The 143,117-nt window shown below is 40.7% G+C and overlaps 9 protein-coding genes, 4 long non-coding RNA genes and 1 pseudogene across 19 annotated transcripts in view; 8 read left to right on the top strand and 6 right to left on the bottom strand.

Moving 5' to 3' along the window:
* The first annotated feature begins 23,451 nt into the window (after positions 1–23,451).
* On the top strand, positions 23,452–87,853 carry LOC105279090 (sodium/potassium/calcium exchanger Nckx30C). 4 transcript variants are annotated; one of them, XM_026967792.1, is made up of 7 exons: positions 23,452–24,353; positions 36,381–36,404; positions 50,647–50,926; positions 64,476–64,747; positions 70,428–70,563; positions 73,723–73,975; positions 78,621–87,853. In XM_026967792.1, the coding sequence occupies exons 1-7, from the start codon at positions 23,478–23,480 to the stop codon at positions 78,859–78,861; spliced, it is 2,082 nt and encodes a 693-aa protein (XP_026823593.1). In that variant the 5' UTR covers positions 23,452–23,477; the 3' UTR covers positions 78,862–87,853. The 4 variants fall into 4 exon arrangements, with proteins under 4 accessions (XP_026823593.1, XP_026823594.1, XP_026823592.1 ...); XM_026967793.1 differs by having other exon boundaries at positions 50,644–50,911; XM_026967791.1 differs by having other exon boundaries at positions 50,644–50,926.
* A 3,025-nt stretch (positions 87,854–90,878) lies between these two features.
* LOC105279088 (DNA methyltransferase 1-associated protein 1) lies at positions 90,879–92,917 on the bottom strand. 2 transcript variants are annotated; one of them, XM_011338633.3, is made up of 6 exons: positions 92,699–92,917; positions 92,064–92,631; positions 91,653–91,983; positions 91,429–91,570; positions 91,189–91,343; positions 90,879–91,102 (listed from the first exon to the last, which is right to left on the bottom strand). In XM_011338633.3, exons 1-6 carry the CDS (start codon positions 92,721–92,723, stop codon positions 90,998–91,000), a joined length of 1,326 nt encoding a protein of 441 aa, XP_011336935.1. In that variant the 5' UTR covers positions 92,724–92,917; the 3' UTR covers positions 90,879–90,997. The 2 variants fall into 2 exon arrangements, with proteins under 2 accessions (XP_011336935.1, XP_019887118.1); XM_020031559.2 differs by having other exon boundaries at positions 92,064–92,917.
* Positions 92,918–93,165: 248 nt separating this feature from the next.
* On the top strand, positions 93,166–94,242 carry LOC105279087 (60S ribosomal protein L18a). Its single transcript, XM_011338632.1, has 3 exons — positions 93,166–93,270; positions 93,512–93,691; positions 93,822–94,242. Exons 1-3 carry the CDS (start codon positions 93,253–93,255, stop codon positions 94,155–94,157), a joined length of 534 nt encoding a protein of 177 aa, XP_011336934.1. The 5' UTR covers positions 93,166–93,252; the 3' UTR covers positions 94,158–94,242.
* Positions 94,243–94,586: 344 nt separating this feature from the next.
* Positions 94,587–96,839, bottom strand: LOC105279085 (endoplasmic reticulum-Golgi intermediate compartment protein 2). 3 transcript variants are annotated; one of them, XM_026967797.1, is made up of 6 exons: positions 96,569–96,839; positions 96,257–96,430; positions 95,748–96,120; positions 95,395–95,645; positions 95,052–95,312; positions 94,587–94,981 (listed from the first exon to the last, which is right to left on the bottom strand). In XM_026967797.1, exons 2-6 carry the CDS (start codon positions 96,357–96,359, stop codon positions 94,791–94,793), a joined length of 1,179 nt encoding a protein of 392 aa, XP_026823598.1. In that variant the 5' UTR covers positions 96,360–96,430; positions 96,569–96,839; the 3' UTR covers positions 94,587–94,790. The 3 variants fall into 3 exon arrangements, with proteins under 3 accessions (XP_026823598.1, XP_026823596.1, XP_026823597.1); XM_026967795.1 differs by having other exon boundaries at positions 96,498–96,838; XM_026967796.1 differs by having other exon boundaries at positions 96,533–96,838.
* Positions 96,840–96,999: 160 nt separating this feature from the next.
* LOC105279084 (histone H2B) lies at positions 97,000–97,607 on the bottom strand. Its single transcript, XM_011338630.3, has one exon. The coding sequence runs from the start codon at positions 97,584–97,586 to the stop codon at positions 97,215–97,217; it is 372 nt and encodes a 123-aa protein (XP_011336932.1). The 5' UTR covers positions 97,587–97,607; the 3' UTR covers positions 97,000–97,214.
* Positions 97,608–97,847: 240 nt separating this feature from the next.
* On the top strand, positions 97,848–98,254 carry LOC105279083 (histone H2A). Its single transcript, XM_011338629.3, has one exon. It carries the CDS (start codon positions 97,878–97,880, stop codon positions 98,250–98,252), a length of 375 nt encoding a protein of 124 aa, XP_011336931.1. The 5' UTR covers positions 97,848–97,877; the 3' UTR covers positions 98,253–98,254.
* Positions 98,255–98,351: 97 nt separating this feature from the next.
* On the bottom strand, positions 98,352–99,407 carry LOC105279082 (15-hydroxyprostaglandin dehydrogenase [NAD(+)]). The gene has a single exon (XM_011338628.2). It carries the CDS (start codon positions 99,281–99,283, stop codon positions 98,486–98,488), a length of 798 nt encoding a protein of 265 aa, XP_011336930.1. The 5' UTR covers positions 99,284–99,407; the 3' UTR covers positions 98,352–98,485.
* Positions 99,408–101,998: 2,591 nt separating this feature from the next.
* Positions 101,999–102,386, top strand: LOC105279081 (histone H4). The gene has a single exon (XM_011338627.3). It carries the CDS (start codon positions 102,032–102,034, stop codon positions 102,341–102,343), a length of 312 nt encoding a protein of 103 aa, XP_011336929.1. The 5' UTR covers positions 101,999–102,031; the 3' UTR covers positions 102,344–102,386.
* Positions 102,387–106,628: 4,242 nt separating this feature from the next.
* On the top strand, positions 106,629–107,042 carry LOC113563608. Its single transcript, XR_003407537.1, has 3 exons — positions 106,629–106,698; positions 106,853–106,901; positions 107,005–107,042. It is a non-coding gene; the product is annotated as an uncharacterized LOC113563608 (long non-coding RNA).
* A 4,055-nt stretch (positions 107,043–111,097) lies between these two features.
* Positions 111,098–111,550, top strand: LOC113563609. The gene is made up of 2 exons (XR_003407538.1): positions 111,098–111,320; positions 111,408–111,550. It is a non-coding gene; the product is annotated as an uncharacterized LOC113563609 (long non-coding RNA).
* A 6,236-nt stretch (positions 111,551–117,786) lies between these two features.
* LOC113563607 lies at positions 117,787–119,375 on the top strand. Its single transcript, XR_003407536.1, has 3 exons — positions 117,787–117,801; positions 117,875–118,103; positions 118,245–119,375. It is a non-coding gene; the product is annotated as an uncharacterized LOC113563607 (long non-coding RNA).
* A 1,506-nt stretch (positions 119,376–120,881) lies between these two features.
* LOC105278608 lies at positions 120,882–122,939 on the bottom strand (annotated as a pseudogene).
* A 2,155-nt stretch (positions 122,940–125,094) lies between these two features.
* On the bottom strand, positions 125,095–130,720 carry LOC105287324. Its single transcript, XM_026975432.1, has 2 exons — positions 128,768–130,720; positions 125,095–126,881 (listed from the first exon to the last, which is right to left on the bottom strand). The coding sequence occupies exons 1-2, from the start codon at positions 129,674–129,676 to the stop codon at positions 125,838–125,840; spliced, it is 1,953 nt and encodes a 650-aa protein (XP_026831233.1). The 5' UTR covers positions 129,677–130,720; the 3' UTR covers positions 125,095–125,837.
* Positions 130,721–140,999: 10,279 nt separating this feature from the next.
* The window catches only part of LOC113563606, a 2,426-nt gene continuing 308 nt past the window's right edge, over positions 141,000–143,117 (top strand). The window contains exons 1-2 of the long non-coding RNA XR_003407535.1: positions 141,000–142,555; positions 142,627–143,117. The exon at positions 142,627–143,117 is cut by the window's right edge and continues 172 nt beyond it. This is a non-coding gene — a long non-coding RNA (uncharacterized LOC113563606). The remainder of the gene's footprint in view (positions 142,556–142,626) is intronic.

Here is a 143,117-nt window from a genome sequence, read left to right as displayed (position 1 = left end):
AGAAATATAATATACCGTGCAACTGTAGTTAACTACATTTTGCTTTTGTACACCCGGCCGGACATGTTTGGCATTTAGTAATGACAAGGCAAATAATACATTAAATTTGAGTACTTCTAACTTTCTAGATCCTTCTCTATACGATAACATATTTGCCTTTATCCCGTAAACAAGTAACGACACATTCCAACGGAATAGACGATATATTCAAATAGACGATATTTCGTCTTGGTTCTCATTACATGGATTTAACGGTGCTCGGCGATGGTTTAATAATATTTAATGAATTAATAATCTGAAATCTCGTTAATGTCAAAGTTTTATTATCGATGCGCCGCGATAAAATATTGGTTTATCGTAAATAATATTAAATCTGAGAGTATTGAGATATAATATTACCCCGGGATATAATTAGCCCTCCTGCATTTGGCGTAGGCAGCCAGCTTGTTTGTTCCAGGAGTAATAATAACTGCTCACCGAGCCCACACGATGCGTAGAGATACTGTTACCTTTCGCTATGGCTTTATTAATTATAAACGTGCTGGATGAGGGATAGGGATGTGATGTCACTGAATAATGCATCTTTCGCCGTTATCGAGCGCACGAATCGAGAGAAACGGAATTTGCAGAAATATTATTTAGAAAGAGAGCCATACTGCACGTGCTGCACGTGTCGTAAAAATCATTTCGACAACTATCGCGGAATTCGCTATATATTTCACTAAATTATTTGGCCAATTCTCTGAAGCTTAATTTTGAATTGTGCGGGAGGTAATAATACACGCGGATATTGTTTCTGATTTAGCTTATTCAGACGACATGACAGAATTATGGATCCTGCTATTTGCACGAGTTTCCAGTGGGCCGATTGCGTATTTACGTTCAAACAGCGTCACCGGACTCTTTTAAACTCTCTCGCGAGTCGCCGAAGAATAGCTGAGACCGGAGATGCACTTGTTAAAAGTTGCTCGACGATCTTCTTCCGCTTGAAAAACGCTCCCGAATGCCGGAAATAGGAGCACAAAGCGGACCAGTATTTAAGGCCTGAGCAGCGAAGATTTAAGGATGCAATAGTACGCGAATGTAACTTTCTCCGCGTCCACCGAGAATATGGGATTGCGAAGGGGGAATAGTTAAAATGCGTCGAAACTACGTGCATTCCGTGTTGTACGAACTTGGGCTCTCACACGCCGTGTATTACGTATGAAACTGTTCCCTTTAAGCATTTAGCGTGTCCGTAGAGCGGATTTGCAAATTGTTAGTTAAACTGCTGGCCCGCTCCTTTTTCCAACTGCTATTAATACGCAGCACCGGTGCACGATATTTCAGCACTAATCTTTCGCTACGATCGCGATAAGTTTAATGAAGTCGGATACATTTGCAGTTTAACGGGCGCACGGTTTTTTTGCGCACGCTCCTCGCGTGTTTTTACCTGCGATAAAGTTTAGCGGCGAAATTCGCCAAAGCCAAGAGACGCGGCGCCCACCCCCGAACATTTTGCCGGCGTAATGGCAATTTAAGCATCTCGAGAGTGAGTCGGTGGGCACGGTTTACCGACCCGCCTGCATAGTTTCCCGGAGTGCGCCGAGAAGCGGCGAATTTTTGCAAGACGTGAGCCGCGAAGAAGATGACGCTTACCCGCATTCCCAAGAGGGCCATTTCCGTTCTCCCAAGCGGTTATCGCGCACGTACGGCAGTTTCAGGCAAATTGTTTGTAGCGCACCCTCCGCGGACTGGAACGAGCGTATTAGTGATAGGAAATTCGCCTGCTTTGGTTCACAATGAATTGCGAATGCGACAGCGTATGTAGAGATCTACATTCGTCATCGACGGGAATGCACAGATGATGTTCTCGAAAATCGATCTCAATTAAATGTTAACGATCATGCGAGCTTCCGGCACAGTAGGTTGGCTTGTGCTCAATATTCGCTTTATTATATGTTTCTCTTTGAATGCGGGAAATGTGCGCGCATCCGTGCACAACGGTATTCTTTGATAAATTAATTCGGCAAATTAAGGTAAAAGTAATCGACCTATTAAAAGCTACAGCGATGTTTGTAAATCTGCATAATTAACATCTCGTTCATGAAATAAACTTACCCACAAATATGTACCATCTTCGGATTCAATCCCCGAATACCGTTAAAATTCGAGAGTACACGTGCGTAAAATTAATCATTCGTCGCGTCGTCACATACGATGACCATGACCGGGATGAGGCATAAAATCACGTGCATAATAATAGAGCAATAACGATAATTCGCGCGTTTTGATCAGAATTGGTGCGAGGCTGCGTGGACTTTAAAGTGGAACGCTTGCGATATCCCGTTGCGGGTAGAACAGGCTGATTTATTTTGTGGGCCCTTTGTGCGCCCGAAACTGCATCCTCGCCGCCTCGCTCACCGACGAAGCGGATAATATTTTCTTTCTCTTCGTCTCAAATTTACTCCGCCCCGGGGAAATGTTGCAGAAGCACGGTGAGAGCGAAATAACGCGCTGTATCTACAGAAAGAATATGCAATGAAATTACGACAACGCGATTTTATCGATTGTCATCGCTACGATGATTTAGGGCTCACTAACTCACGAAAGTGCCTCCCTCATTTTTTTACGTCACCCTGCCTCCATCGTTGTCGAAATTCACGATTTTCTTCTAAGTATGCGCCAATTATTCGCCAGTTCGGCGTTATTGGCGCGGCGCGACCGTTTTCTCTTTCTCATACGAATTTACATGTCCTCGGGGAAATGTCGAAGGAGCACGGTCCGGAGATAAAACGGTACACCGGCGGAAGTACCGGAAACTGCGCGCGCGAAGTCGAAGTCGCATAAAAATTATTTATACGACTTTCACGCCTCTCTTCTGCTCGCTTTTTCTCTCTCTCGCCGTGTGCGCGTGCACCGACCTCCGCGACTCAATTTTCCGTGCAATTTCTCGGCGAATAGCCGACAGTTAGGCGCGCGTGCATTGACTAATCGAGTATTCCATGCAAGAATTAATGCAAGACTCGCGAATGCAAAGCGGATCGGAGATGGGGCGCGATCTCGGCGGGAGATCGGTCCGTAATGGCCCGTTTTGGCTCGACCTTCGCTCGCTCGCGCGCGATTTCTCACCCCCTCGAAAGAAGGCGCCCGTGCGCGCTCCGAGACGTTTCCCACATTCTGATTCGGTTGGAAATTTACTTCACCTTGGGGAAACGTTCGCGCGATATGAGCACGGCGATATAAAACGTTACGCCGCGGGGATACGCTGTTCGTTACACCGGGAAATTACCGGTATCTCGGCCGGGCCGATTCTTAACTCCCAGATCGCGCGCTTCACCAGGGCACTTCTCTAAACCCTTCGCCGGGGTAAATCTATCGGATCCGCGGATGGTACTTCCTTTCCCGAGTGAATATTTACTTCGCCCCGGGGATACGTCGCGGCCGTATAAATCGGGACGTAACGACACCGAGGATATGTGCGCACAATAAAGTTAGACCGCGAATTGATGCACCATTCGGCGCAAATGCACGGTGTCCTTCGTGCCCTTGCGATAACGCGCTATATCGATCTCCAGAGAGCGAGAATGCATGTTACCGCACTTCGAGTTCGCAGTTTTGCAAAAGTAGGAAACAAATGTGTAGGAAATAAATGTCGATTCGGCAACTGTGTACATGTAAATGTCGCCTCGATATTCACGCTGTTTCTTTGTTCCTTTCGTTGCGCTATTACGTAGTTTCTTTACGTTAAGCGGGTTACACGGCAAAGTATCTTGCATAATATATAGTACAGCGCGCTGCGATTATCATGAAATATGCGTTAATCGGGAGACAGCATTTGCGACAAAGAAGCGCAACATTTATATATATACAATGTATATTGTATATGTATAGCACTACGGATTACCAACTCTTACACAGCAGAAAGTCGTCGTCGCGAAAGGTACCTTGCTGAGAGATGTGGTATTCTTTCATATTCGTAAATGCGGGATACGTAAATGAATAATATTGTTAAGATATACAGGGTGTCCCGGGTTTTAACCGACAAACTGCGGGAGCATATTCTACTAGTGGAAATAAGAAAAAATTCTTATATCGAGTTTGCTTAGAAATGCTTTATTACAAAGTTATAAACCAATATTGAAAAGAAATATGAGATAAGTAACAACGGATTTTTTCACAAGAATAAAAATTATGTACGCAATGATTTAGTGACGCATTTCAAAATGTTGTCCTTGCACATCGATACAAGCTAGGCATCGACGTAGTACAGAATTTGTTACAGTATGACATTCCTGAAAATTTTGTTGCATCTCAGTAACTGAATTAGTAATTCGTTGCTTTAAATCTATCTGGTACTCTCCTGTTAGGAAAACTACGTTGATACTCTCGTACGGCAGCTCGTGCATTTCCGTCACAGAATCCGTACACGAAATGAGTATCAGTGTATTCCTCATTTGAAAACACTTTTGGCATTCTGATAGTAATTGCTAGTTCACACGACGATTGAAATCTAACGGCTACTGTTGTGAAAGTAACAATCATACTGAATCGTTTCAACATAGTGAACATGAATACATGTGAATACACGTAACATAAACATCTTCGACCTTCCAAATTCTACACTATGTTCCGTTGTTACTTATCTCATATTTCTTTTGAATATTGGTTTATAACTTTGTAATAAAGCATTTCTAAGCAAACTCGATATAAGAATTTTTTCTTATTTCCACTAGTAGAATATACTCCCGCAGTTTGTCGGTTAAAACCCGGGACACCCTGTATATAAGCCAAATACCACTCACTCACTGACTCATCAACGTGCAGCCCGAACCACTGCATCTATCGACTTGAAATTTTAAGGGACTATTCCTACTATTACGTATAGGTGCTCACTAAGGGTGGGTTTTCCGAAATTCCACCCCTAACGGGTGAGAAGGGGTAAAATGTGTTTTTATTTAATTCTACACATAATATCGCGGGTGAAGCCCGCGTGACGGGGGATGCTAGTAATTCTATATGTGTGTTCTCGCCGTCTTTATATTCCGTACGAGGGAACATTTCTCTCCTCTACTCCACTTTTCAGTAGCATATTTATTCTAATGTACCATAAAAACACACACACACACACAGTCTGGTAATATTTTCAAGAAATTGAGAATATGTTTGCGCGCGCGACGCTTGAGACAGCTCGAGCGTGTCCCGCAGATTTTCTGTGTGGACCCTTTCATTTCCCGGCTATTTTCAGGCACTAAAAAAGAATATGCTCCACGTTAAAACCTCCGCGGCTTCGAAGATCCCCTTTTTCTTCAAGTGTTCTTGATAGCGTGGCGCACGTGGTTACATTGGGGAAGGGAAAGATTATCTTGCACGCGCAGGGGCGGGGGGGAGAGCGAGGGCGGCGGCGGCCCCGTGTCGCGCCGCGAACATCTTCGGCTACATTTTCTCATCCGCAAACGCCCGTAGTCGTGTACATCGACCTCTTGACAGAGAAGAAAGACGAAGTTTATAAATATTTCGCGGTTTTGGCGTACCCTCTCACCCTTGCTGCAGCGCTGTCGCGCTGGAATGACGTGGTGATGTTTGAAGGGCTCCGCCCGGCCGGGGTCCATCCGACGGCGTACCGGAATACGTTAAAAGGCTCTTCTGTGTGCTCTCTTCTATATATCGAGGGGTCGATAGGAAATTTCGACTGGAGAAACGTACACGTACGAGCGCGAACAAACGAGTCGAGGATCGTTAATCGGGTTTTTTTTGCGCGCGCCCACGCGGTATTCCCGGCGCCACCAGGAAAGATTCGGGCGGAAAGATTTTTCCAAGCGAGATGTGCACTTGCGCAAAATTTTCGCGACGTCCTTTAATTACGCGATATTGCGCGCCTCTGTGTTTCGCGCTGCTAGAGAGCTCTTTTGTGTCGTCGCATGTAAATACGTGCAACCCCCTTTTGTCGCACGCGCGCGTAATGGTTCTCTGGCTTTCTCTCTCTCTCTCTATACATATACATACATCTATGTCTCGCTCGCTCCGCCGTGATTCCGCCCGGGAGTCCATCCGATTTCGCTTAAGGAACGTGGCGCATAATTACTTTTTGCGAATGCACGCTTCATCCGAACGTATCCGATCGGATCGGCGCAAGAACAGCGCGACCGTTGCCCGCCGCTGCACTCTTTTCAATGAAAGCAACTCGGAGAGCGACGTATTTTTCTAGCAGCGACGACACAGTTTGTTCTTTTGCTTCGGTTCGTACTTCTTCCATAGTGACGTTACGTTAAAAGTGCAGCAGCGCGATATAACGCTGTACAATGATCTCTAAACGTTCGAATCGTTGAGATGCCATTATTAATAATTTTGATTTTAATTCAAGACATTGTATAGCGGGCGTTAATTTCTGTTTACGTCGTATTTAGGTGCATTGTTGAGTAATATTCAAGGGGACGATGAAGTCATGATCTGAGAACAGTTGCGTTCGCAATATCTTCAAATTATTTCATTCATTTTACATGAACACTTGTGCAAACAACTCCCGTACGGTTCCGAGGAATCGTACTTTGAAGATATTCCTCACTATCAGTTAAGTCAACATCACATAATTCCCGTCGTTAACATGCCGTGTTGGTAATTCATGGCGCGGCGCCCTTAATAGCGCCTAATATTCTTAAGAATATTATCGTGGCAGCGCGTAAAATTTAAGCACGCCCTTTATCTGTGAATATATCAGGGCCGCATAATTTCTACCGTTAATATGCCATTTTAATAATTTAACCAGGCTCTCATCTAGCAACCGCTCGCAAGAAAGCGATCTCCGCGGCCAAAAACTTGAGAGAACGCCTGCGGATATAACTGCGCGATGACGTAATCCGACATTATATACATTATTATTATATTATATACCAGTACGAATAATTTGTTGTGAGAACATGTTGAGGGAATGCGTGACATAGACAGTTAAATTCTCTCGGTCGCAAAACAAAAAGGAAAATTGACGCAATACAGCTTCAAATAACCATTTGTTAAACATATTATTCTAGGCGACATTTACATGAGATACAAAAACATTGACTCGAGTCCTGCGGAGGGTTTGTTTTCCATATAGAAAATATAGAAGAGATTTCCCGATTAGAAGGTCGCCGGGAGAATATACGGAAATGTTTCGAGTCCGATTGCACGAGTAAGGGGTTAACACGATATCATACGTAGCTCGCGGATGTACCTATTATCGTTCCACTCGAGCGACTTATTATGCGCTACTTATTAGTGCTTAATACCGGCGCCGACGTCGGAAAATAATGCAGGAAGCGGATGCGAAACGCTCCAACTCGGTGGCAACAAACTGTTCCGCGGATCCAACGGCGTCCGAGGGGTTCCGGGTGAGAAGAGGCGGGAGGGCTTAGTTTCGAACTGCCGTAACCGCGTGCGTTTCCGCGCGCGAGGACCGTGGATGCAGGTGTGATCTCAACGTGAACGTGACTCGCCATTGACGTGGCGACACGACGCGCTCGAGTGACCAGCCGTTTTCGACGTGTGCACCCTCTCTATCGATGATCGATACAATCGACAGGATGAACAAGGGGGCGGCAGGCCCAAGAGAGAGAAAGAGGGCGGAGGCGGATATAGCTGCGGCGGAATCGGCGTCGACTATACGCGGGCGGAAAAGGCGCGATCGGAAAACGCCCGCGCGGATGCATCAGCGGCATACGCGCGTACAAAAGCTCGACGCGCGCCAGCACACGGGGGACGATATTGAGACGGAACTGGAATCTGTTTGTTCGCTCGCGTTCGAAATCTGCGCCGTTAAATGATGTTTCCATAGAGGAGCGGCCTGACGTGCGATATTGGGTAGATTAATGGGAAAAAAACCGGCGGCGGCCGGCCGGATTCGCGGGAACCGGCTTTAAATCCGAGGGCGCGTCGTAATTGCTTTCCCGTCCGAATCCAGTTTTTTAGATTCGTTTTTCAGACGCCGAACACCGGCTACGTGCCGTTGCGCGGGCGGTGCTCGGGGGGTGGTGCGATGGGATGGTGATGGTGATGGTAGTGGTGGTGATGGTCGGGTCATGTCGTGTCGTGTCGTTTCTCATCGTTCCCCTCGGGGAACGCTTTCCTGAACGCAATTAAAAATCGTCTTGGTTCGATCAAACTGCCACGACTCGACTAAGAACCTCACCGTTTAAGAACGTCTTATCGATTTTACACGCATTCGCGAGCGAGCGAGCAAGAAAGAGCCGTTCGTCGTGTTTTTGCTTACGACGAAGCCTCAGCGACAGGATACATGCGTGCACAGAATTTAATATCTTCTTCAGAACACTCTCTCTTTTTCTCTCTTTAGTTGGGGGATGTCGGAACGCCGCGTGTAATTCTCGAGAATTATTCGGGACCAAGGCAAAGAAGACCGATTACGTTTTTTACAACATTACAAAAAAGCGGAATACGCTGGCGCAACATTATAACTGATGATTCTGTTTTTTATGTGTACACATAAAAAATCTCTGTATCTCTTCTCTCTCTAATATTTATCAGTTGCATTATGCTTAATAATATGTTGTTATCTTTGGACGTTTTGAGATACAGAATCTGTTTCCTTCTAACTTTGGAGAGATATTTGAGAATTTTAATATTCTATCACTGAACAGGAATCCCTCAGGAATTTCTAAAGTTTTGTTCGATAAAAATAATTATTGAACGATATGATATAAGTGAGATATTAAACTTCATAACGTGCTCTCGAATTCTTTCTTGTGAAGAGCGTACCGAATATTACTATTCGTGTATTATACATGCAAGTGGAGGAAAAGCTTGCGATACAAATATTTCACAATTTTTAATATCAAACATACATTTCGCTTATCGTCTTTAATCCCAATGCATATCGTTTACCTTGGCATATAATGGAAGCCTCGATGTTCGGCTGGATGATATGAACTAAGCGTACGTACGTTGCAATAGCAGGAACAGCTGTTGCATCCTGCGCCCGACGATTTAAGACGCGCTTCATATGCATTCCGCGTGCAAGCCAAGAAACGGGGCAAGGGTGGAAACGTATGAAGCCCGCTTAAACAGGCTCAGAGTACATATACCATCACGCGAACATAATTGTTTCTCTTAACGAGGAGGACCCTACAAAATCGCGTGGCACAAGCAACGCGATATTGAAACCGCACGACTGCGAATTCCATTAATTACCACATTATCACTTTACTTCTAGAAATTTCCGAGGAAAATGAGACGGGGTGCTTGAAGGCGGGAGGAAGGGCACTATTTCTATAAAGTGTCGAGGCGAACGAAAGTTCGCGCGACCGCTAAACCATAGAGAAGTTACGAAGAAATAAGTCTTTTTCGAGTGTAATTACAAAACTTATTATTATCAAGTTATTTCGACCTCGCGAGATAGACGGGGGGGGGGGGAGGGGGAAGAGTATCGAGACGTAGCAAGAAAATTCTATCGTTTCCTTCCTCTGTCACTCCCGGTGTCCTCTTTTTCTCCGTTCTGTCTCATTGCGCCGAGGAAAAAAATGTCATCGTGAGCAGCCTCCGACCGACTTGTTTCTGCATTTGTAAAATATGTAAATTAAAATCGCTCCGATTCCTTCCGTCGTCCGCCGGTCCGTAAGCTATGACACGATTGTAAATCACTGGAGCGATATTTTTTTATCTCACACGCGCGCATGCGACACCGCGTGTGTGCGGGTCATCATTCGCCGTGACTTGGAAAAAAAATCTGTTGTAATCTGCCGGTCGTTTCAACGATTTTTGCCGTGCGGGATTGTTGCTGCTCTCTATTAATGTTTTTCACGCGAACCTGTTGGAGATGGACGCGTTAAAAGTATTTACAGCCAGCCGGAGGGATCCGGTAAAAACTCCAATTTCTTTCGTTTCCTGTCGCATTGCAAATATATATATATATACGATATATATTCGACTGCGATGCAACACGTATGTACACTATATACACATGTACAGAGTAAACACATGTGTGAATGTTGGTCACTGACATCGCCGGATATCAGTACCTTCGGATCACGATCGGTTTTTCGAAATAGTTTATTCCGCGAGTATCTTTGTTGGACATCGCCGTCTCATTTTACGAACGATCATTCTGAGCGGCGCGACTGAATGCCTGTCAAGGGCCTGATGTAAGAGAATACTCGATCAATAACGGACAGTGTCGTTCGGATGAAGTATGGCTTTTGCCCGCAGATAATCGAATTCCGTTCGTACAATACCGTTTTCAATTGTGCGTGCTGATTGAACGGCAACATCAAAGACGAGAGTCGAGCATAAAGGGCCCTGTTTCCTGACAGGTCGAGCCGTGACGATCTTTTTGCACTGTTCGAAACCTCGTGGGTAACGAACCGTAGGTGGACAGACATCAGCCTCACAGACGTCAACTTTTCACTTTTAGTAGCACATTTAATGAGAATGTGGCAAACGAGCGTCGCAACGCCTGTGCTGGATTTTAATTTGCAAGTTACATTTATTTCGCTGCCAAATCGCGGCGCGTATTTCTTCTCATTAAAACTACAGTAACACCTTACGTAAATGTCTATTATACAATTATTATTAGGACGCTTGTAAAATATGAGGAAAAAAAATACAGGCTTACGAGAAATCCAAATAAAACGTAAAGAAAACTACATCACATGGAGAAGAAATCGAAATTAAAGAAATGGAAGAAACAATTGACTTACTATAAGAGAGAATTATTAACGCGCGCTTGGAAATAACGTGCACATGAAGAACGCTTACTATTTCATGAGGTCAAATGAGAAAACACAGTGCTTTCGGTTTAATTAAAACGTCACTGTCCCGTAATTGTAATGGCATTTTTCGCGCGCAGGCGGTCGCGCGTCGTTGCATGCGTCAACCCTATGCGGTATCGCATTATTCTAAATATTCGCGGTGCGATAATTAAATGCGTCACAAAGCCCCCATCAATATTAATCGTACCGGAATTGAACGTGATTTCAATTAGTGTTGAATCATGCCATCGTGCAGTCGCTATGCGCGGCGACGAGCGATGGTACAATTATGGTCGCGCCTTTTACCTCAATGTACATCTATTATGGAGTACCGTTGAATCCCGTAGCTTTGCGCCACTGGCAAGCTAGATTTATTACTCGCGCGCCCTTTGAAATGTTAATGCGGACTTTGGCGGGGGCCAGCTTTGTTTTAAACCCCACACGCTACGTGAGAGCGCACGAAAGCGGTGAAGACGAAGAAACTGGCGACGAAGACACGCGCGTCACGAAGGCGGCCAGCTTTGGCTGCAACTAACGATTCCCCCGGCAGGCCGGTACGAAAATAAACTATTTATGAATCATTCCGGGAATACGCATAATTTCCCCGCTCCCGTACCCCTCGGTACTATCCAGATACAAGCTCTTTTTAAGCGAGCGCGGCGCATATGCGCGCATTCACCCGATTCACTTACCGCGGCGCGCACGAAATTTTATTTCGGTGAAGTGTCCCGGCGTCTTACTTTTCTTGCGTCGTATAAACAGCTTTTAACGCGAACCTCTTTCTCTCTCTCTCTCTCTCTCTCTCTGTCGCGTGCAAGCGGACTTTTATCGGGCACATATATATTCGGATTTAAAGGACAAACGTTGGGCTTGTTTCTAATAGGGAACCTTCGTAGGGATATCACGGACGGGAAATGTACTTTAGTCGGAATTAAGTGACGTTAAATTGTAAATTTTATATCGCTTTGTGAAATTTTGTAGAGTTCTACGCAATCCTGAGCAACTTTTTTAACATTTATTATATTATTACATTAAAACTTTCATCGCGAAATTATCAAGGAAAAAGGAAGGAAAGAGAACAATTTTGTTCAAGGAACAAAAGCCTCATCAGATTTTATGTGTTATAAAATATATTCTTGTTCTTCTTCGGCAAGTAAGTTTCGAGTGAATGCAACGCAACTGTTGGTGGATCAAGTGTACTTAATTTCCTCATTGCGTCAGCATGCACTCACGCCCCGTATATTTTCACAGATTATCCAAACAAAACTTTATATGCATCTATATCACGAAGCCGTGCCCATCAGAAAATGTTTTACCGAATAACAAGAATTGCTCCAACGTGTTTGGTAAATATACAGACGTCAGTGACTTAAATGATACTAAATGATAGAATTATTTCTGCTGATCGCGTTGATAAAGGGGATTTCCCGCACAGTGCCGCCACTGCAATCATCGGTGGTATGCACTGTCGACGTTTTAAGCGAACAGTAATGATACCTATTGGTTTCTCGGAAAGCAACAGACTCAAGTATAATTGCCATTCTCAATTACGAATCATCGGAAGGTACGGTCGCCCGAAAAGTGCAGTTTGCTTAATTAAATCGCTCTGTGGGAGACCGCAGACGGCACGAAAGTGCATCCACGTTGTTTAAGTTTTCAACCGACGGTAAACATTGCCGGCTGATACAGCTCCGATGCTTACCGTGCTCGCGAGAAGCTTGAAAGCTCCTCGCGCAAGTTACACTCGGCTTTGTCAGCTGGCTACCCATAGTTGGTCGAGAAGATCCGACGCCGACGAGGCAGCGACGGTAATTGAAATCATTGATCGCCAGCTGAACGAGCAAGACAAATACTTTTGCAGTCAACGGTTACGGCGAAAGCTCTCCTGGAGAACCGCCGTTGCTTCAGCACTTCAGCGGTGATTTTATCGACAGCTACCGTGTCGAGGGATCACGTGGATTGAGAGACATTTAACAACGCTCCGATATTTCCGCCGGGATACTCTTCCCCCTTGCTTATACAATTAAATCTGAATGCAACGTTCAACATTTGCATCGATGGTATTTCCAAAGCGGCGATTTGAGTGCTCTTTATTTATGATTCTTTGAGGGCCACTCGATGCAGTTCCGTTTTTTTCCGGTGGTAGCGAAATTGAATTATCGCGGGAATAAACAAAACCAGTGAGATTAAAATGCTGGCTAGAATGAAATATGTGCGCCGTCCACTCGACCGGACGTACGCGTTTCATCTATATGTACGAGAAATACGTAACGAGAAATCAAATCATGGATCATACAATAGCGCGTGAAGGGACGCTTACGAAAGGCATGCTCACGTCTTTTACGCACGAGAGAGAGAGAGAGAGAGAGAGAGAGCTCTCTAAGCACAATAGCAGATCTTAGCTGTCCGCAGTATCGACGAGGCTGATCGATACATAACGTGTTTACCGCAAATAGAACCGCATTAGGAAATGATAACGATCCACCGATAATGCCGCGGCTCCGCGTAAATTACACGGATGTAGGCTCTTACCGCAGCTGCTCGGTTCTGCAGTAATTCACGGCGTGTAATCCAGCGCGGTCATACTTTCGGACGACGAGGCAGGCCGGGACATTTAGGAGACGAAATTTGCGCTGATCGGCTCGGTAGCCTCGCCCGCGCGAGTTACATGTATTATTCGTTCGTCGTGATCGACTTGATCGCGCCATCCCATAACGTATTCCCGCCAATCGCATTAATCGTACTATCGATTATCGATAGCTGAACAATTTTGTAAAATACTACTGATAGATTGCGGCGCGGCGATATCGGTGATGGTGCGCTATCGATCGCGTCACGGATATTTCTGTCCCGCAAAAATTGGCTGCGTAACATAATAATGTAATGCACGAGACAACGTCGGGGCGAAGTGGAGAACATTTCGTAAACTGCCTTAGGATCTCGTATCGACTCAACGATCGTAATGTTGAATCGATCAGCACCCGCCGGAGAACCATAACGAGCAGGAGTGACTCGAGCGGCTTGTGCGGAGCCGTCTGCTTCTCAATGCCGCTACAATCAGCGTTAAGCATCAACGTGTGGGAAACGTGCATGCAATGCGAATGCGGGATACCGATTAATATTCGCGACACGGCTGCCGATCGAGCTCCGTGAAAGCGATTGAAACTAGGGAGATAGTCGTCGCGACTCGCACGATCGCGAGGGATGCGAGATACAGAAAGGAATCCTCCCCCCTCCCCTCCCTCCCCGCACTTCTCGGGGCAGCGCAACATCAGTAGCCATCGGCGATTATTTCGCATCTGGTGGAATTCCCAGAGACGCGCGGCCGCAAAGCATTGCTCTCGGCTGAAAGGATTCTCCAAAGAGGCTTTGCAAGACATCGGCTCCATCCGATGTCCGAACGAACGATGTCTTGTTTCTCGGCCGCGAAGTCTCCCCGGGACGATTGGCCGCGATCGTGACGTCCGCAGTTTGCTAACAGCAAGTTACGCGACTCCGTGTCCCCCGGAGCCATGATCTTCCACGAGAGAGAAAAACCAAACTACTACGCCACGAAGTCACGAATATTAAATTACGATTTTTATTGTGATTACCGGGGGGATCAAGATCGCACGCGTGTTTTTTGGAATCTTCGCTGAATCTTGATCTTTAAGCCTCGTGTATGCGAGAACGTCTGGCGCGCTATAAGAAATGTTTCAGGTAGAAATAAGGATTAATTATTTATATAATAATAATAATAATTTAAATGCCACGCACACCACAAATTACTACATTCGTGAATTCTGTAGGTGTCTACTTCGCAATTATTTATCAGGTTAATTATTGTTCTTATTCACGATAAATGCAGCTTAAGACAGCGGTTAATTTCCATCGTATTTTGCGGGGCGGTACAAGATAAGACAAGAATCACACCTCGGCGAGTGTCTCGTGCGTGTTCGCCCGCAATCAATCTCGTTAGCGCCGATCCTTAATATGACGCTAAACCGCCGCTTGAGCTTCCTCCGCGATCCTCGTTGGGGCTATCCTTGCAGCGAGATTCACGTGAACGCCAAAACGCATGTGAGTGCAGAACGGCGAATTTTCCGACGTTTTCCAAGCGCGTGCGCACCCTTCGCCCGGTCCTTGATGCGCCCGCGCGTGATTTTAGTCGCACCAGCCGCAACATGCGCACCCTCGACTGCACGTGCACGCGTGCAACGCCAACATCATCCCTTCAGGAAAGGAAAGAAAAGACAGGAACACCAAGCATCATATCTAGAGGCACGCTATATTCTATCACTTTTATTGAATTTCACATATCAAGTTACCTAAATAAAACAGAAATATTTCACTGTATGAATGTAGAGGTCTATACAAAATAAATTTTGCAGCGTGTAATAATAAATAGTCAATTTATTTAACAATACTGACGGAGACATCTTCTTGCCATGGCTCGTTATCATGAGGAATCAATGCGTTTGCTCCTTCGATCTATGTAATATCGGCGATGGCGTACATCATCGGTGCACATGGAGAGAACGCGACTGTGGTTGAAGGGATTGCACACAGTGCCGTGCCGAACAAGCTCGGAACGAAGCCAGGGCCGTGCGTGGAATATCGTGTCCCGAGCTGAAAAATTTGACTAATGGCCCGCGGACACCAGCCGCAGCCCTTTTCTTTCTGTCCACTGATCGCTTTACAACACGAACGACTATGAATGCGAGCGAAAACGGCTGAAAGTAATAGTGAGAGATGAGTCTACATTCAATGTGGGAGCAAATTGCGATCTCTCACGTCTGAATCAAAACAACCAATGTTTTGGACGGATAATCAAATCATCATATGAATCTAGAAACCGCAAACAGGAAAAATCCTATAGAATAATGCACATTCACGTTAATCCCTCGAGACGTTGTCGAGTCTCGTGAAAATAAAAGCCACCTTTCGAGGGGCAGAGAGACCATTGCGCAACTCAGGGAAGTACGTAAACGAAAGAAAAAGTAGAACCGAATCGAAGATTTCAGCAGGATATTCGCGCCTTAAGTTATAGCCGATAAATCGCGACGTACGTGCCGAGTTTGTCGGGACAATATTTCCTCCGTAGAATCCGCGAATCGAAAATCGCGTTCGCGAGAGGGAAGATGAAACGTCGAGTGGATGAAACGTGGTACCGCCGTCGTCTTCCTGTCTACGCGACAATACACGAAATCGGCCTAATTGGCCTCTCTGGTAGATCCACCGTACTGCTGCCTATACCAGAACCGTTCCACGCAGGGATGCAGGAGAGATTGCGCGAAATAGATTAAACCGAAAAGAAGGCGGACTCGGTTCGGGCGGGGGTGCCTTACGTCGCGGTGCTACGATTTACGATGGTTTGGCGGGAACGTATTTAGGTCGGCGTTTGTTATCGGTCGTGCGAGAGAGAAAGAGGAGAGCGAGCGAGCGATAGAGGAAGCGGGGCCAAGAGCAAGAGAGAGAGAGAGACTGGATCCTGCTTTTCCCGGCGTACCACGTTATATAATCACGAACGGCCGATCATACTGACGGGAAGTCGCCGATGTTGGGGCGAACTCTCCGATGGATATATTTAGGGGTTTACTATCTCGAGAAGTGTTGGCGAAACTCTTCAGGGGCAGCTGCATTAGATGCGCACACGGAGATAGGGTAGCAGGAGGTGGGGATATGGGGAAGGGGGAGTGTGGGGGATAGCGTAGTAGGACGTTCGATAATGGGGTTGGTTCCACCTTTCGGTTGGAGAGACGTCGAAACTTTCGAGGGTGACGTAGCGCATGTACAGGCATTCTCCTATCCTGCGTCGCGTCGTGCCGATGTAACGTTCGCGGGGTGTTTCGAGCTCGCTAAACCCGACCGAAAGGGCAAGGTTAACCCTTAATCAAACTTGAATTTTTTGCAGACACGTACTCGATGAATATCTTGGTACCTCGGTACATACATACACTTACACATACAACACAGTGCAGGTACATTTTTTAGTCAGACGAATTAATGGCAAATGCGAGATCGCTGCATTCGTTTTTTATTACCGGACGGGTTATTCGCAAAGTTATATGCTCCTGCGCTTTGTTAACAACCCGAGTTTTAATGGCAAATCTAGTCAGTTATAATAATGTGTCTTTATTAAAATATTATCTTGATGATGAGACTCTCGAAAAGTGAAAAGATACTAATCTTCATAAACCTTTTAATTTTCACAGTTCATTAGTTTTACGATGTTGTATTTGTACTATTCTATAACAAATGTATCGATCCTGATTTTATTCATATCGTTAATACGAGGAAGATAATAGTAAAAGCATGTGTACCTCTAATTCCACGAGCTCGGTTAATTTCCCGTCCAGTTCGAAATGAATTTCGTGACGGGACTTCTTTGCTCGCGCGTTATGAACTTGGTGCGGTCGTACAGCGGATGCCGGACGCAATATCGAGAAACCGTTAGAGTTGGCTACTGCAAAAAGATACGCTTCTAAAACACGAACTCAATCAGCAAGTAGCTAATATCCTAAGTGAACGTTACACTGCAAATTCTTTCTTGCAAAACACAAATATTTATGTACCAGCGGATTAGGATTCAAGGCGAGAAATTTGCACGGTGGTATCGTAGAAACGCGTTTTCGATCTCTCGAAAGATTTCAATCTCTTGGGACATTCTATGCAACATGTAGGACGTGAGTTTGTACGAATAAAGTATCCAGAGACTCCCATACCCATGATGTTGCTTTAAGAGCTCGTATATTTCCATGCAGAGCCGTGGATAAACGGTCGACGCACAACATGTGAGATGCGATAATACTTATAAGAGATCATGTATTCTGAATTATGTATTTATATATTTCCATACTCCAAATATCGATCAATTCATGAGAGTAGCTGCACGACATGTACAACTCGCTTCGCAGTAATAGATGGTACTCGATGGTATCATTAAGAGGACACTCCTTCTAACATGAATTTATGACTGCAATCTCATGAAATTCTTCCACTTTTATTTAAGTCTTGATCAACGTCTTGACGTATATATCATAATTATATATCGCTACAATTCTAAGTGTACGTGAGTGCGTAGGTATAACATTATTATCCCGTTCTAATATATCTACCAAAGAAAACTTGATAATAATCGACTTGAAAAGATGAAAACTTAATAGTACAAATATTTTGTGACAGATAAAATTTTTGGATAGAACAATTGTATTTCGCTCAACGACTTTGATCAACGCAGCTTGTACATAATGAAACGCGAGACTAATTTTTACAGGAGTAGTAATATCATTGATCAGTAGTTTGATATAACTTGAATTGTTTAGTAATTGTGTTTAGAGGTATTTTGTCGCAGAATATATTTTCTATTCGAACAATCCGCTAGGGACGGTGAATTAATTTCGAACACAGCCGCGCCTCTAATATCTGGCGAAGGACCATATGTTAACGCGAACACAGCAAAAGACCATGGGTAATGTGTACCGACCACTAGCCAAAGGGAGCATGGGTTGACCTTTATCGTCTGAAATGCTTGGTTGCCTCAGCTTTGCAGATCCAAGATATAATAGTTTTACGCAAGAGATAAAGTAAATATGACCTCAATATTAAAAGTAACTAATAGATCACTTATACTTATTTTTATATTACTTTTCAACAATCCTCTCAGATTACGATAGATTATGTGCAAGTAAATGTACAGACAATTACGCCGCTACCAAAATACAATGTAACAGTTACGTGTATATACTAAAAGCATGTCAAAGTTTATCGAATTGCATTTAGCTTCATTAGTTTAAAACATAAAATAGAATATATTAATAAAACACAGTAAAAAAATAATTTTTATTCGGAAGAGTTTTGGAAATATTGTGGTCTATGAAGATCTATGTTAATGAACAATCTTCCTTTAAGCCGAGCAGAGTGCCAAGTAGCGGAACGTCAAAAGTGAAACGGCATTCGCAAGTGCTGGCTTTCTCATGAGGTCTTTCGCCAACCGGAAGCCGGAAACGGTGGAAAGCTCAAGACATGGCGAAGGCACGAAAATCCCGTCGACAGCCGTTAATAACTGTAACGACCGCCGGAGCATAACAAAGTGGTTTTAAGGGTGGCACAACGAGGCTAAAGGTCTGCGGAAACTATGAGAGAGTTTGTGCTCGCCCTTGAATAGCGTTCCTTTTGCACGTGCCTCCTCGAGACAAAGTTCTCCACGACAATCAATCCCCTCTTACCTGGCCTCTCGCGTTCACCAAGAATCGCAGGTCGAAAATGTGCTTCGTCACAATTAATAAACGACTGACACGTGACGGAGCACTAGTTAATAGAAACTTTCTGCGCGTCCGAGTATACTTACTGTTAACCACTTAACTGCAACGGCAATATTAAGTTAACGCTCCGAGAGAGAATCAGAGCAGCTAAGCTACTCGCACCGTTCTTAATACTTGTTTCTGTGCTAGCTAAACGTCAGTGAAATTCCCGCGCGGAACTTATTTGACATTAAAGTTTCGCAAAAGTAGCTGCGTTCGTTCCGACATCGCTTTGAAATAATCCGTGACAGAAGCCTTTCATCGCTGAACATCAAAGAATCGCAAGCTAAGCTTATAAGAATTTCAAAGATCGCACCTTCATGAAGACAACACAGGTCTCATCTCCTGGATTCCTTAGCGATTAAAGCAATTTCGTAAGAAATTTGTTGTGATGAAATGTATATATTATATGATATAAGATATAAATATTATATTCTTTTAATAGTGAATAACTTTTATTATAACGTATAATTTATATAGAAAGTATAAATGTGTTTCACGATAATAACAATGAAACAATTACGGTATTGAAACAAGCTTCTCGTTATGATGCACACAATTCGCAGACTCTACCGCGTGCTTTGTCGGTGTTATCGTTCTTCGCAACGCGAAAAGACGATAAAGGAATAATAGAGATTTATCCACCCTCAATATCCGTAACTCCCTGTGATTGTATCGAGACGCTGCTAGTTTATACAGGAGTAACAGCGCGAATTTATACGCGATTTCGTCTGCGCGATTTCAGAGAACGCGACTCGCCGTTGCGTGTGCTCCTATTTGAGAACATTTTCTAGGCTGGAAACTTTGAACTTAAGTAGGATACCCGCGACTGCAAATTGGTTACGTCACTCGCAGCTTAAAGTGGCTTATAGTATAATAGTGGAAAATGCAACGCGACTGCTTATTGTTAGACGTAGCGTCTAGTTGCTCGTTAAGCTATTCAACTTATCGGTACTTATAAGGATAACCGTTGATATTAAAATTGCTCGTGTGCACGCTGGTCAGAAATAGATCATTGTTAGTTACATTTCTTAGTAACAAGTTTCGAAGTAGGGAGAATTGAACGCGATATACAGGGTGTTTCCTAAGTAAGTAGACAAACTTAAGGAGGATATTCCTTGGCTTATTTTAAGAAGAAAAGGTCATATAAACATATGTCCTAAACTGCTTTGTTTTCCAAAAAAAAGTACATCACTGTTTTCGTTCACTTTTCGTTTATTATAGAACAGTTTGTGTTATTGCAAATGAAACAAATGAAAAACAATAGTAACCAAAAAGAAAAATTATAACGAAAAAGAAAATAGTAACTAAAAAGAAAAATAATAACATCACAGTAACTGCTGAAAATGTCCACCTGCAGCCATGATACACGCCTCGACTCTCCTTTCCATTGATTGACGTACACGCTCAAAAATACCTGGAGTGTTACGTACTCTTTCACATCCATCTATTATGCGATTTCTGAGATCTTCTTCATTTTGAATAGGTGTAGCGTAAACTAAAGATTTAAGCCGTTCCCATAGAAAAAAATCTACTGGATTTAAGTCTGGGGATCTTGCAGGCCATAAATGGTTTGGTCTTTGAGTACCTCGACCGATCCCCACTCCATCCCCATCGCTGTTGACTCGTACTGCAAAAGCACGCTATCCGAAAAGTGAACGAAAACAGTGATGTACTTTTTTTGGAAAACAAAGCAGTTTAGGACATATGTTTATATGACCTTTTCTTCTTAAAATAAGCCAAGGAATATCCTCCTTAAGTTTGTCTACTTACTTAGGAAACACCCTGTATATTCCAAGCTGAAACTATACATCAAACTGGATATTTCCTAAGACAGTGTATCACTTTACGGCACAACCGGCGGTGAGTTAATATGCGTGATACTTACTCATATTTTCTTAGTTAATCGCGATCTCAATGATTATCTATGACGATTATCTATATCACGATTCAAATCGTGCTTGCAAATTCTATCTATGAGTCAATCTCGAGGAAGTAGAGGGAAAATAATAAATTGCAAAAGGAATCATTGGAAGCGTTCCAAGAGCACAATATATTTCTCAGAAATAAATGGGTGAGGAAGAACATCAGCGACATTTATCCGATATTATTAAAGAACAGCGTAGGGAGACAACCCTTCTCGATAAATTCCTCCTCATCTACCTTTGAGCGAATACACGACATCTTTCAAGTATGTCTAATCCGCAAATCGACAAATACAATAATAATACAAATACAATAAAGAGAGAAAAGGATCGCGACGAAGATAAATCTAAAAGACCAGAAGCACGGAGCGCCGATACGTGCGACATCGATTATTTCGTGTAGCTACTCCGGGAACGAATCAGGCTGCTCCAAAGACCTACAACACACCCGATAGATTCCGTCTATTTGTATTTAAGACCGATGGACTTTAACATAGCGAAACTACGTGGGAGAGAGTCTTTTCGCGATGCTCAGCTCCCGGTCTGCGGATCCGACGATTTCCCGGTGGCAGTTCGACGTGAAACGAATCACCTGTCTGCCTTCCGGCGCAGAAGCTTTCGACTGCTCCTCCGCAGCGTGATCCTCGAGAAGGAGTAGTCGATGGCGAACTGGCGGACGCACGTACTCCGCGCCAGGCGGACGGCTGGAATCCGTCCGGGTGACACCCGTTATACCGTGCATTCGTAACGTGGAGTTGTAGAGTCGATATCGAGCGGGAGGCCCGGCGAGGGGTGCCCACACGTGCGCAGGCTCCCACCTCCACGACCTACCACCTCCCTCGTGGATACGCGCAGGGGAGGAATGCGCGGGTGTCGCGGTGTCGAGTGGAAGAGAGAAGAATTCAGGGTGGCGGAACGTCGCGCGGAGCGAGACGCACGGCGATTTGAAGGGGTGATTTCGGCGGAGTTGGAGTTGGGTGGGCCAGCGGCGGAGGTCGGCTGGCGCGAAAGAGAGAAACGCGCGACGGCGCGGCTAGCACCAGAGCGAGGAAACAGAAAGCCCCCCTTTGCGCGGGAAAGAGGGAACGGAGAATCCATCTCTCGCGAAGAGAGACAAACGATGTCAGGGACAAAGCGAAAAGGAAGAGGAAACGAGAGAGGAGAGCGCACGCTGGAGAACGCCGAACAGCGGATGCGGAGGGAAAAAGGTAACGGAGAGCGATCTCCCTGTTCGCGGGAGACGAGAGTATCCCGATGGAAAAGAGAACGTTGCGGAAGATATCCGATGAAAAAGAAGGACGGGAAACCGCTGACGATCGCTGGCGCGACGAGGATAAACGCGAGAGGGGCTGTAAGGCCGACACTGAACGAGAAAGACGAACGGAGAGAGGAGAGAGAGAGAAAGAGAGACTTCGCTGTCGTAAAGAGGGTTGAAAGGGAAGTCGGTGGTGAACAGGATGGAGAATGGAAGGCGATCGAAAGAGCGAAAGAGAGGTGACGATGGCGAACAGAAGAGACCGATCGACGGAACACGGTGGGAGAAAGAGATAGAAGGAGGGAGTCAGGCGACGTGGAGGAGGCGCAAGAGGGGAAAAGAGAGAGCAAAGCAAGAGAGAGGAACGGAACGGAACAGGGTTGTTCCAGTGTGCAGCGGGCGGGCATCGCGGCGGGGGCGCCGTTCTGCTGCTCCTGTATATCTATCCAGGGTTATATGCACCATCCACCGCATCCTAGCGACCACGACGGCGACGACGACGACGGCGACGGCGACGGCGACGACGACGGCGACGGCGACGACGACGACGACGACGACGACGACGACGAGGAGGACGAGGACGACGGCGACGGCGACGGCGACGGCGACGACGACGACGACGACGACGACGACGACAACAATAACGACGACGACGACGACGACGACGACGACGACGACGACGCCGACGCCGCCGGGAAGCAAAAGGATATCGGTCGCGTCGAAAATCCAAGCCTGTTCGTAGTAGCGGCGTATATCGGCATTGGTTGTAGTAGTAGTAGTAGTAACCATAGTACGTGCCGCGGACTAATACTCTCGGTCTGCACTTCGTGAACATCCAGTGAGGAAGCTCCGACATCGAGTCATCACGACGAGGAAGAGAAAGGACGTAGTGCGGGAAACGAAGGGACGGGTGTTAACTGACGGAGAATCAGAGAGTACCGCGGTCACACGCAGGTAGGTCCATCCAGAGGGAGGCATCGGCAAGGAGCCGCTCCTCATCGCTGCTTCAGCATGACCCAGCCTTAGTACGGCTCTTCTGTCGTACACCCTCCGCGGCGCGACACGATACGACACGTAGAAGAAGGCGGTGGAGGAGCCGGAGGTGGTGCTGGCGGCGGGGAAGGAGAAGGGGGCGGAGAGGGCCAGGGAGAGGGTGGAGGACGCCGAGGAGGACGGAGAAGAAGAAGAAGAAGAAGGTGGCGAAGGAGGAGGAGGACGGAGGCCTCGCTAACGACGGCGAACGTCCTCGAGGGTGCGAACCACCGACAGCGGCACAAAACACCCACCGCCGACAACGACGATGATCGTGACGGGCGGTGATCGGCGTACGTGTTGGAGGCGGAGGCGCCGATTGGTGGCTTTGCTCTCCGCAGTTTTGGCCCTCGTGATGGGCCCCTCGTTGTCCTGGGGCCACAGACCGGCGCCGAGCAATCCGATCATACTTACCACCACAAGCAGCACAGCCATGCCCATCTTGGTGCGGCTGAGGAACGGTACCAGCGTGCAGGTGTACGATAACAACAACAATGGTTATAACGTTGCGGGGCTCGATGGGCGTAATAGGACTAACGATAACGATACGGATCTGAAGAGGCCGCTCTTCCCCGATGATCTGTTCACCAACGATCAACGGCGCCGTGGTGCCGTGATACTTCACATACTCGGCGTGGTGTACATGTTTGTCGCACTGGCAATCGTCTGCGACGAGTTCTTCGTACCGTCGTTGGACGTGATCATCGAGAAATTCGAGATCGCCGACGACGTGGCCGGTGCCACCTTCATGGCCGCCGGTGGATCGGCACCCGAACTCTTCACATCTATCATAGGCGTATTCGTGTCGTTCGATGATGTCGGTATCGGCACTATCGTCGGCTCCGCTGTCTTCAACATCCTCTTCGTAATCGGCATGTGCGCTATATTCTCGCGTTCGGTGCTGTCGCTCACATGGTGGCCTCTATTCCGTGACTGCACCTTCTATAGCGCCAGTCTGCTCACCCTGATTTACTTCTTCCGCGACAGTTACATACACTGGTACGAGGCGCTCGTGCTCTTTGGATTCTACCTGGCTTATGTGAGCTTCATGAAGTGGAACCAGCCGATGGAGAAGCTCGTCAAAAGGGTGCTCTACAGGAACAAGGTGACCCGGGTCAGGTCTACCGATCAGCTGATGCCCTCGGTATGTACGGAATGTATATACGCGAGCGTATACCGCGGATCTAGGGAAATGTCTGACCCTGTGTCTCTCTCTCTACTTTTACACCGATCGATCAGTCTGTCTTGTTCTGTAATTCCCCCCTCGCTTTCTGCGCCCTGTGTCGCATCATCTCTTTCCATCCATCACTCCTTTTCATATAAATACATGCCGCTGATGTACCGCCGCCTTGCTATTCACGTATAATTCCATCCCCTCTTTCTCTCTCTTTCTGTCTGTCTGTCTGTCTACTATCACCCTCCACCCTCCACCCTTCCCTGTACCTTTTATCTATATTTTTCTCTCTTCCCGCGTTCATCTCCCTCCGCCCCTCTTACTTGCACATACTTGCACACCGTGCGAGCTCTCGGTCCCTCCACCCCTTACGTTACTACCGTGACTTTATGTTTCACGGAAGAGCGTAGCGTCGCGTGACTTCACCTACTCGCACGACTAGCTCATAGGCAGTGTTTTGTCTCGCGGACGGACATTGCCACGTTCACCTTTTTCCTCCCCTTGCGAATTTTTTCATTTTGCGTTTTGAGGCAAAACTGGCCGCGCGGACCTTGAGCACGACATGGTCAAGAGACGCGACCTTGACCAAAACGCGGAACTTTTATGACAAATGGGTGACCAGGCTGCGCTTGATTTAGCATCAACAGCGAGTTTCTTCCTCGCGCACCCCTTTACTTAACGTTTAATAAATAGATTGACAGATCCGGTGTCTGATCGTCGAATTTGGGATTCGCAAATAGTACAAGTGACTTCTAGGAGGAACATCATTATGATGAGAAAACGACCACGAGTATGCTGTATTTCGATAATAATTAATTATCTCTGTGAGCTTTGCTTGACTTGACAACCCTGCGAAAGGCGGTTGACTTGTTTTTCGATAATGGTGTTAGCTTTTGGAAATTGATATTGTTAATTCGAGGTGCATTTTAAATACGGCATCAGTTATAGTTCAGGAAACATGAAGGATTGACCTGCTTACCGGCCGCATGTAGGCCAAGGGGGAGATATCGAGATACATCGATTGCCACCCCGTCTTCCTTTAAACCGTTTTTTTTCTTCTTATTACATAGATGATTTTATATGCGATTACACGGACGATGACTCCCCTATGTGTCACCTATCCATTTTCGCGAAATATCCCTTATATTTCTTCAATCCTCGTGAGCTCTACGGTATGTATAACGTGACAGGGACGAAAATAGCTTGCCTATCTATTCAAAGTACGTACGATCATTATCATGTCATCTCCGAAGATGTATGCGCGCTTCGAGAACGTTGGCAACGAGACGCGAGGTTTGCTCAAGACGTATCGATTCGTAGTGTGCGGTGCTACGGTGCTAATAACAGCCACGTCAATTGTTTCCGTGTGCGTGCGAGGTCTCTTTAATGAAGAACATTCTCATCTTTCAGCAGCCTGGATTTTGGTCATCCTCGCGCGCGAAGCTGGTGCACCGGCTAGTGTTTATTCTGGTAATGATGCCAGTACAGAGAGAAAGAGGAAGAGAATAGCGCGATTCATGAGCGGAGAAGGACTCGGTATTCAAGGTCGTCAGAGACGTCACAGGCATACTGGCGAGCTCCTCCACGTTGAAGTTTCTTTGATCTGTCGCGAAAAAGTGCCTTACTGGGTGCTGTACCAAGGTGGGACAATACGCGTCCCGTGGACTTTATACAGGGTGTCCCGGGTTTTAACCGACAAACTGCGGGAATATATTCTACTAGTGGAAATAAGAAAAAATTCTTATATCGAGTTTGCTTAGAAATGCTTTATTACAAAGTTATAAACCAATATTCAAAAGAAATATGAGATAAGTAACAACGGAACATAGTGTAGAATTTGGAAGGTCGAAGATGTTTATGTTACGTGTATTCACATGTATTCATGTTCACTATGTTGAAACGATTCAGTATGATTGTTACTTTCACAAGAGTAGCTGTTAGATTTCAATCGTCGTGTGAACTAGCAATTACTATCAGAATGCCAAAAGTGTTTTCAAATGGGGAATACACTGATATTCATTTCGTGTACGGATTCTGTGACGGAAATGCACGAGCTGCCGTACGAGAGTATCAACGTAGATTTCCTAACATGAGAGTACCAGATAGATTTAAAGCAACGAGTTACTAATTCAGTTACTGAGATGCAACAAAATTTTCAGGAATGTCGTACTGTAACAAATTCTGTACTACGTCGATGTCTAGCTTGTATCGATGTGCAAGGACAACATTTTGAAATGCGTCACTAAATCATTGCTTACATAATTTTTATTCTTGTGAAAAAATCCGTTGTTACTTATCTCATATTTCTTTTGAATATTGGTTTATAACTTTGTAATAAAGCATTTCTAAGCAAACTCGATATAAAAATTTTTTCTTATTTCCACTAGTAGAATATGCTCCCGCAGTTTGTCGGTTAAAACCCGGGACACCCTGTACAAACGAGGAAACTTTCATTACAGTAAAACTAGCTGTCGCGCGACAACATTTAGCGCCAGCTGAACAAACTCGCGTGATGGACGTCGTCGCGAGTGACATTACGAGTTTTGTTGGATTCGCTAGGTCGCGTCGATAGTGTTATCGGTGCCGAGTGGGCTTCTTCTTCCCTCCACATTTAATCTCTGACGAGAGTATCGTTGTTGGATGACCGAGGAAATCGGACATCGCATGATCGGCGATTCGTGCCGGAACCGTGGCGGCTTCAGGTCGATCGGAACGGTGTATCTTCCCGAAGCGTTGGCGTTTTAACGAATAACCCTGCATTTTCGTAACGATCCTTCGCGATCGATTCGCTCGCAAAACCGAATGATTGAGAAGCTTTCAAGTAAACGTTCCACGGATGGAGTGCGTTTTTGCACCGATCGATTTTGAATCTTGTACGAGGGCGAAAGAGACTAAGTGAAGGGAAAATTGGTTGCGGGAAGGACACTCTTTGCTATATAATCACGATCTCAGAAATGGGCCATCTGCGGCATAATACGTGCGAAAGGACGTGCTAGACTTTGTAAACGTATAAAGATTTCCTTTCAAACGCGCAATGGATTGATCGCGTATTCAAATTCACGCTCATGTACATATGATGTATAAAATATGACGTAGGATATGAAAAGTGCGATGATTAATTAAAAAATATAGACAGGAAAGAGAAAGAAAACCAGAGAGGGAGAGAGAGAGAGAGAGATCAATTGTAATTGATATTTCATTTTAAAGCGTTCGCGCGCACGTCATCACAATACATTCGTTAATATGCACTGTTCATTTACAACTACATGATGTGTGTTCAACATGTCCATGACGTTCCTTGATATGTCAAAATATCAATTATAGTTTGTAACATGTAACAAATAATGAAATTGCTTTCACGGCACGAATGAATAATGAAGTGACATTAAAATATCCGAGTTGGAGTTAAAAATATGAGGAAAATGTGTAGTGCAGAAGTACGTAATCCTCTTCTTCGAAAGCGAGATTCGCGGAATCCATTTTACAAATCGCTTTATTTGCCTGCCGCCGATATCGTTTACGCTGACACCCGGGAAGGCTTAACTGAAATTTATCTTTTATCCCTGCAAAACACGACCGATCGACCGTCGCGGGAACTAAGAATACGGAAGTTCTCACGAAAGCGATATCGATATCGATCGGCTGATTTCGCGGACCCCCCGATTATTTCTGCAGCGACGCGCTAATATCGCGAAGTACGAAAGCCCGCCAATCACGCGGAATGCCCAGGGTGCGAAATGTGTTTCGCTCATTGACACTGACTCAGATATGATTAGAAGGCCTTGGTAACTGCATAATTGCATCCAACTGACGAATGATTGAAGCATTCCCAAAATTGCCTGAATCAGACTTCCTACAACCATGCGTTACCTGACCCATAAACAATTATCGCGTGAGACGATAATTTAGTGAACTATTATCGATATGATTAACGTGTTAAGGGGATGCTGGAGCTGCTAGTGAACTATTTTTTCACTATAGCGATGTTGTGCAGAATAAAAAATCCTTTTCCACAAATGAAGTATAGATAGAAAGAAAGTCCGCTCTACAGGACTTTCTTTCTATCTATACTTCATTTGTGGAAAAGGATTTTTTATTCTGCACAAGCAATAAAGAGAATTTTCGAAACTGCAATTACCATCGCTATAGTGAAAAAATAGTTCACTAGCAGCTCCAGCATCCCCTTAATTGCATGAATCGGATAATGTCTTATAGATTTTTCAATTTATCGTTCAAGTATTGCGTTATTATTATCGCGTCTTGCGTATTTACGTGCTTGACCAGCGGAACTTTACGATGTTTTTCGAGCGAGTCACAGTAATCGAAGTATTGATAATGATAAATAGACTATAAGATAACGTAGCACAGTTGTGTAACGTGAAATGAAATAATTGCAGGGTTAATCATCGTTTCGCATTCCGTATGCGTATCACGTATGGTTAACACGTCGTTTAACAGCTCGCGTGCACAGCGTTACTATCTCGACTCGCTCAAAAGTTCTCCCTTTTTTCCTGTCGTACGGCGAACGTGCGTCCGAGATTATAATTAGACGCGGGTATCGCTGTGTCTATTAATATCAAGTGTATTCAACTAATTTTGCGTGTAACATCAACGCCGCGGCAATTAAACCGGAGATCAGGGGGCGCGATAGGGGGAATGATATCTGTTGCCGTAGGCGTTTGTACGAGATCGTAATTACGTAATAATAAAAGTGCTTATAGCGCGACATAAATTATTGTCATGCTAATGGAAGATCCTTCCTCATTGCCATCGGTGTGTATACGTGCGTAATCATTTCCACGAGGCTGATGACGAAAGCGCCGATATAATAAATGCAGCCTTGACTCACGTTGTGTAAAAACAATTTCAACGACATCCCATTGGTTCCATTAAAACAGATGCCATCTGCAGCCATCCGGAGACGGGCTTGAATTTACTTGACATGCAGTCGTGCTGCCCGCACGCGTCCAATTGAACTCTTAAACTGATCGTTATTAGCCTTATTGTTCTTTCCGCGGAACAATGCCGAGCGCGAGATATGCAAGGGAGCCAATGGAATGATTAAAGACTTAATTAATACGGCGGCCGCCTATCCCCGCGCAACCCCGTGCGCATAGTCGTATTTTAAATTATTCTCCCGGACGCCGCGAAAGATTTATGCGAACACGGAATCCAATAATTTCGCCGGATGACCATCCGCGCCCTGAATCGTGACCCGACGGTCCTTCCGGCGATTCCTCGCACCTTTTTCGCCCTTTCGCCCCCGTTATCCTGTCTCGCTGCTGGGCTCGCAAAGGCCGGCCGTCCTTAAAGGGAAACAGCGTCCTCTCATTTTTGCCATCCTGCAAATCTCACTGCGAGGAATTACGGCATTGCAGTGAGCGCCGAGGCCCTCTCCACCCATCGTCGAATCGATTCGACAGAGGCTCTTCTACACGCTTGCAACCTCGACGGATGCCCGTGTGCAAACGTCGACGTTTCAGCCCGTGTTTCAACCCCTTACCCTCTCGCGTTCACCCGCGTCATGACAGACGAGGGAACGTGTACACACGTAGGGAGGTAGCGTTACATAATACGCGCCGGCGAGCAGCTGAATGGATGGATGGATGGAGGGTGGTTGTGGGGAAAAAAAGAAGAACGAAATTATGGGCGAGATAGTACGAATTTAGTCGTCAACTTGAGCGACCGCGGAAGCCCTCCGGTATTTTACGCTTTGTGGCTTGAGCCACGAGCTCGTGTTGCGGGGGTCGTAATCGTTATTACTTGGACGTAGATGCCGTGAACGCTGCTTTAACATTCATTAGATGCATTCTCCCGAAACGGAAAGTCGGATAAGCAGTGGAGTTGGGTTATTCATCTGGTAGACTCGGTAGTACACGGGGATACGGTGTGTGTATCTCTGTGGGTGTATCAAAGAATTCACAAATAACTGGTGACAAGTAATTAGATAAGTAGATTAACGTTTCTGCCGTAGAGAGTATACAGACACGATATTGGACGCAATAAGAGAGAAAGTGAAACTGTTACATGAGCGCTGCTTCAACTCTCTGTCATTGTTTTTACATATTAGTAAAAGCGTTTTGTATAAATGATATTTAAATTAATACCTTAACCCAGATTAAGAGCTTTGCGAACACGTGACTCTGTGCACGTAATATTTCCAGGTGCTACCTTTTTTATATTTTGCCTTTTCGTTTACAGCGTAACAAGAGAAAATCTTCTATTCACGGTAAAATTATAAATTATAAATGGGAAAACGGTTTACATCGTCGATGTGTTTAATGACATTTTATATAAAAAATGACAAGTGATAGAGTTAGTGAAACGATCTGTGTCGTTACATAGAGGTTTCAACGCAAAGGACGTCCATTTAATGTACCACGCGCGCGCGCGCGCACGCACAGAAATATAAAAATAATCTTGCGCGATTATAATTTCCGTTATCATTAATTCATCTTAATTAAAAATATTCAATAGCAAAATAGAGTACGACGAACGCATTCGAAATGAACAGCGTATCGTGCATGCTTAAACGCGCGCTGCTTTTGTTTATCGTTCATCGCAGCGTAACAGATTACGAGTTTGTAAATATAGTAAATGAGCACATCGATTTAATTATTAACGCGTTATGCGCGCGCGCAACTGAGCATGGGTTTTTTTTACAGCCACATCGCTGCACCACCGGCTCTGTCTCGCTGGTTTGCGATTCTGTATTTAAATCACGGGCTAACCGTAATTACTGCCAATGCGCTAATTATTCGCGCATGGATATTTAACGCCGGTTCATTCATGCGCAGCTTTAATCGACGAATTTTTCGCGTTCGCATTTTTACGGATGTTGTAATTTCTGGTGCGAATTACACGCGCGTACGCGCACACTAATGTAGACGGAAGTATTATTATAATACTATGCCGCTATTGGTTCGCGCCTTTGTCACATATAACGCATAATAATTAACAATTATATTGGTTTCTTGTAAAGCCTCGACCTACTTTTCTGCCGAACGCTGAGTGTGCATCTCCTTTGTGCACTATCATCCAGCATGTATTTCTTTAATCTTTTTTTAGTACAATGTCACTCTCTCTCTCTCTCTCTCTCTCTCTCTCTCTCTCTCTCTCTCTCTCTCTATCGCCTCGTTTCAGAGATCCCCATTGCGAAAATATCGCTCGCTTACCTCACAATCTGGCTTCGTCATTAACAGTAATCCGTAAAGTAACTTCTAAAATAAAATTAAGTTTCTAAAATAAAGCAGCAATAACACACGTGAATCGATCATTATGAGAATGCAAATTACGAGTTACTTCATTCCGTTTTAGCTGTAGTGTATATCAAATTGATACTCGACTGGAAAGGCATTAATCTTGGAGAGTGTTCGATGACACAGATTATTTCGCGATATTCATGTGTGACAAGCGATACAAATAACCAGAGGGCTCGCAGTTTATCTGAACAAATATTGTATGAAAGCATCTCTCTTGCTGTCCGCGAAACGGCTCTCGCAGCGGATAAAATGGGACGACTTCTGGAATCACGGATCAAAGTATCGCGATCGGGTATTCAGTCGTCCCGGTGACTTTCCGTGGAAAACGACGCGGATTTTCGCGACGGAAATATGGAAATCCGAAGCACGGCCTCTCGCGTCGCGAGATGGCGCCGGACAAATTGAACAATAATCCGCAGACGCGGCGATCACTGGTCAGTTGTAATCGCGTAAGACTAAAGTATCGCTAAGTGGAACGTGGCTGTAAAATAATGGTGAAATCATTAAAAGAGACACAAGTTCTCAGACCAATCCGAGAAAACTCGACAGACGAAATCTCACGTTCTCTCCCTTTAATACTTAACGTACCTGATTCTGTTCTCGCGGCTCGGACGCTTCTCAGCGTTTAAACTTTAACAGCGAAGTCGGGACGGGCTAATCTCGCCAATGATTTCGGTAGCGCATATAACGTCGACCCGATGTGCGATCATGTGCTCAATAAGTATGCGTAGCAAAATCCTGGAACTCTACAGAAAGTAATAAACCGCGCGAAAATAACAGCGGTACCCGATAAAATAACCGTTCCGAAAACAATGAGTTCGTCAGAGCTTGCAATGAGAAAAAGCAGCCTGCAATGACATATAATAATAAAAATATAAATGTGTCGATATTTCTTATAACTAAACTACCAAACTGTTTTCAATTTGTGATCGATATTATAGTGATATTGTATTTACTTTATAAGTTTATAATATACAGCTTCGCTGTGTACATATATCCATATATCTTATATTTGTATCTTTCTTTTACCATTCGAAGAATTCGCAGCTATTTATTAATTAAATAACATGGTGTTTCGCATACATATATATAGTAGCCTGCTAGCTAATTGAACATGACAGTTATAGTCCCCCTGATATATCATCTACATCCGCGTAATATCTGCGTTACTTAAAAAGCATCGATCCTTAATTAAAACGTATGCGGTCATCCTATCCTTGAGCGATTTGCAAGCGCAAACTTCCTCTTCGGGAGTATACGTTCGGCCTGGGCTGCTTTCGGAACGTTATTTCTCAAGTACGCGTGCGATATAGGTCGCCCCCCCCCTGATCGATGCGCTCGCGATCAGCGTTATAATTGCCGCCGTAAATCTTGCGTCATAATCCGCTCCTTTATCTCGCAGGCTCCGGAGGAAAGGCGGGAGGAAACATTCGTGCCGCAATCGAGAATTGGAATCGCCCTCGTTGCTCGGAGGAGCTGAGAAAAAACGGGAGTCTCTCGCGAGAAGGATAGAACGGCGGACGCGAAAAGTCGTGACATACGCGAAGCGTGCTGAATTGAATCGCACGACAGCTCGCAAACGCGAACTCACTCGGATCGCCGATGATTGTTACAGCTGGATCCGTGCGGGACGCAATTGCACCGCAAAGTGGATGGTCCCACTTCCGTGATACGTATACGTGGCTTCCGCCAGGCGTGATGTAGGTCAACGTCATCTGCACTTTCCTTCCCTCTTAATCAGAGAGTAGACTTCCGTTCAAATTTAACCGCATCGGAAGGCACCACGTAACGCCGAAACGCCATTGGATTCTCTTTCACGACGCCTTTCGCTCTTTCTCATGCGATTTCCCGAAGAGAAAATCCTAGTCGAAGACACGGCTAAAAGGATTTTATTGGATTCACGTTATAGTCCATCGTTCGGTACGGTCGCTGCCCGTTCCTCGCATTTTTCAGCCTGACGACCATATCGATTTCAACGGTGGGATTCCAATCCGGCCGTTCGTTTGACTCGAGATTATCTATGAAATCGGACCGTTTAAAGAAAAAGAAAGAGCGAGAGCGTCGCGAATTAGTCAGAGAATTTGGATTTGTCATTTCGAGACGCTCGCGTCGCCCGCAATAATTTCTCGGCATCGCCCGCGGCGACGCCGTGAAGACCGAACTTTTATTTACTTGAAAATATGCTCGCCTCACAAAAGAATATCTAATACACAGGCGCCTCTGTTATTTTCCGCGTTATTACATTTCTCTGCACGGCTTATTTCCTCACTCGCGCTTCTCATGTCCCGCTGTGAATCGTCGATCTTATCGCTACGGAACACTGTAATACGCTTTGAGATTTCTGTACTTTGAAACTTTGTCCATTTGACCAGTTGCTCGGGACCAGTTACGTCCTCAAATCCTATTTCGTGAATCACTATGAACCGTGATGTTCGTGCCACGACAACTTTGCTTTCTAATTAAATATATCGGGATTATTCAATCCTGTCGTTGTCAGCAAATTCACCGTAAAGATTCATCGTTGGATGGGAAAATAAGCACTTCATTTGTCAACGTTATACCGTAACATACCAACGAGATACCGTTAGATTTCATGTAGTTATGACTTAGAAAAGCCAACATATCGTTTACCATTCCGCTTACGCTTTCTCTCTCTCGCTCCTCCTCGTTAATTACGAAGCGTTTGCAGTCGCTTACTAATCTTCATGAACAGCGCTAAGTTATGACAAGATTGATATCGTCATTATTATTTAATGTGCTTCGTCATGACTCAAAATTTACTTCCCAGTAATTTATGGGAATCTTTGTAATAATATTTGTCTTATGATGATATATTCCTTCTAATCACAACCTTAAGCCGTAAAAAATCTTCCTTGTTGTTCCTTCCTTAAAAGGCTAACGTTAATTCCGATATTATTCGCACGTATTAACAGCGTGATGGAATTATTTCATAATGAAGAAAATGTGATGAGAGAGGGGGAGAGAGAGAGAGAGAGAGATGTACACGTCGGGAATAATCACTTTACTGTAACGCAATAAAGTTTATGCAGATACGGTGAAAGTCAAACGCGGAAATGGCGAGTCTGCGACAAAGTTATGGCCGGTTGTTCTAAACGTCGATGAAGAGCGTTAATCCGTTTCAGTTCAGTGTTGTTCGCATCGCTCAACGTCGAGCGATATTACTTTACTTCGATGATATGATGTTCATCGTTTGACTGCCTCCGCTCGAACTCTTCCTTTTAGCATTCTGCCAAAGATGACAGTAACTTGTCTCTTGGCTATTACGTGTTCGCGCCCACGTGAAATTCATCTTCCGAGGCAAGTGCTTTAATTAAGTGTCAATCCGATGCTTTCCGCATCATTTGACATCGGCCGACATCGCTTTGCGTCTCGAGCTCTAACGAAAGTTCGGATCAGGCACATGCTCTCGCATTTTCGAATCCGTCCTATCTCCCTGCATCACGTCCAGGCCACCCCATGACGTCATTTTTACCCATTTCACCGTCACAATCAACTAGACCACGCTCGATCCTTTCCTTTCCTGCGAAAAAAATTTCGGAACGAGTTACAGTGGTCTGCCTGTGACAGCATCGCCGTGTGCTTGCGCGGGCAAATATTTTTATGTAACGCGCGAGCTATGCGCATGACGCTTTCACGGGTGCAAGCGTGAAGTAAACTCTGATGAACACTCAGTTCATCAAAAACTAAGTATGATGCGAGTGTATGCACAATTGTAATACCGATAGTTCCGGATCTCATCGGCGCCATCCATTTTAATCAGCGCGGAGTTTGTACTTTTAATGTTTAACCCAATGAACAAAAACAGATACGCAAAAAGTGCTAGAGTTTTTTGGTTCTCCCCTTTTCTTTTGTTTTCTAACGAAAATACACGCTCCCGGATAATTCCCTGCAGGATAATCATGGGGAGATAACAGTCTGAATTTTTTTCTTGTTATTTCTAAACAAACTTTAGTTTAGCCGGCCTTTCAGTCCGGACATGTTTTAAAAATGTGATAATCGATATGAGTCGCTGCTCGCTCGACGATTTAACCCTTAGGTAAGCGCATTGGCAAAATCACACAAGTGGGCGCACTTTTCTTTATTACTTTATTACTCATATAGTTTATTACTTTAATAAAAAACAAAAACCAAATTCTCTTTAAGTTAACAAAAACAAATAAACATTTTCCTATACATATTGGGGAACTACTAAAAGTCAGTCTTTCTCTGACCCCATGCGCTTACTTAAGGGTTAAGCAAGTGAAGTTCAGAAGTGAGATTCTTTCGCTACACAGTTATTTACATATTATGCATCAAAACAACATATATGACAAGTGTACTTCATTAATACGTAATCAGCGCATTTTATAAGCTTGCAACCGTGCAGCCGTGAAAAGGAAATTACACTTGGAAAAATATGTGGTCGGGACAGCCGGAGTCGTAAATATTTCATATATTTCAATTATTTTATTATTTCTATGCATCAATTTATATTTGAAAATTTCATTATATAATTACATTTCGAGAATGCCGACTGCAAATCAGTGACTACTGGCTTGCCACGATGTGAACATACTTTTCTCAGTGTTGTCTGTGTACAAGTCAATGTGTTTCCAAGCTTTCGCGAGCACCGCATCACTGTTGAACTGTCTGTTACTAGCGTTAACACAAGCTACTAAAAAACATTAACTGATTGTCGTTATTGTGATTGTAACTGAATGTTTCTTGCTTGCAGCACCAGAGCGCCGCCCAGGCATTGGTGAGTCGCATGCTTCTTTCTCTCTTTCTCCTTCTTGCCGTCTCTGGTACATTTTTATAAGCATATTTTATACATCCTCGCCATTTCTGTCACCATCCTTGTATCGAATCTCTCAAGCCGCCGTCAATCCTTCTCGCGGTGCGTCCAAACTAACACGGACAGCTGTGCTTTAGTAGCGAATATCAATTTCTACTGTAGAAATACAATAAATGTGCTGATTATCGTTGAGAGATCCACGAAAAAAGACTGATGAAGCAACTCTCAACGACGTTCTCCCTGTTAGATCAGTTGCATCTTGTGATAGATGTGTAGAGATGTATATCGCCTTATTCTGGAAACATGTCCTTATTCCTTGAAACATGTACGCTGCAAACTAACGTGTGTTATATGATGCATTTTATCTGTGTTATTTGAAAGTAACACGTTCACTTATTCCATTTGAACACATATATGTGTTATACTTATAAATCGAGCAATAATGCAAAAAACACTTCAAGTATGCAGATATAACACTCTTGGGTTTGCAGTTTATGCAGCGCGCATATCTTTAATTTTAAAGACACGTTGAGATACACGGACTCGTCAGTAACTGTAAGATTTGAATAAGATGTCAAAAATACATGAAGTTTGAATTTCTGAAGCATTGTTAGGTATACTCAACTTTGTCGTTCTTTGCAGCGTCAGATAACATTATGCACTCTTACAATTAATCTTACGTTATGTATGTGTGTCGCAAAGAGAAAATAATGCTTTTTGGATGAAAAAAAGGTAAGCTGCTGGACGGATCAAGAAACCAAGAAGTTGGAAACTGATCCCTTCAACTTCGCGCAAGTGCTACAGCGATTTTTACGCGATGCCTGTGTGTGCGGCAACTTTTAACAAATTCTATCAAAATCGAGCGAAGCTTCCTAAACTCGTTTCAACTCGCTCTTCGAAAACATCCTGAGCATCCGAAACCTAATTTATATTAATAACTTTCGTGTAACAGGGCTGTCGCTGTATTCCATCATCCATCCGAGATTTTCAATCCATCCTTCCATACAAATCGCTCGTAATTAATTACTGATTAAGCCAAGAGGCTCGCAATACTTTTCATTCTCTAATTTTGCAACAGATTTATTGAAAGAAAACGCGTTTCGATGGTGGAAAATACATGATATTTAATTCAGACGAAGCTATACATGATTACGTTTATACGTACAATCACCTGGCCGCGCTTAATCGATACCGTGCTTGACTTACTGCGCCGGGTTGGCGGTATCGAGTGCTCGGGGATCGCGTACTGCACAATTTTCAAAACTAACTCATCGTTGAATTTCGCCAGACAATCAACGAGATTGTTTTGCATGATCAATGAGAGAGACCTCGCGTCCCGACGCGAAACGAGGACGAGCGGAATGACGATGGTCGGAATATCGCGTGCGTGAATATCAATCTGACCGTCCGCGACATCTTAATTGCATCGTCCGGATTGATCCTCAACGATTTCTATCGTCTAATTTTTGATCACGCGCATGATCACGGGATCTTCGCAATTCATGGAGAATGCATCAGCAGAGTGCGAGCGGATGCTTTATTCCTGTGCGGCGGGCATCGAATCACGCTCTGCGTGCGGCTACTCCGCTACTCTCTCCGTGGTACGAAATAATTTACTCCTGATGGACGATGTGGAAAATCCAATCGCTCGGATAATCGAATTGTCGAGCCGATCGGAGGGAATCTCCTGCAGTCTTTCGCGGGAGATCGATCCTCGCTCTCTTCCCTTTTTCCTGGCATGCGCGTATCATCGGTCCGACCGCGGTTGTTGAAACGAGACTTCCGCTGGGGAATCCCATTCTGACGAATCTACATGCTACGGAATCGCTCTACAGAATCGCTAGAGATATGCACGATATCGCCTCGCCTTGGACTGTTTAGAATGTTTTTAAAAAGAAATCGTACGTCATTACTCGCGATAGTTCGTTCAACGATTAAACGCGAGTGTTAGTTCCTTGGCTAGCCGAAACTTCAAGCTGAAAGGTTGTGTCGAAAGTTCCTGGAGCATGAGGACGACGGTTGCGTCTGGATACAGAAATCGAGTCGCGCGAGGAAGAACTGGGGGGGAAGAAACCTTGCTAGTGGAATCTACTTATGCCGATAGTAACGCTCTGCCGCACTCGTGGAACTCGAAAGATACGAAAATACAGTCGTGTAAAGCATAGCGTGAGGGTGCCGTTACATGGAGCGTAACTTGCGTAAGCGTAACCTGGGTAACCTAGTGAGTAGCTAGAATAGGCACACTGCGTATTCTAGTAAATTACTAGAATGTACGCTATTTTGAAAATCCCATGTTACATGGCGCGTACTTTGCGTTAAATGCGCATAAAGCGTAACGAGCCTGACCAATAACAGATCGGGACTTCTGTTGTACAATACAACAGAAATAAATCGATTGGTTGTTATTATTTAAGCGTATTGCTAAATACGCGTCATGTGAAATAGATACTTTGATGTAAGAATGTGTTGAAGCGTAATATATGTGTGTAATGTATGTACGAGTATGCGTGAAATAACCTAAATAAAGTATACGGAGTGGTTGACTGGTTGACGACGCGTGTCTAGCACAAAAAACCTGGAATCTCTTAAACATGGATTCTAATCTTGTATTAGGGGTTCTTGCCAACAAATTATACTTATTGTTACGATATGGTTTTCATCGATGCTGATGTGGTCTTCTCCTTCAACGTACTGCTTGAAGCACTTATGATCAATAAAATTTGTGGTGAAGCTAAAGAACCACCCACAATATCCACATTTATGCTGTATTTTAAAACGGAAATACATAAGTGAAAATGTATAAGCTGCAGTAAGCTGTTGAAAATAGTCCAGACATGCAAATGAATATACCATAGTTATCGGACATAAATTGAAATTCTTTTGTCATACTATGCAACCGATGCACTGATTTATATCCAAGTAATTAAATGCATTATTTAAACATTTTGGTCCATATTCTCAGCTCACTTTTATGATAAATGCATGCATTTAGTATATAGTTCACGTTACATATATTATAGAATATCATAAATAAATACGCGCATTTATTGATAAAAGTGAGCTGCGAATATAGTCCTTTATAGAATTTAGATGCATTTCTTAAATTACCCGAATTTGATCCATTTTTTCAGAAATTTTGGCACGACGATCGCGAGTCAAAAAAGGATACACACACACTGTCACACACATGCATTTAGCGTATTTTCCACCAGAAATTGGATTCGGCGTAATTGACAACTGGCGTAGAAAGCGTAAACTAACTAGGCGTAAGTTTTATAGTAACTTCTATAAAATTACTAGGTTACGCAGGTTACGCTTACGCAAGTTACGCTCCATGTAACGGCACCCTGACAATTGCGACGACGACGACGTGGAAAGTTAGCGGCGTCAGAAACATTGGACGGTAACGCGGACGAGAAGACGGACCGATAGAATTTGTCGGAGAGTTGTTCGCGATTATTGTTCATTATCCGGGATCCTGCTCGAGGAAACCCGCGCGAAATGATTTTATACGGGGCGCGCAAACTGGGTCGGAAGTAAAAGTTGTGTAATTGCGACCCTATCGACTGCTCGACCGGGATAACCGATTCGAAGTGAGGGCTCTGGCCGAGACTCCGGCTAGTTTCGTACGCCAGATCAACCGTACTTAGCCTAAAGTTCTTTCAATCTAAGGCTCATGAGTGGGCTCTTTTCGATCGAACTCGGGCACTCGCGAGTTACCGATGACATGCATTATATCATCCGCCGTGCTCATTAAATTTGCGCAACGTGCAACGTGCTCGTAACGCGCTGCCGTTAAGAGCGCCATGCATTAGCACCCGCATATTTCATGCGGTTACGCGGCACGATATTCCAAACGATATTCCCCTTTGTCCTTCCTTTTCGTATTTTAATTAAAAGCACAAGCGCATTGTGCGACGTGCGATTTGCAAGCTTCAGAATTCACGTTGTTAAGGGAGATCCCATTACCGCATCGCGTTATATTCTTACATACAATATGCTTCTCTGTCTCTCTCTATCTCTCTCTATATATATATATTTTTTTTTTGGTTTTGAGTCCAAAGAGCATAATCGAATCTAGAGACGTTGCGCATTCATCAAAGAGATCACATATCCATTATGTGAACATAATTCGTACAAATCGCAAAGAAACGGCAATGAGACTTGTCACTCAAATTTAACGCCACCCGCGTATCCACTTAATTAAAATTTAGAAGGCTCTGCGCGCGCGTTAATTGCACGAGCGACTTACTTTGCCGCGTCGTTATCGATATACAACATCTTCAGATCCAGCGGAGATACTCCGGATATTCTGTTTCTCATGACTTTTCTGCCATATTAATATTTCACAAGCATTCATACACACATGCTTCTTTTGTACGTCCGTTTCCGCAGACTTTGGAGGCGGTTTATATCAATCTGAGTTATAAATTATTAACATTCATTTATTTCATGGTAATTATATTTAATTTCTGAAGGACTATCAATTATTACTCTCCTCTATCTGTTTCATTACGCACTTATCGAACAAATATTGTTAGCAAATAAAAATCACCTCGCGCGCTCGTTCAGGTCGAGTATGCAAATGGATACTTCAACCTTGCTGTCTAGGCCAATTTGAAGAGTAAACGGCTAACATGTAGGGCTTAACATGTTGCATGCAGACCTACCTCGTTATTCAGTCATATATATGTATATAATTTTATTAATCATTTATCTTGTGACATGCAGATTTCCTGCTCTGTTGAACGTTTTCGTCGTGCTTTATTCGTCCGCGAATATAGATGTGTGATTATCTCTCGTTTCGAATATTTGAATCATAACTAGATTGATAATACGTAGCTCGATTCGACCACTCTCGCGCTTGTACGTCTGAACTATGTGCAGCCGCGGAAATAGAATTTATTGTGACATTTATAACTTCGCTTTTAGGAGCGCTGCCGCGAATTGACATTCTAGATTTAAACGATGTGCTCCAAGTATATAGCATGACGCAGGCTAAAACTTTAAACTATGATACCGCGGCGTAACGTGTTGACTATAGTGTCACACACGTAATGTGATGTATGACTTCATTTGTATCTATTGTTCTCATCGATCAAGAAAAAACGAGATCGATATTTTTGACAATATTGTTCTAGCAAGCGGTAGTTTCTGTTAGTTGATGTATTATGTTAAATTAGCGTAATGCGATTTAGTCCTTGCATACACGTGCACGACACAGCTTTCCGCGATTCTAAAAATGGTAGTCATCAGTCATAACTATGTACAGTCAATCAGCTTTGATTACATTTACATGAACCATATAATACGTTACGTTACACTCGCGAACTCTATATCGGATTTCATATCAGCTGCTGACTGATTCGGAAAGATTTTCCAGTTCAGCATCCAGGCACGTAATCTCTTTGTCCTTACGATTACATCATCGAAAAAACGGTGCATAATCTCTCGATATAACGCTTTTTGTTATAATAGTGCGATAGTGTCGATAATTTCTGCTTGGTTTCGTCTATCGTACGCACAAAGCGCACTATTATAAATTGTCAACGTCAGAGCTAATTAAAGCAGGTATTTAATCGCGAGTGGTATTTGTATGGTAATTTAACCGAATGTGCTGCTTTAAATGCCACGAGGATTGTTAATATTAATCCGAATTTATTTTCCTTCTTCCTTTTTTTTACAAAGCATTCGCATTGATATGTCGTTACGCATTGTGTATCTGCCCTTTAAAGCAGGAAATCTGAGGGGCTATATTCGTGCTTGTAATATCGACATCTGTCATGTCCACACAAAGGCTCGTTTCATTTTCTGATAATTTCCCAAACAAGTCACGCGCGTTCTACTAGCATCTCATTTCGGTAAGATACGTGATGTTATCGTGAAATGAGAATGGGACGAGGTGCATGATGCAGAAGCATCACAATGCATAACGCATTGAGATGCCAAGAGAGATTTACTTTAATTTAATCCATTTGTCGAAACAAATTAATTTCGCCCGTGATGGCTTTGACGATCCCTCGCTTCGACATGCCACATCACGGAGATCTGTTTTGATTTCTTTATTCCTGTCAATTATCGGATTCTTACGACAATTTATGTAAATCTCACAAGAGAGTCAAACACGATCGCGAAATAATCATTACCGTACGCGATTACAGCGGTAATCTCACCGTCTTTATCTTGCATAATTAAGGGGAGGCTACTCCCGGTTCATGAAATATCATGGATTTTTAATTCATTGGCAAAATTAAATCGCGGCGTTGGCGAGCCAACGGGAATGGATCCAATTTATTTCAGTTAAAAGAAACTCTGAGAGGTATCGCGTGGAGGAGAGAAGCTGTGACATTTTCCAGAATAAATACGCCGGATGCAAACAAATTGCCCTCGACATCGTATCTTTCTTTTTTCTTCTTTTTACCGATGCACCAGTTTCCTTCCATTTAGGAACACGATTCTTTCTCAGATACATTATCTTTACGAGTGAGTTGTATATCTCACGCATTTACCGGCGGAGGATCCCTTCCGAACTCCCTTTACGAGCTTAATAAACTTATGACTCACATGCTTTTATTACCGATATGTTAATAGGGATATTTTACGACAGCAGAGATGTAAGATTTTCACAATCGTAGGGCCAATATTCAATTATATAGAAAAAAAATAGAGAAGTTGTACATATACTATATGCAATTAACGTATAATAATCAACAAGAATAATATTCGACAAAATTCATTTGAAAATTTCATTGACTCATCACAGACAATTAGCAGAGAGAGAAAAAGAGACTTTATATTTTCAGAAACAATTTTTATAACTATTTGCTTAGATTTCATTTTAGATTCGAGCATTTAATTTTATACTTTGATATTACATTATGCAGATTGATCGCGTTGTGCACGACCTTATATTACAACGTTATCTATCATGTTCTCTCTTACGATGCGATCTTTGTCGATTGTTGATATATAGGTAGTTTCGGGAGTAGGTAACTATAACACTTTCACCGATAACAGGCCATTATCACTTCGGAAAACAGATAATCGTGGGTGAGCGAACATCGTCCTGCGACATTGTCGGTATCGATTTTAATATTATTTTTCTCTTTTGCGCCAATATCTCGAATCGAGATGTGATTATTTAACGCGATTATTTTCTTCTCCTTATTACTTTTATGAAATCTGATCGGTACATTTGCACTTGTAAATGATATGACGTGGTATTGTTTATGTAACTTTCTTGTAATGGAATATTTTTTATGAAATTCTCTGTTTATGCTCTTTTTTTCAACGAACAGTATAATAATTATCATGATTTTGTTTCGTACCGTGACATGGTTTATTTTCTCGCTCCTTTTTGCAGGAAACACAAGCGGTTTTGCAACACCAGGATACGCTACGTAACTGTCTAACAAACTTGATATGCGTCGCTAGCACGAAAATACTTGGTAAAGTCATTAAACGATATACTCTACATATCTAACATTTGCAGGGAAAATACAGACTCCGGCCTTTAGAAAATGTACACCGCGATACCAGCGCGTAGGCATAAAATCAATTTTATTAAAGAAAGGAACCGCCTGGGTCTCGTAATACGCCAAATGAAATACCTACACACGCTAAATAAATCGGATACATCAACTCGACGCGAAAATTTACCAAAATAAGAAGCATTGATGATGGGCATCGAGAAAATTGACGAAAGCTTTCGAGAAAATCAGGGAAAGAGGTTTCACCTATTACCCTAATGAGAGAATGTCGCAGCCGCTTTTACAGCTCAAAATAATCGCACGAAAGCAGATGTTGAGTAAAGTTGGATTCGCAAAGACCGTAGCATTCGCGGCGTACATTATATCTGCATTTGATGCGCAGCTGCAAAGGAGACTTGTAACTTTGATACAAAGCAATTTCGCGATGATAGTTATTGTTTCGAGGGCGTAAACCCTCTGTTCTACATTAAACTTGCGCATTTCTTCCATCGCAAATTGGATCAACGACAATTGGATGACGACCATTGCAGATGAATATTTTTTATCGCGAATTTTTTTGGGAAAATGGAGTTGAATGAAATCTCCAACACGCACGTGTGTAATTTGCCTCTGACTCGAAGCAAAATTTTTATAATCCGATTTTCGTAACAATGGCTATGGCACATTGTTATACATTGTTTAGTGCGATGCCAGTAAAGAACAATAATTCTACTTCTAATTTATTATAAAATACATCATCATGCACCTGCATTTATCATAATTCATATTATTCAACGTGCTCTTATCTTAATAAAAATATACCTGTTCGGAATAAAACGTGCGAAGAAACAAGAAACTATGATTAGCGCAGAATGCGCGATTGTACAAAACGAGTTTTGATTACGCTATCATAGAGGATACCAAGACCTACTAATCAAGGAGGGTCACGAAAGCTGGAATAACTTTGCGATATCACTTGGAGGCAATTTGATAATTTCGCCAACATTGATAAGAGAAAGCACATGATCCATAAAATCACGATTGCTCGCACGAGAAAGAGGAAGAAAGAGAAAGAGGAAGAGAAAGAGGGAGGAAAACAGAGTCACACATACACGCACACCCATATGTGTATATTTGTGCAACAGTTAAACCAACTCGTATAAATTTGCCGTGGGTTCACGTAAGCTGCTTACCCCATTCGTGTGCGCGCGACTTAACACGCGAGCATCAGAACGCATTGTTGCAGCTGACAAGCTGTCGTATAGCAATCTCCTTCGCCGTCGACGATAATATTCAATTAGGAGCAGCAGTCACACGCTTTTCCGCATGACTGTCCCCGTCGATGTATTATAGCTATGACGTTTCGATATAATTTCGCCTACCGATACGACGTGCCGGATGAAGCCGGCGTTAATCATCGTGCGCACATTTAAGCCGCGACGTGCACGATGATTATTCCATTGCTAACAAGGGATGAAAGGGGGCTATATAATATTTCGGGATTGGCAAGACCTGCACAATTTTGTGACATTGCACAAGAACGTTCTGTTCGTGTTATTTTCCTGCATTACTGAGAATCGTCTGGTTCCGTGACGCAGGCCCATTCGTTGGCCGCTCATTCGAAAGTTACATTTATACTGGTGAAATGTCCTCCCAATCTTGCCGCCATATCGATTTTTGCGCGAGTCAATATCCAGGGCAAGGAAGGATTCGGTGAGCAAGAAAAAGAAAAAGAAAAAGAGAGAAAGCGAGTTCACATTATGAGCTTCATGAGAGCCGTCGTCCTTCAAAAAATGCATCGATTACTTCCGAGAATCGTTAAGGGCCCCCTGATCACCGTAGTTTGCGTACTTGGGACGCAAAATGCCATCGATCGGCAAGATGGATGGATTCCCATTCGGCGAATCGGCCGCGTGTCTCTCGTAAATTCTCACTTTCGGTTAAGTGACAAGTGCGCGAGGGCGCGTGCGACGGCTTTGCATTTGTCAGGCTTCGCGATCGAGTTAGTCGGTTTCCAATTTGCTCGATGTTGGATGATCGCATGGATAACAGCAATTCTCGTGCATCAATCAGTCCACTTTCTTGAGCTATAAATATTATCCATCACGTTGTACATCTCTTTGAATGTTAAGAGCATTAAACAACTCAATTATGTAATATCATTAAATTACAAATCAAATTGATACTATAAATATCCAAATAACATTAAATGAAAGGAACAAGACTCTCATAATCTTACGCAATACAGGATGATAGATATGCAGATGAACAGCCGAAACTTGAGTGAAGCTACCAAACTTGCAACTGACAAGTGTTCAAAGTATAACGAGACCTTTGCACAAAGTTGCGCATACGTTGGCGAAAGTATGCCGAGAAAAAGATAGGAGCCGTGCCAATTTTCGACGGCGATTCTCGGTGAAGTCCCTAGATTTATGTGCTATACTTTATGTGCTGCGTCCGCACTCCTGTCGGCCGAGTCGATATTACCACAGAAGTCTTCTGGCCTTACTAGGCTTTAGAAAATGTTGTAGAATAAGAGCAGAGACTCATACCGGTGAAAGGACAGTCAGCGAAAATCCAAGGACGAGCCCTCTTTCGGTATCCCGGAACTCACCATGTGCATATCGCATCTTTGCATTTTTTTGACTACGATTCGTTCCGCCACTGCCGGTATCCGGAGAAAAGACAAAAGGCGATCGCGAAGCCTAATCAGAAGATAAACGAGGAAGGGAAGTCACGATGCGAATCGCGCGAACTTCCGAAATTCATGAAAGATGTAAGCAAATCTCGACAAGACGACTGCAGGTGAAAAGTTCTCCAGAATCGGCGGGTCTTTGCTCAAACTCGATGAAATACTTGAAGAGTCGACTCGCGTTCGCTTTGAGCTCAATCCTCGAAGGGAAAAAGTTATACGGGACCAGGTAAAGCACGGGTCCTCGGCGTTGCAACCATGACGTCAGTCAAGTATCTCGGATTTCGGAACAAAATTGTACCGATTCGGACAACAGCATTATGTGCCATCGATATAAAAGACATTGAGGAACTTTTGAATATCGAAACTCGGCGCTCATCATACGAAAATCAATGAAAATATATTTGCATGCAATTCGGATGAATATCATAACTGCAAGCAGTACGCGTATCGGACAATGTGCAGATTTATTTTTTTTTAACGCAACGTCTAGATGCGAGAGCAGAAACGAGGAAAGCTCTTTGCGTGCTTCGCCCCGCGAGATCGTTAAATAATTCGTCAGATAGCAACCACACGAACGCTTGCGCTTATTAATTTCTCTTCCCGCGAGAATGATAATTTACGTTGCGCAAGGAGGCGTTGTAGATAATCTTATCTGGAACTGCGAATAAAAATCAAATGGCTAATGAGTAAAGTTGGCAATTAACAGATAATCGGTCTAATAACGCTATCCTAACGAGCTGCAAACTATCCGACGCGCTCGATTGATTAGTAACCATAAATAACTTTGTAAGGAGCGATACATGTGCTGTTTCAGTGTATAAATACATGATATTATAAGCATAAAATTTATTTATCGTATAAATCGTAATATTAATATTGATTATTATATCATATTAATAATATAATATTATATAATACTGCAAATAAATATACATATATGGAAAAGTCGAGAGACATATTATATATTTATAATTACATTATTTATTAGCTACATCATTTAAAAATGTTTCATGCGGTTACGTAATTGCATCGCAAAATTGCGAATTTATGCGGCCGTGCGGATGCCATTTGGAATACAATGATAATTAGCGAACGGATTATATAACCGATTTATATCGGTATCAATCAGAATAAAAGTGTCAACGAATTTGCTGGTCCCGCGCGGATCACGCTAACCGCAGAGTGATATCGCGTTATTAATGTTCGCGCGAGGCACATTTTTCGCGAGCGGAAAAATGGCAACTCACCGACACCTCATGCATAAAATGCGATGTGCAACGTCACTCCGCGATATTGCCCGTGATTATCTCCCTCGCCGAGCGGATCTCTTATCATTAAAATTCGCGTGGCGCCGCCAATTTTCGAAAGTGACTCCGGCGATTGTACAGGACCTCCCGCGATTCAATGACGGATGCACGTCACAGTAACCGTAATAGTAACCGTCCTTTAAATATTTGAACACTAATCTGCGAAAGTTATCGCGGCTGCGACGACTCCGCAGTAATTCCGGCGGTTACACGTCGTCTCGGAATTCAAATCGGGGTCCGCAGGCGCCTCTGGTAATTAGAAAGTTCATTACCCCCGACAACGGAGTGACAACGGCAGAAACCCGTATCTCCGCTCTCGCAACAACTCGGCCGCTCTCTGTGAGGGATCTCTCGGCTTTGCTGCTTCAGACTAACGCCTATCTGCATTCGCATCATCGGCAAGTATCCACCATTGATGACGAGAAACCCACGTGCATCGCCCACTGGAAAAGCGTCCATCCTACAGCAGAAACTCACTCGCAGATAACAATGTCAATTGTGGCTTAAAATACAAGCCGCGCGCAAATAAGCGAAACAAGCCGTAAACTGCATCGAGGATGCGCGAATTCAACGTAGCGATTTTTTATTTCTTTTCTTTTCTTATCTTTCTTTTTCTTTTTTTCTCTTTTTTTCCTTCTCGTTGTAATGTATGAGCGTCAGCTATCGCGCGTTTCCTGTCGTCAGTTTTTATTATTTCGTCGCGTCACGTGGCTCTCGCCAGATCTCCACCGTTTTAGACATAATGTCAGAACGGTCTCACGGGAAACGGGATTATCACACATCTCGGATCACAGCCGGACCGCTGGATTCGATTACGCATTATGAGATTTTGCGGCGCGGCGTCAAAATCGCGCGATATATTCTAGGCACAGGACATATCCGTAATATCGTTAGCGTTTAACGTAATCGCGTAACATCTTCGTCGCGTAAAGTACGGCGAGCTATATTAATCTCATTACTTAATTAACCGAAATTACGCCGGGACGAAACTTTTTGGGTAAAGTATCAGTTTATGTATCCGCAATGGTATGTAATAACACACGTGAATGTAAATCCGATACTTGCCGTAGAAGTTCAGCACTATAAAGATCAAGTAGCTGGAGTGTTTCAATATTAAGACGAGCATCTCGAGCTCAAGTTCGACTCGAAAAATCTGTTTCCAAGACAGTTTTCAAGTTAAATCTTACGCACTCGCACACATGTCGCACGTGTTTGCGCATACTATACGATACATTTAGTGTTTGTGCTTACCCTGCAGAATGTTCATCAGCCGCGACATGCAACGACCGCGACTGGCACAATGTAGTTTCGAGTAATATCATTAGTTTGCCATGCGACAGAAGTTATTGCGAAACACAATTCGCTGGCGCGTGTCGAATGAGCGAGTCTCGCATCATCCCTCGGATTTCTACCCCGTGGGTACCGTTTCACCGGGAATTCCGCGGCGACAGTTGATATCCGGGGGGGAAGAGAAGTAACTGGCAACATTGTGACATTTCAGGTGATGAACCTGAGACGCGAATCTGATCGACGCAAAACCGACCTCGCTTTTATTTCATATCTCGCTATTTTATTCGCACGAGCGTATGTATACATTATCAATACGCGGTTCGTGCTGAGTGATGTCGATGAAAATGTGAGATATGTGAAATGCGCACTCGTCCACAGGTCCACGGGGACGAGACATTTGTTCTCTGCTTTTCATACGTTTTCCGCAAAAGGTGCTCTTCACGAATAGCACGTCGTTGTTGGCAACGAATGTCCGCAATAAAGCGCACAACTCGAACGTCGAGAGTAAAGTGAGATCAATTCTTTCATCCTTCATCGTTTTTCTTCAGTCGTTGGAGCAATAGAATCACTTTATTTTATTATATCACAATAAATGTTATAAATATTATTACACGCGTATTATGTGTATTTGTTAGTACATTATATATGTTATATATGCACGAGTAAACTGAAGCGGTCAGAGATGCGCTTGCGGTTTAAATTTGCATCACCGCACGTAATGCTTAATTATCGCGGTGGCGTTTCTTACCACACGCGGACCAAAAGTGTTAATTATATTCTGACCGTACGGTATCATCTATGATGGTGCCAAGCGTGAGGTTTAATCCCCACGGTCTTCTTCCTGCTTTGCTTGATGCAAATTCGTAATCCAGGAAGGACCATAATCGCGGCAGTAACGAGACCAATTAGAAGCAGGCGTATAGTCGCTGCTGATTGCGAGCGTTGCTGATTAATCACGACTGGATCAAACGGGTTTATGAGTGCAACAATTGAGTGCGTTATAGCGCGCGATAAGAAATGCGCTTATAACAGCCACTTATTTAAATTAGCATAGTGCAGAGATCAATCAGAATTTTCCATGATTCTCTCTCCCTCTCTTCCCCTCAATTGATCCCGATCAAAGGCAGCGGAACTATGGAGCAACGCGTGGGCAGCATCACTCACTTTTGTCATTCGATTCACAAAGAAGGCGAATCACAGAAGCTTAGATCTCACTTGCGCTTTACCGTTCCATTGTTGTTCCGCTTCCGAACGATGCGCAATCCCCCTAGCACACACTCCGTTCTCTCCCTCAAAACCCACCACCCGCACAGTAGAATCCGTCCATCGCTGTGTGTCAAACACGCGCAGCGACGAGACAAAAAGCAAAAATAAAAACAATACAAACAACTAAATCGTAAAAGCTCCCACTGAGCGCCGAAATGGCGTTGTGTGTGTTCCAGCAGCATCCGAACGCGACCAACAGTAGCGAGACGAGCGTGGGTGGCGTGTCGGGTGCGTGCGGAAGCAGCGGCATACCGGCGCCCGGGGAGGCCGGATGCAGCAGCAGGGGTGGCAGCAGCAGCGGTGCCGGCGGCGGTGGTGGCGGCGGAGTTGCTGGACAGGGCTGCGAACGGGTCCACGGGGGTCCATCTCACCACCAGAGCCACGCGAAGTTCCGGCATGGCCTGCTGCAGCTTATGATCCACACGATCGATCCGCTCCACGACGGTCAGTCCCGCGCCGGTATACCAACTCCACACTCTATCACTCTCGCTTGCAGCTTGCGGCTTGGCTATCTTTTTCTTCGTTAGCACGCTCGTCTACTACTTCTTCGTTCTTCTTTTTTTAATATTGTTTGTCGCTGTTGTGTTCTTTTCTGTGCCATTCTCGCCCGTTTTCTGCATCTCGTTTGTCGGAAACCGCGCGCGCGTTTGCGTTTCCGCTGCGACCTACTCGCTTCCTTCCGCGCGCCGCGATGCGGCTCATGATGGTGTCGGGTGGCATTAAGCTTTGCGGAAAGACGGATGGCTTTGTATCTTATATAGAGACCTGTTTGGTTTAATGAAATGATACGGGCGGGAAGATGAATGCATTTTTCACGAGCTCCGATACCTCTCATGGCGAGGAAATGGATTCGTTATATCGTTTGCTTTTTCTTTCTTTTCTTTTAGCAGTGTATGTACAGAATATGTTTACTTAAAGCAATGAGACATCGATCGTCGAGACTGATCGTTGCCCGCGATAAATTAAATAAATAATTTTAAATTAAGTTCGTCAAATGAAAACAAATCAGAAATAAAGATAAAGTGGTCGTAACGCGCAGAAAGTTCAACGATAACGAACAAAATTTTCACGGAATTTAAAACGAATATTGATAAGAGTTTGATTGGGTCCAATTAAAAGCTCCTCGCAGTGGGACAACGCAAAACACAGTTCAACGGGAGATGTTCCACTGGCAACACAATTTTACTGCAACTCCGAGTAACGAAATTCTTTATCATTATTATATAACATATATTGTCACATAATAATATATTATATTGCTAATTGTATATTATATATTATTGTTAGTTTAATTATTAACTCGTGTGCATTAATTAAACTGTATAAATAGCATTCGTAATATAGTTAAAATTATATCATGTCGCGAATTCGCTTGAAATTTTATTGAAGAATTGATCGATTGACAAGAGAATCGCATAGTCTTAGAAGATACGACCGCATTTATAATGCTCTCTAAGTAGCAATTCATTCATTATGCACGTGTCAATTTGTAGAATTGGTACGCTTTTGTAACAATAGCAAACTGAACTCGCAAGTTTTCGGATGCTTTCCGACGACATATCTGTGAGACAAGACGCGGAATTTCGGACAGCTCGACGGATAAAGTAATTTTAAATGTAGAATTGTGCAAGCGTTTAATAAAAAGCCCGCGACCTTACATAGACAGACAGATAGACTAAAAGGCTTTTAATCGTTTCGAAAATTCTACCGTGCGAGAGATAACATTCCATTTTTACAACCTAAATACCGTAAATATCGAACAATAAAAGACATATCTCCTAATAAACTCGCATTTCTTTAGACATAAATTAATGCTAATTTCTAAACAATGTCCATGATATTAACATAAAAGAGAAAACATAAATCTGAAATGTGTTTTACTTGAGACACGATTCGTGATTTGTATTATTATTCGAAATGAATTCTTTTGTAGTGAACGTTTATTACTACTTTATAATTGTACAATGTGCTCTTTATCCTCCACACAATCTTTATATAATATTAACACGAGAAACGAAAAACACTGGTTTTTTTTTATTTAAACGAAATGTTCGATTGTGCCCCATTCTCGTGTAAAGGATGGGTTTGAGTAAAGAGAATTACACGCGGAAGCACATTAAAAGGGGGAACTTCTGCTGATTCTGCTCCGCCAGCAGACTGTCAGGCAAAACGTTAGACAGCATTGATCATTCATCGACAGAATCTGGAAATGTGCGTGAAATAAGGACGGTGCACACATTTTCGGAAGGTGCACGTTGATTTGACAGCAATGCATGACGAGTGTAGCTGTATGCATAACAATCCCGCTTATATTGAGTTTGTTTGTCGGAATGATCTGCAACATGCATGCACGTTATATCGATTGCAACGAAATAAAAAAAATGGAAAACCCACAATGCACGCTGCATGTTGTACTTATAATACGTAGAGAAAAATATTACATGGTATATCTGCCGATTTTTGCATAACTGTAGACTCAGGGGGAGGAAACGATATAATCGATTAACGGATGATACTTCTCTCATGCGACTTATCCTTCTGATAAATACGAGGCTACATCGACGTTGCGCTAGGCTGCGCGCTATGCAAACCCGATAAAAACTCCCTGTGCAGGAATTTTCTATCGAACGCCTTTAGTGCTTGATTGGCTGAAATTTTCCCTGTGCTCGGGATGCGTCCAAAAATAGTTATCGATGACGAACGCGATCGCCGGGTCATGCCTCGGGCTATAGTCGCCTGTTAATAAATTATTTGCTGGAGATTGAAAGCGTGGGAGCAAGCAATGCCATGAGATACTTGCTACCCTAAATTATTCGCGTTGCCTTTGTAAACGTTTAGCACGTGCTACCTTTCGATTGCATTGCTACATTAATTCAAATATTGCCATAATTATAGTATTTATGAGGAAAAAAAAGAGAGAAAGAGAGCAGAAAAAGGCAAGTTAGCGTTAAATCCGAGTCGAGTTCTCTGCATCATAGGATGATCCTGCAAGCAAGTATTCTGCATTCGTGGAGTCGATCGAGAAGTTTGTTTTTACATGTATCAAGCACTTCTCTCGTTTGCTTCATAAATAAATATTTTTCAAGTATCCGACTATTTTCATCGCCACGCGTCTGCGACTGAATGTTTCATAACATATGCGGACGTTTACCGTCGCTTTTACAAATACGTGATGCTCATGGCCATTATGGATGTAAGCCATTTATATATGCGTGATCTCGCACGCACAATTTCGCACCCTGGCTACCTCTGTCCGTAAATCCGCGGCCTGATAAACTCCACGAAAAAATCCGCTAATAGCTAATTAATTAGCTTTTGCCTGACCGAGGCGTGAATTTAAAGCGGTCAGGCTTTCGATTAAATCCTGAAGGGCGTGAATGATTTACGACAGTCAAATTACGCAACGAATCGATAAGGGTTCCATCTGGTCTGTCAAGCCCGCTCGACGCGGCTTCATTCATTTGCAATTATCGCGTGCATGCGCGATCACCAAGCACATCACCTGTCACGAAGGGCCGTCACATCCCCGGGTCTAACAAATGACATTCTTGCACCCAGGTACTCGCGAGATCACAAAATTGACAGTAGTTCCGCAGCTAATGATATCGTTACTCCCGAGCTTCCAAGTGTATTCAAGTAGCCACAAACAAAGTGATATCTCACTTGATTCAGCAGCGTGATGAAAATACGCGCGAGACACCACGAGATTGACGACACATCGCGGTCAGTGATATAGTGACGCGATAACAACGCGATAACGACAAAAGATTAAGTGACGCTTGATTCGACCGGAAGGGAGCTGCAAAATGAATGCGGATCCATACAGTGATATTTCTCCGCCGCATTCGCCGGGATGCGTTTGTAGGTCGTAGAGAAGTGCGCGCGGGAATGCGGGTGTAACGACATTTTGTCATGGCTCTGTCACAGTCGATCGTCGCGAATGCGTCGAGCGTGCACCGCGAGTATTAACGAGAACGCGGAAACACGTTGCCATTTTCCAAACAGCTCGAATTATCGGATTGCCGGATTTGCAACCCTGAATCTCGAATGTCTTCCGGCGCGACGCTTCGTGCGCGACGACAGCGCGGGTCTTCGCGCGATCTTCTGTCATCAATTTTGTACGATAAACAGATAATGAATAAAACAGGGGGGTGAATCTCATTCGGCGCAGTACGCGCGCAATCTTCGCGGAATGCCGCTTAAAGCCGACGTGCGATGTATCATTTAATTACCTTTTATAGCGCCGATTGCGGCCACCCGTTACACCTGACGCCCATTACCGCATATTTCGGTTAATGCGCCGCCGAACGGGAAGAGGCCTGACGTTTTTCGAGAAACACGAATTTGCCGCTGATAAGTACTCTTCATCTTTCCGCGCGCTCGCGGGGTCCACTTACATGGGTGCGATCGGCTGAAAAATAAGGGCAGCGCTCGCATTTGTCGGTGCTCGGTGGACAAAACGACAGCCGGCAATAACGACCGCAACGACGGTCGCAGGTCGCACGAAAAGGTCGTCTAATTGATGGTCACCCTTCTCTCCGCGCGCGTGACCTGACCCATTTGCGCGGCCGTCTTCGACTTACCCCGCACGTAGCACACACACAAACCACACACGTCCTCCAAATCAATCCCGCGAGATCGCCGGATCTCACCCCGTGGATTAAGATTCCTATCGCCCCCCCATGCTCCCGTGCGTGCGTGTGAGCGCTCTCCGTACTCAATTTAGTGATTAACAAACTCTGGTGCGCGAATTCGCGCTTAAGAGCCGTGGAAAGGGGCGGGTTGCTTGCGACCATCGCCGCGAGATAAGCATGCGATTATCCCTCCAGATCGGCCCGATAATCCGGCGCGGTCGGACAGGATATCCTGGGGAGGAATAAAAGACTTCCGACGCAATCGCGCATTGAGAAAGTTGCTTTGCCGTCAAAGTTCCGCGGTGTCACTCGGGAGTAACGTTACCGAGAGACGATTATCGGGATTCGTCAAAATAAAAGCACGAAAGACACATTATCGCCGATTGTGCACCACGACAACTCCGCTGCAATTATTATGCGATTGCGGGATCTTGTGGTTCGCCTGACGCCGCAATAAATGTTAGCTATATTCAGATATTATAAGAATATCGGGCAATGGATAATCGATCTGTTGTATATCTATTGAGAGACAGTCCACAAGCGATATTACATGCCGAACAATTCCGAGTAATTTACGCCGATAAATCGCGGATTTCGATAAGCCCACCACAGTATATTTCTTCCTGCAGTGACAATCGTGATATTTTTTGTACCTATATTTTTATCTATCTACGTGACCATTGTGACCATATAATTTTTTTTTCAAAATATGTTTCCGTGAGATAACGCTTTCAATCATCTCGAGAAGTTGATTTTGCAAGTACCGACTACCTTGATTCCTGCGAATTACGGAGAAATGAGATGAGAAGAATTTTATCGCGCATGTCACACCCGATATTGTCTCTCATTTAAAAGAGTCGCTGCTGGTAATCCCCGGGGAATAATATCTCGCTGCGGAACGATGTACACACATAATTATCGTAAATTCCTTTTCCTTCGCGGATCATCGCGTTTAATAGCTCCCCGACTCGTAACGCTCGCATTACGTTCGAAATGTATTTGCCGCGAGGTGAGAAAGCAGAGGGCGAACTCGACGTTGACGTTGAAAATGTTTGGTTTACATCGCGCGAGAGCGAGAGAGACAATGGCTGCGGCCGCTTCGGCCTGGTAGCATGTTAATTTCCAACATCGATCCCTCTCGGACTGCTGAGAGTGGTCGAAAACGAAATGGAAGTCCGCTTATATTCGCCCGTTTCTCCCCGTGATAGCGTTGACCCTTCCGCCATGTATATTTTATTACGAGAAATCCTGCGCGCACCAGAAATGTAGTTTCAACGGGTAAACGAGGTGTAAATAGATAGTCCTTGCACAAATGAGCAACACTTGATGGCTAAATATTCATTTCCTGCGCTCAGAAATAAATACTGCACTAAATGTTAAACATCAATTTTATGTATACTCTTTTTGTTATTTTCAATGAAATAATTGTGGACGGATTAACGCGCGTTTGCAGAACAAAGTTGCTCCATCACTTTATTTAGACCTCGTTCAGCTTCTCATTATCATTTCGTACGGTGTCTTTGGCGTCTCGACTAGACACCCCGTCGACGATGTTACGACTGACTCGTGTCACTTGAAAATATGGCACGTAATACCCCGTAAGTGATGTCTGCTCGATTTCCCACTGAGGCACGTACTCGAGCGTGTCACTTCAATGCATACCATCGTCTAGTCCTCACGATATGAGCCAGTCACTGAAACTTCGAGATTGCTATCAAGCCAGAGTATCGATGCGTAACACTACATTGTATGATGCTATTAGTTCACATTTTGACAATCACGTAAAGTGTCCTTAACGATCAGCTAAACATCAGCCTTTCAAAACGGTAGAATAATCTCTTCGTCAAGGAGAAGGAATCTTCCTTTCCGTTTCCGGGCAATAAGAATACGTTCCACGTCGACGCATGTCACCTGCTAAAATGGCTCCTGAAACAGCCAACAAAATACGGAGAAAGCCGTAGTCATAGTCGCCCATTTCGTCGTCACATCCGTGAATCCGCGCAAGTAACGCGGCGTAAAATCTCGCGCGCACCCCCACGCGTGTATACATGGTCACGCTTTTCTTTCCACCCACATGACATCCGTCGCGAACGCGAACGGAAGCACGTCATTAATCTCGATGGCGTGGGAAACGTTCAATACGATCTCAAAAGCGCACGTCCTCGCGAGGGAAAACGGTGGATTCTTCCAGGCCGCGAAGCGGGATCCGCGGCGCGACTCTCGGTCGCGTGTCAATGGGACCGGAAGAGAAAAGAACCAGGAGGAAAACGGGACGCGTTTTGTCAGCGGTTGCAGTGACGGCGACGTCGCTCACTGATGGTGGTGATAGTGGCAGCAACGGTGGTGCTACCACGCTAGCGCTGGTGCTGGTGCTAGTGGTGGTGGTGGTGGTGGTTGGCTTCGAATAAATTTGCGGGACGCGTTTTGAGTGTATCCCGAGCGGTGGTGAGTGGCGAGTGTGTATCGGGACCCTGACCTAGAAACCGTCGCGTATCGATCGTAACTAGCGAATCCGCACTTGGGGCTCGCCTTCCTTTTCCCTTCCTTTAACTCCGAAGCTTTAACGTCATCCAGACACCACTCGAGATAATGCAGACGGCGACGATGACGAGAACCACGACGACGACGACGAGGACCAAGGATCCTCTTGCTTCTATAGTGTTCTCAGGCTGAAAACTTCCCTTTTTTCCTGTCCTCTTAAACCCACATTCTGGAAAAAGAAGCTCCGTACTCTCGGTATTCGTAAACGCGATCTAATACTACTGACACGAGTCAATCTTCTCATAGGAGAAGGTGTGGAACTGTTTTAAGTAAATTGAGCAAATACTTTTTCAATGGAGCGTGTTACTGTGCTGCTGTGCTGCTCAAACATACGTGAAGGCATCGCGCAATTAAACCAGAAGCGGGATAGACGGTGAACTTATCGATTAATAGACTGTCATAAATCACATGAAGACGCTCGCTTATCGTTTCCGTCTCCGCGCATTACGAGGGACTTTACGATGTGTCCATTTTATCGTCAACTCATAATGCATTGAAGCAACGTATCGCGCACCGGCGCGGGCGAGACGTTCCGCGCGGTTGATTATTAGCATACTTTGCTAAAAAAGCTTCGCTCGTAGCAATCAATAATGTGGGAAAATGAAGGGTGGAAAATGGTCAGAGCGTAACTTCTTTTCCCGGCTCTCGCCGGGATCTCTATTAACAAGGGACCAATCTAGGAACTTAAGTAGGTCTTGGCTGGAGATTATAGGCTCTATCGTTAATCAAGAGGGCAGAGAGATATCTGACCGTAAAAAATTTTATAGGCGCGGAGATTGAGGCGAGCTGTAGACACGAGAGAGCTCAAGTTGAAGATGTTATGTATTATAAAATAAACGAATGTTATAATGCATATTTTTATAAGGTATATTTTTAACAACGAATTAAGAGTATTCATGTCATCTGATGCGCCCGACATCCGAGAGTTATAAAAAGATTACTCTCTTCAGTGATGCACCAGTATTTTTAGAACTCGCGTAAACAATAAAGTGCAGACGAAGCGCGAAAAGTCGGCATTGTAAAAGAGCACACCGGGACTATAAAACTCACGTGTAACGTTTATATACTACTCCATTTTATATTATTATCCCGACGGTCGTGCGCGAGAAAAATGCCTCGTCCACTTTCGCCCCGATAGATTTCCCAGTGCGTAGCGCCTCTAGAAAAGGAAAACTTTTCCGAGACATAGTTTATATAGCACTCACTTAACAGTTGCATTAGTAGGTCAAAGATGTATCGACCTGTTTGTTAAACTTTGTCGCTCCACTTTGTTATACGATTCGTGCGATGCTAGCCGTTTTTTATTCTGAGCTGTACAGTCGTCGAATAATTTATCACCGAATTGCGCGCAAGTAAAAGCGATGCGTAAAAGTGTCGCACGCACAATTCTTGGCGCAATGTTCGAATCACATTGCCTACTATTTCTCAGTGAACGATTAACGGCTCCACGTGACGCTAAACATTGGAATTTTTCCCCCGAGAACAGCCAACTGAATTGTTAATGCAACGTTGTTCGGTGACGAGAATAATCCGGCAAGAAAGTCGTGTGTGGCATCATCAAATGGAGGAGAGCAAATTCATTTCCTTCATCCCCGTGGTGGTGTTAACGCGAGCGTTTTGCGTATACGAGGTGGCCCGACGAAAAAACTCGTATTATCAGAGCAACGCTATTTCCGGCGCGAGGAAGGAAGCATCAACGCGTTAGGGTTACTTCCGCACGCGTGTTTCACGTTGACATATTGCAAAACAACCGGGCACATTCTGCGGCCGAAAGTCAGCAGAACCTGCAATGGTATCCCTGCGGCTTCCGGCCGAAGGCGAATCGCGGGCGAATGCGAGCAATCAATCACGTCGGGTTTTGCATTAAAATTACCTAGCATCCACGCCTTAATCGCTCACACGCGAGGCACGGTATTCGATACCGGCCGACAACGAGAGACCCCCTTTTTCCCCCGTCCTGCTTGGTTAACAAAATCGATCGACCTTAGCCAAAGCATTTGGCAAAAGAAGTGTGCTATCGATTTTGCTCGAGAGTTCTTGGGCCGCGCTGAAACCACGAGGGACTAAGGGTTTAACGGGACATAAAGGGCAAGGGTCTCTTGATGTGATCTTCGGCGCGCGGAGATGATATTTCTTCCTCGGTCTCGCGTAACAATCGTAAACTTTTATGGTAAGTAATAAAAGATGTAGCATGCATGCGTGTAGAAACTTGGGATCCAACTGTAGAAAGCAAGATCGTCGCAGAGTGGATCCTCATCACTTTCGACGATTCTCCAGCTCTGGTTTATGAACGGAACGCTAGGTCGGAGTGTTAGAAAAACCTCGGTCGTCTAGGGGAGATATTTTCTATCGGTTTACAAATGACGGGAGAGCGAATGGGGATGCAAAGTGCGCGCGGCACTTGAAGTCGGGTTTAATTTTCTGTAATAATTTGCTAAACGGTGTGCGGAATGACAGCGGAACTCATTATCTTCGATGCTGTGCTGACCTATATTTTGAATTTGAAGGAGATTACACCCCGAGAGACGAGTTATTGAAAGCCGCGCCGTTTTCGCAGGGAAGGCTTCGTCCGATTGGCTCGGCCACGCCGCGCTCTCGGGGATTTCATGGTTCTTGATTTAGGTGACCCTCCTATACTTATAATAACTGAGTTATCGAGCCCTTTACGAACGCGGGGTGCATTATCGCATTAAGAGATAAGCGAGACGATCACGTAAAACATCGCGACATTCGTGATCTTATCCTCTCTCCCGGTTTCTTCATTATCTCCATCGCTTCCTCTGCTCGAACATTTTCCAGCAATAGCTGCTCGGTTAATCTACTTCTGCTGTTATTCCTTTCAAAGAAGAGAACCGCAAAGACGCCATTATGGAACACTTTACAATGTAATCGCGCGTTTAATTTTGATTCAATCGACAGAGACGCTGGATCGATGTCTGATTCCAATCGTGCTCTACGTACTAACTAAACTCCAAAGTCCTATTTCTATTCGCTGGAGTGACACCACGTCGTCTCGATTCGGCAATTCGGATAAATAACAGGAACGTATCAGCCGCTAACGCAGCAGCTGTTATTTCACCACCAGGAACACAGCAATCCTCTGTTAGCTCTCCCCACGCCCCCGTACACCCTCGTGGCCTCTAATTATGCGCGAATTGCTCGCCATGCCGGCTACAGAAATATTTCCAATGAACGCACGTCGTAACCTTCGCACTTCACCTACCATGTCACTCTCGCTCACGTTTCTCGTTCTCGTCAGCTAACTGCCTTTAATTGTTTATAAAGTGATAATCGGCCTGTCCGAGTAGACGCTTGATTGAGTTTTGTGGGTTAATAGGTAGCGTCCTGTCTCGAGCCCACTCCCACATCGCGTTGACTTACGAACTACCCGCCGCCACCCCTCACCCATACCTGCACCTGCGATACTCGATGTTGCACCCTCGACCTCTGAAGCTCCTTCCATTTCGAGGCTGGTAACCGATTGTGAGTTTAACAGATTGAGACACGACAGCCGACCGACCTCTCTTCCTCGCTTTCTCTCTCTTTCTCCTCTCTTGCTCTTCCATTCTCTCCACGCCGTTTTCTTTGGCCCAACCCTTGCTCTTGCGCCACCCGCTTCCTCTCTCCGTGGCTTCCCCGCCTTGCCTCGAGCGGCTTTGGGGTCGATACTACCATCGCACTCCACTCGCCAGCTCCGGGCTCTTCGCCTTTCCTTTCTCGCCTTGTTCCCACCTTTAGGAATGAAGGCCACTTACTCTGGGGCTTTTTCTCTTTGACCTACTGCCGTCACCAGCACGCAGATCCGTGATCCCTTGGCACGAAGCACGATAAGCGACGGAGTTGGGCAGCCCTTTTTAAAGCTCGATTCACGCCACGGACAGGCCGATAATCGTGGCTCGCGGTCAGCGGTCATTAAATCGGATCGCAGGTCGCGACCGATTTTAAATCAAATGGTATCCTTTGATCTCCCAACGGTTTATGAGAAATACATCGATACGTGGCATTGCTCACGCAAGCCGATTTCTCGCCACTGCAATCATATCCTCGTTTTCTTTTTTTGTTTCCATACATTTGTGATGGTTTAAGCTGCAAATGGTGGAAAAATAATGTATTCATATTTTCGAAAACAAAACCTTACCATTTGAAACGAAATGCACACGTTTGTGATGCACACGGACGCACTATGCAAGTATTTTTTATCGCCTTCGCGCCATCGTTCCCTTTTTTAAATTTTACGAAGCGTCGCACGGGTGAACTCGTTTTATGTACCGCGAAGGGGTATAATTTCTGGAAAAAAAATTACAAGTACGCGGACAGCGTGTGTTGCATGTAAAAACAAAATAAATAACAAACTCGCTGTCGCGAATGACTGCATTCCGTCTGTAATACCGAATTTTAGTATCTCCCTTACCTCTTCTTTCTTCATCTGTTTTTCTGTTTTTACTCGAATTGATGGTAACATATCTGGAACACCTCATAATTGATTCTCGAAAACGGCCAAAGATTGTTAATTACTCGACAAAATACTTTCTGACAAGCGCAATCTGCCAGTGACTTGCAAGGTCACTTAAAATACATTCTAGTTGTAACCACTAGAAAGCCTTGAAAAAGCTTCGAAATAATCTTACATATTATCTCATGCTCCAGTGTTATTTTTATCGTGCAAAAATAAAGGAGGTAAAACGAAACTCGCAAAAAAAAGATAGAAATTGATCAAACATGCGCAAGAACAGTTGTTTCAGATTAAAGTTTGAGCGGTTCTCTTTATCCTGTATCCCTCTCCTGCTTTCTCTGTCTGCGGGATACTAAGCTAATATCAATGAAACCATTTAAATATGCCCGAGCGTAAAATGGAAGTAATAATCCGTTACGTTATCACAGGATCATTCAGCTCCCCTGAATTAAACATCCCTAATCGCACGTGCAATGAGATATACCTCTCGTTTATTAACGAAGATGGGGCCATCAATGAATGTAAGGGACGAGCTTCACGATCACGAAAAGGTTTTTCACTCGGAGAAATAGTTAATGCCGATTGATCGACTACTTGTTGAAATAACGATGATCCCTTTTAGCGGCAAGACCATCGAGTTCTCGAATTCTCTCCCACAGCTATGTATAGAACGTGTACATCCTAAATAATGCATGACCTGTACACATGGCACACTGTCGACTGTATACAGCGGAAACGGACGTGCATCATCTATACATGTAAATGTCCCGGCTCTATATGCATTCATATTTCCCGTTCATTGGTTTAAAACGCGCCAAATCATCGCGGTAATAGCTTCCTGGCTCGTATTAGATTAAATGCAAATCACTTCTGATTTGCGCTCGACGAACTGAAGAAAAACTTTCCAGAGGAATTTTTGGAAAGTATCAGGAGTTTATTACAGTTCACGAAAGAGAGAAAGGAAAGGTATTATACATTAATATTGTAATGTTAATTACAGTAAATTTCCTCTTCTGATGCATGACGACCTGTGCTCGCAGGCAGTTTTGTAAATAATATTTATCATGTGTTGTGTGTGCATATGCATGAGTCTGCTTGATTCTTGAATTCAATCAACGCTTCCGTTATTAATGTAGCGAAACCGCATGCACTTTGCGGAGCTTCATCTCGCAGAATGTCATCGCGCAAGAAGATTAAAGCATGTCGCTTCTCGTTTTCGAGTTTGCACGATGAAGAATCGACGCTCGCATCTGCACTGTAAACATTAGGATAACAAATTGGCGCAGAAGAGCATGACGGAGCCGCTCGCACGTTGCTGATAGATCCAGAGCAGGCCGCTTCTGCGTAAACAAATAAATTATGTTTGTTTTTAAGGTTGAAGATTGTAGAAGTAAATTTGTAATCCACCCCTTGGCGTGGCGAAGCGATAGTATCGTTTACTGGTAGAATTATGTAGGTAAAGAGTTAGAACGTAGTAGCATGAGGGTCGAACACTTTGTCGTGTCTCGCGATTATCCCGCAGTTGCATTTCAATGTCGCCGCTCGAAACGTCGGGATTTTCCGTGAAGAGTTTTGTGGAAACCGACAGCGCGAATAAAGAAGGAGCTCGATACCCGGCGCACGCACGTCGATATTTCGTGGAGCATCTCGTGCCCGGCCTGCCGTAAAATAGGAACAAGAGACGGGTCAAACGAGAACGACAGGGACATTTCCCTGTTTCCTGATCGCGATCGAGAATCACCGAGGCGCGGAATTCACTGATGCACAGCAACGAAACTGCCGCAATTCCCAGCAAAATGATTCGGACATACATCAACGCGTTGCGATTAACGCGATTGAAGATAATTCTCGCATAGCTGGGTAATGATACGTCGCAGCTTTTGACTCAATTGCGATTCGATCATCCATCCAACGCCAAACAAGTGAAGCGCTTTGACTTCTTTAATTATATTGCGATTTCTATAATTACACTCAAGCAGAATAGATTTCTTTGTACGATCCGATTTGTGACATGTGTCACATTGTTCTCAATTCTTCTTATAGACGCAAAACGCGATTTAGATGACGCGCTTATTCTTTACAAACGATATAGTTTGTTCTCGTAAATTATTTAATGACGCAACGACATACGCCAATCAGTGACAAAATATTATACACCGCCAATCCGCCTTCGTGTTGTAGCGACGAGCAGAGAGTCAAGGACTGTTCTTATCGATCCGGCGTACGAAATTTTACGAGAACGGATTGCGTTTGCGACGCAACTGTGCACCGTGCCAAAATCCGCCGTGCCCGAAATCCGGCTACGAGATAATCGCGCGATTAAGCACCGGTGCTCCGCGCCCCTCTGCCCTCATTAATCTGTATCTCTGGTGCTGTTCAGGCAAGGTGGACGAGAAAGCGACGCAGCTGCACGCGATCGCGTCGCTGAAGGTGTTGCTGGATGCCACCAGGCCACACAACGGCGCCGCGACGTCGACCGCCGCCCATTATTCCGGCGCACCCTCGAAGGAGACGACCCTGCAGCTGCAGCAGGGCTCGCAAGGCACCACCACCACCACCACGACTACGACGACCACCGCCGGCACCACCGCCGGTATCCAGGAACTTCCGAATGGCGGTATCGCCGCTGGTCTCGACGCTGGCCTCGAATCGGTACGTAATTATCGAACATCGAATACGAGAAATGCCATGCTGAAAGCCGGCCGGGAGATCCATCGATCGATGCCGGCATTGTCCGCCGATATCAAGATCGTTGAACGGTTTCCCGTCCTCCATTCATCTCGCGAAAATACGTAACGATCCTTGTGTGTCCCTCGAATATTCGAATACGGTTGCCTGAATACAATTTTGCAAACGTAATGGGCGAGCGCGCTGAAAGTTGTTGCGCGTTCACTACGTTTATTAAAGTCGATCAACCCCTGGTCTCTCGGAGTACACAAATCATCCCCGAGCAGTACGAGATTTATTTCTGCGAGAATTCCGATCAGAATCGTGCGCGGCTATGAGGACGCACGATCCGAATTCATTAATCGGTGTGTATCGATCGAAATAGTTTCCCGTGCTGCATCGTTGTAAAGAGGCCAAGAGAGTAACACGTTGATTCGAGTTCGTCGTTCCACTTTTCCCGACAAAACGCACGATTCGCTCATAGCGCATCGGTTGTCACGTTCCCTGATGAACACGAGCGATTCAAACACGCTCGCTGTTTTTCGGTGATCGCGCGGGGGTGTTTCGAGGGTGTGATCACCTCGAGTTTGATTCGAATTAGCGCGACGGGCTAATTTCGAGATTATTGTAAGGTTCGCGAGGCTGTCGCGCGGCCGTGAGTTCGTCGGAGCACGTGTCGAAAAGGCCACGTTAGTTCGATATCGTAACGCTCTACTTTCCGTCGTGAAATGTTTGCTTCTATCACGACTCGGGTATCCTGAATTAGAATAGGCAGTTTAATTTCCACAATACTGTGAATCACGCAAAGTAATCCTTTTTAAGCCCGTACGTCGGACGTCATTTTTGACGTAACGTTCTGCCGTATGCATTACATTATACTTGCGAGCGAAGCTCGCTTAATACAGCGCTTTCTCATTCATCTGAAAGCAGGACAGCGCATGGTTCTCTCTCATATCGTAAAATTTTAACGCCTTCGTTATTTATAAAGGAGAAGTGGAGCACAGCAGAACGATGCGAGCAACGCAGAATAGCCTGTGACTTAAATTGAGATCGCAAACGGAATGCAGGAAGGATTTTTAGTGGATATAGTTTGTCGTTAGACGCTATCATGCATATCTCTCTCACCGAGTGACACAGTAATGATGAAATTAATAAAAACGATAAGAGAACTTGAAAAAACCGGTGTTTCTATTCATTTACTTGACTGAAGTCAGCAGGAAGATGTATGCCCATCAGAATATCATCGGAAAATCAGTGACTATAGTCAGACTTTGTTTCATCCTCGATACCGCGTGCGTATAAATCGGCATGGAGTTCATCCATTAAGTCTTATCGGAGGACGAGCGCAATTTTCAACCAAGCGGACCACTCCATGAACTTGGCGATCATAAATCAGAGACGTTCGATATTTGTCTGCTCTCCGAACTTTAAAGTTCATTATTCCAAAGTTATTTCAGCCACGTCAAGCTCGGCCGCAAGGGGATGAAACGTATGAGAAACAGCGTCCGGCAAACTATCCCGAGAAACTCAATCGGATTCTCTCGTCGTAGACGCATGCTCATAGTCGTCAGAGGGTGGGAAAAAAAGTAAGATCGAGAGAGGATCGATAAGTTTTTATCTTTACGTAAGACGCAATGTTTTCTTTTCTTTCTCTCCGGCGGTGGGAAATTTTCTTGTCGTCTCCCTCCCATCGGGGAAGGGAAACGACTGACGACCAGGCGATCGATGGCAATAAGAAGCGAAAAAACGCAAACGCGCGAGCGATGATGCCTGTCTGAACTTGGCCGGTTGTTCGTCAGATGGTATGAACTGGAGCTCCGCGACTAGTCACTGTGTGTGCCATGAAAACGAAGATAAATATTCAATATAATATTTCCCGAAGAGATGAAACGCGTGCTTGAGAACTCGCTCATTTCCCGTGACGCCGACTGGCAACTTCGACAAACCGCTTTATCGCCAGTCGTCTCTCTTGCGATCTCCAGAATTCCAGAGCGACGTCCCGAATCGCGGATCCGACAGCAGACAGACACCGGACGTGCCATCGGAATCCCATTTAGGTCCGTTTAACGCTCGGTCAAGCAGCCGTGAACACGACGTGCGAGCACCAGACTGACTCTTAAACGCACAACGATGCGAAACAAATTTTGCGCAAAGTGCATAGCAGATCAAAGCGGATCTTGTACATGAGTCCATCGTTGCTTTAATCAAGGCAAAACGCGACCGGCAAGGCGAATCAGTGGAAGCCGCAGTTACGACTATCGCGCCGTGGCAAGGTTTAAATCGATCGGTTGCGTCGTGTCATATTCTTGCGTTCAGCAATCGAGCTTTTATCGTCGCATTAACTTTATTTATCACGTTAGCCGCGCTGGATGTTCGCTTAAAAAATGCATCGCATGTAAACGCGAGGCGTTCTACGTATCGTATCTCCTTGCCGGCATCGCCCTTCGGCTTTTACGATTCTTCCGATCAAGAATGACTCAGGCAAATCTGATTCAGTCAACTGCGTGATATTCTGCAAGCTTTCGCCGAGTTTCGTCGCGGAGTTCCTAATACGCAATTCTATTGTAACGCTTATTGCTCTTTGCGTAACGCTGCTACGTCTATTAAGCTGACACAGCCACTTTAGCACAATCAAATAAAACATTCATAGAAATTTAGTGCTCTTTTGTTGCTAATTTGTTGCTCTATTCCCTGCATCACGGGCTATCGAAAATTACCAAAAACTGAATTTGTTGCTAACAAAGTGGCAAAATAGCCTCTTATATGATCAAGTATACACACGGCTCTGCAGGAGCATATACATATATAGCGGCTGCTTTGCTATTTTGGAACTAGCAACAAATTCAGTTTTTTCAGGGAACAGTTTAAGACCAAATTCTTGCGAGCAACAAATTTTTTAAGTAATTTAGCTCATCGCTAAAGCGCCTAGTCTGTGATTGCCTGATTTGCGTTTAATAATTGTTAATTTAACTTAGTTGTGGTTTAATTATTGTACATATTTATTCATGTAAAAGTGTTTTATGGTTAGTAATTTTTAGCAATACCTTCTTGCAATGAGTTTTGTCGGTAGAGTTATGACGCGCTGCGTTGTACTTGTTCGCGGATATAGTATCTTTTAAACAGTATTATATTTTTTAAATTAATTTACACTATCTTAGAGCAACAAAATAGCAACAAATTCCAGTGTAGTTGTTTTGTTGATTCGAGCACTCTATATAGTTTCTTCAATATGGGAGAGGCCGGCTTAACGTTAAGATGGAACCCCCTTTTTGATCGCAATTTCCTGCTAAACGATTCGAACAACATCGGGAATAGAGCAACTAATTAGCACATAACTAGCACTAAATTTTCTGATAGCTATGAACTTTTTTGGTGTTGGTGGGGGTCCAGCTTTACATGGGTTCTGTTACTTTCAATACCAATTTATTGCAAAAAATGTCTCTCTTTAGCCAGGGTTCGAACATGAATCTCCCTACAATCCATAACGTCTTTACCAATTCGACTACAACTATCAAAAGTGAAGCAACAAAATCGAAATAACATAATCCGTCGTAATTTTTCCTGAAATTCGAGTTATAATGTGTCGTGCTGGGTAGGTGTAACTAGGGGTGGCTTTCTGCTCATAGGGGTGGAGCAACAAAATCGAAATGACATAATCCGTCGTAATTTTTCCTGAAATTCGAGTTCTAGGATGTTGTGCTAAATGCGCAATAGTTAAGGGTAGTGTTCCGATGATAAGGGTGGTGCAACAAATTTGTGAATGAAGCAACAAATTAGCAACAAAATAGCACTAAATAATTATGCCTTGTTTTGTATTTAAAAAAATTTTTTTAATATGGCTGTGCTAACTTTAAACTTAAGCTAGCACAGCCACTGTGTTTTAAGAAATGGCTGCAGCAACAAAATCCGGAATAGAGCAACAAATTAGCAACAAAAGAGCACTAAATTTCTATGAATGTTTTATTTGATTGTGCTAAAGTGGCTGTGTCAGCTTAATAGACGTAACGTTGCTCGGCCGTGATGCAGAAAGGGAGCACGAGTTCGTGTGTGACTGACACAAAGATGTGTTCCTTGTATCATTGCAAGTGGATGTTTCTGTTAAAAGAGTAAAACTGATGTTTGCTCACATTTATAGCAATTAAACGGCATTGCTAGATTAAAAATATTATCAGAAGAAGTCCATGTGTCTTCAGCAATCAGACATGTACAACATTCGCAAACGATCGTGCGTTTGCAGCAAACATTTGCACGATTCGCGGGAAGTTCACTTTCGAATAAGAAGAAAAGTACAACTTTGCCGACTGGTATCATGAGACTGAAGAAGACTTCGCCTGTTAATTCGCTGGCAGGCATTTGCTTAATGTTTAGCATTCACGTAGCACAACTGGCGCTCTTGTCGGAGACGCTGTCGCAACAATCACCAACGCAGCACAAAAGAACCCTCGTCCTTGCACCGAGCGTTATAGTCACGATGACATAGAGAAACGTCGGGACAATCTTCCTCTTATACCTACAAGCGCTTACACGTAATCATCGTAGTGCAATTCGGAAAGCTACTCCGCGGAAGTATAAATCGGGGATCGACTGTCCGGGAGTTCTTCTCTCGAGAATATTAGCCAGAGGCTTCGGCATCGCACGCGAGTAGTCTCCGGGCGGCTTTGTCCTAAACGAGCGGAGAGAGAGAGCCTTTTCATTTTGAATGCATCAGGGAATCTGGGTCAATGCTGCATCCCCTGTTACTGCTGTACCATTGCTGCGCACGTTGCGGCCGGTGCGAGCGCTTCCCACGGATAATCGGGACGAAGTCACCAACCGGTTCGCTTTTCCGCGCGAGTTTCCGGACTTGCGGAAACGGGCTGCCCGCCGGGACCCGGTCCGGCAAGTAGCTCGTTAAGTTTACGACGAGGCGGGACGAAGTCCGAGACGAATGGTCCGCAAAGCCATCAGTCGAGCCGTGGGATGGAACAACTTTCGATTGCTTCAATTGTTTCGCTCCTGCAAGAATTGGTCGAGAGGGCTTTGGGATTCTCGCCCGATCCTTGATGATCGTCAAGTGCGATTGCTCGCAGTCGCAGTGATGGAATTGATCTTCCTGGCGCGTATGTGTTCTGGGCTTAGCTGTAAACGTCGGGGCTCAGTAGCACGTATGTTAATTCAGATGACGTTGCTCTCGTCTTCTCAGCAAGCGTTGCTCTTTAATGGTAATTTCAGTTGAGCAACTCGTTAGTAGGTAAGCGGAATTACATGCGCAAACGTTTTGAGCGAGGATTAGTTTGTTGTACAAAATACCCGCCCCACGGTTTTCGAACAGCGTCGCGTTAAAAGCTACGATGGTTTATAAATACAAGCTTATGAATCGTGTAACATTTTGCCGCGGTTTGCTGGCGGTTTCCGTGGAACGGAAAGACACTTTGTGCCTTTGCCGCAACTCGTGATTTTTCTAGAGGTCCCAGAGCTTTGCGGCATTCCTCAATAATGCGCACAAACGTTTCGCATTCTTTGGGGTAGCAGTTGGAAACAGTTGCCGTGTTTCAAGCAACAACAAACAAACGGATGTGACTCACCGGTTTCAATCAAAGCTAATGACAGGGCTAAAAGTGAGAATAATGAGAAAAGGGAAGACGATTTGAGGAGAGAATCCAATTCGAAAATTATTTGTTCGCAGGGCGAAGAGGATGAACCTCCAGAGGCTTTGGACATGGGCTGGCCCAGCAGCCCGAGGAAAAGGCTAACTTACATCTTGGTCGCGCCAATCTTATTTCCCCTCTGGTTGACGTTACCAGATACGAGAACACCTAGAGGTAAGCGACAGTCGGGTCTCCATTACGAAAGTACGATCGGCGCATAATTAATCACGTTTTCTATAATCATATCCGTCATCTCTCGGTGCTTCTATCTTTAAGAAAATTCTGAGTTATATGAAGGAAAACTAAGAGAATTCTCTTCGTCCACGAGAGTGGAATTGTATGAAAATAAAGAGAGACTATACCGGATTTAAAGCGGAATGAAAATTTTCACAGCCGTTTGCTTGATTGATGATAGGCGGTTGAATATTTGCGTCAATATACTAATACTTTATCACAATGGCCTTTCCAACGTTTTCTCCGTTGACTGTTCGAATAGCGATATTAAGTTCCGCCACGCCGACGAATAATCGGTTTTGAATGAAGGCAGATCGAGATTGCAGCGATCGAAGGTAAAAGCAAGCCTTTTGTTGAACGCAGGAGCGATTAAGCAGTCTAATTTACATTTCTTGCAGTTGCAAATTCAAATCTCTTTCTTCCTGAAAAGCCAATTAGTACATTTATGAAACAATGTATTGAGTTATAACATATATTCGTTATTAAAACCGTTAAGCAAACGAAGCGAGTATATTTTACAATTTAATATTTGAAGTAAATATATATCTTTGATTCGCTCGTGCTCTTTTTATTTCTGTTCTTCGATAATGCTGGAGGCAGTAATGCTGGAAAGCCGGAGAACGTCAAGATAATCTCCAATCACATCATAATAACTGACTCGATTTAACAATTCGCTTTCGCTGGCGGCGAATAATCTCGCGAGAGTCTGCATTGGCGTTTATTTCCCGCATTGGCTCGGATCGCAATAAATCACGGGTCGGTACAAGTATCCAATCTGCATATTATCCGAGGGATGAAAGCCGACAGGGTTGAAAAATTTCACGCGATACCCAGTGACTGCCCGGTGTATTAGAAATTACATCAGGCACTACTTGATTATACGCTAATCACGTAACTGACGCGTGTGACGTTTTTCGCGCTGACGGAAGCGCGAGCACCGATTTACCTTTGGCCAAAAAATATTATCGCAGAGGCGCGTTTCAGATACCATTAATTACGGCCGGTAACTCTAGAACCCGATGTGCATCTTTTTTTTTTAACTCGCTGAAAACGTCCGGGTTCAGATTAAATCCTATCAATCAGCGCAAACGTCACGCGGTGTTTTACCCAGCCGGTATCGACCCCGAGGTAATATTAGTTCAACTCCGGGAATTTGGGATTCCGAGCCATCGATTTTGTCGGGCTGGAACTCGCCTCATCAACAGGCCACTAATTAAATAGCACTTACACTAAACTCGCCGCGCGAACTCGCGGCTTGCGCGGGTCTTTATCTCGTCGCGAGAGTCAGATAGAGAGCGATAGGGAAATCCTTGAAAGCCCGCCAGGAGAATATTGACGAGGATTACTCGTGACGATAGTGCCCTCTGTTTACGAGAGAACGAATAAATCTATTAGGCTGTCCGCCGTCTCAATTTAATAATTAATTTTAAGATCAGTGAACAGCCGTGCTGTCGCTTTATTCAAAGCGTCTCGTAGTCGCTATCTATCATGTGCACGTACTGCATTATCATCGCCTATTAACACGCCTCCATTGCGACGTCGCATAATACCCGCGACGAAAGATGATATTGACACGCTAATTTCAAATTGGGGACTGATTGTTGCACACGTAGATAGACGGCGTACGTACGCGTACGGCGTCGATCTATTGTTAGCGAAAATTCCGATATGTCCTTTGAATTTCAGCAATTTCGGTCTTTGATTGTCTATCCATTAATATGAACGCGACCGCGAGATCAATTAATATGGAACTATACACATCACAAAACTCGTGAGTGAATCAGAGGTCCGGTCACTATCAGGTTGGACTGGTTTGTCTCTTTGTCAACGTGCGCCATGCAAAACTTTCTTTACACATACCGATAAATTTTCACGATTTTCTGTGTTGCCGTTTTCTGTGTTACTGTTTCTGCAAAATTTAACGCGAGAAACTTGATCGTTGACAAATCGTTAATATTGAAATACGCTTAAAGCATACGTTCAAAAGCATATTTAAAAAATTAATAGTTATCTCTATAATAAAAGGTACTTTTTGCATCACGTGTTTCGGTTTACTCAGATAAAAAAAATTATTACGAAAAGAAAGTTTTAGTAGTTTAGGAAATTTTTGAGGATTTTTTGTCGTAGATCGTTGGAGGAAATTAATTTTGCGAGCATATGCCGACGGATTTGCCGGCGGATCCATTTGCGATTGGGTTTCACTAAGTAATCACCCGAGACGGAATTCTTCTCCCCGTGCACTTGAATTAAATCCCCGAGATTCGCGGTCATTAGGATTAGATTACGGGACGGATTAGATATCTCGAACTTCGTCCTTATCGTTGCGCTCCGACTACGTAAACGCAGCATCGAAGTCTGCGAAACGACGGTTTTTACTGGCAACGAACGACCGCGCGCGCCATTACGTTTGCGAAGGGAACAGGGTGCGACTTGCGCCGGGAAAACCCGTCGTTTAATAGCTGCCTCATGGATGCCTCTTTTACGGCCAGCGTATCGCCAGCGGGTCAACAATTAGCAGCTAACTGCAAAATTACACCGACGCTGAATTCTGAGGACGCCCGTAATTGCGTGTCTGCGAATTCGATACCGTTAAATTCTCACCTTGCGTTTCACTGTTATACCTTCGTCGTTTTATTCTTCCGTCGAACGCACGTTTCATTCTGCTCGTGTCCCTTCCCTCATTTTCCAAATGAGCTTGATGATTCCAAACGAGCCGCGTTGCGTCACGTTGCGTAATTAGACTGTGTTCTACAACAATAAAACAGTAATCGGAGCTGACTACATTTAGCGCTCTCATTAACGGAAACTGCATAATCTAGCCGAATGATGCGACTAGGGCGCCGGAGTCACGTGGCCGCCTGCAGAATTCCGAGAGGGTGGACACCTCCGTGCTGTCGCGGCGACCATTCCGATTTTCCTCCTCGGCAGTCCGATCCCCACGGGGAGAAATTACCGTCCGGCGAACGTCACTTCCTATATTGACGTTGTCGAGACATTTCGCCCGAGAGATGGCCCGACTACGACGCTTAATGTAATTTCCATAAAGCCGATTCCAGGGAACCTTGCAACTGACACGCCGTGAATTCGCTGAATTTTCAGGAAAGAAGTTCTTCCCGATAACGTTCATCGGCTCGATCTTCTGGATCGCGGCGTACTCGTACCTGATGGTCTGGTGGGCGAACGTCGCCGGCGACACGGTGGCCATACCACCGGAAGTGATGGGCCTGACGTTCCTCGCGGCCGGCACCAGCATACCGGACCTCATCACGAGCGTGATCGTAGCGCGGAAGGGATACGGCGACATGGCCGTGTCGAGTTCCGTCGGCAGCAACATCTTTGATGTAACCGTTGGGTAAGCATCTTCGAATTCCATGTAGAATGGAATTTGCGTCTACGTAAACGCGACTTGGTCGCGATATACCGCAAAACTCGGTAGCATGTGGCAATTTCGTTTGGTTGCACGGAATTTCAGAAACTTTTCGACGGTTTTGCGCTTATTCTGATACTTTATTTATTAAACGTTCCATATAGATAATATTTTCTGAATCCTCAGTTCACTATGCTTTTTATATCATTTTACTGTTATATGATATTGATTTTGTATTGCAGCATTGCTTTGATGCATTGGTGGGAATTTTAACTGCATTTTCGAAATGAAAATTCGTACATGATATTAAGATAATATTCTGGGTACGCGATAAAAGAATGAAGCGATTTCGAAAATTAATATTTTATTAGAATTGCAATAACAATATTGCAATAATAATATGAAGGAAAGATTGAGAAAAAAGTGCACAATTGACAAAAAGATGATATCGTGGAAACGTGTATTTTCCAGTTAATCTCGCTCGTGAGTAGAATTTTACGATACATTTCGAAATATATACAGGGTGTCCCGGGTTTTAACCGACAAACTGCGGGAGCATATTCTACTAGTGGAAATAAGAAAAAATTCTTATATCGAGTTTGCTTAGAAATGCTTTATTACAAAGTTATAAACCAATATTGAAAAGAAATATGAGACAAGTAACAACGGATTTTTTCACAAAAATAAAAATTATCTACGCAATGATTTAGTGACGCATTTCAAAATGTTGTCCTTGCACGTCGATACAAGCTAGACATCGACGTAGTACAGAATTTGTTACGGTACGACATTCCTGAAAATTTTGTTGCATCTCAGTAACTGAATTAGTAATTCGTTGCTTTAAATCTATCTGGTACTCTCCTGTTAGGAAATCTACGTTGATACTCTCGTACGGCAGCTCGTGCATTTCCGTCACAGAATCCGTACGCGAAATGAATATCAGTGTATTCCTCATTTGAAAACACTTTTGGCATTCTGATAGTAATTGCTAGTTTACACGACGATTGAAATCTAACAGCTACTGTTGTGAAAGTAACAATCATACTGAATCGTTTCAACATAGTGAACATGAATACATGTGAATACACGTAACATAAACATCTTGGACCTTCCAAATTCTACACTATGTTCCGTTCTTACTTATCTCATATTTCTTTTGAATATTGGTTTATAACTTTGTAATAAAGCATTTCTAAGCAAACTCGATATAAGAATTTTTTCTTATTTCCACTAGTAGAATATGCTCCCGCAGTTTGTCGGTTAAAACCCGGGACACCCTGTATATAATTGGATTGCTAGACTCGATACGTTAAGAAAGATGAAAAAGCCATACAGGGAAACGCATGGAATCGATTTTCCATGTAGAATGGAATTTGCGTCTACGTAAATATTTCGGAGCATCAAGAGCATATCTGAAATCGTGCAGGATAATTGAAGCATATAAATTAACATAACACAAATCGAATGAGATGCAGATGATTTCTTCCGTGAGACTTTCTTACCACGTGAGAAACGTAAAGACACTAAAACAGCCTGTCGCCACCAAGAAACTTGATACATCCTTGAAAGCGTCCGCTGGTTTTCTCCGCTTTTGATCCCGAAACCCATTTACGTCGCACTATATTGAGGAATCGATTAGCGAAAGGGCCAAGTGCCAAAGGGGCCGGGAAGCTTATTCGGAGAGGGATATCAATCTCAAATTTCGGTAACGTTAATCGGTCGAGCGGAACGAGGGAAACATTTTCAGGGTAAGGTTTAACATGGCAAAAAGATCTTAATCGGCTTGCACTGCAAACTATCGAGTATCCCTGCTTTCTTAACAACAAATAAACTTCACGTTCTCATAAAAAGCAGCGAAAATTATATTCCTGAAATATTTCCGAATATTTATTGCATCTCTCGTGTCTAAATTTCAGCGATAAGTTTATCAACAAAGTGTGTAATTAACAGCAGTTTTTCCGTCATCTTCCGTTCGTTTATCTCACATTATCGCTCAGAGAAGAACGCGAGACGTTTGTTTAAAAAAATGTTCAGCTTGCACTACTTCGTGGAAGAAACATTATTGTTATTCATGTTGTGTAAATGCAAAGATATGTACGCAGCTGATATGGTTGGCATAATTACACCGATGTTGTTACGCTGAATGGTGCAGTATTTAGCGTGCCTTTTAATACAGATGCTTTGAAAATGTATGCGGTCGCGGTTGCGATTTGAAAAGTAGATTTACATTAGTTATAATTGCCAATTATCTATTGACATGGTCTGTACAACGTGCTGATGTTACAGAGTACTCAAATAACGTTAGATAAAATTAAACAACTGCAACATTCGAATCTTGACACTTTTTTCCAAGATACCGTAATAGTCATTAAGACTCAGATTCACACTTGCGTACATCAAAATTCCTATTTTTATTAATCTACTAATGAATTATCAGCGAGACGCTTGATGTTTGTTTGCTGTTTTAATCGCGCTTCCACTTTTACTCTCTCTCATCTCGCGATGAAAAGGGATTTTAAAAGCATGGAATGTTGCATATTTCAAAGAAGAATTCTTCCATTCATAAAGCTTCCGCAAGATGCGTAGTATTGTCTTATAATCCTTGCCCTCGGTAATATCGAGGGGAGACTTTCTCGAAGCTATTTGGACAATGTTAGCGTTGCCGGCGGGATTCTGCGGGAGCGGAAATTGATAGGCGACAGAAACGATTACTGCTCGTAAGATATCGACGGCACGGTGGAGTTCAATAGACGAATCGAATAATGCGAACCGAAATTATTGAACTCTCTCACACGTATACGGATACAATGCGCTTAATTGTGCAATATATACACATACACACATATGTATATACGAAGTTCCTATTTTACGGCACACGTCGCGCACGACCTTTCCTCTTTCTGTACAACATAATACATGCATGCGTATATGCATATATTCATACACACACGCAGAGCCCGCCTTCATAATGCACGCCCGCGCGTGCGATACGAATCGGAATTTTGCCGACGATCGAACGCAGTTAAAAGAGACGCGCGGAATTGGCAACCGCACCGAGCCTGTTGAGGTATTCTCGCTATTTCATTGTAATCGCATTCGCTATTCATTCCGCCGGCATTATTATATTGTTGGTGCGGGAAATGCCGCGAATACTGTGTTCCAAACACGACTCATTTTCCGCGGAGCAATCAAGGAGGGATAATCTCCGGCTCGCCTAAAACGCCAGACTTCTATTCGCTTAATAAGATGCACGATTACGCCGAGCTAATACGGCGAATATCCCTCGCATGAGGGATGAGAGTCCGTCAATTTCCGAGCATGCTGACGTCGCGCTCGTCTTGGCGTTTTCAGAATCTTGCAGATAACGCGGATACGATTATACCAGAAAGATAATCTTTTGCCTCGCCATGAGGATTTGACGTGGCAAAATTGTCTCGCGGCTTCTGTCGAGATTCCCGATTGTCAAGCGTGATATTCCTTACTCTTCAACAATGCGCAGGGGGATGCACGACTTCCGGCCGTTACCGATGAGAATTCGGTGTTTTCTTTTGTTCCGTCCTCGCGAGGTCTAATCCGGACGATCCTTCGAAATCGGTCTCGCATCCCACCGTAGCATTCGATTTCCTGGCAATCGCTCGCCGCGACGAAACATCGGGTCTCTCCCGTCGATGATCGATCACGTCCACGCATCCGCTGACCGAATTGTCAGCTGGCAGACTGCCAGGGAAGGGAATGGTGAAATATTTCTCCGTATTTACGCAAGGAGTCTGCAACTGTGTGTCAAAGGATACAGATATATGTATCGGCATTGTTGCAGAGAGACAAATGCGAATTATAGATTGCGAATGGCATGACGTGGATTAACGCAACACACGGACACACGCACACGCTCGATCGATGCGACGAATAATCCCAACGTGCTTATGAGCGTAAAGCCGTAACGTTTTAATAGCCCATGAGATGCGAGAGAGAGGAATATTCCAAATTTATTAATACAATTTTGAATTTATTGTTGCTTTATTACTTGATTACGAAACTTTATTACGTGCTTTATTACGTTATTACTAGAATTTGTTATTACCTGTATTTAGCATACGCGGACAATTTTATTGAAAACACGTGTCGCACACCAGGAGTGAGTAGATTTTTTTCATGAAATTGAAATGCACACTTGAAATATGGAATAATTCTGAACATAGTGTGTGTATGTAATTGTGTACACTATCGCCCTATGCGATGACGATGGTACGCTAATAAGAATTTTAATTTCACGTTCTTCGCAAGAGTGACGAGCTAGCAAATCCAATATAACGAATGACTAAATATTTAATTGAAACGCTTTCGATTCAGTACTAATGAACCGCCGTAATAGCTTTAAATATTCATTCCACGTCGTTTCCCACGTTACTGCAATGCAATAAATCTTTTGTTCTTGGATCGTTATTTATTCTTGACGCTTGGAAAATACATGTTTCTTTCTTTTTTTAGGAAAAATGGGGAGAGAGATGAGAGAGAAAAAAAACATGAAAAATAACCATTTAATTGTACACGTATTTGCATGATGTTATTCGGGTGTGTTGAGCAGCAAAAGTGGGAATGGGCTCGATTTGCGCTTCGATTCTGCCCGCAGGCTTCCGGTCCCGTGGCTCCTGTACGGTTTGATCTACGGGAAACCCGTGGAGGTGAACTCGGTGGGCATGGTGTGCAGCATAGCGATACTGTTCTGCATGCTGCTGTTCGTGATCCTCAGCATCGCCTGCTTCAGATGGAAAATGAACAGGGGCCTCGGCTTCACCATGTTCATCCTCTATTTCGTCTTCGTCACCGTCTCGCTGATGTTCGAGTATCAGATCCTGGTCTGCCCTGTGTAGGACAGCGCGACGGGGCAACGCAGCCGGGGGCGGCCGAGGGGTGGTGGTACCACCAGTTCCTCCTCGAGAGAAGGACACGTCTGGCGGATACGGACGCACACTTACGGGTCTCGTCATCATCATCGTCATCGTCGTCGGCGAGTCTCGGCCGACGAGAACTCTTCCCCGCGGTCGCCGTCGCTTCGTGCTGAGGAAGGAACCGTGCCCGTACGTTGTATCGCCTTTCCGCGCGCGTGAAGGGGTAACTCGAGGGTTGGAACGGCAATAGCAGCACCGTCACACCAATCTTATTCACCGATCATCGGTCCACGCACACACACAGCAATTTTGCGTGCCACGCAAAGGAATATTACGGAGCGTTTTGTTCTAGTCACGAGAGCTGTACATATTGTATAAATATCTTGAAATACCTGAAACGAAATACTCGTCTTGTTAAGGATTAACCGAGCGCGAGCGCTCCGCTCGAGCGCGCAATTTATTTAGGCACGGCGAGCGCGTCAGCCGATCGTGCCAAGGATCAAAACGTCATTTATTTCGATACGATCCCGTCGGATCCATCTTTTAATCTCTCTGACCATTATCTTGCTGTTCCGCTTCCTTTGCATCTATGCCTTTCTCTGTGCTTCTTATTAATTTATTCCAAGATTTTAATTCCGCAGATTTTAATCCTTCTCTTTTGAACGGAATCCACGAAGGGAAATACGAAAGATTTGCAGGGGTATTTTGCATAACGATAATTTAATGATGACGTTTCCGTTTCTTGAGTACCATACTTACGATCTATTACCAAGGTAGCAATAATGTCAGATTTAAAATGCCAGAGTCGCTCTTCGCTGGTGCGCAAAATGTCCCTGCAGAGCTTCTTGCTTGAGACTTGGCACGCTCACAGCCAGATATTATATAACGTTATCTCCTTAGAAGGGCCTGACCGCTCGCCGATTTTCCTCTAAATCAGGACTTTCTTCGCCTCTAATTGTAGAATAGCGTTATTATATTATAACATACTCTGTTGTGCTCATGGAATCCCACCTGATGCCGTTCGGCGGTTTCGTTTCGATGACGAAACTGTGTCAGCTCGAGGCTGTTACCTACAAGGCGTTTGTTTCATTTCGGACAAGGCTTTTTGCTCTTTCGTGTGCTAATCGAAACAACTTGTACTATATTATTATGCAAAGCATCTTTTTGCAGCGAGAACCTATTCGTTCCTCGTTATTCGTAATAAATGTCCTCGTAATAGTCGTCGCGAAATCTTATTGTTTCTTGGTTGCAAAATTATGAAAAAGTTTGGTCGATCAGTAGAACGCGTTCTACTTTTGTCAACGACGCCTGAAATGAAACTGCTGACCGTCGCATCGGGGATTCGCAGCGTACGATCGGAAAACGGATGTTGCTGTTAATACGTGAATAAGATAGCGGTGAAGTAGCGATGAAGGTACTGAAAAGGACATTGATTGGCAATCTGATCGATCTGTTCGCCGCTTACGTTGCTTACTTTGCTTTCCTTCGTTTCAATGAATCGCTGTCGGCAGGCTCAGGGAAAAAGCTGGGCTAGCTCTCGAGCAAAATCAAAGAAACTGTGTTCATCGATGCGTAGCGTTAATTTAGCAAGGTAGAGGGCGATCGTTTGCTTATGTCAGTTAAACATTTTCATTTGAGTGAAGACGGGTTTACGACTGACTCAACTTTTCCCCTTGAAAGAGTTGCTTCGAATAATATTATAATATTTTCACAGCGAAAATCGCGAGTTCGTAGAAACCCAGAATGGATTTATGTTTATTGCACGGTCAGCACGAAGTGAATCCGTCAATCGAAGATGCAAGAGAACGTCTCATTCGCGTAAGACACTCAGATCCGATTCCGAGCGTGTCTCTTCTTAAATACAATTATTATTACTACTACTACTACTACTATTACTACTATCGTAATTGTAAATCTATAAGCGATGCACGCAAAAGAGCATATCTTCCTAAGTGCATAGAGAAAACTTGCAGATCGCGTATTCACGTGCGAACCGGTGCATCGTGCGAGGATTCTGAGGATCGTCGATCAGGGCGCACTCGCTCGTCGACGCACTTTACGCACGGTGCGAATCCTCGCGCGACAGTTCCATCGCACATGGGAAAGTATCGAGGCACACGCAAGTGTGTGAAAATGCAAACTTGTGGACCGTGCAACATCTGTTCCTCTGACCTGGTCGAAGTTGTTGGTCACAGTTCTATTTCGAGAAAGAGAGAGAGAGAGAGAGAAGCTGGAGAAATGAACAAGTGTAGAGTCGTGCTCAGATGTTGCACTTTCCGTAATATCTCGTTAGCTTTCTGGTACTATCCGAGCGGCTTTCTCTTTGCTAAAAATTCTTTCTCTTTTCAAGTTTTGAAGTTGCACTATGACACTCTATTAAGATACTGTTAGAAGATATTAAATTATTATTACGATTGTTACATGTACACAATGAAGATAAACGGGTAACGGGATGAACGAGTTCGTACGGGTGTGTATGCGTGAGATTGAGAGAGAGAGAGAGAGAGAGAGAGAGAGAGATGTGGCAGAATGAGAAAGAGAAGAAAGGGAGGAATAAAAGTGTGTATAGTTACGGCGCGCACGGAGTGGGCGATTTTTAATCCAAGGAGGCCCGTATTGTATAAAGCGTTTGTAAAGGATAACGTTTTAAGAACATAGAGATAATAGTTATAATGTGATATCGATTATTATATTACATACGAGAGAGATGAACAAAATGTTATTATACATACTTTGCAGTGTTTGAGAAGATACAAAGCAGAGAAGAGTAATATTATATTCGGTAGCCTGTGAGAGAACGCCTAACTTGGAAGCGGCCTAGCTTTTTATTGAGCCTACAGCTGACGCAGAGATCGACCCGAGGAATCGACGTGAGAAAGAAACAGACCATAATTATACCGTAAAAGTACTCTGTCGACGTTAATCGTTAGAGCGAACTTTTAGATTATCAGAGAACGTAACGTAGAGAGAGAACGCGTGATATTCAGTGACGAAACATATATATGCGGTGAGGATATACATACATATAAAACTACCTATATATAATTATACATTATATCTCCGTGTGTGTGTGCATATATACATATATATGTATGTATATATACGCACACGCGTATAACAATGTTACTCGTCGCATTTTTGTATGGTCCTGTTGGAAGCGAGGAGGACGATCCGCGGTCTCGCAGCTTACGCTCCGTCGTGGCGATACGCTTGCGACACTTATACGCGTCACAGCAATTACCGTTCAGCCTTCCGACGTAATGTCCACCTGTCTCTGATCCATTGGAAACCATAGCCGCGCGCAATCCGACTCGCGTGCTCGATTATCACGGAAAATCCCGCATCTCTACGCGTTGCTACTTCGATTCCTCGCGCGACGAAGAGCGTCGCGAGCCGCTCTTTCGTGCCCTCTGAGAGAGAGAGAGAGAGAGAGAGAGAGAGAGAAAAAGAGAGAAAGAGAGAAAAAGGCTGAGATCGACCGGTGAGGTAGCGTCTGGGATTGACGATATCAAGAAAGCACGATACCGGAGCGAGACGGAGGAAACCGGAAACGCCGCGATACCGCGAAGGATCCGCGGAAACCTCGGCGCAGTTTCCGCGCGCGTGCTCGCACACACCGTACCGATATTCTCCGCTAGACGATAATACATGAGAAACGATATGTTTTGTTAGACGCGTACACGTTTCTTCTGTGTGCAACGTAGCAGTTTGGATGACGAAGAATAGCCGAATTGCAACGACAAGCTCGGGAGAAAAGGATCGTGCAGATAATCGTGTAGATCTTTGCAGGCTTTGAGCGTCACGTCAAGAACAGGATTTCGCCTGCATGGCGATACTGCCAATGAATTCTAAAATCATTTTTTGCTTTCACTCGAAACTTCATTTCCCCATGTGACCATTCCGAGGCTTTTATTCGCGCGAAATGACGATGAAGATTTGAAGTGAGTTTGTCTCCACATTAGATCTCCGCCCGATAAGTATGTCGATCGAATCTTGGAATCCGTGGAGAAAGAAAAACGGAGCATTCCTTCTTTCAAGGTAAACTTGGAAGCGGGCGCATCAGACACCATGGATAAAAATTGCTCAGGCGAGAACGGGTGAACTTCCGCTCGGCGTAGAAATAATTTAACACTCGATGCAAACGTCACAGCTTGAGGCAAACCGCGATCTATCCCCGATGGAATGCGAAGCTGGGTTCCCTCGTGACGTCGAGCGAGAAAATCGGGAAAACGTGTGTACGAGCTCGCGGGGAAAAAGGAAGTGGGAAACGCTGTGCCGGGGCACGAAAAGGATTAGTCTGTCAGTCGAGCGAAGCAACGAAAGCGGATTAGCGGGGGATCGCGTGATAAGTCGAAGGTCGAGCCCCCTCACAGGGGGTGGCTCGAAGCGCAACGGTGCTCGTGTAATTTATGCCTCGTAATATACCGCGAGAGACAAACATCGGCTCGTTGGTAAGGAGGGAAAAGCCCTAGTTTCGATCTCGAAACACAGCTCGGAATCGCCCGACTCGAGAGACTGATTCCTTCCGCGATCTAGCCGGATACGAAGGATATGCGTGTGGGGAAACAACCTGCCCGATAACGCCTCCCTTCTGCCGGAAGGGATTCTAACGCGGGGAGGTTCGATCGAATGTCAAATGGCATGTCGTTGACTCATTCAGTATTTTAGCGGCTCGAGAGGGGTCCAGTTTCCATGTAAATACATGCTGTATCGCAGCATGAAAAGGCAACCGTTTGATCCGATCCTTGCGTTGTCGAATTATCAGGACGCAATTGTACGCACGTTATATATTTTAGGCACGTTATATATTTTATGTAGAGCGTGAAAGAAACGAAAGAAAGAGCAAAAGAAAGAGAGCGAGAGAGAGAGAGAGGGAGGGAGAAGTTATTTAGATGCACGTACATGTACACACATAACTTTACTTTCGAGGAGTAAACAATTTTCCTTACTTTCGATGGGTGAACGCGACGAAACGAAGCGTGTCTTCGAAAAAGGAAAATTTGCTCGAGTTTGTCCGAGAAATTTGTTAAATTAAATTGCGATGCATCGATGCGGCAACCCCGTCGTTACACGGGGATATTTTGGGGAAAATAGCATTGAAAATGATTGAGGAAGGAAACGAGCTCCCGCCAGTTAGTGCATTCAACCCGAAACAGTATGATCCGATAGAGACCCTTCTTAATTTGAGGGCGTCGTAAAGTCTCCCCTAAGAGAGCACACGATTATCTTTTTATATTGATAAAACGCTTGATTTCCCAAAGATGTGCGGCTTTCGAGACTTTTATTCGCGTGGCAAAAAAATGTGAACTTATTGTTACAATATACATATATATACATATATATATATGTATATGTATATATATATATATATATACACACACATATAGAGAATGTCCGTTAGACCCTTTTATATTTTTATGTGAATGCAATATGTTGTACGTTTAGAGAGTTGATGGTAGCTGTTATCACCCGTCGCGCGCTCGCAACAAGACGTTTCGGACTAGATTTTAAGCGATGTTAAGATGAGAATTTTCTTGGTTGGTTTCATACTTTTTAACGTAGCTTTCGAGAGAACCATAGGTGAATTTTTACATCGTGACGACGACGCGGTCGGCAGGATATTAGAGCCGAGCACACGGGACGACGATCGGTAACGATCTCACTAATTCGAATCTCGGCGAGTTGCTGAGAGAACCGCCACGCAAATGACAGAAACCGTTCTCGGCATCGATCGCACGTGTACGACCAAGAACGTCACTAACTGTTCTTCTGGCAGAAACGAAATATGATATATAATCGTTACGATATTCGGATACCAAATAACGCGGGAATAACGGAGTAAAAAGGGACACAAAACGCACGCTGTGAAAAGAATCGAATATGATCGAACGCTTCGAGTATTTTCTTGGCATTGACAAAGCGCGAACGCACATATCAAAGAGAGAAATGTTGAATATATAATATAATAATAATAATAATAATAATTGATTACTCAGTAGTATTATTAGTGACTTAAGTCGCGTAAAAGATAATTAGATCGCGAGGTTTACGAGCGTTATAAAGTTTAAGATTACAGATTATATATATATATATATATATATATATATATATGTACTATATTGTTCGAGAGAGTCTCATAAGCTGGATCGTCGATCGATTGTGCGATATGCTGAATCGCACGACTCGAGCAAGGGCTTGATGCACTTTTTCGCGACTACGGGCGATCAGCGTATTCGACACTAACGTAACATTACTCAGAAGGATCTCGCGTTTACGTCGGGCTTTTCTTTTGATATATATTTCATTATCGCCATCTTAACGCGTCGCATATGTAAGGTTGTACCCCCGTCCATCGCCGCAGCAGTAGATTTACGGGATACGACGCGTAGTTAAATCACTACTTACGAGAGTAATTAAGTCACCGCAGAGTGCTAGGAAGACGCAGAGCGAAGCGAGGAGAAATATAAATATATATACATACATACACACACATAACACAACACACACACACACAATATAAATATATAAATATGCAAATATACGTATAAATATGTAAAGTATCTAACGTTGTATACGTTCACGTCGACAATTTCGAGTTCGAAACATTTTTATTACGATAACAGTTTAGTTTCTCTTGATGTTCGTAAGATACGTCTTCGATGCGTTATTTAAGATCGGGGCCGTGACACGACGATCGTTGTACGCGTAACGAGCGTACAACGACGTTCTGGACGAAATCGCTTTTTGCGTGACGGCACTCATATATATATAATTTCGCTACTCCTTGCAGTCTCGCGGATTATGGGGAAATAATTTACTGGAGTAGAGGCAATAGAGAATGCGGTACGGACGCATCAATGACCACGTTCCAAAGTTCGCGCGGGACGAATCTCAGCTTAATTAAAATTAGAGATCGCGTAACCAAGAGTACGAGAGTACGAGAGAGAGAGAGAGAAAGTCTAGCGTCTAAAAAACGGGACTTTACCGCAAGCAGAAAAGAAAAAAGTCATAACCGACGAAGGAAGTACCCTCGACAAAAGAGAAAAAAAAAAGAAGAAAAGACACGCTGATGGTGAAAAGATAAAAGTCGATCGCCGGTGGAGTCAGCGTCGAGAGAGTTCAGGTCACTCGTGCGCCAAACGACGTACGTGACGACTTCGACCTGACGTTCGTGTTCGAAGACGGGGACGAGGAGGATGACGAGCGAGGATCATCCAGGAGAAGGATCATCGATAACGATCGACGCCTTAATGATCAACGATTTCCGCGTGTCCGAGAAGGAGAAACGGACGCGGACCAGTCGGACCGAATTACGGCGCTGGCGCCAACGAGCACGACACCGCGTGTGCAATAAAGTGCGGAATATATATATGTATACATAACAATATTAATATCATTATATACAACATTTTTACAGCATATACGGATACGAAAGTAGAACAAATGAAGATTTAAAAAAAAAACCCAGAGAAACCCAGAAGTTTTAGGATAATGATTACTTGTTGTTGTCTACCATAGCGCCGTAGCATCAATAGGTAAGGCATTAGCTCGTTAGCTCTATTCGAAGAATGCGTGTAAGGCATGAGAGAATGGCATCTTGAAGCATCACTCGAGGATGTGAGAAAGGGTGTGTGAGAGAGAGACGGGGTGAGGAAGCGAGAGCGAGAGAGAAAGAGAGAGAGAGACGAACGAGTGATTGAGATGAGAGCGAGTGATCGAATATATAAAATACACACTAATTATTACCTAATTGCAAATATATATATATATATATATATATTCACATATTATATGTTCTGTACATATATCCATATGTGTATATATATACATACTTTCTCGCGAGGGAAAGCTAGTTATTACACTTAACGAGAATCAGTGATTGATATTATATACTGAATCTATACATACACTTTTAAAAACGTGTGCCTATGTGCGCACGTGCGTACGTGCGCGTACGTGCGCGTACGCGCGGACACTTTCTTTCGTCCCCGCACCCTCGCGGCGGTCACGCAATCCCCTCAATCCCCGTTCCTTCTTCTCCACCTTCTCATCCCGCAGTCTGCCTCTCTCGCCACCTCAGCCAACTCGTCACACGCACTTGCGCACATATCCATTACGCATTACCGTAGCTACGTTGTGTAGGGATGTCTTTAATGAGTAAGCTACGATTTCTCATATGTTACATGTTGTACGAAAGAGAAAAACCAAAAAAAGCAAACCACATACGCGGAATGGGAATCTCGAGGAACGACGAAACGTATACTTCTTCCGGTCAGTTGCAGGATTGTCCAATTAAGCTGCACGCCGCGGTACGCGCGCGAGCGTCTGATTAAACGAGCGGGCGAGGGATAAAGAGGAAAATTACGCGCGTATACTTTGTACATTTGTCGCCACACACACACACACACATACACACAATGCAACTTACTGATTCGTCAATCGCGACGCTTCCTCACGATCTTTTCGCAATTCGATTCGGATGTTCTTTTCGTTTTCCGCTTTCGTCACGAGAGAAGCCACGGCGGTGAACGAGCAGGAACACGTCATCATTGTCAATCATTGTTTGATGTTGCTTTACGATACACGTCGTTTTCATCGAGGCATAAGGGAGGAGGGAAACGTATGTATGGCGTACGGCTTGTCGCGGATTCACGTCGCTCTTTGCACGCTACCACCTCATTCCTTCATCCTTGCCATCCCCGGCGATACGTTCCTACGGTAGAATTGAGGTAGAACAGAGAAAATTTCCACTTACGCGCTTACTTTTCGCCGGAGATCCCCGCACGTCTTCCGGACGCGCGTGGCTCTCCCGTTCGGTCCCGTTATAAATGACCTCGAGTGGCAGCGGTACTTTGCATGATCAAATCTGATTCCCACGGGGGTGTATGTACGCACCTTCGCTCACGTCACCCTCTTTTATCCGAACCTGTAAACGTGTAACATCGTGTAACAATAGGAAGGTACCTGGAGCGATTGAAAAAAAGGAAAAAACAAAAATACTGCATTACACTTGGATAACTTGAATTAACATTAGGGCGTTTATTTAGGATACTCGTCGAGAGAAGTCTCCGCTATGTACTAACGGCATATCAGATTATTGTAGCCAGATTATTGAACCGTTAATTGAACGAGACGCGACTTTACGATTTAGCGATAAAATCATTTAAACTTAAAAAATAATCGCATGCAGACGACTCGTCGGAGCTCCCGAGGGATCTCGCTTCAAAGTCGAATTCACGCCGATTTGTAGCCGGCGCTCCTCATTCCTCAATGACGTCACTTTAATTCGCGAGTAATTTGTTGAGTACGCAGTCGACAATAATTAAGTGACAAGTTGACATTCTATCTATCCCATGCTATATCCGATGAGATAATACATACATTGATGAACGATCGAGCCCTTATACTTGTCTCGCTCGAATTAAATGATACTTGCAATGCAGATACTTTCACCGACGTTAATCCTGACAGGCGCGAATACTCTGCTCGCGGTATAATTCCTAAGTTTTAACGCGACTCACGAGACGACTCGATGATGATCAGAGTGCGAGCACACTTACTCAGTAATACTTTTGTTAGCTCGTAAAAAAATAACGTCTGCTAAAGTCGTAAAAAGAATCGGTCCTCTTATGAGGCTTATGTAACCCTCGATATACTATTATAAAGTCAGTATCAAGCGTTACCGCTCTTCTATCGCGTTTCGTCAGCAGATTTCTCTTTTCAACTGCGTTACAATGATTCTCACCGTTGTTGTTGTTGTTACGAGCGTCGTTATGATTATACAAGTATACAGAGAAAAAGTAACTTCAGAGTATAAATGTTACGAGGACTTAAAGTAACTAACTACCAATACTTTTCTCAGCTATTTAGGAGCATGCGAGCGTTACGCGCGATAACGTTCTCCGATTAAGAGATACATAAAGCCGACAAAAAAAGAAGAAATAAATGAGCGCTAATTCTTTTGATTACACCCCGACGTACTCCTACCTAAATAGTTGCAATCATCTAATTACAATTTGCAATTAGATCGCAGGCCCAAGTAAGGGAGAAAACCGAAAAAAAATATCGCAATGGATTCATCACGCACAGCGCTCTATTTTTCGCGTGCACGTATTGCGAGTGATTAGTATCGTTTATATGCTACGTGATTGCGACAGCGTCGCTGTCCATTCTTGTACTGCGGCATATTGCTTGCTCGATGATCGAAAGCTTGGTAGTGTCGGAGAACGGATGCTCAATGATGAATCGGTGGCGCGAGTAAGCCAGATCGGGACGATCATCCGAGTGTACCAGTCTTCGCACGTCGATCTTGCACTTGCCTCTTGTTGCGGAGAAGGGGATGAAATGCTGAAAGAGCGCTTCCACCCCCCATCTATATTGTACATAGGGAATGTATTAATTAATGCATACTTGACATCGCACGCGCGAGAGCGGGCAAGAGAAGGATATTACGGTAACGGCATCGCGCGATGAGTGGAGGGTGTTTTGTTGCGTTTAATTAAATGCCTGCGGGACAGGAATCGTTACTTACCGAGATGGAACCGAGAGGTCGACGATTTTATTTTCGGACAAGTACGTTCGCGATCGCTCGCTTCACGATTACTTGATATTGTCCAGCGTGCGAAACGTTCCTAGGAGGCGACCGTTGTATTCCTCTCCGTTGTAGCATCGTTGTTTCTTTAAGTTCCGTGCACCGTGAAAATATAAGCTTTGTCGTTGAGTCTGTCTCTCGTTTCCGGTAATCGAATGACACGTAGGAGAAATCGAGACAGCGGCATTCCTCTTCAGAACGGTCGCGCCGCCGTGTTCGATCAAAAAATACTTGTCAATCGCTGCGCGACACGCTCCGCGCGAGGCAGCTCTCTAACTCTTGAGTGGTATCCCTCTGATCTTGATAAGAGACAATTTCGGAAATTCTGTACGCAGAACACACCGTACGCGGACGTACATAAGAGAGATTGCCTACGGCAATGAGATGTTACATACGCATTTAAAACTTATAGCGTTTACTATTTAGTAGATAAGCTAGAATGACATAGAGGGAGAAAGAGAGAGAGAGAGAGAGAGAGAGTGTGTGTGTGTGTGTGAGAGAGAGAGAGAGAGAGAGAAATGCGTGTCACTGATATGTAAATTTTTATAAGGTCTCAAAACGTGTTGTTGTAGCCCGCAGCCATAATAAAGTAATTTCGATTTTGGACGCGCGATACGATTTAACAGTTAGCCGCTGCTTCGAAATCATCCCTGGAAAGGGACGAGTCTCTGCGACGAGAATGGACCGGTATGCGACCGTCGATCATGAAGAAGCTGATCGTGTCGCCGAGGACGACCAGTCGAGGATCCGAGTGTCCTTCACGCACGCGCGCGCGCGAAGACGAGAAGGGTCGCACGCGCGTCCGCGAACGATTCGCCGACGTGCGTGGATGTCAATGGTGTACGTCCTGTCCGGCCACCCGCTCGTTTCGTCTCGCGTTCAACTTTAATCAGAGACGTCCTCGCGACACGCGGCAGCGTGGTAACAGGCGGGATAACGCGACCGCTGGTTTTATCGATTATTATATCGCAGATACATACATTATTCCGTACCAAGTACGGCTAGAGCTACCGGGTAATTTATTATGGGATTAAAGAAGTCAACTGTATCGCGAGTGACGGAGCACGAACGAAGAAAGGCCTGCATCGACGACCATCCGCCACCCTTCACACTTGCCGCCCTATCCCTCTGTCCCGTCCCGATCTTATATTCCCTCCCTAAGTCACACGCCCCTCTACGCCCTCAAGAAGGACAAGACAACATATTGTAATCTATTGTAGATTGTTGTAGATAAATTATACGGTTTGACCGTACATTGTTACTTTTTGTCGACAATATAAAATACACAGATATATAAGTAATTACAATCGCCTACGTCACTTCCCGTAGTTTCGTTACTTCTACTTGTGTTCTCCGTGCGCTCTACCAGTTTCTATGTTAACAGGATGGCAACACGCCGTAAATGTCGTTGCATTATAAATAATTTTTTATTTATACGATACAAAATAATAAACGTTCATTGATTCATTATATGATACATTACAACAGAACATGCATATTCATGAATCATGAATATTTATTTATCAGTTAATGAGTAATGTTAGGCATACTGGGCGAGCCTACCACGTCGATGATATCCGCTTTGACTTCCGGTTCTGTTTTTGGCAGAAGCGCTGGCGGTATCGTTAATGTCTGAAAGAAAAGAGATATGAAAAACATATAAAACTCAAGATTAACGTATCAAATTAGCGTCCGTCCGAAACGCTATACGAAATTACCTTTCCCGGTGCCAGTGCTTCATACTGATGCCTCAAGGATTGCAGCTCGTAGTCGCATGTCGATAAGGCGCTTCTCAGTTCGTAATGTAAAACTATGTCGCTACGCAGCTCGTTAAATTGCTGGCATATTTGTTCCGTTGGTGGTGGATTTAATTCTGCGGTGAAAACCAACGAAACGTCCATCTCAGTTCTCGATGTTAGAAGCAACAATAATAAAAAGGATCAACTAGACCTTCCTACCTAAACGCAACTCGTTCAGCATTTGCTCAATGCCTTTCATTTTTTTCTGACCAAGACTGCTCGGTAATTTAATTCGTTGTGAACGCAGAGTAACACCGCTATTCTTGAAGTCGGGAAATTTGATTCCGGCTGACTCTACTGCCTGCAAGTTTCAAGCAGAATACATGTAAGAAATTTGATATAAACGTGCTATAACGTGCATCTAGCAATCTCCTCAAGCATACATGAGAGGTATCAGTTTTATTTGGCCTGTTCCTGGAGGAACTGCTACTCTTCTTGGAAGATTTCCTCTCGCTCTTCCTGGGATCTGCCTGATGATCGGCTGCTGTTATCAGTTTCTGCAAATCCTGCGTTTTTCTGTCCCTCTCCTTTTTCCTTTGTTCAATTTTGCGCAGTTCGGCCAGCAGGGTCTGCTCCTCCTCCACTTGTTCAGGAGTACGCTCGAACAGCTTCTTGAGCTGCTCTTTCCTGCGCTTCTCATGCTCGGCATCGAAGGTGTATACTTTATCGGTATGAGATCTCGCCTTTGTCAACGCGGCGCATACCTGATAATACCTATGTATTTAAAAATAGTTGCAAACACTTTCAAGGAAACATATCTAAATCAGTAAAGTGTAAGTCTCTCGTGTACTTGCCTCTCTTTTAAATCTTCTACAGACCTGATGGGGAACTTGGCACAATCCCACCTGTCTTTGATGATGATAAATCTGAGATCGAATCTCCTGCACAAGTCAAACAGATGATCCGTTTCCACGCGGGTCCAGCCATTGATGACTAAATGCTGGACGTACTCTGCATTGGTGTACGTGGGGATAGGAACTTTCTTATTGAATTTGGCAAAGGGATATTCCTTCCCAGCGTCGGCGACGCGTCGCCAGTGATGAAAGACAGCACCGTCCACGCGTGCCGGGTTAGTGAATGGTGTCCACTTCCAAGGTCTTACTTTCTTCATGCCAAGCTTGGCACGAACCTGCTTATATCCCTTCGCGGTGTCGGTGGGAAACAACGGCGGCACGTCGTTGTTGTCCTTGCAAAGGAGCGCGAACACCTCCCGGTGCATACCTTCCGGGCGTTTTGGCACTTTGTTGTAATCATACCGTTTGCGATTCTTCTTGTCGTTGCCGAATATTGACTCCTTTGTGAGTTCCGTGCTAGTCGGCACTTCAATATCCAGAATATCGCGTACATCCGCCATTCTGATGACTTAGAATTCCCTCGGTCAAAATATCTCCCGTACGGACTCCGACTTGCTTGGAGGTTATGTACTTACGCTGATCATTGTTGGCTCTGTACATACATTACGCAAGTCTCTATCGATACCTTTAATGTTACGTTGGCTTCATATTGTCTCTAAAAGTACGATGATTGATTAATCGAACTGATTATACACTTACAAATTGTTAAACAATTGTCAAAACACGATTAGCGGCTTGTATTCACTTCACGCATATATTGGAATTTGTTTATGGTCGATTTACATTGTTTCCGTTTCCATCAAACGATATACAACGTGAGATATCCAACGGGACATAATCGAGATGAACCAATAGGACTCTGTTCTCACAAATACACCTAGTGACATTTTTATTTACTGGAATTTCTATAAGTTTCCTATTTCATAAAAAAGATATTTATATAAAAATTTAAAAAAAATTTATTTCTAATATTGCAATGAATTGGACAAATTCGACAAATTACTAAATAACTTTTACGTAGCTTTGAATTACTTTTATTCAAAAATCTTCGAGCTAATGGTTCCATTTCCGACGCACAAAATGGTGGCCAACTCTTTCCGGTTTATCGTTGCACGCGTTGCACGACACGATGAAGGCGAAGGGTGACGTGAGTAAATTTTATACATTTTATGCAAAACCTAATTATAAACTCTGCACCAAAAATTTAATACTTTCTAAAGCGTTGTATGTAGATATCTATGTAGAATTTATGTAAAAATTCTAAATAGAATTCCAGATTAATATAACCTAACCTTTATCCGCAAGCGTGCTCTTATAACTATAACTATTCAATTTATATTAGTTAACGCATCTAGAAATAATTATAATGCTTTTATTATTGTTTATAGTTGAAAGAATATGAAGTGGTAGGGCGTAAGCTCCCTACCGAGAAGGAGAAAACGACGCCTCTGTATAAAATGAGAATATTTGCTCCTGATGCTATAGTAGCCAAATCTAGGTTCTGGTACTTCTTACGTCAGTTGAAGAAGTTCAAGAAGTCCACCGGGGAAATTGTGTCTCTGAAGCCGGTATGTGTCTTATGATAGTGCACAGTGTCATAATTATAAACAAACTGTTGTGTCATAGAGATGAATATAATAACGTTATCTTTGATTTGTCTATACGTATCTGATTTGATACAATAAAAAAATATTCCAGATTCCAGAGAAAACTCCATTGAAAATAAAGAACTTTGGCATCTGGCTGAGATACGATTCTAGATCGGGTACGCACAACATGTACAGAGAATACAGAGATCTCTCGGTGAGCGGAGCGGTGACACAGTGCTATAGAGACATGGGTGCCCGTCATCGCGCTCGGGCCCACTCCATACAGATCATCAAGGTGGAGATCGTAAAGGCCGTGAACTGTCGCAGACCTCAAGTGAAGCAGTTCCACGATTCCAAGATCAAGTTCCCGCTGCCGAAGAGAATACATCACAGGAACCGCATGCCGCTGTTCAGCGTACGAAAGCCGCGCACTTACTTCCTTTAAATGTCATCAGCGATCGTTTGTAAGGTCAAATCAGAATGCACAGATGTATCTCGGTGGAACTTTAAGTAAATTTGTGAGATCGGCACCAACTCTTTTCATCATCACCTCTCAATTATCATCGCATCTGTTATCAACGGCTGGTCAGGATTAGCTAGCTTCGAGCTTGTTGCACACGTTTCTAGTTTGAACTATTTTGTACTTTGATTAGTTGTTAGCAACAGATCGCATGAGAAAGAATAATTATCAATTCTGTTATAACTGTACGAGCTATTCATATAAAATACTAATAAACAAGAGCTGAGATTTCTTAAATCGATATTAAGAGATATAATAATAGAAATGGTTGAGAGGAAGGGGGATAATTATGTGCATAGAATTATGATGCGACATACAATATCCTCTTTGAATTAAAAATTACGTGATTTTCTTCATTAGATAAGAATAAAAATTTTATTAATCGACATTGAGGATCAGTTTAAAAAATTTAATGACGCTTTTGTAATACTGTAGATACACGGATAATGTACATACATACAGCATAAGCACACGTTCATACACTGACTTAGGTCCGTAAACGTTTTTTCCACGAGTTCCTTACACTCGCATCGTGAACGATTATAATACGAATAGCTTTCATCGAGGTTTCAGCATGATATCGATACTTTGAGGCGCTCCGACTTCGAGCAAGTTTATCGTATTGGGTGACCGATAGTTGGTAGAGTGCGGTGGGACAGATATCCTTTGATTATCCGACTTGCTCTCACTGTTCAAGAACTTGCAATACGCAACATACCAGAAGCTTTGTACGATATTCTTAATCAGTCCTGCAAATTTCGATTGTGCAGTCATTTCCGCATATTAATTAAGATGTACTATATATTCAGAAGTATTTACCGCTCGTAACAAAAATGCCGCCCACGGTGGCGCAGAGTTTCACCAAGAACTGAAAGATCGTATCACGTTCCTGGGTGACTTTGATCTTGAGCGCGCTCATGTCATATTTGAAAAAGATCCCTGGTATCCCGTGAGACCCCTTGTGATGGTCAATCGGCCTTTGATGATCCTTGACACTGTACTGGTAGGTCTTGGACGTACTCAGCAACGTCCGAATATCTGTAGGAACAACTTCCACGAAATACTGATACAGCATCATATCTGGAAGAGAAAGAAAGACATCGCTCGTTCGTTTGGAAACGGTAATCATGTTCGTAGCATCCTGCAACCGAGAGTTACTAACTGTTATCGGCGATCTTCTCGTCCCCTTCGAGTGGATGTACGATTCCTGGGCTAGGTCCGCCGAAAGAAAACTTATTGATCCTGTGAGTGAAGTTGTAATCCCGATCGGTCATGAATGCCGAGATGTGTATGTGCCCACGTGGCAGAGATAAGGATTTTCCAGCAGTTATGTGGAAGTTGCCCGCTACTTTGTTCACGTTCAGACTACCGTGAACGCGACAAGCGTTTGGTAGGTAGTCTGGTGTGTACGACCTGATCGATACACGAAAGATACACGTAAATGCAACACGTTACACTTGCATTATATCATCAATATGCAACACTGGAGAATTACAAGCCGATGGTCTGTTATACCGTTTTGGCATCTCGCCATAAAGCGTAACTTGATTGGATTTCCACAGCAATTCATGGATGGCATGGTATTCCTCTCTTAAATAGGAATTCATGTGCTTGAGAGCCTCAAAGTGTGCTCTCTGCTCTGACGTTAGCTCCCACCATGTATCCTCCTCCGTCAAGGAATCATAACCTATCATGTTCTGGTTTGTAGAATCTAAAACATCAGCACCGATGCGACCGCATGGCATCGCTACCGTTATGTCGATGTTAATCTGTAACTTTGCATCGATCTCGGTGTCCGGCTCAAATTTGAATTGTAATCTGCTGTCAAGGAAGTAGCTTGTTTCAGCTATTATCAAGTATGCAATGATAAGGATGGTAAAAATTGAGACTGAAACCGAAGGAAGTTCAAAGTAAGCAAACGTGGATATAGATCTGAACGATACGAATATCAATATGTTTTCATATGAGAGAACATGTAATAAAAGGATGGTAAACATCCATTTTATCCACGTCCGTTAACTTACATGTTCCTCCAACTGCAGTTTTGTCGATGTATAGCTCAGGAACTTTCGGGAACGCATCCAGTTCTTTGACCGTTTTAACATTAACGTGCCGCCGTTTCAGCATTTTTATACGTTATTTTTATGCGCAAATAACTGTTCAAATTATTTCATAATACGCATCCACAAACAGTTAACCTATAAGAAACGATTAGCGTGTCTAGAGAAAATCCAAGGAAAAGAAGCGTACGCGAACGATATTTACTTTCAGCACAATATTAATCACCATATTCTACGCACATGTTAAAATAATAATTGAACAAAAAAGCAAAATACTTGACGCATTTTCCGCACGTGGGTATGTGTCACATTCTTGACGTGTCACACACTTACACATCTGCACGAGACGTAAAATCTCGTACGAGATTAGAAACTCAGAACCGCTATAAAATATTACGATTATTTTATATACGCGGTGGCGCCACAAGACGCAATAATAGATTAAAAAATATGAATCAAGCTAATATGCAGTATATAGGTCTATGTGTACATACAATGTACGAATCTTACATATATAAGGTAGTATATATAATTTTACAGCCACCGATGTGAACACGAATATTACCCTCGTATTACACTAATGTTAAATGAATATAAGTGAATAAAACTCGAGTAGAATTGCATGTCGGAAGTGCGGAGATATAACAAAAAAGAAAAACGTATATTGGAAGTTTTTTTGCTATTTTATAAAATTAATTTCTCCAAAATATCTAAATTCTTCATGCTTTATTATTTATATTACCCGTGTACAAAAATAGATTTTGCATCTTTCAGGTTGATTTTGCAGAAGTTTAAACTTTCTTATTTATACGCGTGGACATACATATATATTTTATTCTTAAAAATGTTTAGAACGTGAGAATACCAAACGCATAAATGAATTTGTGGCCCTGATAAGGGCCGTTGATTTTGACGAGTCATTTTACTTGGAGCTGGTGTACTTGGTGACGGCTTTGGTACCTTCACTCACAGCGTGCTTAGCCAATTCTCCGGGAAGCAGAAGCCTGACAGCAGTTTGGATTTCCCGAGAAGTGATCGTGGACCTCTTGTTGTAATGAGCCAAACGGGATGCCTCGGCTGCGATGCGCTCGAAGACATCATTGACAAAGCTGTTCATAATGCTCATGGCTTTGCTGGAGATTCCAGTATCCGGATGAACTTGCTTCAGAACTTTGTAGATGTAGATGGCATAGCTTTCCTTCCTCTTCCTCTTCTTTTTCTTATCCGTCTTGCTGATATTCTTCTGAGCCTTCCCAGCCTTCTTCACAGCTTTTCCACTCGCCTTGGGTGGCATGATTCTTCAATTCTTCGCAGAGAGCCGTATACGCAAACGCTTAGACGGTACTTCGAAAAATGACGCCGACCAGAGGAAGCCAGACCTTATATACAGTCACATGGTGGCGCTAGCGCACCAATCGCGCGTCGCGCGACAACCAATTACAGCGCTCCTGGCACGCTAGTGGCTACCCGAAGAACCCTACCGTGGTATATAACACGGGAAAAAGAGAGCTCGCGAATCACTCTGAATCGAACTGCTGCTCGTTTCGTTTCGATATACGGTCTTGCATTATTCGTAAGCGCAGAGATGTCTGGTCGTGGAAAGACTGGTAAATCCAAGGGAAAGGCAAAGTCGCGATCTAGCCGTGCAGGATTGCAATTTCCGGTCGGACGTATCCATCGACTTTTGCGAAAAGGAAATTACGCTGAGCGCGTTGGTGCTGGCGCTCCCGTGTATCTGGCTGCTGTGATGGAATATCTGGCTGCCGAAGTACTGGAGTTGGCGGGAAATGCTGCACGCGATAACAAGAAAACCAGAATTATTCCCAGACATTTGCAACTGGCGATACGTAACGATGAGGAGTTGAACAAACTACTCTCCGGTGTTACCATCGCACAAGGTGGTGTACTTCCAAACATTCAAGCGGTTTTACTGCCCAAGAAGACTGAAAAGAAAGCTTAACTATAAACCAAAGCTATAAAAAAAAACGGCCCTTTTTAGGGCCACCAATTCATTTTTATACGAAGGATATCTCGTTTGCAATTTCTCGTTTTGGACATTATTTCTATTCTTTTATTTAAATTTCTGATCATACATTTCTGTCGATATATATTGATAAAACTGATGTGAAAATATCGAAGTAGCTGAATCAACCAAGCGTTATATAAGAATGGAACAAAAAACGCAAGCCATCGTTAATCACTCTTGTATATTGGTAGAGCTCGCTTGGAATAATGAGGAAAGTCCACGGCGTACGGTGGTAGACCACCTTCTCTGACCCAAACTGCACCATTTTTACCCTTTCGGATGAGATCCAGTATCGCAGATGTCGCATCATCGACCGTTTGTACTGGCAAGCTGTAAAATTGGCTTACAAGTTTCGGATCTACGAAATCCAAGACTTTAGTTTCAATATTCTTGATCAACGTTGTCGTCGTAACTCCTGGGCATATCGTGACAATTCGCACTCCGGTCTTGTCGTACGAGTCTGCCAGACACCGACTAAATCCAACGACGGCATGTTTCGAAGCACAGTACACTGGTACACCGCCAGCCTTGGACAATCCAAAAATAGATGCGATGTTCACGATGGTACCGCCCTTGCCTCCTTTATGCTTTCCCATATGATCAAGGGCTAGCAACGAACTGCAGATCACTGCCGTGACATTGATATCGATTGTCTGCTTCCAATCGTGGTCATTAAGTATACCCGCGTTGTTGATGACGATATCGAGCCCTTGGAATATGCTGATAACTTTCTTAAATGCCTTTTGCAAATCTTCGTCCTTTGTCACATCACAGGCAACGAACATGACACGACCCTTCCCAAATTCGTTCTCGAACGTGGCCGCTACGCTTTCACCGTTCGATGTGCACAGATCGATTATGGCAACAGTCTTTGCACCATTGCGAAGCAATATTTCGGCAAACTTGTTGCCCAGTCCAGTAGCTCCTCCGGTGATCAGCACGATCTTGTTCTGAACGTTGTCCATTGTGTTGATACTTCTGTGAAGTCCACAGCAGTACGTAAAACCGGGATGTTATGTAACGAATTGCAGTGTACCGTATAAAGGTTACTGAGTAACTGTCGATTTCAGTTGAAAGGAACTTGTTTTGAAGTGTATTATTTTATACTGTGCACTGCCTCTTATCGCTGATCTGCCAGAGTAATGTTGGTGGGAAAGAATGATTACGTCTATATCTATATGTTAATAAGTGCAGACTTACGTAATTTCGGAAATGCGCACTAGCGAACGGCATAGCTGAACGCTGATAATGAGTCACTGATCACAATGATAAAAAATTACGATATTAATGTAGTTAAGGCCCAGACACAATGAGAGGAATAAGGAACACAGAATAGAACATAAGGAATAAACAAAATTTCGATCAATAGAAAACCGTGCGTGCATCACCATTTCACGCATGCATGGCTTTTCATTGGTCGAAATTTTGTTTATTCCTTATGTTCTATTCTGTGTTCCTTATTCCTCTCATTGTGTCTGGGCCCTTATGGCAACGTATTATACCTTGTTTTCCAGTAACGACACAGTGCGACACGGTGTATCATTCTATCTTCTTTCAATACCAGCGAACAACAAAGATAGAATGATACACTGTGTCGCACTGTGTCGTTGCTGGAAAACACCCATATTCTGATGCATTATGTGCCGTTGACAAGATCACATATTCCAGCTGTTGTTTTAAATAGGACTCGGTTTGGTGTTAGTTTAAGTACTTCAAAATAAAATTGAAAATAAATATTGATAGCATCCATGTAGCTATGATCTACGAATTTCGGAAAAGTATAGATACTTCGAAAACTGAAAAGAATTTGCGACACGTTTAAAAAGAGTTCTGTGTTGATTCCAACATTGTTCTATGATAGATGGTTCGCAAGATTTAAATGGGATGATTTTAATGCGTTTTCGTATCAATTAACGAATTTCAATACAAGAAATTGCTAAGACTAAACGTTGATAGATTAACCGCATTTCAACATTTAATGAAGTTTTGGTAGAATTTAAAGCTTTATGTTTGAACACCACGTCTGACAAAAAGATAATAGAAATAGAGAATTTCAACACTAAAAAATGCATATGACAATGCAAAGTGGAAAACGAAACAGGCAATAACAACAAAATTTCGCCTATCGCTATCGCCTATTGTGCAAGGGCCTTGTGTAAGAGTTTCGTAATTGGCATTTACTGAAGTATAGTAAAGAGACGATGTTTAACATTTTTTAGAACATATCTAAAATAAACTTATTAATTATTTTTATTGTTTTTCTGAACAAATACAGTAATAAACATCATGTACAGTAATAAACAATAATTTATGTTAACATTGATTATATTAACATATATTTAACGTGAAACATTTGTGATAAATTTAATTGATGCTAGCTATGATTTTTTTAAATCGCAAGTGCATAAAAAAACTTGGTGTGTGTTATACAATCGTGAACGTAGAAATAGTAATTACGTTGTGCAAAAAATACGGATAAATCCTTATATTACCAATACAAATTTCTGGCCTTAAATAAAGCTACATCAGTTCTTGATACAATAAAAATACAAAATAAAACTAAATATTCATATTGATAAGCATAATTCTATACTCCGTCCAGCGAGAGAACGTTATCGGAGTAGACGAAACGCGTCCGTTCGCGCAGATCTCCGCCCTAGAGACCCCCCACTACGCCGCGATACAAGCGCGTTACTGCTATTATATACACCACCACTACGCCACGCTATTCCCACTTCGCCCGCCTATACGCAGACGGATAACGTTCTCTCGCTGGACGGAGTATATACTTATTGATAAAATACGTCTAAAATATGTAAAGCAATTTATTATAATATTATATATATATATATATATATATATATATATAAATCATTAAACTTAATTTGATAAAATTAGACTATTTCTCATTGCATTTCTTGTGCTTCATGTGTATGTCAATATAAGCAATCTATAATTCAATATTATCGCGATGTTATACAAAGGTTATCAATGGTTATAGATATTTCAAAGTTATAATTGTGTTATCTCTCTTTTCCTCTCTGCTTCACAGTGAAATAACACATTTCATCAAAAAATATTATGATTTTTACTCTCCATTTCTATTTCTATCTCTATTTTTATTTTCATCGTTTAAAACTTTTTTAAAGTAACGATTTATAAGCTTTTTATATATGCATTATATTTAATGTATGCAATCACAATAAAGTATTAAATATTGCAATTATTGAGTCTTTGAATAATAATAATCTATAACATTAATTAAATGTCATCAAATAAAAATATCACTCTACTGTTAATAAGACGTTAACGCATATATATATATATATATATATATATATATATATATATATATATATATAATATCTTTTTACATTATACAGAATTTATTATATATACAATACAGAAGGAGAGAGTGAAAGAGAGAAAAGGTTAACTTTAATAACATTAATAAAACAATTGTTTAGTAAAGAACAAGTTCTATCATAGAACTTTACAATACTACTATCATTACATTACTTTATTTCTACTGCAGCGTCATTGGTTACTGATACAGTAGTGGGGATACACTTAGAACTCTGCAGCGTCAGTCATTGGTTACTGATGCCGTAGTGGGGATACATTTGGAGCTCTGCGTATATAAACACGGGCCAAGTGATTAGCACGATCACTTCCTACCGAAGCGTCGTACGTGCTCGAACCACAATCTAAAGATGACCGGTCGCGGTAAAGGAGGCAAGGGATTGGGAAAAGGAGGTGCGAAGCGCCATAGGAAAGTACTGCGTGATAATATCCAGGGTATCACCAAACCAGCCATTCGTCGATTGGCTAGACGTGGTGGCGTCAAGCGAATCTCTGGCTTGATCTACGAAGAAACACGAGGCGTGTTAAAGGTCTTCCTTGAAAATGTTATTCGTGATGCAGTTACGTACACCGAGCATGCGAAAAGGAAGACTGTAACAGCCATGGATGTCGTCTACGCGCTGAAACGTCAAGGCAGAACTCTTTATGGATTTGGAGGTTAATCTGTTCTCCACCGATCAAACATCGATCAAAGAACGGCCCTTTTTAGGGCCACCATATGAATCTTACATTGAATCATCTATATCGTTACATAATACATAATTTATTTAAATTCAACAAAAGTATTGTTCTTTCCCAGGCAGCACACATTGGTTTCAAAACCGTTTCATAAACGTTTTGCCGTAACGTTTCATAACCATTTTATTGAAACTTTTATTTAGGAGAAAAATGTCCACCAAACCCAGATAGCACATGATATTCTGAGAATATTCTAAAAATGTCACGTCCTATATACGTAAGATATACTCCATATATATTATAATGTGCTCAGAATATACTCAGAATATTCCCATGTCCGTAGGAACATTGTTCTCAAGATATCCTCAGAATATCGTCAATGATATTTTTAGAATATTCTCCGAATATTTTGTGCTGTATGCAGTAACATTAATTATTAAGTATGTAAGGTTGTAATCTTCCTATAATCTTATTGCAATGTTCGGTGCTGTGAGGGTTATAATAAAGTTTTAAAACAAAGTAATATTACAGTTATAAAAGGAAATTATGTAGCCTCAATAATAATAGTGTATAACAACTGTTATATTACGTGTTACTTCTGAAATATATAATAGTTATATTCTGTGTTTGCTGGGTGGGTATATAAAAAGAATAATTTTTACCTATTTATCAATTAACATATTCTTACTATATTTACTCCTGATCTTTAACTATTTGATATATATATATATATATATATAATATATATATATATACTATATACATTTATATACATTTTGTTAATTAAAATTTCCATTTATCTCACACGGGGTTTGAACTTGCGTCGTTGAGCTCTACAGTCCTCGTTCTAGTCCACTACGCTATCGAGTATATTTAATAACCGCGTTTTAAATTATGCTCTTAATATGTTAAAGAACACTTATGTACGAACTTAAAAATTCAAAAATATACGTACAAATAAAATATTCTTAAACTTCATTTTATGTCTAATAAAATATCTATCTATAATCTAATAAAATATTTAGAAAAGAACTAAAGATTACCTCCAAATTCGTCGATAATTCTTAGAGAACCAACCAAAAACCATGCGGTATCAGGCGACAGTCAAGAAAACCGGTACCGGCAATTTCGGAAATGACGTAAAATGCGCTACTATCTGCATAAATCGAAAGTATATTCTAAGAATATATGAAGAATATACGAAACATAATATACTGTAAACGATAATATTAGTATATTGTGAGAATATACAAGAAATAATATACTATAAGAGATATTGTAGGGATGTTCTCAGTATATTATGTTCAGTACGTACATTCACAGTATGTGTATAGAATATTCGAATGATATCATGTGCTGTTAGAGTTGTTTAAATAAAACATAGCTAACTTTGCCATTTGTTAAGATATCGTGAATCCGCTTGCGCTGTCTTTTTCAGAATCGTTTCTAGTTGTTTCGTTTGTAGTTGAACTGTAAAAAATTATTAACATTTGTTTAAATAAAAAATAGCTAACTTTGCCATTTGTTAAGATATCGCGAATCCGCTTATGCTGTTTTTTTCAGAATCGTTTCTAGTTGTTTCGTTTGTAGTTGAACTGCCAAAAGTTATTAACATTTGTTTAAATAAAAAATAACTAACTTTGCCATTTGTTAAGATATCGCAAATCTGTTTGCGCTATCATTTTCAGAATCGTTTCTAGTTGTTTCGTTTGCAGTTGAACTGTAAAAAGTTATTAACATTTGTTTAAATAAAAAATAGCTAACTTTGCCATTTGTTAAGATATCGCGAATCCGCTTGCGCTGTCTTTTTCAGAATCGTTTCTAGTTGTTTGGTTTATAGTTGAACTTTCAAAAGTTATTAACATTTGTTTAAATAAAAAATTGCTAACTTTTGTTGGGATATCTCGATCCAACTACAAACGAAACGAAACAACTGCAAACGATTCTAAAGAAGACTGCGCAAGCGGATTCGAGATATCTCAAAATTTAAAAAGTTACAAAAAGCACTGAGATCCCACTAAAAGAATCTCACAAAGGTAAAAATGTACGCCAAGTACATAAAAAAATCCCACCTTGTACACAACAAAAAGTTTAAAAAACTATTTGGAAAAATCAAAACTAAATATGAAATCAATAGTTAACTAGCCAAGTACCTAGAAGTACTTAGAAGTACCTAGATGTACCTAGAAGTACTTATTTTATCTAAATATTTTAAAGTTAACAGTGCTATTTTTTATCATGGTGAAAATGTTAATAATGGACATTACACGAACATGTTGCGAGCTAAGGATACAAAATGGATTTCTCTAAATGATTTAAAAGTTGAGACATTGACATTTGTCATTGGCCTCGAAATGCTAAGGGTGCATACATATTTTTTTTAGAAAAATAATAATCTATTAATAACAGTCAATCTGTTAATAATTAATAATAAAAATAATAATCTCTAAATAATAATGTATTTTTTGAATATTGAAATTCTATGCTATCCAAATTTTAAAAATGTACAAAAAAGAGTGAGATCCCTACAAAACCCTTTTTTAAAAAAGAAAAAGTATTTACGCCAAGTACATAAAACGTGTCGGACTTTGCAAAAACAGTGTAATTCAAAAAATCTTTCTAAAAAAAGAGTATTATACAAATTTATTTATTCATTCAAAAATATACATGAAATCAATACAAGTAGCCAAGTTATCGTTGTTATTATTCGAAAGTGCACTGTTCACAAATGGATATGAAATCAATGCACTTTATCTAGTATTTCTTTAAAAATGGATTTTATCAATGCAATATCCAATAATTATATACAACAACAGATTTATGCAAAATTAATCCAACAATTATATGACACAAAAGTTTTATATCATAGTGAAGCAAAAAACTTGGCGTGCCCGGGTTGTATTACGATGCAATGCTCACCAATGTTTTACAGTATACAAATTATTTGCGTGTAGTAATGAAACGATTTACATACAATATTTGTAGAAATATAAATATATAAAAGCAACAATTAAAGAAGAAAGAGATGTTTTATATTTCCAAGGCAATTTTGAAATTATAAACATATTTACAAGAATTCAATTAATGCAACCCGGGTACGCCAAGTTTTTTGCTTCACTATGATATAAAACTTTTGTTTCATATAATTGTTGAATTAATTTTGCATAAATCTGTTGTTGTATATAATTATTGGATATTGCATTGACAAAATCCATTTTTAAAGAAATACTAGATAAAGTGCATTGATTTCATATCCATTTGTGAACAGTGCACTTTCGAATAATAACAACGATAACTTGGCTACTTGTATTGATTTCATGTATATTTTTGAATGAATAAATAAATTTGTATAATACTCTTTTTTTAGAAAGATTTTTTGAATTACACTGTTTTTGCAAAGTCCGACACGTTTTATGTACTTGGCGTAAATACTTTTTCTTTTTTTAAAAAGGGTTTTGTAGGGATAGTTATATTCTGTGTTTGCTGGGTTTTACTTTTCTTCAGTCTTAGAGAAAAAGTGTTACGTGATTGCTGCTCTGTTGCGACTTGCATAAAAGAAATATGTAAATAATTGTTTAAGTTCAACTCAGATAGCACAAAAGTACCAGAAATGTTCTAAGAACGTCCTATGAACGTTTGAACATCTTTGAACGTTCTTAGATTGTCTCTGGAACTTTTGTGTTATCTGAGAAGCTCTGTAATATACGCATTGATCGCAATATATGTATAATGCTATTTTAACATTGTTTTGAAATATTGCTGCAACATTACTGAATTAACATTGCACCAAATTGTCTTTGCAATGTTTCTGCAATATTGCATTGCAATATGCAAAGTTGTAACGTTGCAGCAATATTGCTGCAGCTTCTGTGCTGTATGGGTATCTATGCTAACATGCTTGTGACCAATTATCTTATCGTTAATTTTATGAATTGTTATTTAGTAGAATTAATATACATGACATATACATGAAAAATTACCTTTAACAAATTTATTCTGGGATATCTGTCAAAACTTATGAGACATTCTAAAGCAGAATTATAAATTGTGGACAAGTTATTTTTATTCAAAATGGCTCCACCGTCATCGAGACAGATATAAAGACACTGTTCGTCATTCGAGTTTGTTACATTACTGCAATAAAATAATAAAAAAGTATATACACGTCAAAAATGGAAATGTAGAAAAGGTATGAGTAATCGAAATTATAATTAGGTTAACCATTTTGGGTTCCATCTTAATAACCATTTAGTGGTCAGGCCCGGAATAACACGATCAGATATAAGATCACAATATATACCAAGTCTTCTTGCAACGCTCTGAAATATGACTATCAGCGGTACACTGTGGTTGTTAAACTCCTGTCATAATTTAAGAAACAAAAATATTAACATTTATAAGAAATAATAAATATATGAAGCTATAGATATAACATAAGCTGATCATAATGTATTATATTATAAACTATAACTTACGAACTTAATCATAAATAGGTATTGTCGAAAGAGATCTGATTTCAAAGAATGTACAACTGCGTCAAAGGTTGGTTTATGCAAGAGTATATTGAAAAGAATATCTATAATCTGTCTTCCCTCGCTGTTGTTCCATTGATTTTCATAGATTATTATTGTATTTCCACCTCGAGAACTGTTCGCGAGATGCCGAGAATATTGGATGCTTGGGCTTCTCAACTATAAGGCGCTTTGTCACCTGTTGTGCGATATTATCCAGATCCATATCTATATGCGAGCAAGAGACATTTTTCTCCGGATGAAACCATTGTATGATAAAAGTTATCACCTCTTCCAATAGCTGGTATTTGGGAGGACGATTTATAAATTTCTGCCATACGTTTTCTAGATGATGATGCCTTAAATATGGTAGAAGGATTCTTCCGTAATAAATATTTGTCAGGTCATCCTTATATCCACTAAAAATTAATACTTTGTATACTAACTATATTATTAATGTTTCATCTCTTTACTACATACCCAGTAAACAAAATATGTGCAATCTGCCAGCAGATTGGCAACAGATTACTGCAGAAGGTGATAGCAAATTGGCATCCGTTGTGTCCGCATTAGGATAGTGATCTGACAGCAGATTGGCGGCAGAAACCGAGCAGGATCTGTTAACATTTGACGACAGATTGACAGCAGAAACCGAACAGAATTTGTAGCTTTTGGCCATTCATATTTGCGATATATTAAAGCACGTGTTTACTTTTAACACACTATAAATTGGCATTTTATATTACCATGTGTTAAAAGAACGCATTTGTTTGTTTGTTAAATTAAAGTACATTTGGCTTGATGTGTCTTTCTAACAGTTCGTTGCATAATCTCTCTCTTATTGTTAATTTATTCTAATCTGAAGTCCGAATTTTGCTTTCGAACTTCAGATTGCTTGTGGCGTGCGGTGAACTACATGGACGTTGTCCATTGGGAGCCTTTGTGTCGCAAGTGCAAAAATTTTCAGAAAAATTAATATTATGCCAAGGCGCGTATATTAACTTATATAACTGTTAGGTTAAATCTTAACATCGAGTAAGAACTCGACGTGTGCACCGCATAGCGGTGCGGAGCGAAAACACATATTCATAGCCGTGTAAATTTGAATACTGTCAAAAGCTGCAGATCCTGTTCGGTTTCTGCTGCCAATCTGCTGTTAGATTCCGTGCGCGCAGATCTTGCTCGGTTTCTGCTGCCAATCTGCCGTTAGATTCCGCGTGCGCAAATCTTACTCGGTTTCTGTCGACAATCTGACTTCAAGCCATGTTTGCAGATTCTGCTCGGTTTCTGCCGCCAATCTGTTCTTAGAGATTTTGTGAGCAAGCTCTGTTACATTTCTGGCACCAATTTGTCGAATTAATCGTTAATAACAACTTCTGTATCAAATTTGTTGTCTTTTGGCTGGCAATAGTTGATGGCAGATAGTTAGCATCATCTGCTTTCGGCAGACTTGGTTATCTGGGTAGGTTATTGTATAACTGCCTAATTAGTTGTAAAACTTGTTAATAAATATTCATTATTTATTAAATCTTACCTTTCCACCGTTTATTTAAACTTGTTAATTCATCCATAACTATGACGCTTTCTCCGACTTGAAAAATGTGTAATGTTGACACATCACGTCATTTTCAAAGGCATCACATACGTGGCGTTGACTTTATATCATATATGTAGTAATACATTATTACTCGAGGCGTTTGCGTTAATCACACGAACGCTTCTTGCAAATAAATGCGTTACTGCTCATATGCCTCGTATGAGCAATTGGAGAGACGAGACAATATATTGGTTCCGCCTCACGGGAATAGGCGTTGGAGGGGCCTATTCTATTTATAAAATATTACTATTTTATATGTCACGAAAGGATATATACATTGATCCATATTCAGAACGTGCTTCTAAAGATGTTAGCGCGCTTTTTTGTCGTTCTATCCTTGTTTTATGTCTACTGAATGATAAAGATAGAATGACAAAAAGGCGCGCTAATATCTTTAGAAGCACGTCCTGAATATGGACTATTATTATTTTATATAACATATATAATAAACGTTTATACATCCATACCTACCTACCTATACATACATACATATACATATACGCGCGCGCGCGCGTGTGTATATGTATGTATGTATGTATGTATATGTATTTTATGTAAAGTACTTTACATATATAAAATACTATATAAACTATTGGGTCATTAAGTATGAAACTTTACAAATGTAAAAGCGCCATCTTTAACATTTGTTATCTCAAATTTGGCGCCAGACGTTAGTATCAGGTTAGGTTAGTGTGATAGATGTATGTTCGCTCTTCAAATGTCATATTTGTTTGTTCAAATATCTTCATTAGTTTTATTGGTGGATTCTTTTTTATAGAACTATGGAAAAGTCCAAAATTCGTGTGATTTATGAATATGAGTTCCGCCGTGGAACCACAGGGTCGGAGACGGCTCGTAATATCAACGCTGTATTTGGTGAAGGTTCAACTACTAAAGCAACGGTGGGCAATTGGTTCAAAAACTTCAGAAATGGAGATTTCAGCCTCGCTAATGAGCCACGTGGAAGACCAAAGACGAAGGTGGATAATGATCACTTGAGAGCCGTAGTAGAGTCCGATCCATCTCAAAGTACACGTGAATTGGCATCGATATTCAATGTTTCCATACCTACCATATTGGTTCATTTAGCTGCAATTGGTAAAATAAAGAAGTTGGACAAATGGGTCCCGCACGAATCGACTGATGCGCAGCAGGCGCAACGTCTAGAGGCTTCCCTTTCTTTGCTTTCCCGTCACAAAAATGAATCTTTTTTGAATCGAATTGTGACCTGCGATGAAAAGTGGATACTCTACGACAATCGTAAACGCTCACATCAGTGGTTGAACGCTGATGAACCACCGAGACATCACGCGAAACCCAACATTACACAGAAGAAGCTTATGGTGACTGTTTGGTGGTCCAGGTCAGGTGTTATCTACTACAACTTTATGAAACCTGGTACATCGATAACGGCTGAAGTATATTGCAAGCAACTGGACGAAATGATGCAACAACTTGCTATTAAACAACCGAAATTGGTCAATCGATCAATGCCAATCATGTTGCATGATAATGCTCGACCGCACACTGCACGACTGACCGTGGCAAAGCTACAGGAGTTGGAATTGGAAACTCTCCGTCATCCACCATATTCATCAGATCTATCACCTACCGACTATCACTTCTTTCGGAATTTGGACAACTTCTTGGTGGGAAAATTCTTCAATTCTCAACAGGCAGTCGAAACAGCCCTCCGCGACTTCATCGATTCCCGTACTCCTGGCTTCTATAGTAGAGGCATAGACCAACTACCACTAAAATGGCAGAAGTGTGTAGATAACATGGGCGCATACTTCGATTGAAAATAAATCATGTCCATGTGCCAAAAAATGCAAAAGTTTATGTTCTATTTGTAAAGTTTCATACTTAATGACCCAATATGTCACTCAAGTCCTTGCTTCGCGTGGACAGCTGAAAATTCGTGCAAAATTATTAAACTTCTTTTGTTAATAACTTTTTAGTAAACAACGAGCGACGGCTAAAACCTCTTCAAGGTCACTCAGGAGGGTGACCTTGACAACATATGTCAAGGTCAAGGTCATCGGAGGTTGGTCCGTTAAAGTACATAATTACCCTAAAATGTTATTTAAATGTTATATAAATGGAATATATATTATTTATTCTTTCTTCCTCTCTCTACAACTACAGGTGCATGTTTAATTTATTTTCCTAAACGTTATGTACAAGTTCGTACTTTCCTCTTATTTGTTATTCGTTCAAAAATGTACCACACTTCATCGTAGAAATGGACTTACGATACAAGTTGTGCCCTGCCGTGATCACCGTTCCTATATATATTTTGTATTATATTTTGCATGCGAGAAACGAAGCCATCTACCGGACAACTCGACATCTGAATGTTAAAAATGATATATAACATAGACATAATATGCAAAATTTACAGTTATATAATATCGCATATTTCAGTTATATTACTGTTATATTATTATAACCAATGTATAACAGAGCAATATAACAGTTTTATAACGCAGTTCTATTGCAGTTACAAAGTAAATTATGCAACCTCAACATTAATAACATATAACAGTTGTTATATTACGTGTTACTTCTGTGTTATATATAATAGTTATACTTTGTGTTTGCTGCAAATATATAATTTTGAGAATTTTTCATCATTTTCAAATCATTTTCACATTACTATAAATTTGCAGGGCCAGCGTAAAATCGATCATTTTTTCGTCACTGAGCAGCGTATGTGATGATATCATGATAAATCAAATTTTCGTCACATGGAAAATCATGGCTATTTCGAATCAAAATAAAGTCATTTTGACTCTTTCTTGACTTCAGTGTGTTCCTTGGGTAGGAGTATCGATATGTCTTGAGATAAGCGTAATTGTCACATATTTGTCAAATAATATATCTGCAGATAAAAATATTTCCACAATAAGTAAATTTCGTGTTTCCACATATGTGCAGAATGAATCTAGTGTTACGTGCTATGCAAGAAGACAGATCGATGTATCACGAAAGGCGATAAGGGTTATAGATTACCAATATACGGTATGTCCGCGCATACCTATTGTGTGTGTGATACATAAAGATTACACATATGCATAAAACAAGAAACTATAAGTATAATATTCTGCGTATAATTATATGTTACTTTACATCACGACGACATTCCGAGAAAGATCTTCTTGTGCAAGATAATGGGAGAGGCAAAAGAAAACTGTTTAAAAGTAATGTACAAAGATATAGATCCTAGTCGTGATTCTGCATCATATTTACCCAGCTGGCGAACGTTTGGGACGATAGACTTACGTCTAATAGAATTTCCTTAGTACCTTATCTCATTAAAAATGGTTGTTATTTAGTCATGAAGACAGTACAAGAGTACTTGTATTCCAATTTGCCTCCTTTGAAGAGATTATCTTTTTTGCGGATGTGTCGTATGTGAAAGTAATTAAGTTTTTATAAGTAATTAATTATAATATTCTTATAATAAAAATTATAAGATAAGTATTTATTATCGGTAATTATTTTGTACATTCTAGTGTGACTTAAGAGAAGAATGTATAAAATACACACCCAAACCAAAGAAGAGGAAGGCTGAAATGAAATTCGCAGTTGGAATGATAGTGACATGTATTTGTACCGACAAAACTCATTCAGAAGTAAAATGCCATAAAATGCCACACGTGATAATAGGATGGTCAGTGGATGATGATTTGATAAGGAGATGGAACTATTTGAACTGTTTAGCCGAGGTACAAAGTGCATGGTACCTAGCTATTCCCGCAAGCCAGAATCTATTTCCATTCAAGCGGGCATGTTATATTCAAGAAGGTATAAACAAAGTGTTTTAAATACATTGTGTTATTCTGAATTATATATATTTACTATACACATATATAATTACTATATTACTACAATAGGATCCTCCCGCGATAAATGGTCGAACTTAAAATATGATTTTCGTAAACTTAAAATTATAATGAGGACTTCAAAACAAAACATTTTCCTCTGGAAGTATGCTCGCAAGCGCTTTGTTCAAGATATATTGACTTTTTAAGCTACAGAAGTATAGGATTGAATATAATCGAAATATCACTTTTTTTGGTTTATAGGTCATTGACAGACATTGTATATTCCCATACAGCACATAAGCTTCAAGTTTTATTGCAGGAATGTTGCAACATTACAAGTTGCAATGTAATTTTGCAGAGATATTACAGAGATATACAATTGCAATATTGCACCGAAATGATCCTGCAAAGTTGTATGCGTTTTCGCTCCGCACCACTAGGTGGTGCATATGTCGAGTTCTTACTCGACGTTAAGATTTAGCTTCACAGTTATACAAGTACGTGCCTTGGCATGATAATAATTTTTCTGAGAATTTTTGCACTTGCGGCAGAGGTTCCCATGGACAACGTACACGCACGCCGCAAGGATCTGAAGTCATTAAATTTGCCCATTTAATCATAATTAAGTATTAGCTAAAAAACAGATTACTTTAATTATAAAGTAATAATTTTGACATAATCTAGGTTTCTCTTCTTTCTTGTTTTACAGTAATCAAAACCGTGTTGAAAATATTCTGGATTGCTGGAAGACTTTTCACGCGACTAAACATGATTCATTAATAAAACATCTTTTCTTTGATGGAGAATATCTTGTCTGATAAATATAGCCTTCTTTGTTCACAAAATGTTTTGTAATATTAATTGGATCAATATAAATTACTCTCTTTTACTATACTATTATATTTTTTGCAATGTTTCTGGGAGCACACATTTCAATGTTGCTGCAATGTTTCATTGCAATGTTTCCTAGGGCGGACATTTCAACGTTACTGCAATGTTGCAGCACATTGCAGAGACATTTCGCAACTGCCATGCAATATTGCAATCTTTCAATGTAAGATTTCTGTAACGTTTCTGCAATCTTCCGGTGCTCTATGGGTTTATATAGATTTTGTAACGGAAATATTAATGCTGCTCACTGTGAATACACCACGCGATTTCCAAACAGAAGATTACCAAATAGGATACTGTTATCTTTAAGGGGATGCTGGAGTGGCTAGTGAAACAGTGTTGCCATTTGCATAAAATTTAAACTCAAAATGCTTTTTATAAAAATTTGGCAAGTTGTACGCACAAAATTGCACCCAAGCAGTCTCGGAATAAACTAAAGGAATATAATAAAGCTTTTAAAAGTGCCTTTAGAAGCTTTATTATATTCCTTTAGTTTAATTCCGAGACTGCTGGGGTGCAATTTTGTGCGTACAACTTGCCAAATTTTTATAAAAAGCATTTTATTGTGCAAATGGTAGCACCATCGCGAAGAAATTCCCTGGTCACTCCAGCATCCCCTTAACATTCCACCGATTAAGGGAAACTGAGTCATTTAATATGGTGCCACGAGCTGATGAAGTTTTTGAACCACTGCAAAATAAAAGAATAATTGCTATCATATTACAGCATTGCAACCAAAACCCATCAACAAATATCCGGAAATCTGTTTCTGAGTTAGGAATGTCATTCACAATTCTATGAAAAATACTCTCAGTCGATGGAAGTTGTCTATCTTCAACGTATTCAGCATTTTATTACCAGTTGATATACCACGCAGAAAACATCTTCCACTTGGGTTTTAAATCAAAGAAAGAATAATAAATATGATCCACAATTTTTACAAAACATTTTGTGAACAAAGAAGGCTATATTTATCAGACAAGATATTCTCCATCAAAGAAAAGATGTTTTATTAATGAATCATGTTTAGTCGCGTGAAAAGTCTTCCAGCAATCCAGAATATTTTCAACACGGTTTTGATTACTGTAAAGCAAGAAAGAAGAGAAACCTAGATTATGTCAAAATTATTTACTAATAAATCTTATATCCTAATAACTTTAGAAGTTAATATCTCGTGAACGAAGCATTTGCGAACATACTTCCAAAGGAATTTTTTGTTTTGTTTTGAGTTCTAAATTCATATTTCAAGTTGGGCCACTTAACCTGGGAGCACTTTTTATAATAACATGAGTGTATATTTTTTATTTCAGACAAGTTAGAGAAGCTAAATACGCCGACACCTTTTAATAGTAGCGACCTCGGTGAATATTTTTCTGAATTTAAAGGCACTTATTACATGCCAAATAAGATGCTAGCAACTGAGTATCCAGACGATGTATTATATTTAGTTAACAACTTGTAACTTTTTTTTATTGGTATGCGGTTAAAATCTAGAATATGTTGTAAACATAATACTGTTGTTCTACCAAATATTGACAACTGTAAAACTATATGTTTCAAAATAAAATAAAATAATTAATCTGCCCATACAGCACATAAGCTTCCAGTTTTACTGCAGGAATGTTGCAACATTACAAGTTGCAATGTAATTTTGCAGAGATTATTACAGAGATATACAATTGCAATATTGCACCGAAATGATCCTGCAAAGCTGTATGCGTTTTCGCTCCGCACCACTAGGTGGTGCATATGTCGAGTTCTTACTTGACGTTAAGATTTAGCTTGACAGTTATATAAGTACGTGCCTTGGCAGGATAATAACTTTTCTGAGAATTTTTGCACTTGCGGCAGAGGTTCCCATGGACAACGTCCACGCACGCCGCAAGCATCTGAAGTCATTAAATTTGTCCATTTAATCATAATTAAATATTAGCTAAAAAACAGATTACTTTATAATATTGGACCAATATAAATTACTCTCTTTTACTATACTATTATATTTTTTGCAATGTTTCTGGGAGCACACATTTCAATGTTGCTGCAATGTTTCATTGCAATGTTTCCTAGGACGGACATTTCAACGTTACTGCAATGTTGCAGCAACATTGCAGGACATTTCGCAACTTCCATGCAATATTGCAATCTTTCAATGTAAGATTTCTGCAACGTTTCTGCAATCTTTCGGTGCTGTATGGATGAAGAGTAATTGAGCAATGCATTTTACACGTTAATTTTAAATGTAACACGATTTTATAAGATGACGAAAGATGTAAAATTTCTGATTAATTCTGGGATAATATATATTATCCCACAATTTTACAAAAAGACGATGCATAAATTATTTTTCTAATTATTTTTTAATTATTTCTCTTATTATTTGTTCTACATATATGTAATCAGAAATTTTACAAGAGAAAGAAAACATGTATGGACATATTTAATACATCTATATAATTTCTTACAGTTTTATGTGATTATATATAAACAAGTTTTTACCGGGTTATATACATAGAAATTAGCAACTAGTGGATGTCCATGAAACCTCCATAGCTCCATGGGATTATGGGATATACAGGGTGTTATAAAAGTCTGGACACGGTCGAATATCTCGAGAAATACGCCTCCAATGGAAAGTAGAAAAATACGTGTTTAATGTTTTCAAGGGAGGAATCCAATTATGCTACAAGTAAGCCGTCCCCGACCCCCCTTGTGGGTGGGGCGGGGGACAACTTTGAAATTTTAAATGGGAACCCCTATTTTTTTTTGCAGATTCGTATTCTACGGGGAAAAAATACGTAACTTTTATCTGAAACATTTTTTCGAATCTTCGTAGATGGCGCTGCAATCGGCGAAAATCACGTTAACCAAGCACCCCGATTCGTGAGAGGTGAGAGAACTCACGTTAATCAAGCACCCCGAAGGGAACAGGAAACTACTACGTCCGTGTCGTTGTTCCTGGGTAGTGCTAAAAGTAGTTAATAATTTATCCACTCTTGTCGTACCTGGAGTCAAAAGTAGGAGTTTGCGATTAAGAAATCAAATGTAACTCCAGATGACCTTCGGCATTAATTTGAATTATTGTATTAAAAAAACAAGAGTTTTTATTAAAAGAAAAACGAGAATGGTCCCCGAGCCCGCGTTTGGGGACGGCGAAGGAGGAAATGATTATTATGAAACGAGTGTTTTGTGTTGGGGCAGGTGAGAAACTTGCACCAGGCCCGATTTTCTCCGATCGGCGTTTCATAATAATCATTTCCTCCTTCGCCGTCCCCAAACGCGGGCTCGGGGACCATTCTCGTTTTTCTTTTAATAAAAACTCTTATTTTTTAATGCATTCCCATACAGCACCGAAAGATTGCAGAAACGTTGCAGAAATCTTACATTGAAAGATTGCAATATTGCATGGAAGTTGCGAAATATCCTGCAATGTTGCTGCAACATTGCAGTAACGTTGAAATGTCCGCCCTAGGAAACATTACAGCAACATTGAAATGTGTGCTCCCAGAAACATTGCAAAAAATATAATAGTATAGTAAAAGAGAGTAATTTATATTGGTCCAATATTATTGTTACGTCCAGAGCTCGGGAGAGCTCGAAGGGAGGACGCAGCAGAACGCCTCTCGTACCTTGTGGCGGGTAGGACCCAAAGCACGAGTCGGACTGACCACTTGTTCCGGCTTTAAGGTCAACGACCACGGAGGTCGACTTTACCGTAAGCCCTGGAACGGTCTGTCCGTTGGTCCCTTTTTAGGTCAGGGAACTGAATCCCTTTTACCTGGGATAGGACCCGTACGATCTGGGAAGGCGGAGATGAACAGAGGGAATCAAAATGATCGGTACACGGTTAATTTGTTAATATGGACATTATATTTTAAAAAGTTTCATTACGTACAGTTTTAATTACATCAGTTACATCTGCCAGAGAAAGAAAATAGTGTGTTGATGTTGGTTGTGTTACAAAACGTGTATTTGTGAAAACGATAATATAATCTACTGGCAGATGGAAATTAATTATCAATCAAAAGGCTTTGATTTTAATTCTAATTAAACTAACATATTTAGCAAACAAATATTTTAACTTTTAAATTAATTTTCCAAGTAAATTCTATTCCTAAATTCCATGAATAGAAATGGAACAACTTAACCAATCCCACACAACAAAATATATCAGCTGACATAATCGCATATGTATATGCCACCGCCGTATAGTTAGCAGACAAATATGATAAATCTTTTTTTTTTAATTGCAATCGTTTGGGAATCGTTTGGGAAAGTTTAGGAAACCACTTTTAGAGTTTGGGAAGTAATGGTTTTTTAATAATTAATGAAAATGAGTTGAGAGTATAGTTAGCAGACATCATTCCAAATAATGTTCTTTTTCGCTTCTTTCAACGCCAAATCATTTGGGAAATACGCCTGTAATGTTTTTAGAGTTTGGGAAATAATAATTGCATCTCAAAATAAAGTTTCATGTCATCAACCAGACGTGAAGCCAAAAATCTAGGGATTTTTTGACCCTAGCCTATGTTTATAATCTTCAATGACAGTCAAGACCGACGAGTTTATACAATGGTGCAATAAAGCGTTGAGTAGCATACAGGCGTCTGTGGATAGTAAGTCTTGTGCTACAACTACGATTCTCTTATGTATTTTTGAATTTTTGTACACGTACATATGTATTCGTAGTCCTTACATTTGTTGGATTTGTGCGGGACGTTGAATCGGCGTATGAGGTTAAAAATTACGTTCGCCTGTACTTGGTGACACTAAGCAGAGCACGGAATTTGATAAGCAATTCCTGGAGAAATGAAGCAAGTGGCGATCAGCGCAACGTTCTCAGGCACAAGCGGATGATCTGTGTAAGCCAGCGCTAGCAGTTAATCCAAATGCACCTGCACAATTTCAGGAAGTAAAGGTAGATTATATTCGCAAAGTAGAAAGTAAATTAGACATTAATATTAATATTTTTTAAATATTAAGTAAGAATAGATTCATAATGTCACACTGGCAGATGTGTGCACAACGTTCAATATTAAGTATCTCTTTTCTTATTCAGGGAAAATCCAAGAAACCAAAGAAGGGATAGATATTCAAAGTAGATAACAGAATTCTTGGCTTCAGTGTAACCGCGACACCCGATCGTATTAATGTAGGTGACCGCGATTACGGCGAAGGAGCCTGAGCTGTTTCGTCAGTTTACTTCATGGAAATGATGCGTCGCTCGATTCATCAAACAGTTCGTTATTTATTTATTGTAATCAATACATGCCAAACGGATGCTGAGAGTCCCACCATGGGTATTTCTTAAGATATATAAAGACTTTATGATCCACACATGTGAAGAACTTATCCCCCCAAAGGCGATCATTGATGATTGTCTTCAATCAGGATCGACCAAGCGTGGTGTTATTTTCTTACATTATACACAAGAACTCCATTGTACATATTACTCAAAGAAGAATATTTCAAGAAAGAAGGCGAATTTACTTTTTCTTACGTACACGACAATTAGGGTTGGAAACTGTTATAACATTTCATCGTCATTGCGTCATTTAAAGTGCGACAGATATAAAGGAAGATAAAATATGCCGATCGATAAATTGTGCATGTGTGGAAACATGGTAGTCAATATGTGTATGTAAAGGTTTTCAATGAAAATGATGATTAAAACATACTTGTGAAGACGGCGGAAATGACCGTAAATTGTAAGCATAATATTGAATGTACAGTAAGTCAGATGTTTTTACTAAACGTATTTAATACAACGTGAATCCTATGGATTTCATCCAGAAGAAAGAGATTTTCCTTGTTTTCTTGTATTACTCTTAACAAGTTCTACTTTAATGTACATTTCAAGCACGAAGAATCTTTCACTTTTTAACATTTTTTCGTCGTCATACAAATACTTATAGTGATAAAATATTCTACGCAGAATTTTAAGCACACGTGATGTTAATATATCTGATTAGAATCCCGATTAAGTTATGTATATGTCAGAAATTTTAATCTTATATCGAAAGCAGGAAGTTGCGATATTATAATAAACAAAGAGATATGATGGGCGAGAAAAAATAGTGATTCGACATACTTTACTGATATTATGAAAACCTTTAGAAAATAAAACTAGCAATTCAGCATATAGTATTCCTCAGAATTTTTGATTTTGCAATAACAGCAATAGCAATTAGAAATAATATTCATAATGTGCATTACTACTTCCTCACCTTGGCAGCATGAAAAATCCTGATATCTTCTGATTGCTGCGTATACCTATGTGTGGATCTTACTGTCGTCGGCATAGTCTTCTTGTACACATTGTGGTCGATCTAATGCTAAATTCGAGATATAACAATTTCTGAAAGATTTAAATGATACATGTGTAAAAGTGTGTATTCTAGCTCTATTAATACCTTGTTAGGACTTAACATTTATTTTAATTTTCTAATTGGACTAGACGTTGAAAAAACGTGGAATGTTGTGACAGATCTGACTACTTGTAATAATATGATGGTTGTTGTTAATTAAGATTCATTGATCTTCTCTTAGGATTAAAAGTAGGAGAAAACCATGGATCCTTACAAGAGAAAAATATATGTATAAATAGATTAATGTACAGAATACGCAGTGATGATTAAACAAGTTGATTTAAACTAAGATAATTAAAACGCAGGTAACTGATATTGTATCAATATTCTATTATAATATCTAATGTATATATAACGTAATAAAACGAATATTATTATATTTTCAATTTGGTATTTTTATTGTTTCAAAAAATAAATTTATTATTGAAATTGAAACGTCTTAATATCAAGAACATCACATAGTACATAGATACAAAGTTTCAGTTTACAATAATGGAAATTAAAATATAATACGCGTTGTTTGTTAATGTTTTTATAAGTTAACATATATCTTAGACTTTTTCCTTCTATATGCTCTGTATACAGACTGCCTGTGATGCGAAAAATAAAGATATAACAAACTTGTGATAGGAAAAACTATAAACTTACAATAAAAGTATTTTATTTTATGCAAAAAACACTTGAAAAAAAAATACTGAGATGATAATACACCATCATCATGGATTACAGGAATACAAATTAACTTTTCTACTTCACATATTGCTAGAAATAACTGCTTAAAAGATAGTTGTCAATTGCTTTAAGCACAAACGATATCTATTACACACCATAATGTAAAAAGAAAAGTGTCATTTTTATTGTATAATCTTTTTAATTTCACGTCACTTCAAAGCATTTGGACCCAATTCTTCTTGGTTGGACTACTGCGCATACGTCATGTTGTTACACCTTTCTTTTTACATCATGCTACACACGACGATATTTTATAATGCCAATGATGCAATAAATATCTTTCTTAAGCATATATATTACATGTATGCGGGGTAAACGGCGTTACGGTTGGATCTCTCGTTACAAATTTTTATACATGTTATGCCTTGATTCATATGATGTCATGTATCATAATAAAAATCATTTAATGGACTAATTACATTATTTTCATAAACGATCTGATGTTAAACGTCGAATGTTAGACACGCGTTATCGTTTATTTCAAAGAAACACAAATTATGAGAACAGAATGATGTAGCAAATAAATTTGTTATATAAACGGTTACGTCAGTTGTAATGATACGAACCAGTATCGTGATATTTGTACTTTGCGCATCTTTTGTTATATTGTAATTGGCCGCATTCAGCAGACAACTCAACAGTTGGACAACATTACTAGATTTTCCGCTAACACTCGATGCTGATTTTTTGGTTCTAAAAGTCAGAACCAATTATGTTCGATTGCTACTAAGCGGTTGAGTCTGCTGAATGCGGCCAATATCTCTCTGTACAATATCTATATACATATATATTTATATTCTTTTAAAACTTTATCGGTAAATATGCAATTCTTATACAGAGGTGTACTCTGTATAACAATTATTTTTGCAAAAACCAAGTTTTCTGGAATGTTTCCAAAGTATAGGATAAAATACTTGAACATATAGAGAAGTTAATTTTTGACACAGTTACTTTTCGTTTTCTTTTCCATTGGAAGATACATGGATTTCACTATAGTCCCGGGCAATATCGATAAAGTTTTAATATATAAAAATAATAAATATCATAAAAATTTATAATAAATTATATGCGTAAGTACCACATTATACGATGACTCAGGTATTTTATTACCTTTCTAGGCACGAAAAATCCCAGGATTTGTAGTTAACACTTTTGGCTTTGTGTTTCATTAAATTATACACTATTTCCATACGTTTCGTGATGTTGAACCACTTGTAAAATATCCCTATCCTCCTATGCATCTCAAAAGGGCATCTGACGTTACCTCTTTGTAATCTGCTATAGCCGTTTCTATTCCTTCAATTAATGCAGGTACGGTTGGTTCCACGAGATAAATTAGATCCCGTGGCAAAACTTCTGGAATTCCTCCGACTTTCGTCGAAACTACTTGCAAACTAAAAACAATATTAATTACACACATTTTCCTTAGTTGAAGCTTTAACGTATTAACAGAATGAATATAACCGCAGCTTACCCGCAAGAAGCTGCTTCTACGATAGCCATACAGTAAGCCTCCGTTAAGCTCGTATTCAAAAAGATGTGACCCTTATTTAGATATGCTTGACTTGAGAGTGCTTCAGACTGCCCAATAAAGTAACTCTGTGTTGCAGCAAATTTCTTTCCCGCACTTCTTCATAAGCCACCTCTTCGGACACCATCTCCGCCAATTAAGAATTGCACATTTTTATGACGCGAACAGGTCTCGGGTATTATATGGGCTAAAAGATCGACACCCTTCCTGTACACTAGCCACGACACTATTACTATGGTAACTGAAATTGACACAATCACACATTGCAACAATTAAAATAAGGCATCTCTAATATAATAACTGCAAATGTATTGGATTCAAACTTACTAAAATCATTGTTCCGTTTACTGATGTCAGGTGTAAATACTGCAGTGTCGACGGCGTTTGGAATAACCGATACCTTTTCCTTTTGCACTTTTGCTCGTAATACTGTATTCTCCTTACCAGTGTGAGACACATATGCAGTGATCACAGTCGACCAATGATATCTCAAGGAATGTATTTGTCAAGATAGCAGATGCATCAGCAAAACCAAAAAGAGAATGATCTGTAAAGACCGTCTACAAACGTAGCGTTAGTTATTTGGCATTATTTAAATTATCGGTAATTGTCACAATTAATACTTACAGATCCAAAAACTTTGTAAAAATGATTGCTTGCCAGTCCACCACCAACTTTTTTATTTGTCTCTGTAATTAACATCAAGTCGATGTGGGAAAGATTATCGAATTCCTTCTTTGACTATCATATTTCACACTAGATTAAAAAGATCTAAAGTCTCGTAGGTGATCGTTCATTCCTAATGACAAAATTATATAATATTTTTATATAAATTATGTATATAACATTAAAATAATAAATAAAATTGTATACATTATGTATATGTTATAATTCTATCATAAATAAATCTATATATAGAAAATAGTAAATCTTAAATATTCTTTCCTTAAATTCTTAATTATCTTTAAAAATTCTGCTCTTTCATGATTAAATATCAAATACCTGTATCATTGCAAAAAGAAGCATCGAGTGTCAACATGAAAAGTTAATGTGACTCGATATAAATGGCTCCAATCAGTGTAATTACTCTTGTCTCGTCACATCCTTCAACATTTAATTGTATATCATCACAGTTTAGCCATCGTCCTGAAGGTTTTCGACAGTAGCCAATAAAGTGACTAGAAATATATTCGATAACACCTATCAAGCTGAAAATAATAAACATTTATTTTATATTTAATAAATAAATAAAACGATAATAATAATAAGCGATATTTATGCATATTTCTAAACATACCGATACTCTCTTACAGAATTCAGTGTAACTGGAACATCTGCTAACTGGCATTTGAGGCTATATGTTTTTTTGCAGTGTGTTCTCGTGTCCAAATCAATAAAGATGTGAAAATGTAAACGAGTCGTTACAGTAACTCTTCCTGGGCAATTTTTTGTGAGCACTTAACATTGTAACCATGTTCATTGAATAAGACAGCATTTTGTAATGCTTGAATACCTTTGGTATTAATCGTTCGGATATTTACTTCAAAGTATGCGATATCCGTTGGTATCGATGATACACATTCCGGATTATTACATTTAGAGAATCTCATTGCACTTGGCTCAGTCGGTTCAGAACAACAAAAGAGATAACTTCCATATTGTAGTAATCGAGTCTTCTGCAATCAACTTGTACGATTTGATAGATGGAGCTTCAGAATCTTTACGATTGGATAAAATTCATTTAAAAGAACAATGCGTTCACGAAGTATTTCCATCGTTGGGCCCATTTTCATAAATTTGCATACAAATTTTAACGCATGATTATTCGATGACTGTATAGCAAAAGCATATTGAGATTGATAAAGCGCACCAAATTGCAAGATATGGATGATGGCATCAAAGCCACAAGTTTTTTGTAGATCCACAGCGATGTTACCTACTTTTATGATTCCCAATTGTGACCCATTCCTCAAAAGAAAACCTCTTTTTCCTCCATTATCAAGTCTCTTATTGAGAAATCGTATTTGTGGGCATGCTTGAAAATAAAAACCTACTTTCGCAGATTTGTTCTTCTTACATTTTGGGTTCAAATTTTGCTGGTCACTTTTAGGAGGTTCAATCGATGCCTCATTCTCAGCCTCTGATAATTTCATATAATTATGATCCATTAATGGCGTACTCGAGAAAGTAACTGTTTCTGAAGTTGGCGTTAATAATTCAGCAGTCAAAAAGGATCTTTCCTTTGTAAAAAGTTTCTCCTGCTCACTTATAGAAAAACCATGAGTATTATTGTTGTTTGACTCAGTAAAAGAAAGATTTTGATCAATGTTTGCTATGTCGTCGCTTTGAAGGTCGAGTAATTCAGAGAGAATTTGTGAAGTATCTTGAGTATTTTTCGATTCTTCTTGATTTTCAGGATTTATTTCATTAACGTCTACAGGAATACTCTTTTCATTAACAAATCCTCTCCACGCTTCACCACTCTTCAAATCAGAGTCATTCACCATGCGAGCCCTCTCGCGTAATAAGCTTATTGAATCAAAATCTATATTTATATGTGATTGTTTCGATGAGAATTTTAATCCTTCGTCTATTGAACATGGATCTAATATCGGTTTTTGTACTGAAGATGTTATGGGTTTTTGCGAAGTTTTTATCGATTGAAATTCTTCGTCAGCTGCACATAGAGTTGAAGTGGAATCTTGCAAGGAGATTCCTAATTTATTGTCGAGTAAGATGAATCTGATATGGATCTTGCAACAAGAATCCTATTCTTCATCAAACGAACATGAAGCAGGAGTGACTTTTCGCGGGGATTCTGATTTTTTAACAGATAAACTTGGAACTCGAGCAGGTTTTTGCAAGGCTAATCTTTCTTCTGGTTTATGTGGAGACGATATTGGCTGCCAATGATTGTGATTAAAATGTTTTAATTTTGCTATTACCTCATTAGTGCCAGAATGCAAGTCATCAATATGCTCTTTCAAAAATCGAATTGCGGAACATGGCAAAGGAATGCCTTCAAAAATTTTTTTCTTTACCTCAGTAAAATATCCTTCCTGCCAAGCTGTTGACGCGTGCGTTTGTTTACCAGGGAGGGCCGCTGCAGTCCATATAGGAAACTCTTTAGCAATTCGTTCAAGTGGCTGTATGAATTCCGGAAAATAAAAACCGTTTACAGCCTTACACTTCATCTTTCGCTGATCCAGAGGTGTAGACATTGCAATAAGATTTTTAATCCATTGATGAGTGACAGTTAAATTCTTATTATCTTTTTCTTCAGCTGAATTCAAAGTATTTTCAACTTCCTTGTCAATTTCGATATTCTCTCTCGACGTCTCCAGCTTCTCGATGATCTGTCCACGTTCAGCCATGTATTCTTCCAAAACGCGTCTAGCTTGAAAAACTGACATTTGTTTCCCTGATATCACTATACTTTCATCTTGGTCGAGATACAGTGCAACAATGCATGTTAGCCGAAATACATGTTCTAACTCTTGTACTGTTTGACAATCAATCATTAAAGCGATTGTACGAAGATAGAAACCTTTGATAACAGGATGATGCAAGTCTTTGATACATTTCCACCTGGCGACAGCAGCCATTTGATGAGCCACATCCGCTCTTATTACAGTATTAAAAGGACGAGGATTTTTATGTTTGTCTTTCGTTGCCCATTTAAAAAGAACGTCGACGTATTCCTTTAATGTCATGCGGTTAAGTGCTTCACACATAGCCAATAATAAAGCACGTCCTAAATCAGAAACAGCTTCGTCTGGTATTGTCGCCTCACATGTGCGTATCCATTCTTGAAGCCAAAATGTGATGAAGATTGCGTCATGTTTTTCCGACAACATTTGATATACAGGAAGAGTTTTACTTTCAAAATTGATTGTAATTGTGTATAAAAATACGTGACCAGTTTTTTGTCCTGGGAAAATTTCAAATCTTTTTACTACCTTACCGGTGGCATCCAGACAAATTCGGGAACATCCGTTTTTTATTCGGCAGTATTCTTTTTCTACGAAAATTTGTTCCGGGCTGCAGTAAAAAAAACATAAAACTTCTTTACTCCAATCTCACGGATAGCATTGCGGTATCGGATGTCTTCTAACATATTGCGGATGCTAGTTATCATGTCCATTTTCACACTTGATTTTATGCCAAGATCTTCCTTGTTACATTCCATTTTTGCTTGTCTATAAACATGACATTTTTGTATCCATGGAGGTTCGTTCTCTCCAAATTCCATATTCTCCGCAAGTACTTTCTGTCGATATCCTGCAATTCTCCTTCGTTTCAATTTTTGACCAATTAATTTTCTGTTTAAACCATTTAATGGTCTTTTCACATCTTCATGACAATTATTGCGTGTGTCACGCGTTTTGATAATTAATTGTAGCTTTCCATTAACTGGTTCTTTTTCGGCTACGCCAACAATGTTGTTGTTACTGTTTTTACTCTTGCATATACCTTTAAATTTCAAGTAAAATCCAGACGATTCAATATTTTCGTTATCCTTGTGTGTACGTACGTATGACCATTTGCCTAGAAAGGCGCAAGGAAATTTATACAATTTCCAAAACACATTTGTAATTACATTGGGCCAAATTCGTGATTTTAATTTCTTTCGTTTATTGTTAGTTTCCTCGGGCTTTATTTTCTCGCATTCCGTTGGTGAAAGAACCAGAGCAAAAGATTCAATATCCGTAGAATCTTCATCATCGCTATCATAATAATCATCTTCATCATCGTTATCATAAGATGATCTCTCTGGTGTATCCGACAGCTCATTAATAGTATCATTGTCAATTATATTGATGATTGGTCTTGCATATTGTAGATTTATACCCAAATTCTTTCGAGCTTTCTCGAGATTCTCATTTTTATTTTCTCTTACATGCGTATACACAGAATGCGGTTTCCACCTCCCATTAAGTTCTTTACTCATTTCCTTCCAAATTTCTGCAGAACGAGCAGGAAAATTGTTCGTCTTAAAATGATGCATATGTTTCTGGATTAACAAAATTGTTTCTGCATTCGAAACGTTACAAGGTCGTCCCATCTAACAAAATAAAGAAAATAAAAAAATAAAGAAAAAAAATAATACTTTTAACATTTATTACAGCAATTACAAAAAACACTTAATTTAATTTGCCTACAAAATATATTTAATTTCAAGTATAGAAACTTTTATTCGCCAGGAAGTTCTAAATTTAAATGCAAATTTTAAATCGCGATACTCTGGCAATGTCTGATGGTCGGACAAATTTTTATATAATTAACTGCACGCCAACAAATTCGTTGGACTTAGGCCCAATTTCTTCACCTCTCGATAACTTTATCCAAAGGATATCTCGTAGAATCAGTTTTCTTCATCTTTGTACCCTGACAGAATATGGTAATTTATAGTAACATTCTAGACACTTTATGTCAAAAGTGAGTAGTATGAAGAATAGCTATCCCTTAAATACGTAATCAGAGGTTTCAATGAAATAAATTTTTAGTTATCTGGAAGATAGCTATTGAGAGGTATGAAGAAACCGGGCATTAAAGATGCAGTAATTTCTCGCTCTAGGAACCAATTCAACCACTACGCGTCAACAAAGTTGTTAGACTTAAAACGCAGCGATATTCTATTCCAGAACAAAACTATTTATAAGATGGAATCATTTTATTATATTTAATTTTTTTAGAGTATGTTATATACAATTATTGTGTTCTATTTATGTATTATAATTATTACGTAATATTTCAAAATTATACTTTCAAAATAATTGCATGTTTTTTAAAGCATTATTATGATTTGTTTACTTCACAAAATATTTTCCAAAAATAATAAATGTTAAAAGTAATATTTTTTCTTTATTTTTTATTTTCTTTATTTTATTAGACGACCTTGTAACGTTTCGAATGCAGAAGCAATTCTATTAATTCAGAAACATATGCATCATTTTAAGACGAACAATTTTCCTGCACATTCTGCAGAAATTTGAAAGGAAATGAATAAAGAACTTAATTTTGAAATATTACATAATTATAATAAATAGAACACAATAATATATAACACTCTAAAAAATTAAATATATTTTGTAGGCAAATTTTATTTAGAATGAATTTCATCCCGATAAAATCGTAAAATTATTGTGATCTTTCCTTGCCATAACAAAACGATTTTATCGAAATTAATTCTAAATAAAATTTGCCCACAAAATAAACATTTTAAATAAACATGTTAATGAAATGATTGTGATCTTTCTTTCATAAACCTATTATTGCACAATATTTATCAACATCGTTTTAAAATTTTATTTATTTTCCTACTGGGATGAATCCAGATTCATGTGACAGATATTACGATTACGGAAAATTGTCAAAAATTGCTATTCCACTATTTCTTTTTATTCGTCTACATAAGACGCAGAACACGAGTCGCAGGTCGCGAAGTATCAAATAAAAATAGTCGATAGTCGTCACCTAATAAGATACGTCTTAATTGCGACCCAATCTTGCGACCTGCGACTCGCGTTCTGCGTCTTATGTAGACGAACCTTTACGAATTGTTACGAAACTTACTCTCACTACGTTATATTCACTATTTGTTACATTCACTATATCTTCTCTTTTTACGCGTGCCAAATATTCTCTCAATAATGATGCAACAAAGAAAACTAACAAAAGAAGTTACATGACTTCAACAGTTATTTGATTCAATTGTTTTTCTGGTCTAGTGTCGGTAAATTCCTTAAAATTCAGGTTCAGATTGATAAAATTTAGATACTTTCTTCAATTATTATATTCATTAAAAAATAAAACAAAAGAAATATGCGCGCACAGTTTAGAAACAAAATTTAAAAATGCACGTAATTTTGAACTATTAGACTTTAAATAACTTAATGTTAATTCCTTTTCTAAATAAATGGGAGTAATGGGAATTCTGATTACACTCACCTGGACATAGTTCTGATGCGGCATAATTAACAGAATAGCCGGTACACATACAACGGTTATTAATAATACGATCGTGATAAAGACGAAACTGTCGTACAGCGAATCCTTGGTACGCAAATTAAAGATATTCAACAGTTGTTCGTAGTGGCAAGGCGGTCGGCGATGGAAGGCCGACTGCACCAGACCGTGCTCCACCGATAGGCTTACGGCCACACCTTGCTCCTCCATGGAAGACAAAGGTGGTTTCCTTACGCGGAGGTACACGAGTGCCAGTTTGTGCTGGCTGTTGCGTATCAAAGTACGTAGTATTAATCTGTGATGCCAATCCTTGACGTCGAAGTCGGAGATCAGTTGACCAGTCATATCGAGGAAACCCTGATAGTCTTCGTCATCGAGCAACCAGAATGCCTGAGTGAGCTTAATAAGGCTAGGGCTCATCTTGAACGCAAATGAATACTTGAGCTGATCCACCGCGGGATAAGACCGTTGCAGCAGGATAGCCAGATCCATCAGAAGATAAATCGTAATCTGATGTTTACAGGTGGTCTCATTCTTTTCCGTCTGGTGACAATCGGTTAAGTAACTTCGTAACAAGGATTGCAACAATGGTGGCAGATAGCAGCTGCCCGTAGTAGTGCCACCCTCTCTCTCCCACTGTGCCTTCAACTTGGAACACTCGCGTGTCATCAGTTCATCGATGAAAAAGGTCTCCCAGTTTTCGTTGCCAGCGTTATTATTTCTCGTCAGAACCTGAGCTCGTCTCTCTTTGTAAAGTGCCAAAAGCTTCTCGTACGGGTAAGACACTTTCAACGCTAAGGAGATAGGCAAAGCGCCCTTATTCAAGTCCTGTTTTGGGCAACAGTCCAACATCATAGAACCAAATGAGCACTTGGAAGTACGTGAAGACATGTTCCAGCGTCCTTCGTTGCTTCATCAAGTCCGGTGTTGCGAACGGTAGCTTACCTACCACGTTAGACAGGTACTCTAATTGCTGCGAGCAAAATCGCAGAGTCTTCACGTCGGCCTTGCCGATACTGCTACCTGACTGGTCAAAGAGAGGAACACAGAGTCGATCCGCGAATATCTTAATTTCAGATGCTCTTTGGACAACTCATTTGAGGAAAGTGGGGTACAAATACGAGGCACTACTGTCAGACCACTCAATAGCACATTTCACTAAAACCGTGGACCATCGCTGCTCCAAACAGAGGGACAACAACATTTCTCGTTGCTTGTTCCGATTGCTTCCAAATGAGAATTCGGAATTGAATGGCACTAATCCCATGGAGAGACATCGGTGAAACGTCTCGTAAGGCTGGAACAAGATAAGTTCTTTTAATTACTTTTAATATTTAATATTATTTTTTTATTCAATATTATTAATTAAATAACAATTAAGTAATACTTGGATGTGTTTAAACAATGTGTGTAACTATGTAAGCGATGCAAATAAACTTACCCGAATCGCTCTTAAGACATGCGATACAGTATAGTCAAATATACACAAGAGATTCGTGAGGTCCAGTGGATACAACGTAGGTGTAAGGTCAAAGCACAAAACACATAAAAGACCGTCTACAATGAATTGTAGTCGTAAATGTAGTCGTAGAATTGACCAATCACAGTTTGCTATTTATTTCCTTGCGATCAAAGAATAAGAGATTGGCCCTTAGCATGATGTCTGATAACTATACGCTTCATTAATCTTCGTTAATTATAAAAATTATTGCTTCCCAAACTGTGAAAGTGCCTTCCTAAACTTGCCCAAACGATTCCCAAATGATTGCAATAGAAAACATTAGAAAACAATGAGATATATCGAAGATTATAAACATTTTCCATTATATAGGCTATGGTCAAAAAATCCCTAGATTTTTGGCTTCACGTCTGGTTGATGACATGAAACTTTATTTTGAGATGCAATTATTATTTCCCAAACTCTAAAAACATTACAGGCGTATTTCCCAAATGATTTGGCGTTGAAAGAAGCGAAAAAGAACATTATTTGGAATGATGTCTGCTAACTATACGCTCAACTAATTTTCATTAATTATTAAAAAACTATTATTTCCCAAACTCTAAAAGTGGCTTCCTAAACTTTCCCAAACGATTCCCAAACGATTGCAATTAAAAAAAATAAGATTTATCATATTTGTCTGCTAACTATACGGCGGTATATATGCCTACAATTTTAAGTCATATCTGAGATATTTTATTTTCAGATATTCACAGAATATCTGTAGGATATCTCATAACTCTATATCACATTTTTCTTTGAAAAAGATATCTGTGCAACATTTGCACATGACTATCTTTATTCATACCTGATCGAAAAGCATAAATATTTTTAAGATGTCTCTGAGATATTTCTACGACGTTTAAAAACATATATCCCAGGCAGCCTCTGGTTCACCAAGCGACCGATAGATGGCCAGGCCAGGCGTGACGTTCTCTCAAGTAACATTTGCATTATCACCTTATAAATAATCCGGAAAACCGATCCAGTACTCTTTTCTTCTTCTCTTCTTTTGGACTCTTTTGAAGTAAATAAAGAGTGCGTAACTTCACTTTTTCAAAAGGTGAAATTTTATTACTTTTCGACGTTTCAATAAAATGGTTATGAAACGTTACGTCAAAACGTTTATGAAACTGCTTTGAAACGTATGTGCGCTGCCTGGGATGTTGTCTGGAATATATTATTTGTCGTGATTTTTCCGTTTTGAGAAATAAATTGCATATAATATCTGCTTTTAATGAGGCATACATATCATCTATATATACAGAATCAGATATCACATCTGAGATGAAATTATCATGACTTTTTATAATCTTGGAGATGTTTCTGAAATATTTTCATGATATCTTGACAGTAATTTACAATCAGATATTCTGACATTTAGATATTTCCTAGATATCTTTGTGATATATTTTGCTGTGTGGCATCCCAGGCAGCACACATTGGTTTCAAAACCGTTTCATAAACGTTTTGCCGTAACGTTTCATAACCATTTTATTGAAACGTTTATTTAGGAGAAAAATGTCCACCAAAAAAACGTTAGGAGAAACGTTTCTTTTTCGGGAAAATAAACGTTTCAGAAACCGTCAGAAAAATATCAATTCTATATATCAATGCCTCAAAGATAGATCAGGGTTAAGTCACATTTTTGTAAAAAAACTAGACTTTTATATTTTATGAATTAACTTAACATTTCCTTAACAACCTCATTCATAAAATATAAAAATTTTGTTTTTGCACAAAATGTGACTTAACACTGTCTACCTCTGAGATACTGATATATTATGCTTTCTAAATATACTCTTTGTGCAATTAATAATAATGACAAATATTGCTTGAAAATTTATCAATGATGCTTCATATAAAATTTCTTTGGCAAATTAAGAAACAACATTTGTCACTTTGTTTTTTAGTGTACAAAAATCATTTGGAAGGCTGAACGTATATCTTTTTATGTTTTATCATATAAATAAAACTTTGATATATAAGAGTATTTTAAACGATTTCTGAAATTGGTATTGGTAATATAGAAAATTACCTTATATACTATATCAAACCTTATATACTATATCAAAAAAGACGCTTTCTTTGAGATTTCCCTTTAAAATCATTCTACACACAAACGCACGCGCGCACAAACACACACACACACAATGACGATAAAATAAGAGCGACCAAAGAGGTTCCCCTCCGAACGCGCGCATGTAGAGATTAAACATTCAACTACACTTTTTATTAAAAGTTATATTTTTATATTTACATATATACATATATGTAAAATTTCAGGACCACCCTGTATATATATGTGAACTTCATATTCTGTTTTTGATAACATTTGCAGAACATAATTATAAATAATATGTTTTAGAAATACAACACAATTTAGAATTGTACATTTGTACTAAACCTTCAGGCTTTTTTTGTATATGTTTTATAAGGAAAATGTCGGTACAACTTAAAAGTACGATGTTTTTAGTATTATAAATGAGAATAAATGTGATACTTAATGTTTAAAGAGTAAATAACAACGTTAAAATAAAATTAAGTAACGCATATAAAAGTTGTAAAAGCATTACACACACAAGCTACAAAATAAACTAAATGTTAATGTAATATTAAACTAATACATAATATAAAACTGAAACATTATAAAATAAAATGCTAAACTATTACTGATATTTTGATGGTATTAAAGTATATAATTTTTGTTATATCTTTTTACCACCGTCAAAGTATCAGGAACATCGCCAACTAAAAATGTGTAAAAGTATATAATATTGCACATTGCGTATACATATATGTACCAAGTTTTAAATTTAAGTTTTAAATGTAAGTTTTTAAACTAAAAATTTTTCTCGATTTTGGTTTTAATTTTTAATTACATAATTGTATTACGCATAACATTATAACAAAACAACTAACAGTGCTTTTATGTTATCGGTCATCTTTGCGATACATTATTAGGTGGTAAAGAGATATATACTTATTTTAATGCTTCAATGAGAACACGTTTCAGTGGCGAGTGCGAGTACATTGCAGAATACTATGATAATACATATTCCTAATTGTCCTGCAAATTACTAACTAGTAAATCTCAAATTCTTGAAATGGAATGGATAGAAATATGTAAATACAAAATAAACATTAATATCGAAACTGAAACGATGAGAAGTTATACTTTTTTTAACTTTGTCTTCAATGCCCTGGAATCGGCTAAGGTTACACGAAGAGGTGCTAATTTGAGCCAATCTTTTATGAACTTTTCTACATTATATATTGCAGTATTTGGTTCAATAGCCTTGACAATAGCTAAAAAACGAGATAAATTTACATATGATCAAATGCCATATATTAAATGTGATAAATGTTGATCAATACTAAAAATTAAGACGATACAACAATAAACATGTGAAATTATGATTCAACAATAATGAAGTTTTTGGAAGAAAATTTAATCAGAAAATAATTTTTCAGCGCAAAACTTATATGTAAACATCAATAAGAAATTAACATATGTAATATCATATGTATTATCATGATTAGTATTTATATAAAATTTGTTATAAAAGAAGAAAAAACAAGACAAACCTATGACTAAATCCTTTATTTTAAGAATCTTGAAAGATTTCTTCGGTGTTCTTCCTACCGTTAAAATTTCTAGCATAATTTTTTGTAATTATTCTTTCCAGAGTCCTTCTACTGATCTGAGAAAGAGTTGTGCCACCTGATATGCTTAAAGTATTAACCTATCAAACAACGATGATAATTAATGTGTTAGTTTTATATGAAAAACATAAAGCAATAAAAAAGATAATCACAATACAAAAGAAAGAATTTCAAATTGTAGTGTTAGAATTTCAGTGTTCGAAACATAAAGGTTAAGTTTAACTTTAACACTATTTGACACTGATGAATAGATCAAATAAAGAGGACAACAGAAATAACAATTACCATGTACTCAAAATTTGTATTAGTATCCAAAAACCTTTCGAATTCTTCCAAATTTTCATCACTGTCAACTGGAAGTTTAGGAACACCTTCCATATGAGATACTTTCGATAGTCGGAAGTGTACTATACGTTGCTTCACCATTGGAAGAAGTATATTCATAGAGTTTTCTAATGCTCCTAATTTTGTAATAATAACACGAAACAAATCTGAAAAGAACATGTAAGGTTTAGACAACTAAAAGTATTGAAAAAATAACAAAATCTAACTTAGTTTGTTCGCAATCGATGCTAATCCGTGCTATTATGATTTTGTAAATATAAAAAAATCCTGTCAAAACCGTACCTGATGAGTGCCTAAGTGAAGTATTTAATGGAATGTCATGTAAGCACTGTGAAGACTCAGTTCCTCTTGACGAGGAACTTTTCGAACTTAGTACAATATTACAAGGTGAACGTCTTGGAAATAAACATAATGGAGAAGAAATTGTTTTTGACGAAGGTGTACACGTCTTATATTTTGATATAGTGCATATTTATTATCTATTAAGAATTTTATTTATTGAAACAATTTATCTGCGTTATTTAATTTGTCTTGCTTTCTTTACAATATCATATGATATTGTTATGTCCGAAGTCTGCCCGAACACGTAACAATATTTATAGGTTAAGAATATTCATGTCGAGATAACTTGTTTCAATAAATAAATTTCTTAATTAGGTAATAAATTCTCAATCATGTAATTAGAATATATTAATAAATCAGTACACAATGCTTACCTTAATAAACTGGCTTTTCCCACCTTCTGTAGAGAGAGAGAGAGAGAGAGAGATGATGATGAAATCGAGCTCGAGCCTAACTCTTCTTCTTTTTGCGGAACAGAACAGCTTTCCGTTCAAGGCAATAATGGGAAATAAGGTTAATAATTCAATTAACTAAAGCGCCGATACTCGCAAGATAGCCTAGGCACACACAAAAGAAAACCCGACTGCATAATACACGAACGTGTACAAACATGTGAGTTCCACTGCGCTCGACAATCAACAGGCCGATGCTTCGACGTTCGAATGTTTAGCGTAGAAGAAAACAATATATAGCCTTTTCTATCTCTTGTCTACCGATCATACGAACGCGCGCTCGACGCCGGCGCGCGCAATACTTATGTTATTTTTTCGCGCAATGTAAATGTATAAATAAAAACATAAATTTAAAAATAAAATATGTACAACTTTTTTTGTTTCACTTACAAAAGAATCATCACATCACATAAATGGACATGACATATAATAATCACATAAAAGGATGTATGATACATAAATCATTTTCAATGAAAAAATTTTTTTAATAACTTTTACGTAATTATAACAAACAAAATCTCCATATATCCAACACTTTTTGAAATTTGCCAAGATAAAATTCATATAATTATAGAAATTAATTTCTGCATTTCAAAAGTATAAAATTATGTATACTTAAGCGCGCACACACACACACACACACACACTTGTGTTGATTTTTGTCTCTTGTTCCATAATCGAGTACATTGAAACGATGTAAACTAATTAATACTCACAAATTAAACAGAAATAATTAATACTCACAAATTAAGAAGAACTTAAGAAATTATTATTCTTTCTATATTAATTATATAATTTCGAATCAATTTAATAAAATTAATTTTTCGTTTCTGTGGAAACGTGAAAAATAGGTTGTTGAAATTTAGGTCTAGAAACGGTTTCTATTTAAACCGTTTCTCAAATGGTACTTTATGTTTCTTAGACATTAGATACGTCTAAGAAACATATATTAGGCTAACATGTGCTGCCTGGGATATAATAGAACATAAATGTAAACCACTAAAAACGACCAATTCCTAAGATCTATTTTTAATTTAAACATTAGTCATTTGTTAAAAAATATCGGCGCAGGAGAGTGGCTGGGAAAAGGATGGGATATAGGTGTCCTCTGACAATAAGAGGGATCCCGACGGTTGGGTCGGTGTGCCGAAGAGCGGCCCTGAGAGAGGGAATGGGAAAGAAGTCGGGGTCTATCACAATGGCATTAGGTGGTAGAGGGTGTGTGACTGGAGGGAAGATGTGGAGGAATCGCTCTCCTAGAGTTACCAGTGAACGCTGGATGAACTCTTCGACTATGACGTCGTCCCCGACGGGCGACGGAGAACGAGGAAGAGAAGGAGAATTTGAAAAATTCTCCAAATTGCCAGGTTGCACGGGCATAGGAATAGCGAAGTCTCAGATAGCGAAAAATAACATGAAGGTGGTGTAAGTGAGGAAGGAGGAGGAGATAAAGAGAGAGAGACGCTTGAAGGGGTTGAAGGACGCGAAGAGGAGCGCGAAGAAGAAACGGAGGGTGCGGAAGAGGAGACGCTTGAAGAGACAGAGAACGGGGAAGGTGTTCGGAGTAAGAGTTCCAGTATTTGAACGGAAGAATCAGGAGATGCTCGATGTGAAGTGGAAGAAACTGTTTGTACGGAAAGGGCAGGGGAAGGAGGCCGAAAAGGATCTAATATTATGACCGATGAACTAGTAGAACACGCTGAGGGGGGCCGCGGATCGATCTCGGTCGCGTTCTTTTTACGCGGTGGCTCCGTCGTTGGATGGCCCCCAGGAAACGACCCTTGGTCGCTGCTAGATGGTCCAGCAGAGGGAGACGGACTGCGTGATCTTTTGCCGGAAAACACTTAAAAGGGGCAAACGGAATGAGTCCGGGAGAAAATGGATAGAAAAGGGGTAAAAGAGAGCTGAAGGATAAATGTGAATGAGAATTGTCGATGAACAAACAAAAGGAGAAAAGAAAAACAAAAGAAAAATAAGGAGTGACAGTTCTGAAAAAAATCGCTCACTTGTTTGAAGGTGTGCGAAGAAACTTCGAAAATTCGATTGTGCCAATGAACTGCCGTGCAGTTCATTGGCAGAAAAAGAAATTCCTAATCTGCTTGATTCTGTAAAGCAGATTAGGAATTTCTTTTTTATTACGCTTCTAAAGGCACTTTTAAAAGATTCATTATATTCCTTTAGTTTATTCCGAGACAGCTGGGGTGCAATTTTGTGCGTACAACTTGCCACATTTTTATAAAAAGCATTTTAAGTTTAAATTTTATGCAAATGGCAACACTGTTTTACTAGCCACTCCAGCATCCCCTTAAAGATAACAGTATCCTATTTGGTAATCTTCTGTTTGGAAATCGCGTGGCGTATTCACAGTGAGCAGCATTAATATTTCCGTTACAAAATCTATATAAACCCATACAGTACCGGATGATTGCAGAAACGTTGCAGAAATCTTACATTGAAAGATTGCAATATTGCATGGCAGTTGCGAAATGTCTCTGCAATGTGCTGCAACATTGCAGTAACGTTGAAATGTCCGCCCTAGGAAACATTGCAATGAAACATTGCAGCAACATTGAAATGTGTGCTCCCAGAAACATTGCAAAAAATATAATAGTATAGTAAAAGAGAGTAATTTATATTGGTCCAATATTATAAAGTAATCTATTTTTTAGCTAATACTTAATTATGATTAAATGGACAAATTTAATGACTTCAGATGCTTGCGGCGTGCGTGGACGTTGTCTATGGGAACCTCTGCCGCAAGTGCAAAAATTCTCAGAAAAGTTATTATCATGCCAAGGCACGTACTTGTATAACTGTGAAGCTAAATCTTAACGTCGAGTAAGAACTCGACATATGCACCACCTAGTGGTGCGGAGCGAAAACGCATACAACTTTGCAGGATCATTTCGGTGCAATATTGCAATTGTATATCTCTGTAATATCTCTGCAAAATTACATTGCAACTTGTAATGTTGCAACATTCCTGCAATAAAACTTGAAGCTTATGTGCTGTATGGGAATATACAATGCCTGTCAATGACCTATAAACCAAAAAAAGTGATATTTCGATTATATTCAATCCTATACTTCTGTAGCTTAAAAAGTCAATATATCTTGAACAAAGCGCTTGCGAGCATACTTCCAGAGGAAAATGTTTTGTTTTGAAGTCCTCATTATAATTTTAAGTTTACGAAAATCATATTTTAAGTTCGACCATTTATCGCGGGAGGATCCTATTGTAGTAATATAGTAATTATATATGTATATAGTAAATATATATAATTCAGAATAACACAATGTATTTAAAACACTTTGTTTATACCTTCTTGAATATAACATGCCCGCTTGAATGGAAATAGATTCTGGCTTGCGGGAATAGCTAGGTACCATGCACTTTGTACCTTGGCTAAACGGTTCAAATAGTTCCATTTCCTTATCAAATCATCATCCACTGACCATCCTATTATCACGTGTGGCATTTTATGGCATTTTACTTCTGAATGAGTTTGTCGGTACAAATACATGTCACTATCATTCCAACTGCGAATTTCATTTCAGCCTTCCTCTTCTTTGGTTTGGGTGTGTATTTTATACATTCTTCTCTTAAGTCACACTAGAATGTACAAAATAATTACCGATAATAAATACTTATCTTATAATTTTTATTATAAGAATATTATAATTAATTACTTATAAAAACTTAATTACTTTCACATACGACACATCCGCAAAAAAGATAATCTCTTCAAAGGAGGCAAATTGGAATACAAGTACTCTTGTACTGTCTTCATGACTAAATAACAACCATTTTTAATGAGATAAGGTACTAAGGAAATTCTATTAGACGTAAGTCTATCGTCCCAAACGTCGCCAGCTGGGTAAATATGATGCAGAATCACGACTAGGATCTATATCTTTGTACATTACTTTTAAACAGTTTTCTTTTGCCTCTCCCATTATCTTGCACAAGAAGATCTTTCTCGGAATGTCGTCGTGATGTAAAGTAACATATAATTATACGCAGAATATTATACTTATAGTTTCTTGTTTTATGCATATGTGTAATCTTTATGTATCACACACACAATAGGTATGCGCGGACATACCGTATATTGTAATCTATAACCCTTATCGCCTTTCGTGATACATCGATCTGTCTTCTTGCATAGCACGTAACACTAGATTCATTCTGCACATATGTGGAAACACGAAATTTACTTATTGTGGAAATATTTTTATCTGCAGATATATTATTTGACAAATATGTGACAATTACGCTTATCTCAAGACATATCGATACTCCTACCCAAGGAACACACTGAAGTCAAGAAAGAGTCAAAATGACTTTATTTTGATTCGAAATAGCCATGATTTTCCATGTGACGAAAATTTGATTTATCATGATATCATCACATACGCTGCTCAGTGACGAAAAAATGATCGATTTTACGCTGGCCCTGCAAATTTATAGTAATGTGAAAATGATTTGAAAATGATGAAAAATTCTCAAAATTATATATTCGCAGCAAACACAAAGTATAACTATTATATATAACACAGAGGTAACACGTAATATAACAACTGTTATATGTTATTAATGTTGAGGTTGCATAATTTACTTTGTAACTGCAATATAACTGCGTTATAAAACTGTTATATTGCTCTGTTATACATTGGTTATAATAATATAACAGTAATATAACTGAAATATGCGATATTATATAACTGTAAATTTTGCATATTATGTCTATGTTATATATCATTTTTAACATTCAGATGTCGAGTTGTCCGGTAGATGGCTTCGTTTCTCGCATGCAAAATATAATACAAAATATATATAGGAACGGTGATCACGGCAGGGCACAACTTGTATCGTAAGTCCATTTCTACGATGAAGTGTGGTACATTTTTGAACGAATAACAAATAAGAGGAAAGTACGAACTTGTACATAACGTTTAGGAAAATAAATTAAACATGCACCTGTAGTTGTAGAGAGAGGAAGAAAGAATAAATAATATATATTCCATTTATATAACATTTAAATAACATTTTAGGGTAATTATGTACTTTAACGGACCAACCTCCGATGACCTTGACCTTGACATATGTTGTCAAGGTCACCCTCCTGAGTGACCTTGAAGAGGTTTTAGCCGTCGCTCGTTGTTTACTAAAAAGTTATTAACAAAAATGTTTAATGAATAAAGCATAAGTTTACGATACCATATACGTTTACGAAAGAGTATATTTGATGGAATTTCAGCTTAAATCAGAAATAGGTTTGGGTTAGGTTAGATTAGGTTAAGTTAAAGCAGAGAATACTTTGTATTTAACTGTTTGTGCTTTTGATTAAAGTGAAGAATACTTTGTACTTATATTAAAAGAAACTATTCTATATATTAACAATTCACTGCTTTAAATGACTTTCCTTTCTTCGTTCATATACATATTCGTCGTTTATATTTTTCAATATTCAATATTCTTTCAAAATAACTACTATATTTTCGAAATTTCTTTGGTTAATAACTTTTTCATAAACAACGATCGACGACTAAAACCTAGTGCGGGTTATTCGGGAAGGTAACCTTTGTAATATATGTCAGTATCATGCTTCACGTGGACAGCTAAAAATTCGTGCGAAATCATTAAACTTTCTTTGTTTATAACTTTTTAACAAACAATGAACGACGGCTAAAACTTCTTCAAGGTCACTCAGGAGGGTGACCTTGACAACATATGTCAAGGTCAAGGTCAAGGTCATCGGGGCTGGGTCCGTTAAAGTACATAATTACCAAAACTTTATATAGAAAGCGCAATACACTGAAGAGGTGCCGTTGACTCATTTGAATTTACCGGGTGTTCATATACATTCGCTACAGCAGCCAATCATCTCTTGCTGTTTTGCTACTTCCGGAAGAGTAGCCATCGTGTCATTTCTTGCCGCGCATTTGTAATGGCCCTTGTGTGCAATGTGCAATGTGCAACGGCAACGGTATTATTTCCCGCTATTCAACGAATGTTTGTGAAATTGCGAACCTTGTATTATAAGTCTTGTGAAAGCAGTGCTATTAATTGTAGTAATATATAATAATAGTAAAAGAATCTTCCACAGTAATTGAAATAATATTCTTTCGTTAAGATGGACGATACTGCAAAACAAGTAAGTATATTATATAGCCGTGCATTACGATATTTTACTTATGTTGTGTTTAACTTTTGTTTATATTCTGTATTTAACTTTGAAGAAAGCTCAAGTTAACATTAAGGAAAAAATTTATCCATGCATTTCATGAATTACAGACAGCAAACAGGTTATGTTAGGTTAGATTAGCAATCTTCTTATATATTGTAAAACATAGAAAACTCGTATAGGACCGCGGAGCACAGACAATTGCATAATGTAAATAATCATCAATCATAGAATCCTTCATTTGCTATCTTCAGGATTGTCATCCTGAAGATAGAAATGAAGGATTCTAATTAGTTGATTCTCTTATGCATTATGCAAAAATCTGTGCCCCGGCTCTTAGACCGCTTTGGTTCCTATATTACTACAATAGGATGTCTTTTTGATGTTTTCTTGACGTCAAAATGATGTCATTTTGACTGCGTTGTGTTCCTTGTGTAATAAAAAGTTTTATGTAAAACTAAATAAAATATTCATATACACAATGAATCCTAATATTCTTTGCTATATATAGATATATTCTTATGATGAAAAAAATATATTAGTGAATCTTATGTTTAAAAGAAAGAAAAGAAAACTGCAGGAACTTTCAGGAAATGAAATTTCTTTACGTATAACCTTATTGAGGTACCTTTTTCAATTCATCTACGAACTTAAATACATCTTTGTTTCCTGTCATATAAAGAGTCCGTGAGATAGACAAGCATTCGTCTACCAGGTATAGAAACCTTCGCATCCACCTTCTATCTGTTTCAATCATTTCTTGGTTGGAATCGTTACAATTTCTATTATAATAATTAAGATAATTATCCCGCTTCAAATACATTGTTTTCTTATAATGGGAACTCAAACTTATCATCAGCTAAAACGAACATTGCATCCATAAATTAAACTAAGATTACAAAACTTTGGAAAATAAAGAATTGTTTTGAAATTAGAAGCGAATTACTCTTTAATGTGTCAGTACTTTAACATATCTATGCTAACTTGCTTGTGACCAATTATCTTATCGTTAATTTTATGAATTGTTATTTAGTAGAATTAATATACATGACATATACATGAAAAATTACCGTTAACAAATTTATTCTGGGATATCTGTCAAAACTTATGAGACATTCTAAAGCAGAATTAGAAATTGTGGACCAGTTATCTTTATTCAGAATGGCTCCACCGTCATCGAGACAAATATAAAGACACTCTTCGTCATTCGAGTTTGTTACATTACTGCAATAAAATAATAAAACAGTATATACACGACAAAAATGGAAATGTAGAAAAGGTATGAGTAATTGAAATTATAATTAGGTTAACCATTTTGGGTTCCATCTTAATAACCATTCATTTCGATAGGTAACAGCCAGGCCCGGAACAACACGATCAGATATAAGATCACAATATATGCCAAGTCTTCTTGCAACGCTCTGAAATATGACTATCAGCGGTACAATGCGGTCTTTATACTCCTGTCATAATTTAAGAAACAAAAATATTAACATTTATAAGAAATAATAAATATGAAGCTATAGATATAGCATAAGCTGATCATAATGTATTATATTATAAACTATAACTTACGAACTTAATCATAAATAGGTATTGTCGAAAGAGATCTGATTTCAAAGAATGTACAACTGCGTCAAAGTTTGGTTTATGCAAGAGTATATTGAAAAGAATATCTATAATCTGTCTTCCCTCGCTGTTGTTCCATTGATTTTCATAGATATTATTGTATTTCCACCTCGAGAACTGTTCGCGACATGCCGAGAATATTGGATGCTTGGGATTCTCAACTTTAAGGCGCTTTATAACCTGTTGTGCGATATTATCCAGATCCATATCTA

The sequence above is a fragment of the Ooceraea biroi genome, chromosome 2 (assembly GCF_003672135.1).
Source record: "Ooceraea biroi isolate clonal line C1 chromosome 2, Obir_v5.4, whole genome shotgun sequence".
Classification (NCBI taxonomy): Eukaryota; Metazoa; Arthropoda; class Insecta; order Hymenoptera; family Formicidae; genus Ooceraea; species Ooceraea biroi.
This window is presented reverse-complemented; position numbering and strand designations above follow the sequence as displayed.

Excerpts from the sequence above, each read along its gene's own strand:
- LOC105279090 (XM_026967791.1), top strand. The coding sequence starts at position 23,478 with ATGATCGTGACGGGCGGTGATCGGCGTACGTGTTGGAGGCGGAGGCGC. Across the intron at positions 50,927-64,475 it reads CGACGGTCAGTCCCGCGCCG|GCAAGGTGGACGAGAAAGCG; the intron begins GTATACCAACTC and ends GGTGCTGTTCAG. Across the intron at positions 64,748-70,427 it reads TCGACGCTGGCCTCGAATCG|GGCGAAGAGGATGAACCTCC; the intron begins GTACGTAATTAT and ends ATTTGTTCGCAG.
- LOC105279088 (XM_011338633.3), bottom strand. The coding sequence starts at position 92,723 with ATGTACAGAGCCAACAATGATCAGC. Across the intron at positions 91,984-92,063 it reads GTAGAAGATTTAAAAGAGAG|GTATTATCAGGTATGCGCCG; the intron begins GCAAGTACACGA and ends TTAAATACATAG. Across the intron at positions 91,571-91,652 it reads ATAAAACTGATACCTCTCAT|GCAGTAGAGTCAGCCGGAAT; the intron begins GTATGCTTGAGG and ends TGAAACTTGCAG.
- LOC105279087 (XM_011338632.1), top strand. Across the intron at positions 93,692-93,821 it reads AAATTGTGTCTCTGAAGCCG|ATTCCAGAGAAAACTCCATT; the intron begins GTATGTGTCTTA and ends AAAATATTCCAG.
- LOC105279085 (XM_026967797.1), bottom strand. The coding sequence starts at position 96,359 with ATGCTGAAACGGCGGCACGTTAATGTTAAAACGGTCAAAGAACTGGAT. Across the intron at positions 95,646-95,747 it reads TATGGCGAGATGCCAAAACG|GTCGTACACACCAGACTACC; the intron begins GTATAACAGACC and ends TGTATCGATCAG. Across the intron at positions 94,982-95,051 it reads CGGCATTTTTGTTACGAGCG|GACTGATTAAGAATATCGTA; the intron begins GTAAATACTTCT and ends CGAAATTTGCAG.
- LOC105279084 (XM_011338630.3), bottom strand. The coding sequence starts at position 97,586 with ATGCCACCCAAGGCGAGTGGAAAAGCTGTGAAGAAGGCTGGGAAGGCT.
- LOC105279083 (XM_011338629.3), top strand. The coding sequence starts at position 97,878 with ATGTCTGGTCGTGGAAAGACTGGTAAATCCAAGGGAAAGGCAAAGTCG.
- LOC105279082 (XM_011338628.2), bottom strand. The coding sequence starts at position 99,283 with ATGGACAACGTTCAGAACAAGATCGTGCTGATCACCGGAGGAGCTACT.
- LOC105279081 (XM_011338627.3), top strand. The coding sequence starts at position 102,032 with ATGACCGGTCGCGGTAAAGGAGGCAAGGGATTGGGAAAAGGAGGTGCG.
- LOC105287324 (XM_026975432.1), bottom strand. The coding sequence starts at position 129,676 with ATGTCTTCACGTACTTCCAAGTGCTCATTTGGTTCTATGATGTTGGAC. Across the intron at positions 126,882-128,767 it reads CGCATCAGAACTATGTCCAG|ATGGGACGACCTTGTAACGT; the intron begins GTGAGTGTAATC and ends TTATTTTGTTAG.